General features: G+C 40.6%; 2 protein-coding genes, 1 long non-coding RNA gene and 1 pseudogene across 4 annotated transcripts in view; 2 read left to right on the top strand and 2 right to left on the bottom strand.

Annotated features, from left to right (window-relative positions):
- The window catches only part of RTTN (rotatin), a 144,141-nt gene extending 141,184 nt beyond the window's left edge, over positions 1-2,957 (bottom strand). The window contains exons 1-4 of the mRNA XM_040632443.1: positions 2,677-2,957; positions 2,163-2,350; positions 1,102-1,279; positions 202-291 (exon numbers count right to left, since the gene is read on the bottom strand). Of these exons, the coding sequence (XP_040488377.1) occupies positions 202-291; positions 1,102-1,279; positions 2,163-2,350; positions 2,677-2,707 (487 nt within the window). The 5' untranslated portion in view covers positions 2,708-2,957. The remainder of the gene's footprint in view (positions 1-201; positions 292-1,101; positions 1,280-2,162; positions 2,351-2,676) is intronic.
- Positions 2,958-4,106: 1,149 nt separating this feature from the next.
- LOC103658458 lies at positions 4,107-11,794 on the top strand (annotated as a pseudogene).
- Positions 11,795-51,038: 39,244 nt separating this feature from the next.
- LOC121103238 lies at positions 51,039-54,703 on the bottom strand. Its single transcript, XR_005835373.1, has 2 exons — positions 52,491-54,703; positions 51,039-52,008 (listed from the first exon to the last, which is right to left on the bottom strand). It is a non-coding gene; the product is annotated as an uncharacterized LOC121103238 (long non-coding RNA).
- Positions 54,704-58,759: 4,056 nt separating this feature from the next.
- SOCS6 (suppressor of cytokine signaling 6) lies at positions 58,760-98,183 on the top strand. 2 transcript variants are annotated; one of them, XM_040632441.1, is made up of 3 exons: positions 58,761-58,957; positions 64,521-64,710; positions 92,539-98,183. In XM_040632441.1, exon 3 carries the CDS (start codon positions 92,664-92,666, stop codon positions 94,269-94,271), a length of 1,608 nt encoding a protein of 535 aa, XP_040488375.1. In that variant the 5' UTR covers positions 58,761-58,957; positions 64,521-64,710; positions 92,539-92,663; the 3' UTR covers positions 94,272-98,183. The 2 variants fall into 2 exon arrangements, with proteins under 2 accessions (XP_040488376.1, XP_040488375.1); XM_040632442.1 differs by lacking the exon at positions 64,521-64,710 and having other exon boundaries at positions 58,760-58,957.
- Positions 98,184-144,179: the final 45,996 nt, after the last annotated feature.

The following is a 144,179-nucleotide window of genomic DNA, read 5'->3' as shown; positions in this document are numbered from 1 at the left end:
AAGTTGCTCAAATGCAGTCAGAATAACATAAAATGTTACCATTTAGACTCTACATCCTAAACTAATTTGAGGAAACTGAAACATTCAGTTCAGTGCTGAAACATTCAAGTTGGACCACAATATGTCTTTACAACAATGAAGAAAAGTACATTAATTTCTGATTTACCAAGTCAACAGGATTATTTCTCTATTTATACACACCCATTGGTCGTGGAGACACTTCCATCTGCTGGAAATTATTTTTGTCTTGAGGAAAATATCCTATTAAGATTTCAGGCTGTTGTGGCAATTCTGATAAGAAAATATATATTACTGTATTATTGGTTCCTTATTTGCTAAAAGTGAAATTTACTCTTTTCAAATAATAACGTTTTCTCTTAAGTTTTACAATCATTTTAGAAACTAGAAAAATAAGTTTTTTTCTCTGAAGAGTCTTCCTATAAAGGAAAAAAATGTAAATGCTGAGCCAGTTTTTAATGGGGTGTGGGCTCCCCTCCTTTTTATGGTTCACCAAATACAACTATTTGTTAGAATAAACACATCCACAATGTACATAAAGAATCTGTTACAAAGTATTTATTCAAGGGCTCATCTCTGCTTCTTAGTCCATCTTCCTCCTCTCTCTTACTCCAATTATGTAGTTCCTGACCACTTCAACTTTCATTAATATCTTTAGAGAAAAAGTTGTCAAAAACAAAGGAATCAAGAACTACCTCTCAGTATCTTTCACGATTCTCTGTCACATGTGATTACACTTTCAGCAGTTTAGTTGGAATAAGAATGGGAATGCAATATTATTATTGTTATTGTTGAAAATGTGTTATTTTTGTAGAAGTAATCTGTCAAACTAGTCTCAAAAAAGAAAATCGCTGGCATCTTTTAGGCACCTTGACCAAAAAAGCAACAAATACAAATGTATGCTCCTCTGAATAACTGTAGAAGGGGGGAAAAGGTCAAGCTAATGTAAGTTAAATGCGAGAAAAAGAAGTTGGGGGAGATGATTTTTTTTTTTAAGCTAAGGTCCCTTTCCTTAGAATTAACCACTAGAACCAATATACTTCTATTTTAACAGAATGCATCATATTGATTCCAAAGAGTTACCAGTTTGTTTGGTTTGGTAAGATGCAGAATATAGCGGAGCATCTTCTGAAGGAAGACTAAAAAGTCCATCCAGAATGCCATCAATTTCAGCCTGCAGATTTGGCTCCACATCAGAGCGAAGTTTAGATAAGAATTCGACTGCACCAAGATCAACCAAATGCTGGACTGCTGGAGGATACTGAAATAAGAAGAGGAGAGTCCGGAGAATAACCACATATATCAAAATTTCTACACTTTATTTTACAGCAATGAAAACATGAAAGTATTTTTGGTATTTTAGATGTTCCTTTTATAAAAAAATAAATCTTGCATTGATATACCCAAAAGTAAAGAACATCCATGTATAGGACATAGATTTATAGAAACATGCATAAACCACGTGATAACACTTATGAGAGAAAAGCCCAGACATTGAGCACTAGAAATGCACACTGTAAACTCCTATTTTTACTTATTAAATGGATTACCTCCCTCCATGGACTCTCACCCTATCCTCTCCTACCTCCAGCCAGTCAAAGAATGCCAAAGTAATAATCCCCTATGACTGCATAGTGACTTAGTTTTGAAAGGTTACATTTGCACACTCTTGACATTTGACCCTGACAACCACTCTGAAGGCAGGCTGAGGAATATAAATATGAAAAACAGATATAGAAAACGCAACTTCACATACTTGAGGTTATTTATTAATCATGGTCTGTAACATTAACTTTAAACATGTTCTCTTTCATACAGATACACCTAATTTTTAATATGCAAATAACAGAACATAAAGAAAAACAGAATGACAAATATCAACTTACAAAGATGATTCCAAAAATCAGAACACACCAGAACTCAGTTCTGTCATTTCAGAGAACACAGTAGAGACAATGTGAGATTCAACATTATAAATAAAAGGAAGTTGAGCATTATATACCCCGAGGAATTAAAATTCAACATCTCTGGTTGTTAAAAAAAAATAAAATAAAAAGTTGTAATTATTTAACTTTCAAGAAAATGTTACAATTAAATCACTACGAAACAACAGCTCTTCTGATTTTATTTCAAAATGATCCTACCTTAACCAATCTGTTCAATAGGCTGAGAACCTCTTCTTTCACTGGAACAGACGGAAAATTGAACCATTCCAGCAAATGGAGAAAAAGTAGCCTCTCCTGAACTAGATCATCACAGCAGATTAAGTTGTGCTCAACCTTGCAGAGAATATTCTTGAGAGCGCGTTCCCTGATCTCGGCCAGCTGATGACCTGTCAAAGTACAGCACAGAGCTATTGCCCAACTCCAAAGAGACGCCCACCCGGAATTTACCCTACCACTCAGTTATTTACGCAGGGGACCCGGGCAGGGTGAAGAGGGAAATCAAATTTTTTCACAGGTGGGCCTGGTGCATTCGGGATGCGAATTGCTGAGTTTACACAAAGTCCGAGATGGGTCCCCGGGGGCTGCCCCAGCGAGGCCAGGACAAGAGTGAGCCGTCTCAGGGTGGACCGGCCTCGAAAACGTTACACGGCCATTCTTAGCAAGTGGCCACGACAGGAGGGCGACTGGCGCGAGGGGCAACTCAGCCTGTTACCGAGTTTCCTGATGAGCCCCGTCAAGACCATTTCGTCCCGCTCGATCAGCCTCCGCCGGAGAATTAAACTGCCGCGCCACAGCGTCCGTCTACAATTAGTGTCCCCATGGAAACCCGGCCGTTCGGGCTTGTGAGTTCCGCAATGCCGCTGAGACCCACCAGACGAACAGGAGGCAACCCCTGAGCAGCCGCGGGCCCCCGCAACTCCACAGAGGCTTATAGTCTCTCTGTAATTACTACTACGCAGTTCCTAGGCAGCAGTCTTTGTCGTAAGAACCGGAAAGAATGAGGAGACAAGCAGGGAAGAGAACCCGCCCCGGCCGCGGTGCACGTCGGGAATTGTAGTCTTCGCCCATTTGTGCTCCCCTCCCGGAATTCCGGACCCGCCACCGCACCCACCTTGCTGGGGTTCCGGCATCCCAGCGCGGGCTCCGGCGCGGGCTGCAGAAGTCCCAAAGAAGCCCAACCTGACCCTGCAAACTCGCTCTGGCCCTGCCAATTTTAATTCTCGGCTCCCAGAACTTTACAATTTATAATGCACAGTTTGGTTTGGTTTGCATTCCCGCACACCCTTAACCGCCCATGTTACTAAAATCACTTTAACTGTAGAATGTACCTGCAAAGGCAAGCAGTGTCCTCGGATACTGAAGTTCAGTACAAACAGGCAAGTCACAAAAGGAAAGGGGGGCGGGGAGGAAATAAGAGAACAGAAGAGAAAGAAAAAAAGGGGGCTGTAGAAACAAAAAAATGGGGGTGAGGGGTAAGGGTATGAATTAATATTTGAATGCCACCATTGCTGGCTTTTGCACTGCACAAATAGAAAAAAAAAAATTCTAAGCAGTGGTAAAGGGCAACGACAAAACTAAATTTGTTAAATGATTTGCATCACGTATGTTTTCAGTTTCCCTTAGAAAGGGGTGTCATGGCAGACATAATATCCATTCCTATTTCGCAATAAAAAAAGGAGCTTAAAATCAGAGAAGTTCCTCACCCAGTCATACCAACTAGTAAGTAGCCAATTGAGGACCTGACCTTCATTTTCTTTTAACATTCATAGGACCTTGCTGCTTCTGTGAGGTGCGTAGCCTAGAAAGTGGTGATATTTGACTTGGATCTTGAAGGGTAAGTAGGAATTTGTTTGTCAGGCAAAGAAATGGGGTAAGGGAATTCCTCCCAGAGAAAACAGTACATGCAAAGCAAGGATTCAGAATGGGTCTGTCTAGGTCAGGAAAAGAGCAATTCTGTGCAGCCAAATTACCTCTGGGAGGAAGACAGGAAAGTGAAGGGGCTGTTAGCATGCTAGTTATTCTCCATTTGTCCCTCTGTGGTGAATGAGAGACAGCAGTAGGAAATTGGAGAGTGGGAGGAAAAAGAGGTGTGGATATTTAACTGATGTTCCACTAGTCCATACCTAAGCCTCCCTGGGCAAGATGGTGACAGTGGCTGCATTCCTCAATGCTCAGGTAAGAGAAGAGCTCTTGATGGATACTGTGCCAAACGGACCAGAAAGTGAGAAGTTTCTGTAGTTACCCAAGCAGGAAGGTTGTCCTTGTGGGTTTGAAGTATCAAGGTCAAAATACATGCACATGACAGTACAGAGGGATGATGGAAATAACTTTTCAAATATATTTCTAAGATGAAAGTCTTAGATGATGAGACACTGAGGATGTCAGTGAGGAAGGAATGATAATACTGTGTGAGAAAAATAAATTACAGTTGACTCTTGATCAACATGGATTTGAACTGCCTGGATCCACTGATGCACAATTTTTTTTCAATAAATATAGTACAGTATGACTGTACTATAGGTGTATTTTCTCTTCCTTATGATTTTCTTAACATTTTCTTTTCTGTAGCTTGCCGTTTGGAGGAATACAGTGTATACTACATATAACATACAAAATATGTGTTAATCAATGATCTGTTACTGGTAGGATTCGTGTCAACAGTAGACAATTGGTAGTTAAGTTTTGGGGGAATCAAAAGTTAGATGTGGATTTTTGACAGCACAGGGCTCACTGCCCCAAAACCCTGTGTTGTTCAGGGGTCAACTATAACTTAAAACAAGCATGTTGCAAGCAAAAAGGGGTGTCAAAAATGAAATGGTCTCTTTTTTTAATGAGATATGGTGGACATATAATATTATATCAGTTTCGGGGCACAGCATGATTTGATATTTGTATACATTGTGAAATGACCAACCACATTATGTCTAGTAGCCATCCATCAAAAATGGTTTTGTTTATGTTGCTTTTATTTTCTAATTTTTATTGTTATTGTTGAGCATATATTGTTTTTATAATTTGAAAAAAATCAGTAAGTCCTGCCTATTACATTCAAAGCAATTATGTATCATTTTTCTATTAGACTAAGTATTGATTTGCCAATTTTTTCTCAAAGAATCAATCTTCAACTTACTAATTCTGCTAAAAAGAATACTCATACTCTATTGTATTCACTGTACTTTTATTTATTATCAGTAATTTTCTCATCCCTTCCTTAGGTTATAGAGAGTTCCATGAATCCACAGCTAAGAAAAGCTTTAATCATGTGTCATGAGTTTAGATTTATAATGTTCCAACTATGGTTAGAACTCTCAACCATCGTGAAACTGCTGTTTTGATACTTTCAGTTTCACCCAAGATCTATTTAGGAGGAGGTTTTTTTATCATCAAGTCTGTCCTGCCTATCCTTTAGTTATTAATTTTTACTGTTACTATATCCCAATCAGCAACTGGGGCTTTTGTCATTATGAACTTCAATGTAGGTTTTTTAAATGATGCCTGAGTACTTGAAAAAAATGGGCAATAGATAACTGTATGTATGTATATTTGTAGTTTTCTACTTATAATAGTTTTTGTTATATTTCTTTAAATGCTAACTTATAATAAAAACATGTTGAATTTTACCTGATTGTAAATGACAGTCGTTCAGCTGGGAGTGTATGAATGAACTGGGAACAGAACGAAGAATAGAGACCTTGTATGTTGGGATCTGCTTATCACAAACCATGCAACATTATAGAGAAAAACATGAGGATCCAGGAAAGCAGGTCAAATTCTAATTATTGAGCTCTGCTTAATTATCAACCATCCTTCAGCCTTTCAATCATACCCACAAATTGCTGGCGGGCATTGCCTCAGTCTGCTATGCTGGATCCTTTGGCTTAGATGAAGATATTTATACTGAAAGTCACAGGAAATATTCAGTTACTCTCCTAAGAACTCATACTACTATCTGTGGTGATTTATTCTAGGAGAAAAAGAAATGCTTTATCTTTCTTTCTTGGAAAAGTCATGCAATTTTGCTCTTCCTCACAAATTGAACATGAATTCTAATACTTGGGGTTATATCCAGTCGGTCTGTTGGTCAGGATCATATACACTTCCTACCCTTTATTTCTCTTACTTGACTAACTTAAAATCTCTGGTTCATAGTCACATAAGCTAAACAAACTATTACACAGAGCACAAACCTTGGAGCCAGACATAGGTTTAAAACCAGCTTTGCAACCTTCTTAATTGCATAATTATGGGTAAGCTAATTAACTTTCTTGGTTGCAAATGAAAAAAAATTACTCAAAGGAGTAAGCAAAAATGAGATTTATTACCTCTAAAAAAGGATCTGGCCTCAGAGACTCAAAAAATATTAGTATTCTTTTTCTCAACATCTTAGTCTTGCTTCCCTCAGTATGTTTGTCCCATTCTTTTGTATAACAGTCAAGATTCTCCCAAAATATATAGGGCAAGAGAGGAGTATGGTCTTCCAGACTTCCAGACTTCCAGACTTCCATCTTCCCATATAGTGACCCAAGAAGAAAGAAAAAACCTTTCTCCCAAATCCAGATATAAAATCCATGATGGGAAACCCCACCAGGAAAATCATTATGAGATTGCCTAATCCCAGGTTACTTACACCCTGAATTGCAGGCAGGGTATTATAATCCTACTGCAGTTACAAGGAGTTGGGCAGAAGACTTCCACTAGGGAAAGGGATGGGATGAACAGAAAATGTGGAGAAAATCTCGGGTAGGGGGAAAAACCCTGTTGCCTGTATAACCCCTAAACCTCAGCTTCTACAAATAGGAATTGGGGTTAAAGATAGCACCAACTGATAGGACTGTGTGAGGATCAAAGGAGATAAATCATGGAAAGCACTCATCCCAGGACCTCTGTAATATGTAGTTGCTACAAATAATAGCTATTTTAGTGGCTGCCAAACTTGAGGATGCCTCTCTGCTGTATTGATTGTTGGTGTCTCCCCCTTCCTAGAATTCATATGTTAAAATGTAATCCCTATTATGATGGTCTTAGGAGGTGGGACTTTTGGGAAGTTAGGAGGTCATGAGGGTGAAGCCTCATGAATGGGACTCGTGCTTTTATAAAAGATGTTCCAGATAGGTCCCTCCGCTCTCTGCCATGTGAAGACACAGAAAAAAGAGCCATCTGTGAACCAGGAAGCTCGTCCCCAGCAGACGCTGAATTTGTTAGCACTTTGATCTTGGGCTTTCCAGCCTCTAGAACCGTAAGAAAGAAGTTTCTGTTGTTGGTAAGTCGTCTGCATCCAGTCTATGGTATTTGGTTATAGTAGCCTGGATGGACCAAAATAATTGTCTTTCTAGGAATCAAATGCAATGTTATATTGTATGTCAGTACTACCTGCAAGTATAACCACGAGGTAGCTCCACTGGGCAGAGGGACCTCAGAGGGACGTGGCCCAAGAAGCAGTCTTTCTGCTCATTGTGGGAGGCCTCACAGGCAGAGGCACTGGGGCCTTCCAGCTGTTGATGCAGCCATACCCAGGCACAATTTCCAGGAGAAAGGGAGTCTCTGATCCTCTTTTCCTCATTTTTCAGAGGGAAGAAATTATGGGCCCAAAGGAGAAATCCTTTAACAAGCCACCTTTACATGAATTGGGATATTAATTTATTTATCAAGACAACATGTAAAAAGAGCAAGCAGGCATGATTCATAAACAAAAGGACTCTAACCAGTAGATGTGGGGAAGTTATTCATGGTCCCAGGGCAGGCAGACATTCTGCGTGTCTTCCAGAAAGTCATCTGAACCCCAGCCTGCCTTACTCAAGAATAAAGATCATGATTCAGAGTGCCTGGGTGGCTTGGTCAGTTGGGTGTCCAACTCTTGATTTCCTCTGGGGTCATGATCTCAGGGTGGTGGATTGAGCCCCGTTTTGAGCTCCACACTCAGTAGGGAGTCTGCTTGAGATTCTCTCTCCCTCTGCCCTTCCCCCCACCCTATGCTCACTCTCTGTCTCTCTCTCAAAATAAATAAATCTTTAAAAAATGTTTTTAATAAAGATCATGATTCATTAATAATTCTGATCTTTATTTGTTGTTTTTTTTTAAGTTGGCTCCACACCCATCATGGAGCCCAATGTGCAGCTTGAACTAATGACCCTGAGATCAAGACCTGAGCTGAGATCAAGAGTCAGTTGTTTAACCAACTAAGCTACCCGGGCACCCCAATAATTCTAATCTTTAAGAAGGAAAAATGGTTGTGGCTAAAGGTTTCATCCCCTACTTAAGAATTTTCATAATCATGCTCCATAATTTTGTCCTATGAATTTACATAATATTTAATTTTTAAGGGGATCATCAAATTCTAATTCATCTTCCCAATACAAAAATAGAAAGGTAATAAATATTTTATGCCATTTTAAAGTGGAAGAATTGAAACAAGATATATTCATGTTCCACTTCAAATAGCAAAGCAACATGAATTTGAACTCTGCTTTCTTTGCACAATTTAATAAATAGGGGTCTTAATTATAGATGTGGAAAAGCAAACAAGGATGTCTGCTATCACCATTGCTGTTCAACATTGTACGGGGAGTTTTATTCAGAGTAATTGGCAAGAAAAAGAAATAAAAGACATTCCAGATTAGTAAGGAAAAGTAAATCTATTTCCATTTGCAGCTGACATGACCTTACATGTAAAAAATTCTAAGGAATCCACAAGGAAACTATCAGACCAAAGGAAAGACTTTAGCAAGGTTACAGAATACAAAATCAATATATAAAATCAAATTCTATTTTTCTACACAAGCAATGAACAATCCAAAAATTAAATTAAGAAAATATTACATTTACAATAACATTAAAAAGAAAATATTTGGAAATAAATTTAACACAAATATAGGACATGTACATGGAAAACTACAAAATATCATTGAAAGACATTTTTTAAAAGATTTTATTTATTTATTTGTTAGAGAGAGAGCACAAGCAGGAGAAGCAGGAAGCCGAGGGAGAAGCAGGCTCCCTGCTGAGCAAGGAGCCCAATGCAGAACTCAATCCCAGGACCCTGGGATCACGACCTGAGCTGAAGGTAGATGCTTAACCAACTGAGCTGTCTAGGTATCCCATTGAAAGACATTTTAAAAGACCTAAATAAATAGACATCCTGTGTCATTGATTGGAAGATCTTGTATTGTTAAAATGGCAGTACTTCCTAAATTGAACTACATATTTAAAGCAATCTCTATCAAATACCCAACTGCCTTTCTCATAAAATGAACAAGCTTATCCATATGGAAACAATATAGATACTATTGGCTTATATTCGTGTGGAAATTAAGGGAACTGGACTGCCCAAAACAATCTCAAAAAAGAACAAAATGAAGAACTTCTGCTTCCCAGTTTCAAAACTTATTACAAAGCTACAGTAGTCAAGAGTGTGTGGTACTGACATAATGACAGACAAGTACACTCACTAATGGACTACAATTGAAAGTCCAGAAATAATCATTCATATTTCCAGTCAATTGCTTATCAATAAATGTGCCACAACAATTCAACAAGGAAAGAGTATTTTTTTTTGACAAATGGGTCAAGTTTATATCCACATGCAAAAGAATGAATTTGGATCCATACCTCACACCATCTACAAAATGAACTCAAAATGGATCAAGGTCCTAAATGCAAGCACTTAAAACTATAAAATTCTTGGGGAAAAAATAGGCATAAATTTTAATGAGTGTGAATTAGGCAATGGTTTCTTAGGCATGACAGCAAAAACACAAGCAAAAATTTAAAAAGGTAAATTGGACATCATCACAATTTTAAATTTTTGCTCCTAAGGACACCATCAAGGAAGTGAAAAGTCAAGCCAAGAGTAGGAGAAAACATTTGCAAACCATATATCTAATAAAGATCTTTTATCCAAAATATGTTAAAACAACAACAACAAAAATCTTTACAACTCAACAATAACAAGACAACCCAATTTAAAAATGGGCAAAAAATCTGAATAGACAGTTCTTCAAAGAAGATACCTAAGTACTTGGCCAATAAACACATGAAAAGGCTCAGCCACTTTACATTAAGGAGCAAGTGCTGCTCTCAATGATTTCCAGGCATGGGATGTTGACTTTTGGTTATAACAAAAACAAGAAGCTATATGTGTCATTCATTGCCTCAGCATATGGCATCACCTAGTCCAAGCAATAGTACCCCCAGGAGCCGCAGTGGGATTTTGGAAATGACCAGCTGAGCAAAACCGACCTCCATATCCAGGGGTTGCACCCAGGCACTACTGACCAGGACCCTGTCAAATTGTACCAGTCCTATGGCGAGGTTGTCTCCACCAAGGTCATACTGGACAAAAGCACGAACAAACGCAAAGGCTATAGTTTTGTGAACTTTGACGGTCCTTCAGCAGTACAATAAGCTGTAACAGCACTGAAAGCCAGCAGCTTACAGGCACAAATGACAAAGCAACAGGAACAGGACCCCACAAATTTATACCTATCAAACCTTCCACTGGCAATAGATAAGCAAGAACTGGAGGGGATGCTGAAGCCCTTTGGCCAGGTTATCTCCACTGGAATCCTCAGAGACACCAGTGGGACCAGCAGAGGGATTGGCTGTGCAAGAATGGAGTCCACAGAGAAGTGTGAAGCCATCATCACCCATTTTAGTGGAAAGCATATTAAAACACCTGCTGGAGTACCAGCTCCATCTGATCCCTTGCTTTGCAAATTTGCTGATGGTGGTCCAAAGAAATGACAGAACCAAGGATAATCTGTGCAAAATGGACAGGCCTGGCCAAGGAATGCAGATGCAGGTGGTATAGCCTTGACCTATGACCCCACCATAGCTCTTCAGAATGGGTTTTCCCCAGCTCCTTATAACATCACCCCCAACAGGATGCTTGTTTAGTCTGCACTCTCCCCCTATCTTCCATCTCCTGTGTCTTCAGATGAGAGAGTGACTCAGACATCTCTTCTACAAGCCCCTAATCCATCTTGGATACACCGCCAATCATATCTCATGCAGCCTTCAGCTTCAGTTCTGTCACCTGGGATGGATCACCCCATTTCTCACCAGCCTGCCTCCATGGTGGGACCTCTTACCCAGCAGATGGGTCACCACTTCCTCAGCAGCTCAGACACGTACATGCCCATGGCTGCCACTACGCAAGGAGCTCACATCTCCCAGTACCCCCTGTGCCTTCTGCTAGTGTTTCAGCAGAGGGGAGCAGTGGCCAGCAACATCAAGTGATGCTGGATGCTCCCTCAGACAACGGGGTCTACTCTTTCCAGTTCAACAAGTAACAGTGTGGTCTGGAGCTGAACGCACAATATCTCTGAGGTATGCTGTACAAATAAATTGGAGATGCGGATGCCCCCAGACTCCAGAGGGCTAACTAGGAATACACACCATCCAGGGGCCCTGCTCAGGACTAACACTAGGTCATCATTTTTCACAGGCCTGGGCCTGGAAGAAGACATCTCTGCACTCCTGCCCTCTGTTTATTCCTCCATTTCTGAGGGAGCCTAGGGGAACCGGCACTTTTTGTGTGTGCTGCATTCAAGGAGATCAAAAGAATTTTTTTTCTTTCTTTTGCCAAGAAAGTTGTAGATTTTGTTCTTAACTGCAACATACTCTTCCCAGACCCCCCCCCAAACAAAAACAGAAACACATGAAAAGATGTGGAACATCATTAGTTTTCAAGGAAATGCAAATCAAAAAACCAAAATGGGATACCTCTTCACCCTCTCCAGGTTGGCTATAATCAAAAATAGGGGAGGGGTGCCTGGGTGGCACAGTGGTTGGGCGTCTGCCTTTGGCTCAGGGCTTGATCCCGGCGTTATGGGATCGAGCCCCACATCAGGCTCCTACGCTATGAACCTGCTTCTTCCTCTCCCACTCCCCCTGCTTGTGTTCCCTCTCTCGCTGGCTATCTCTATCTCTGTCAAATAAATAAATAAAATCTTTAAAAAAAAAATAGAGGAAATAGCATTGTTGGCCAGGATGTGGGGAAATTGGAACCCTCACACGCTGCTGCTGGGGGTGTAAAATTGTGCAGCCACTATGATAAACAGTCTGGCAGTTCCTCAAAAAGATAAACATAGAATTAACATATGACTCAGCAATTCTACTCCTGGATATATACCCCAAAGAACTGAAATAGTCAACAGTTCCTCAAAAAGGGAAACACAGAGTTACTATGTGACCCAGCAATTCTACTTCTAGGTATGTGCCCCCAAAATGAAAACACGTACTCACAAAAACTTGTATATGAATGTTCATAGCAGCTTCCTTCGTAAGAGCTGAAAGGTAGAAGCAACCCATATGTCCATAATTCAGGAGTGGATAGACATGGGTGTATAAAATGGATAAAGCATATCTATGCAATGAAACGTTACGTAGCTAAAAGAAGGAAATAAATACTGATACACCCTATAACTTGGATGAACGTTGAAAACAGTTATGCCAAGTGAAAGAAGCCACAGAAGACAACATACTATATGATCTCATTTATATGAAATACCCTGAACAGGCACATCTATGGAGGCCAAGTGACTTAGTGTTTACTTAGATTTGCCGGTTGTTGGGGGACTAGAGCAGTAACAGCTATGGGGTGAGGGGTTTCTCTTTGAGATGATGAAAATGTTCAAAAATTACCTGTGGTGATAGTTGCACATATCTGTAAATATATTAAAAACCATTGAAATGTACACTTGAAATTGGTGATTTACATGGCACATGAATTATATTTCAATAAGGTGTTACAAAAAGAAAAGCAACAGGGGCGCCTGGGTGGCACAGCGGTTAAGCGTCTGCCTTCGGCTCAGGGCGTGATCCCGGTGTTATGGGATCGAGCCCCACATCAGGCTCTTCCACTATGAGCCTGCTTCTTCCTCTCCCACTCCCCCTGCTTGTGTTCCCTCTCTCGCTGGCTGTCTCTATCTCTGTCGAATAAATAAATAAAATCTTAAAAAAAAAAAAAAAGCAATAAGACATTAGGTTGAAAACAAGAATTTATTTTATATTTAATAAATTACTCAGTAGTTTCTATTGTCATATGTTTTTATAAAATTACTAAATAACTTACCTTCTTTGTTCAACATCACATCATTGTCATTTGACCAATGGATAGACCTTTGTTAATTCTGCTGTTTTTATTTTTTTTAAGATTTTTTTTTTAAATGTATTTATTTGAGAGAGAGCACACACTAGAGAGAGAGAAAGAGCACGAATGGAAGGAGGGGCAGTGGAGGGGCAGGGGAAAGTGTGGGGGTGGGGCAGGGGGGAAGCAGACTCCCCACTGAACAGGGAGCCAGATGTGGGCTCGATCCTGGGACTCCAGGATCAAGACCTGAGCCTAAGGCAGATGCTTAACCGATTGAGGCTCCCAGGCACCCCAATTCTGCTCTTTTTAATACTTGCATAGTATTCAATATTGCATGCTTGAATGTACCACAATTTATTTTGCCATCCTCTTTATCAAAGGATGTTTGTGTTGTTTCTAGTGTTTTGCTTTTACAAACAATGCCTCAATAAATATCCTCGTACATAAAAAAATTTTTATTTTATAAAGAACTTAATTTGTAAAGACACCAAGATAGTTTGGTAAGGAGAATCACAGTGTCCTTTCCTGAGAATTTGTGAGAGCAGTATTTTCCATGTATCTGGTGACATCTAGATTCAGCCTTCTAAAGGGATAGATAAGATGAATGGCCCTTATTTGAACCTTTAGCTTCATTCCCAGATATCTACATTATTCAGCAAGACGTTTCCACTCCCATCCCCCTACTGCTTTCCCCTTGGGGTAACTGTTCCCTCTGTCATTCAAAACATTCACTCAAAAACATTCCCTTTGGTCAAATGAAGTAAGTATATGCTTCCATTTCCACGCTGTGAGATTTAATTAGCTGATGATGGAGAAGTCCTTGGATGAAGAGTGCAGTGGAAGTTCAAAGTAATATTGTTATTATGTATAGATATATTTTCAGTATGTAAAGTCATATAACCTCATTATTACAGTCAGATCTATGATGCTGGGCAAGTGTTACTTCCAGGGAGAAAAAAATAAAAGCCAACTCTTTAGAGATCCAGCACAAAGACTTATTTTCCTGTGATGTTCAGATGGTGCCCACGTTTGCAACCTCTCTCAACTCAACTTTAATGATAATGGCCTCCATTTGTGCCCCTGCTGAATGTAATCTATTTAATTGAAGTTCCGAAAATGACCCTGACTTTCAGCCCTGCCTTGGCTGTTGGTACAGCTGTGCTGAACGTATCTTGGATCTGTAAATAAAATACTTATTCTAGTCACTTCTACAGAATGCATTTTGATACTGCAGATTTTTTCAGTGCTGGCTCAATTAAGTTAGGTATCTCTAAGGGAAAGTAGGATATCAGTGAAGGCAAAAAGGCAGTCCACAGCTAACACTGGTAATTTCTTTAAAAAGTGCTTTGAGCCCTCTCCTAATTTGTGAAGGTAACCTTGCACAGCAATCAGATAGATTAAACACTGTGTCATGTTGACTCTGAAATGAAGACAAAAGCCTTGGAATTCTAAAGAACTTCTCATACATCAGGTCTCTTCAATCAATACACTCTTTACTGGTAGTATTTTAGGACACCTGAGATGGTCTAGGACAGACTGGGTCTCAAAGGGACCATTGGCTGACCACTGAAGACCTCTCCATCTTTGCTTTTCAATGGGAATTTGGCCCATGTTATCTGCTTAATAAACGTTCTGATTGAAAAATGAATGTACTTCCAGATGACGCTTAAGATCATTGTACTGGTAGTTTCTGACCATAATTTGTTCATCATAAGTGTTCCCCCCTCGGGGAATTCATATCCTTTGTCTTTTGTCCTGATGTATACCTGGTAGTCAGACTAATAGGTCCCCCAAAGATGCCCCCAGCCTAATCCCTGGAACCTATGACTCTCTTACTTTCATGGCAAAGGAGGATTAAGGTTGACGATGGAATTAAGGTTGCTAATCAGCTGAGATTAAAACAGCAAGATTGGGGCTCAGTTGGGTGGGCCCCAGTTGGGGGCTCGGTGGCTCAGTTGATAAGCATCTGCCTTAAGTTCAGGTCATGATCTCAGGGTCCTGGGATTGCGCCCCACATTGGGGTCCCTGCTCAGTGGGTAGTCTGCTTCTCCCTCTCCCTCTGCTGCTCCCCCTGCTTCTACTCTCTCTCTCTCTCTCTCTGTTAAATAAATAAATAAAAATTTTTAAAAAATAATAAAATAGCGAGATTATCCTGGATTTTCTGAGTGGGCTCAGTGTAATCACAAGGTAAAAAAAAAAACAAATGACAAAAAAGGAGGTTACAGTGGGGCATGTGAGATTCACTTGCACCGTCACTGGCTTTGAAGACGGGGGAAGGGGCCAAGCAATGCTGGCAGCTTCAGAAGCCAAAAAAGTCAAGAAACAGATTTTCCCCTAGAATCTGTAGAGAGGTCATAACCCTGCAGACACCTTGATTTTAGCCCAGGGAGACCGTTGTCAGACTTCTGGCCTGCAAAACTGTAAAATAACGAATTTTTGTTGTTTTAAGCTAGCAAGTTTGTGGTCATTACAACAGCGCACAGAAAATGAGTATAGTTCCCTTTTTCTTGTTGACTCACTAGAGTTCCTTTTATATTCTAGATACTGATGCATGTTCTACTTTTCCATATTGAAAGTATCTCCTTACCTTCTTTCTAATCTGCCACTTTTTCTATGGTGTCCTTCATTTTGCAGAAATCCTTACTTAATTTCTGTTAAGTCAAATCTCTCATTTTTTCCTCTCACGGATCGGATTTTTCGGTATTTTATTTAAAACCCTTTCTCTCAGGGCATCTGGGTGGCTCAGTCAGTTAAGCATCTGACTTTTGACTTCAGCTCAGGTCATGATCTCAGGGTCGTGAGATCGAGTCCTGCATTGGGCTCCACACTTAAGAGGGAGTCTGCTTGAGATTCTCTCTCTCCCTCTCCCTCTGCCTCCTCAAATGAATAAATAAAAATAGTAAAGCCCTTTCTCTCCCTTAAGTTCCAAAGACATTTTCCTTTCCTTCTTTTGTTAGCGTAATGGCTTAAACTTTTCCATTTGGGCTTCTAGTCCATGGAGAACTTTATCTTTCATGTGGTGTAAAGTAGATCTCTATTGGTTAGGGTACTGGCCCAGCTACTTTAATGGGGTCCAAACCACCTGTGGCTTAAGAAAGATAGAAATGTATTTCTCTCTCACTAAAGGTCAAGATACCAGCATGCAATCCAGATGTGTAGGACTTCAACATTTGCCTTCCATTTCAGAGTCCGAGCAGCTGTTCTAGGACATGTCTTATCTCAAAAGACAGGGAATGTTTTCCTTCTCATTTGCTTTCTGATAAATGTATCCAAAGACAAACTTACATTATGTTCGGCTAAAGCAGAAGATTGTAAGACAAGCTAAAGATTTGTCTCCAAATTTTTTGGCTTTAAGTGCCACTGTCATTTATTCCTGAGTATCTGACAACCTGCTGGGAGATTTCTATTAACACTTGGCAGATTTAGCAGTTTATCCTGTTTTTCATTACACTGCCTGTCCTAGAACCACCTACTATGAAATTTTTGCCTTTGGGTTTCAATGTTGTATCATAGTATAATTTTTTGGAAGAAATTAATTTATTAATCAATGATCCAAATATCAGTTAAAATTTAATTGATACCATGAAATGGTGGTTACCAGGAGGTGAGGGAAGGGGAAGTACTGTCAAATGGGTACAGAGTTTCAATTTGGGAAGACGAAAAAGTTCTGGAGCCGGGTAATGTGATGATTGGATAACAATGTGAATATGCTTATGCCACTGAGCTATGCACTTAAAAATCATTAATTTGGTAAACTTTATATAATATGTATTTTACCACAATTAAAAAAATAAATTAAAAAAAAAAGATAAGTTTGAAAAGTGAGAAGAAATGGCCAATGATCGGGTCCTGCAATGTCTCACCACAGTTTCATGATTTTGTTCAAAGGTGACCTTTTATAGTTACGTAATAAGAAAACAAACAGTTGACAACATCACACAGAAATGAGGCATGAGGGACAGATCAGTGCAGAGGACATCCAAGTCATGCCAGGATGGATGGGGAGGTTGGAATTGCAGAATGTAAGACTTCAAAATGAATTTAGAGATTGTGTTCATGGTTTAGTTTGTTTGCTTGTTTATGTTTTATTTTAACCCAGTGGCCATGGGTCTCCAGAGTGCTAGTCCATCCCTAGCTTTTTTATAATTTTTTTTAATGTGCACAGGTGTACTATTCTAAGGAGAAAGTCCGTGGCTTCCATCAGATCCCAAAGCATTCTCTCAACCCACAGAAACTAAAGAAATGGATCCAGTCCATGCTCACCTTTCTCAGATGAGGAAACTGACACTAGAAGAAACATGGCTTCAAGCTCAAGGTCCCAGAGATGGTTACAGTAGGTCCTGCTTCTCCTTTTCACAGAGGTATTTTGAGTTTCAGGTGACATCCCCCTTGAGAGTGTTTCCATTTTTAAGAGAGCGCTGCTTGGAACTCGCTGTTCTCAGAACAAAAGAATGGCTTGTATCACAGCTGCCCCTGCTGGTCCTGCCTTTACTGATTCCAATGGGAGTCCTTTACTGAGGGAGGGACGAGGGCGACCAGAATAGAAGCAGAGGAAGGGTACAGTATCTGCTGACAGTCATGGGGGGTGGGGGGGGCAGGTGCTGACTGTAACTTTTTGGATGTCCTTGGGTTTAAATGGCTCCCCTGAGAAGGCGACAGGAACTAGAACCATTGTACTCATATCACAGAAGGATCTAGCCACGGGGCTGGGCACAGCATGGTCCAGCTTCCCCAGGGAGGATGGAGAGTGATTCGCTGCAGAACCTTCCCAGAACAAAAGGAGAAGGAAGAAATTTGGGCTTAGCACAATGACTACAAAGACCAAACAGGCAATCTGATAAAGCATCAAGCCAGCCAAAGAAATTGAAGCCCCCTTCTTGGCAGGAACTAGGTCTGTGTTAGTAATAAGATCCTTTCTCAGGAAAGCAGGTGCTTTGTAGACAACTGGTCCTAATGAGCACACATCAATAGGTGTGGCTGAAAACCTCACAATACCGGAGAATAGAATAGTTAAACCAAATAATGAAGGTGCCACAACCGCGCAGTAAATGCAAGCGTGCTGCCTGGAAACCGTGCGCTCTTCTGTTAAGTCTCAACCGTGTTGTGCCAGGTGACACAATGCTCAAAAGAAGTGTTAGTTAAATTAGCAGATTAGAATTACCAACTAATTAAATTGTGGGGCACAGTCTTTCTAGCATGAAGCAGTAGTCAGCAGCGAGACTACTCTAATTAGCTAGGGAGAAACGGCTCTCATGGAAGAAGAGGGTAGCCGCTCAAACAGCCTCCCATAGGCTTTGACTCTGCACAGTATCAGCTCAGAGGATCCACTTCGTGATGGGGAGAGACATGTTTTACAAATGTGGAAGAGTCCAGCAATAGCTCCTTTTCCTATACATGACTATCAATCTGCCTCTCTCAGCCAATGTGGACAGCAAATATACGAGATGCTGGTTTGTTTTTTCTTGTATCCATGAAACGAACACTCAGAAAGTGTGAGGCACAAGAATTAGACTGTCCTGACAATCACCTGTGTGCTACAACCAGAATTTGAATTATTTACCCAGTGAGAAATAAAAGTAGTTTTCCCGTGCTGTCAAATGTACAGTTTCCTGCAATTGTCATTTTTTAATCATATACTGACTATTGAGCTATCTCAGGACTATCTTTAATAACATATAGCATGAATAAATTGCACTGGGGAATTAAAAAGAAATAAAAATCTATATGGCAAAAAACCTGATAAGTAGAGGGTCACCTGGGGGGCTCCGTTGGTTGAGCATCTGCCTTCAGCTCAGGTCCTGATCCCAGGGTTCTGGGATGGAGTCCCATGTCTGGCTCTCTGCTCAGCAGGGAGTCTGCTTCTCCCTCTGCCCTTCCCCTCACCAACTCATGCTCTCTTTCTGTCTCTCTCACTCACTCTCCCAAAAAATGAATAAAGTCTTTGAAAACAAAATCATTTAAAAAAAAACACAAAAAACTGATAAGTAGAATATAGATATGATTAGCATCTAAACATCATATAAATGAATGTTACACGAGCTGCTTAGCATGAGAAATGGCAAAAAAAATCTTACGCGATTAACTGGCGTCAATTTGACATCGAATGCAGCAATTTTATTTTTAGCACTGTAAGAATAAACATGTAATTAGCTCTCAAAGAGGATGTATTATAAATAGTCCAGTCTGGCTATTTTAACGACCCAAATAATTCAAGGTCATTGGATTTTCTAAAAATTATGTATTCAGAGTTTTCACGATAAAAGTAATGATTGTCATTAAGGACATGTTCGAAATTACAAAAAACGTGGAAAAAGAAAAATTACATTTTACTTTTACTTTAGAACTCCTATATACAGGTTTCTTTGCTTATTTGGGGCACATAGTCACAGTTTTATAATGCAGATGATTTGGTGTTCTTATTTTTTTCCTTAAATAAAAATCCTCTTCCAATGCTATTATACCCTACTTCCAACAATAACTTCTGTTATTATACATATCACACTTTCTAAATTGCATTTTAATAGTTGTAGAACGTTCCACTAATTGTTTATTATTTATAATAGCATCAAAAATACTTAGAAATCAATTTAACAAAATAAATGTAAGACTTGTACAATGAAAATTACAAAATGCAATTGAAAAGAATATTTTTTAAGACCTAAATAAATGGGAAGACATCCTGCGTCATGCATTGGAAGATGCGGTATCATTAATAGGGCTGTCATCCCAAATTGATCTATAGATGCAATGCAATCCCTCACGAAGTTCCAACTGCCCTTTCCACAGGAATGGACAAGGTTGACCCTAAAGTTCACTGAAAAGAGAGGCTCAATTAAGATGCTTAATCAGATGGTTTATTAATTAATTCAAAACCCACAGTGAGACACTGTGGGGGCGGAGATAGAATAGTTCAACATAGCATAGAGTACAAGTGAGGTAAAAGATGATTCTCCCTGAATCTTAAATCTTGGGATTCCCTTCTCTTTCTCTTTCTCCTCCTCCTCCCCCCCTTCCTCCATCCCACTCCCCTCCGCCTCCCTCATTCTGTCACAAGGACCAGAGTTGAGGTTGAGAGGTTAAGCCGGAAGTGCCTGGGATTCATAATAGGCACTGCCTCCTTTGGGACACAGGGGCGAGTCCCTCTAGTGTCAGCAGCAGCCTGCCAACTGGCCTGCTAAACAACCATGGTTTTGTCTGCATTTCTTAACCCAAGCACCGTAGGGCCAGGTGGGTCCCGAGTGAGTGGCCAACCTAGGGATGATTAGCTGTCAACCTAGAAGTGACAGGATCTGTACCTTATGACTTAGCTGTCTCCTATTTTTCTTTCCATAAACAAACCCTTTTGCCTGTTTCATCCTAGTTATCATATATGTAATATGTTGTGAATGTTCCTCACGTATTATCTATATTTAATATATCTTGTGAATTCTGCTCATGTTTTTCAAGCTACTTCTTTACTCATTTTCTATCTTTACCACATCTTATGCATGTTACCTATAACTCATTAGCTATTAGCTTATGTATTAGCTACACTTCACACTTAAGAGTTTCATCCATCCCATCTGTGATGGTTAATTTTATGTGTCAACTTAATTGGGATAAAGGATGCCCTGATAGCTGGTAAAACATTAGACCTGGATGTGTCTGCAAGGCTGGCTCTGGAAAAGGATAGCATTTGAATCAGTAGACTCAGTAAAAAAAGATCCATCCTCATCAATGAGGTGGCATCATCCAATTCCTTGGGGGCCAGAATGGAAATGGAATGGCATAGAAAAGGCGGAAGAAGAGTAGATTTGCTCTCTCTGCTTAGCTGGGACATCCATCTTCTCCTGCCTGCAGACATCAACATCTGTGTTCCTGATTCTTGGTCTTTCAGACTCTGACTGGGACTTCCACCCCCCCCCCCTTCTCAGACCTTTGGGTTCAAACTGAATTGCATCAGTGACTTTCCCAGTTCTCCAACTTGCAGATAGCAGTTCGTAGGACTCTTGGCCACCACGACTGTACGAGCAATCCCTATTGGCTCTCTTTCTGGAAAGCTCTGACTAATACCCCATTTATCTGTCTTGTCTTCTGTTATGGAATTAAATATTTCATAAATAATATAGCAAACTCACGTTATAAAGATTGAGAAAAATTACTGGATTTAGTCAATGTCTTGGGTACTTTCATATTCCTCTCTCTTCATAAAATATTATAAATTTTAGCCATTTGACCTTCCAAGCAAATGTGAACCTTTGTAAAGTACTAGCCCTAGTCATTGACTGATTGTTAGAGTTGCGTTGTTTTCATCCCTTGCCTCCTAATACAACTGTATCAGTCAAGAGACAGAAATGACAAGTTATTTTAACATAGACAATTTAACATAAAGGATCAACAACTAGATATAAAGAATTATTAACTATATTTTGAAGCTCTGAAAAGGTAAAACAGGGAACATTAAAGCACCATGTAGGTAACAAGACTCAGGGAAGCAGATGATCCCTTCCTTTTTGGGGGACTTAAGAGAAGCTTGGAGAAAGGGTCCCACAGAATTGAATCCCAGACCTCTGAGAAGGGGGTGCCCCATGGCACTGGAACCCCAACTTTTGTGAGCCAGCTGATGGTGGTATCACTTAAGGTGGTACTTTTTTTTTTTTTAAGTAAGCTCTATACCCAACATCTGGCTTGAACTCATGACCCTGAGATCAAGAGTCACATGCTGGACTGACTGAGCCAGCTATGCCACCCAAGGTGGTACTTTGATTTTAGTTCTTCAGGGGTTAGGAAACCTGCAAAGTGAATTCGCTTTCTGCCCCAAGAATCAGCTGCTGTAGCTGGGGTGAAGAAATATTGCTTAAGGGTTGCTCACAGCTTCCTGTCTAGGAAGTACCCAGGAAAGAAAAGCCCTCCTCCCTAGCCCTGCATCCTCCCTCTGGCCCTCCCCACGGGCAGAACCCACAGGGAACCAGTTGACAGAACAGATATGTGGTTTGCAAAAGCTGGGGGCATCACAATGCCGGATTTCGAGCTGTACTACAAAGCTGTGATCACAAAGACAGCATGGTACTGGCACAAAAACAGACACATAGGCCAATGGAACAGAATAGAGAACCCAGAAATGGACCCTCGGCTCTTTGGGCAACTAATCTTTGATAAAGCAGGAAAAAACATCCCGTGGGAAAAAGACAGTCTCTTCAATAAATGGTGCTGGGAAAATTGGTCAGGTACATGCAAAAGAATGAAACTTGACCACTATCTCACACCATACACAGAAGTAAACTCCAAATGGATGAAAGACCTCGATGTGAGACAGGAATCCATCAAAATCCTAGAGGAGAGCATAGGCAGCAACCTATACGACATCAGCCAAAGCAACCTTTTTCATGACACATCTCCAAAGGCAAGAGAAACAAAAGATAAAATGAACTTGTGGGACTTCATCAAGATAAAAAGCTTTTGCACAGCCAAGGAAACAGTTAGAAAAACTAAGAGGCAGCCCACGGAATGGGAGAAGATATGAAACTACAGATAAAAGGCTGGTATCCAAGATCTATAAAGAACTTCGCAAACTCAATGCGCGAGAAACAAATAAATCATAAAATGGGCAGAAGATATGAACAGACACTTTTCCAATGATGACATACAAATGGCTAACAGACACATGAAAAAATGTTCAAAATCACTAGCCATCAGGGAAATTCAAATCAAAACCACACTAAGATACCACCTTACATAAGTTAGAATGGCAAAAATTGACAAGGCAAGAAACAGCAATTGCTGGAGAGGATGTGGAGAAAGGGGATCCCTCCTACATTGTTGGTGGGAATGCAAGTTGGTACAGCCACTCTGGAAAACAGTGTGGAGGTCCCTTAAAAAGTTAAAAATTGAGTCACCCTATGATCCAGCCATTGCACTACTGGGTATTTACCCCAAAGATACAGACGTAGTGAAGAGAAGGGCCATATGCACCCCAATGTTCATAGCAGCATTGTCCACAATAGCCAAATCGTGGAAGGAACCGAGATGCCCTTCAACAGATGAATGGATTAAGAAGTTGTGGTCCACATATACAATGGAATATTACTCAGCTATCAGAAAGAACGAGTTCTCAACATTTGCTGCAACATGGACGGCACTGGAGGAGCTAATGCTAAGTGAAATAAGTCAAGCAGAGAAAGACAATTATCATATGATTTCTCTCATCGATGGAACATAAGAACTAGGAAGATCGGTAGGGGAAGAAAGGGATAAAGAAAGGGGGGGTGATCAGAAGGGGGAATGACGCATGAGAGACTATGGACTCTGAGAAACAAACTGAGGGCTTCAGAGGGGAGGGGGTGGGGGAATGGGATAGACTGGTGATGGGTAGTAAGGAGGGCACGTATTGCATGGTGCACTGGGTGTTATACGCAACTAATGAATCATCGAACTTTACATCAGAAACCAGGGATGTACTGTATGGTGACTAACATAATATAATAAAAAAACATTAAAAAAAATAAAAGAAATGTAAGTTACAAGGGGGGAGGGCCTGGGTGTCTCAATTGGTTAAGGGTCCGACTCATGATTTCAGCTCAGGTCATGAGCTCAGGGTCATGAGATCGAGCCCTGCATGGGGCTTCACGTTCAACAGGGAGTCTGCTTGAGATGCTCTCCCTCTGTCCATTCCCCCACCCTTTCCCCACCCCCTCTCTCTTAAATAAATCTTCTAAAAAATTTTTTAAAAATATATGTGGTTTGCAGACACCCAGTCCCCCATACAAAGCCTAGCAGAGAGGGTGTTTGGAGTAAAGGGCCAATGACTTGGTAACTGGCACAACAACCCTGTCCAATGTAGTTACATAATTTGTTATATGTCGTTATGACTGAAAAACAGGTGGCAATTCCTCGCTGACCTCAGAGCTGTATATGAACTGGAGACACAAGGGCCAATTTTTATTTCTACGTTTGACAAACTGGTGTTCTATTCCAGCTGAAGCCTGAGAGTCGATCCCAAGAGAAGTAATGTACATTTCCTCTTTGAATGGGGAACCTATCCTGAATTATCAGTTAATGGTCAATACTTTATCCTCCTGGGGCGCCTAGGTGGCTCGGTTGTTACGCGTCTGCCTTCGGCTCAGGGCGTGATCCCAGCTTTCTGGGATGGAGCCCCACATCAGGCTCCTCCAATGGGAGCCTGCTTCTTCCTCTCCCACTCCCCTTACTTGTGTTCCCTCTCTCGCTGGCTGTCTCTCTCTCTGTGTCAAATAAATAAAATCTTTTAAAAAAATACTTTATCCTCCTGAATGTTTACTTTATAACCCGTGTTTCTTTCAGACTTTCAGAAAGGTCTATTCAGTGGTTCCTGCTAGGATATAATGAAAGATATTTCAAAGTGTTAAACCTCCAGTAACTGTCCCATTTTCTACAATTCTATGAAGGGTCATTCTCAATTGCCATGTGAATTTTATCTCCATCCCATTGGGTATAAATGTGACCAAAAATTCTTTCTACTGAAATACTTAAATAATGATTCAAAATAAGCTCCATTCACCTAGAGGTATTATGCTACGTGAAGTAGATCGGAAAAAAGACAAATAACGTATGATTTCACTGATGTCTGGAATCTAAAATGCAAGACAAATGTACAAACAAAACAAAACAGAAGCAGACTCAAAGGTACAGAGAACAAACTGGTGGTTGCCGGACGGGAGAGGGTGGGCAATGGGTGAAATAGGTGAAAAGAATTAAGAGGTACCAACATCCACTTATAAAATAAATAAGTCACGGGGATGAAAAGTACAGCATAGGGAATATAGTCAATATTGTGGTAACTTCATATGGTAACAGATGGTGTTATATAGGGGCACCTGGTGGCTCAGTCAGTTAAGACTCTGACTTTTGATTTCAGCTCAGGTCATGATCTCGGGGTTGTGAGATTGAGCCCTGCAGTGTGATAGGCTCCACATTCAGCATAGAGTCTGCTTGTCCCTCTCCCTCTGCTCCTCCCCATGGTTGCACATTCTCTTTCTCTAAAATAATAAGTAAAATCTAAAAATATATATATATATATTTTTAGTCAGATGACCAAAATATATTTCTCAGATATATTTGATCTTCATTCATAGTTACTGAAAATGCCCCAGAGCATAAAGGTGAAATGGGTGTCTTCTTATTAATGAAGGCAACTTTTGGACCCTACCGAAGTGTGGAGGTTAGTTGCCAGGAGGACCAACCCTGAGATTAGAGGGTTGGAATTTACGGTCTCATCCCCTGACCTCCAGAATGGGGAGGGGGCTGGAGATTGAATCAGCCAATGGCTAAAAACAATCATGATTCTGCAATGAAGCCTTCATAAAGACCCAAGAGGACTGGCTGTGGAGAGGTCCCAGGGTGGTGAACATGTGGAGATATGGGGAGAGTGGCACACTTGGAGAGGGCAGGGGAGCTCTGCACCCGTTCCCCTTACCTTGCCCTGTGTATCTCTTCATCTGGCTGTTGATTTGTATTTTCTATGATATCCTTTAATAAACTGGTAAACATAAATGTTTCCCTGAGTTCTGTGAGCTGCTCTAGCAAATGACAAGAACCTAAGGAGAAGGTTGTTAGAACCTCGAATCTGAAGCTGGTTGGTCAGAAGCATAGGTAACAGCCTGAGGTTTGAGACTGGCATCTCAAGTGGGGGTGGTGGGGGGCAGTCTTGTAGGACTCAACCCTGAAACTGTGGTATCAGATGCCATGTCCAGGTAGATAGTATCAGAATTGAGTTGAATTCAGTTGAATTCTTGGACATACTGCTGGTATCCAAGAATTGTTGGGGGAACATCCCCACGAAGTTAGAATTGAGTCCAGGAACCCTAAAAGAGATGGTAACTAGATCTATTGTAGTGATCATTTTGTAGTGTATATAAATGTTGAGTCACTATGTTGTAACCAGAAGCAAATATAATATTGTAAGTCAACTATCCTTCAATTTAAGAAAATCGGAAGAATTTTTTAAAAAGCAAAAATTAGCTCCATTCAAGGTATAATAACATAATGGTTATGTGTACTTATTTCTGAAGAGCAAAACTCAGTTTAACTACCAAGGGAATTATACCAATATCATTAACCACAGATGTACATCTTGAATAGTTTTTGAATATCAGTAGAAATTCAAGACTATATTGAAGTTTTAATAATTAATCAGAAATATGCAATGTTAATGAATCCCAATATATTCTGTATGACTTGTTATACACAGCAGGGGCATAGAAAAGCACACATCACACTATGTAAATGAGACCACAGAACTGGGAAAAAACCCAGTACTCATTGAGGTAACATCTTCCCTCTTTTAATTTTAATCAGGTTTGCATCATTATTGAAAGCAAAGTAAAACTAAACATTAGAATTGATCACAAAAAAGTGTTAACTGCATACTCTACTTACTAGAAAATGTTTTCAAAGTAATATTACTAATGATGATATTCTTCAATTTTATATATCTGTTATCTAAAAAATAATTTTAGGGGTGCCTGGGTGGCACAGCGGTTAAGCGTCTGCCTTCGGCTCAGGGCGTGATCCTGGCGTTATGGGATCGAGCCCCACATCAGGCTCCTCCGCTATGAGCCTGCTTCTTCCTCTCCCACTCCCCCTGCTTGTGTTCCCTCTCTCGCTGGCTGTCTCTATCTCTGTCGAATAAATAAATAAAATCTTTAAAAAAAATTAAAAAAAATAAAATAAAAACATAATTTTAAAACTCCTACTGTAGTAAAAGAATATTCAAGAATTGTTTACCATAGCAAAAGATAGTGTTTTTGTGAAGAATGTAGTTTTAACAATGACACAGGTAGGTTCATTTATCAAAATATTTTTGAAAGAATACATGTGCAAATTTTAACCAATTTTGTATTTATATTTCTCCATTCATTCAAAACACTCTTTTTCAAGAAATACAAAAACTAGTTATTGCCTCTGCCCCAGTGCAATTTGGATTCAGTAAGTGTAGAATTTTAGCTCTATCCATCATGTGCATTCATCTTTTTTCATGCAATCTTGGAACAGTTACTGGCCTGAGAAAGTACTGATTTTGGGTTAAGATGTGATATTCATAAGTTTTGTCACAATGGTAACATCTGGTTTAGTCTCTACCATCTCACCTTAACGAGAAAGTGCCTATGATATCTTATCTATTTAAATAACATGTTCAGCCACTGCTTATAGAATACACACCGGGTTATAGGAAGGGTTAAAGCACTTTTCCAGACAAGACAAGCCGAACGAGAATTTCTTAGTCAGGTTGTATCCTTGATCGAATTTACCAGATCACAGTCAACGGATAATCGACTTGATGATATAACTGAGCCACAGAAAGAAAGAAAAGACTTTTCTTCTGTTTGTATCTATTTGTTTTAATTAGTTTTTGGTTATTGGGTTGCTGTAGGAAGTTTTAAGAACTTATTGCTAATTAAGTTTTAGTTTAAAGACATGAACGTACACAGTGATTGAGCCAACAGGTGGGAAAGGTTGATTTTGGATACCTTAAAGACTACTTCTTTTACAATCAGAAATTTCTTGCAATTTTTAGATGACTGATTAATATGCAGGTTGCTAAACCATAACAGCACCGCAAGTAGATGAAACACATTCAGTTCAGCAGTGAGGCACTAGGATACCGAGAAGCTTATGGAATATTATTAAATTCACAGAAAGACTCTCCATGTTGAAAATGCTTGTTTTTATTAATAAGTATGACTTAAAGTGACTCTATGTGCTAGGTGCACGATTTAATCCTTTAATTAATCTCCTCGATTTTATGAAGCGGTTGTTCACACATGAGGAGAATGGATTAAAAAGCTAATGACATTTGTCCAGGATCACACAATCAGTAAATGACAACAGTGTCATTCTTCTCATAGAAGCACCTAAGAGCTAGCTTTTCTTAGAACAATTATTTTCCCAGTTTCAAGGGGCCATTACACAAAGTTAAAGCCGTTAAAGTCTGGAAACTCCAGGAGCTAGAGAATCATCTCTTGGTTCAAAGCCTGCTGTAGTTCCTAATGCTGAGAACCTGAGAGACCAAAATAACTCACGGCTTTCTGTCTGGCATCTCCAGCAGCAGGGGCTCCATTCGCTTGTACCTGTAACGTCCTAACAGTATGCAATCCAGCCACATACTAGAGAACTTTCCATAGATGTTCCCTCTGTGCTGCTCAAATTCCAAAGCTAACCCTCTTATGCCTGATTCCCTCGTTAGCTGTCAACTTAATCTCTGCTAAGGTTTCAGCTGATATTGTGAGGTGCTGGTTATTATTAGCTCATGAGCTCATTCGTGCATCCAGAAGCTCTAGAAACTAGATAAGTTTTGATGCACCTCCAATGTCAACCACTGTACCAGACACATAGTAGAATGTCTTGAATGGATAAAGAAATGAACAACTAGGTGAATGAGTGAAAGTTTGTCCCAATGACAAGGGAAAAGTTATTATTTGGGATTCACTCTCACTCTAGCGTGGTGACCAAGGCTAGAGAGAGAAGCACCATCTCTACCACACTCTTGCTCTCCGTTTCTTCTGGTTGTTTGCTCATTTTTTTCTGCTGGAACTCTAAGACGGGGACACTCAACTAAATCAGCATATCTCTTCTAATCAGTGTGGGCTGGAAAATGCTGAACAACTGCTGGGGGCTGGAGGGAAGAGAGAAAAAGCATAACAAGGCTTGGTACAGACTGCTATAGACACCCAAGACGATTTAAGAACCTAAAATTGTAGAACTAAAAGATCTTTCTAACTTATCTAATCCACTGCTTTCTCTGTTTTACAAGGAATACCTGAAATCCAGCAAGAAGCGACTCCTTCAGGTTGCAGAGTCAATGGACCAGAAACCAGATCGTGCACTCCTCACCCTTATGGGTCGTTCTGAAGCATTGGTCCACGGATGCTGCTCAGAGGAGTCACCTTTCCACAGCATATCAAAAAAACAAACACAAGGAAAACCGGTATGTTCACTTATTTTCACTTATTTAGCACCTCTCTCCCTCATTAATAACATAATATTGAGATGACTCGTTCTCTTCACTTTGGAGAATATTTTAATTCCATCCCATCAGGTAGCATGCTTATCATCATTCTTCTAATTAAAGTAAATACCAGGTGTGAGATGAAAATCAATTGCCAAGATGGAAAAAGAATCAAAATATGCCAGTATCTGGTAACACTATCTTTCCTTGACTTTAAGTAACCTAAGGATAAGCCCCCCGCCATGATATTTTTTGGGACTCTAAGACAGTTTTTATGCCTTTACCAGAGAAAGGAAGGGTCAGAATCTACCTATCAAAGCAGGTAGGAGAGTTCCAAAAGTTCTCTTCTCTGGCAGATTTAGGAAAGAAAGCCAGGTATTCACTTTTGCTATTTCTGTCAACATTCCTTCTGGTCAGAAGTACATCCACTTATTCAAAAAGAAGAGACTGCTGAAGTCAAGAGATCTGAATTCAAGACCTAGCTCCGCCTTCTCTGGGCTGGGACCCTTGACATCTTGGGATCTCCATATCCATCGTAGAGTGGAAATGATATGACCACTCCTTATTTTTCAGTATTATGGAAATTAAAAGTGGCGATGCACGAGAAAAGATGTGGAAAATACACTGCTTTATTATTTACCAATATATCTTCCAGACAGGAAAAGCCATGTGTTTAAAATAGACCATTTAGGGGCGCCTGGGTGGTGCATCATTAAGCGTCTGCCTTCGGCTCAGGGCGTGATCCCAGCGTTCTGGGATCGAGCCCTGCATCAGGCTCCTTCGCTGGTAGCCTGCTTCTTCCTCTCCCACTCCCCCTGCTTGTGTTCCCTCTCTCGCTGGCTGTCTCTCTCTGTGTCAAATAAATAAATAAAATCTTTTTAAAAAATAATAATAATTAAAATAAAATAAAATAAACCATCTTTTAGAGAATAAGTCAGGATTGCTTCGTTGACAATTGGCTTGTGAAATATACTACTTTCCAACTTTGAGAATTGATTACAGAGAAGAAAAAGCAAGATGCCATGTATCTGTCTGAAATGAAGATCGCCTTTAGGTCAGTTCATTCTCCATTTGCCAAATTCAGACAAATAGTAACTTCCTCGGATGTTTTAAAATTTCACAAAGATACTACAAAAATAGGTTTATGAGAAAGTGCAGTGTTTTTAACAATGTGGTTAATTTATTACTCTCTCCACAATTCTTAGCTTTTAGGTTTAAAAAAAGAGAAAAGAGTAAAGACAAAAAATACATACGGCTTGCAAACCTCTTTGTAAATATGTGTTGACTACGGCTCAGGCTCCTCTGTGTTCTCTCTTCCCTGGACTCGGTGTCACTTCGTTGAAAGAGCCGAGACCCCTGGATTTCCCCGTCACAGCCACTAAAATTCTGTGGCTGTTTGCAGATCCGGGTGTTTATTTTACTGCAGAAAAAGACATCTTTCCCTTGGAAAGTGATCACCTTTCTCCCGAAGCAAGCTAAATTCGGTAACACGTGGTAAAAATAAAATAAGTTTATTATGTGGGACTGCAGGTGTATGGATGCTGTTTAGTAAGACCTTAATCACTGTAGATTTCAATGGCCTTTCCTTCTTTTTTCCACTCTGGGACCTACATGCCAAAGTGCCTAGCTGAGAAGTATCCCACATATATTTTAATGAATATCAATGTTGACTAGTCTCTGTTTAAAAAAAAAAAAAAAGATATTTTCTTTTCACCAAATGGAAGAATTACATAAACCATGACGACAAATGCTGTGGGAGATGCCTTCTGCCATCCATGTCCCTGCTACCTTTCCTTGGGTTGCACTCAGTCATCAAGGAGATAAGCCTTCTCAGTCCTGGGTTGGTGTGGGGATGGAGGCTGAACCTCCACTGGCCACTCTCTAGGGGTTGGTCATGTTGGTGGATGCAACACCAGCCAAGGACCGGAGAGGAGGGATCTATGGGGAACTCATTGTAAAGTAGGATACCAGAAACAATGTGCTCTTCACTGTTCGTCCAGCCTCTGGATACTTTCGTGCAAACACGTGATGTTTGCAGCTGCTGCAGCCACTTTGTAACCATGGGGAATGGCAGGAGGAGGCCCAATGCTGCGAGGAAGGCAGAGCAGAAAGATGAAATCATTTCCCTCCATGATGTCTTAAGCCTCTGACTTAATGACCCAGGGGATCACCCTCCCTCTAGACTGCTTGCTATGGAACTTCCCCTTAACTTTTGAGCTGAGTGTTCCATTACTCTCAGACAACACTATCACTGCTGACACTTGATATAACCAATAAGCAATTCATTAATTTTTTTAAGGATTTATTTATATATTTGAGAGAGAGAGAGATCTCAGAAAGTGGGGAGGAGGAAGGACAGAAGGAGAGAGAGAATCTCAGGCAGACTCTCCTCTGAGCATAGAGCCTGGTGTGGGGCTCGATCTAATGACCCTGATATCAGCCACAAGATGATGACCTGAGCCAAAACCATGAGGTTGGCACTTAACAGACTGTGCCACCCAGGCATCCCAACAATTGATTACTTAATTGATTGATTTTTGGAGTTCAATACCAGAATGCTCAGAGCTTAACTTAATGAATCATTACCCTGTCCTGGTCCTAGCTCTAAGAGGACATCAAACTAATATTAAGAGGGGTGATTTTTACCCCCTCAATCCAGTGTAGACAGACATAGACCAAGAGCTTTCACCAAGAAGATAAGAAGTAGAAATAGATTTTTCCTTCTCCAGTCTGCCAATCCCCTGCCTCCTCCAAACTCTTCAGTCCTTAATGGACAGCATGGGTATCTGGAGCGCTCTGACACCACCACTCCTCGAGAAGGAAAACAAGATGCTGCGTATGTCAGAACGCGGAGGGAAGGCCTCTTCCTGCTGCATGCTAGCTTCCGTTTTCCGTGCTGCTGCTGCATTCCCATTCCTAGTGGTAAAGTTCATTTGTATATTGGGATCCACAGGCCCACGTCTGAACCTAACGCAGCCTGCACTTACGGAAACACCTGTCAAGGAAATCTAGCATAGACCAATCACAATCCAGCCGCTTAGCTTTAGCTAGCTTACCTTCCCCTAGAAAACAGCCCCCACCTGCCTCCCAAGGACATCCTGGCCTCCTAACATATCACGCCCTGTTTTTGTGTGGCCTCTTCTAATGCTCTATAATAAACTTGCTCTTGCCACAAATGGCTCCAGAATGGCATTCCACTGCTTGTAAGACATGCATTCCCCCAACCCATGCATTGTTTGACCTTGGATAAAGGACATCAAAGTCGCTGCTAAATTGTAGATTCGTCATTTGCCACTATTCATTTGTGCCTTGTTTCAGACTCAAATCCTGAGTGGACCTGGCATCCAGCTTACAAACTGATCACATTCACTGTATGTCTGGAACTGAATATACGCCTCCTTTTTCTGGATTTGATGTCTGCTCAGACCTGATAACCAGACTGACCAGGGTAGGTAAAGGAATTTGAATATAATTTAAATGGGATGAAAAGCCACTGTCTGATTTTAAACAGGGATCCTGACCCAGAGTAGCCACTGATTCCCCACCTGACTGGTTTCAGTCACTTACCTGCCCAGTCCCTCTGGGCCTTGGAGTTTGTGACTCCTGGTATCTGAAGCAACAGGGCTGGGAAGTCAACCCCGAGTCAAATACTAGCTCCAAAGCACGCTAGCAGCGAGTCATGGGCAAAACCACTTAATGTTTTTCGACCACAATCCCATTTAAGTCAGGTGGCAATGGAAAGGAAGGAGGAGGAAACCAAATCACAGAACCTTCCATTCCTATTGCCCATAAAAAGTGAGTGGAAGAAATAGTTGAAAGAAAAATGTAAAACACATCTGCGATGATCAAAAGGAGCGTGATTTCATGACAAGAGGTAGCAGTTTAGTTAATAAGCAAATCCTGGTGACACGCCCAGCCAGTTCATCAAGAGTCAGTAGAAGTCTCATGGATAGATCTCAAATACAGAGAAATATATTTTAGGGATATCTTTATCTTTCTTCCTCTGCTGCTGTGTGTGTGGCGGGGTGGGGGGGTGACTGTTGGGAGGATTTAATAAAATGGTAGAGGGGAAGGAGGAGCCTGGCTCCTTGCCTGAAGCAGAGGTTTAAGGGTGTAGTGCTGTCTCAGGAACCACCTGAATCCTAGGGTTGGCTTCCCAAGGGCACAGCGTCCATCCTGCTCTCTCTGGGTTAAGGGAACCATTGGGTAGGGCAGTTAGCAAAGTCTGAAGTGAGATTAAAACTCTGTAGATTTGTAAACCAATCCACTTGGCCGTCTTAAAGAACTCCAACTTATTAGGAAACAAAATGGAATCAGGGATAAAAATCTCTTTGAAGGGTGTGTACAATAAATGAATGAAGCCATAGTACCATTCCTATTTGAACATCTAGAGCCATTTCAACAACTGCTTTTTCATTAGAATAAGCGAGAAATTATTTTTTTATTCATTACAGCTTTGTTCATTAATGTCAGTAACAGAAGCATCACTACTCAGTGGTAAGATTTTATTACAAGGAAGAGTGGCCGTGCATACTGCATACTTTCCAAAGGTGTGCCTTTGTTACTAAAAACTAGCGAGGGTGTGGTAGAGCCCACAGACCCTGTGAAGTTACAGGCTTATAAAAACAAAAGCATTAGACTACACTTCACTCACATACAATGGAAAACTCCAAATCCGTGCATTACTTAGTCTGATGTTCAGATTAGAGCCAGAAACAAACAAAAAATAGTCTTATTGAGAATTTTGAAGTAATTCTTTTTTAAAAAGGCTTTTTTTTTCTTCTGTTGAACAATGATATAATGCTTTACACAAATTTGTAGAGCATTGCAATGCAAGGCAAAACATTGGCTGGGCTTGAAGGAATATGGAATTCCAAATAATACAATTGCTGGATTTGTGTGAAGACCAGTAATTAACAGTGAATATCAACAAATGACATTGTTTGCTAACTTGGGCGCACAGGAAAACGTAATGCACTCTGGCTCGGAATTGTAAGAGGGGCTGCCCTATTTACCTTTCCCATATTCAGAAACAAAAGATCTACCCTTGATTTAACTGTGGTTACAAATACAATATTTGGTGCTTTATTTCTTTGTTTACACAAAGTATTTTTCTCAAAGTGTAATTACAGTGGTGCATAAGGCAAAGCCTACCTTATAGTATTCACCCCCTTTTACCCTAGCAAAGAATTAAAAAAAAAAAAAAAAAGACTATCACAGGAATGTCTGACAATGTTTTGGGAAAAAAGTGTGACATTTTTTGAGTAGCAGTGGAATGTTTTTTTAGTGGGTGGAAACAGTAACAGCAGACACTCAGAAACATAATACTTTATTTTTTTTTTATTTAGTGGAAAACTACTTTTCAAATGTATTGCAGTTTATCTATAGAAAAAAATCAGTTTGTAGAAAAGTGGCATTATTTGCTAGGTTTCAGAATCATAAAATTCAGACAAAAACTAAAGGAATTTTATTTATATGGAGAATGTATTTAAAACTCTAATGTAAAAAAATAGTTTTTAAAAAATAGTCATTGTGTTAAGGTGGTCAGGTAATTAGGGTTTTTCTTTTTTTTTTTTTAAAGACTGTGTTTATTTTTTTAATTTATTTTTTTATTATGTTCAGTTAGCCACTGTATAGTACATCATTAGTTTTCAATGTAGTGGTCAATGATTCATTAGTTAAGTATAACACCCAGTACTCATCACAGCACGTGCCCTCCTCAATACCCATCACCCTGTTACCTGCCCCCCACTCACCCCCTCCCCTCTGAAACCCTGAGATTGTTTTCCCCAGGGTCCATAGTCTCTCATGGTTCATCTCCCTCTCTGATTTTCTCCCCCTTTGGATTTCCCCCCCTTCCCCTGTGGTCCTCCCTGCTATTGCTTATGTTCTACGTATGAGTGAAACCATAGGATAATTTTGTTTTCACAAATATTCTGATATAGATAGAGAAATATAGATACCAAAAAAAAACCCAATTTATATCAACGGTTTTCCGTATATATCTTTTCAGTATGGGAACACATTTAAAACAGTATCAGTCACTCAGCTCAGAGCGGTAAGGCTTCATCATTGGTACTGCTCTGTTGAGCATCGTAGATAGATTGCTGACATGACGATCAATACCTATCGAATGTCTACGGCACTTTATAAAACAGTACTCAGACATTTTTATGCCAAAAATGCATTCAATGAAAATAAAAACACCCACACGAATTCCTAGTTTAAAATTTCCTTTTTGCAACACCCGCCTTACCATAATGTCACACAGGAAGACTGCTCCAGATTCCTTTTCATCAGGCCATGCAACCTTTGCTCTAATGGGTATCATAGCCAGGGGTCCAGTATTCTGATGAGAGTGGAACACAGAAATCAGATAATGGCGAGTGGTTCCAAGGCTGGCTGGACATGAAAACAACCTTGAGAGCTGTTTTTGAAAATCATTATAAAGCCAAGAAAAGAATAGAATTGTAAGGATTAAAAATAAGTCCCCACTTCTTTCCTTTTCCCCACAAACCATTTCCTAGAGATAAGCACTGTCAACAGTCCAATGTAAATCTTTCCAGATACCATGTGCGCCTATATAAGCACGCAGGAGGTACGTGAAAATAGAATGTATGCACACTCGGTTTTAGATAACTCTAATCTTATTATGCGTATCACTGTTCTCCAACTCTTTTTTTTTAAACATTTGTTTCCTCAGTTAATCTATGGCAGAAACTAGAGGTTTATTCAGTAAAGACACTGAGGGGTTCCAGACCACAGATTTCTGACACAGCCAAAGCATCTTAGGCAGAGTCTTGGTAGGAAACAGATGGCACCCTCTTCTTTGCACAGGAAAGAGGAGGGTAAGTGAGAGTCTTTTGTTGGGTGAATACCCAGCAGTAGAATTGCTGGACAACATCGTATTTCTAATTTTAATATTTTTGAGGAAACTCCATATTTTTTCCATGTGGCTGCACCAGTTGACGTTGCCACCAGCAGTGCCTGAGGTTCCTTTTCTCCACATCCTCACCAACACGTGTTACTTCTTACCTTTTTGATACTAGCTGTTAAATACAACATGGTTTTACACAATGAAAAGTTAGAAAGCTATAACCGATGATCTCAACAGCAAAAGTAAAAATCAATAGTTTCCTATTACTACTAATACAGTTATTCAAGATAATATAGAGACACAGCTATTTCTATTTTATAGATGAAGAAATCTGGTAAAACTCAACTAATTTGAATAATATCTTTCACAGTTATCAAAAACATATTTAAAAACACACTCGTGGTAATACACAAAACCTTTGTTCATAGAGAATTGTGTAGTTGTTTTCACTTTGTATGTAATTGTATATATGTATATATTCAGGGTTGCCAGATTTAGCAAACAAGAATGCAGAGCACATGGTTAAATTTGAATTTCAGATAAACAAATGAATATTTTTAGTGTAAATGTGTCTGAAATATTGTATATGTTCTTACGTATTTATTATTTCATGTTTTCCTGAAATTCAAATGTGGTGGTGTCTCCTATATTTTATCTGGCAACCTGGTTGCAAGGCTGTTGGTAAAATCAGTTAACATCCAAGCAATGCCTACTTTTTACTTCAGTGCATTATGAAAATCACATCAGAGAACTGTAAAATAAAGATCATTTAAATCTTACTAAACGTGAGCTTCTACTTTAACTGAGATCACCATTTGTATTATCAGATACCACTGTACACTGGTCAATTAAAATGCAAATTGAGGCTATTTTTCCTGATGAACATACTTCAGAGATGAATAAAACTCATGAATAACTGATTAATGGTGAAAAATGATATATGGGTTTTAATGGCACTGTTAGATAAGTTAATCAGTGAAATTGGAAACAGGAAAAGGAACAAATGGCTGTATAATTATAAGATGCTCTATGGATTAGACAACAGCAAGACATCTCCTTAAGGGAATTTGGTACACAGGACTATTTCGAGGAAGTAGTGGGGCACGCATAATCCCATTACATGCTTCCTTCTCTACCTAACCAGCAATTTTGTCCAGCTGGAATCGAGTTAAATAAATTTCAAAGTCTCCCTTGAGGAAAAAGAAAAGCCACAAAAAGGCAGAGGGGGAGTAGTTTCCGTTTTTGCTTTAGAAATTTGGAGAGAGGGTGTAGAGTAAGTGTGTGTGTCTATCAATCTAGCAATAACCAATGGGGAGAAGAGGTGGCAGGGGTGGGGGAGGGATGGAATAAACCTCTTTATTTTCTCCTGTACTTCTCCCACAATGGGCCCCTAAAGACAAAGGATTGATGCCGTCTATGGCCCAAGGATGGCTTCAAGCATGAAACGAAGAAACTCTAAAATATGGATAGCTATCACTTATAACTGAGATGTCAGAGTTTCAGGAGGTATAGATTTTAGGGAGAAAGGGAGAAGTCATTTGGTACTTAAAACATTGCAGATATATCTTGACCATTAACAATGTGCACAAGAATCATCCCAAGATGTTTCCATGTATCCATTTGTGAAATGCACCTGTTCTTGTGGCTCTTCGATGTTGTCTCCTAATCACCTCCCCCTTCACTCCAACATCCTGGCCTCAGATGTGGCCCGCATGGGGCAGCCTTTAGTGGGGGCCTGTCCTTGTGAGCCCAGGCACACTTCCCACACCTTCCTTCTGATTCACCACCAACACTATTGAGAACCTACAGCTGGCCCTCATTCCTGGTTTTTCACTCTTCTCTGTATGAATTCATTTTGCTCTGGCCTGTAGCTCTATGAGACTCAAGTGAATTATATGAAAGTTTTGTTCTGAGTAAAAATTAGAATGTAACAATCTGTCTCCTAATTTTGACATGTTGGTCATCAATTTCCAAGTTGGGGAGATAATCTTACATTTAAAAGTCATGGGTTTATGGGGTGCCTGAGTGGCTCAGTCGGTTAAGTCAGTTAGGCTTCCTGGTTTCAGTTCAGGTCATGATCTCATGGTCATGCGATAGAGCCCTGCATTGGGCTCTGAGCTCAGTGTGGAGTCCGCTTGAGATTCTCTCTCTCCCTCTTCCTCTGCCCCTCCTCCAACTCGTGCTCGCTCACTTGCTTTCTCTCTCTCAAATAAATTAATAAATAAAATCTTTTTTAAAAAATAAAATAAAGGTAAATAAAATCCATTTTCTTCCCATCAACAGAGAAAAAAGATTAACAATTTGAAGACAAGGCAAAATATAGAAAAAGCAGAACTCTCTGAGTGGTGATGAACTGTGATGAAATCATGGGTGACTGCGCTATGATTATGGTTTATCACACTTGGTTCTGAAACTCCAGCGAGAGTAAAATCAGACTTATGTAATAGCCGCCGCACAACTGATATGTTCCCCTAATGACATTTGTCTTTTTTTGCTAGCACAAGAAGAATCTGTCTTATTAAAATTGTCTTATTGCAATTGTCTTACTTAAGATCAGCTTCTATGACAGTAGTTTCTCTAACATAGTCTCATTGGAAGGGAAGTGACCAGGAGCAGAACAGTACAGGCAGGACTGATTCATTGAATCAGAAGAACAAGAGCAGGCACACTTTCCAAGTCTTCTCTGAGAGCTCAGATTTTGTATTTGTTTTGCTTAAAAAAATCATTTCTAAAACCATTTGCTCATTTTTTTCACACCAACGCTGTGTTCCTCAGAGTATCTGTCTCGCCTTTATGCGTTGTTTTATCATTGCCCATTGCCCACAAATAAATCATTTCTTCACTCCATTGCCTTCCAATACAATTTCCTGAAGCTCATTATTCAGTGAAGGGAGCGATATTTTTTAATATCAGGCGCTTTAATAGTGAGTGAAGTAATTAGTCTTTCTTTTCCCCTAGTAAACAAAATTGGGTGTATCTAACATACAAAATTTACATGGAACTTTCAAATGGGAGTAGACTATAAAAACTGTATTTAGAGGCGCCTGGGTGGCACAGCGGTTAAGCGTCTGCCTTCGGCTCAGGGTGTGACCCCGGCGTTGTGGGATCGAGCCCCACATCAGGCTCCTCCGCTAGGAGCCTGCTTCTTCCTCTCCCACTCCCCCTGCTTATGTTCCCTCTCTCGCTGGCTGTCTCTCTGTCAAATAAATAAATAAAATCTTTAAAAAAAAAACAACTGTATTTAACCTGAAATACCGAGTTCAATAACAGCTCCTTTCCAGCCCTCTCATTTGCTTCCCATGTTATTTTATTAGTTTTTCAACTGTTGTTAACATTTTAAAACATAATTGGAAAGAACAGTATGATAAGCATCACACTGCACACATTATGACATTTTAGTTCAATTTCAGCATGCATCTCCAAAAAAGGATATGCTCCTGTACAATCATGATACCATTATCATACGTAGAAAACTTAACAATAATTACTTAATACCCAGTCTACTTTCAAGTTTCCCCAATTTTCTGCAAGTGTTTTTTATAGCTGATTTTGTGTTTTCAGATAAAATGTAGTATTTGTGCTACTTGAAAATGATGTGCTGATCTCGAATGTGAATATGTAAACATAGATTCCATTTTATTTAAGTGGAAAGACTGGTGAGATTCCATTTACATATTTCTGGCTATTTTATAGGTGATGGGTGTACTTCGTATCGCATCCCACCAAGAAGTACATAATGTGAGATCATTCTAAGGCATTTCACATAAGGCAGAGACATTTCATGTAAGGCAGAGACAGCCCAATCATTCTACTGTGGGTCGTTTTAAACTTTATGATTAGAAAGTACAGTGAGTCATTTATAACTTAGGAAATGTTCTCCTAAAAATCATCAGCTATGCAAAATCACAAAATAAAAACCACAGGGTTTATGGGGAACTGGGGTCAGAGGCACAAATCACAAAACCCGCATCAGTGATGCACTAAAAAAAAAGAAACCCAATGAAAATGGCAGCAAATCCATTTTACAGATGCTAAGTGGCTCACAAATACATAAATACTATATAAATATGGCATTTTCTCCCCAAAAATCTGCAGTTTGCATGTGGGTGTCAGGAGGATGGGTCTGGTAAACGAAACCGTGCGTAAGCAAGCCTTATGCTCAATTTGCGTTATGCTCAAACTGTTCCCTAATACTTCAATCACATTGCCACTAAACTGTGGCTTCAGAACAAGCATTATAACTGAAGGCAGCCTGTGGGTCGATGTTTTGACACCATATGACTATCCTGGTTCTCACCAATCTTTCCCTTGCTGGTTGCAGCATCCAGTGGTCATTCCTGCCTGAGTCAATGAGTTCAATGGCTGTTGCAAAGCAGTGATTTTCAAATTCCATCAATCCTTCTACATATATAAGCTCACAGTCCATGCAAAGAGCTTTTCCACTTCTACACAGAGGGTGATCTGTGTTACCTCTTTGCACTACACACGAGTCTAATCCTTCTTTTCCTGTCTATTCTTCGAAGGTTTTAAAACCATGATTTTAGATTTCTTCAGTCTTCCTGTCTCCCAGTTAAACATCCCCATGTCTTTATTTCTCATATCACATGCTTTGAAATTCCTTTACCATTCTAGTCACTATCTTTCGAATAAGCTCCAATTTGCACCCAGAAAATATAATTTTCCAAGTGGGGTCTTATGGAGTGGATTGAGACAATTGCCTTCTTCACTCCGGACATGATGGTGCTAGTGATGCAGCTGAAGGTCAGCAGAGCTTTGCTAAGGTCACATCTTACTGTCGGTACGTATTTTCACTAAAATTGCTGAGCTAAATTTTGTCCAACCACACTTTTCCGATTTTCTTTTTTAAACGAGGATCAAGAACTTACTGTGTTCAATGCCATTTTAGTAAATTCAACCCAACTGTCCAAATTTTCTATTCAGTTTTAGATACCAGCTATAAATTTAAGGGGCTCTATATTTTTATCCAAGTCATTAACAAATTTGATCAGCAAAGGGCTGAGGACAAAGCTTGCCCTTGATTATGATCATTTGACGTTTCTTGATTATAATCGTTCATCCAGAGTTCAATCTATCAAACTGTCCTTGCCTCGAGCTAGCATTTCTCCGTCGAATCTTCAAAGATATCACATGAGGACCTTGTCAAATGCTTTGCTGAAGTCCAAATACTCTGGGTCTGCAGTGTGGCCCTTAATGACCCCTTTAGTCACACTTTTTAAGAAAGAAATAAGGTTAGTGTGACATCACTTGTCATTAGTGAAACCATGCCATAGCCTCATGATGCTGGTTTCCTTTCCAAGGGATTCATAAACTACTGAATATCAAGCAACTCATTCATCAAAGTAACAAAAGAAGATGTTTTTAAAAAGTAAACATGGAATACATTTAGGGAGAATTATCTTGAAATTCAGATAAAATATGAAGTTGTAATGCTTGCTTATTTAAAATTCTTAAATTCTATCATGCTTTCTGACCATGAATTAATTTTGTAGAAGCACGAAAATATAATACATGGCAATAAGTGTGATTAATTTGAAAAGAAAGCCTTTCATGTTTAGTGCATATTTAAGGCATAATACAGTGCATATTTTTGATGCACTGTAATACGTTTAATTTTTATATATTTTTAACAGTCATTATTTTCAAGAGTTTGCAATATTCTAAAGGAAATAAGAATGTTGAAGTTAGTCCTATTCTTGAAACCTGCTTAATTTAACATCATTAGCTTGTAACACGGGCTGTGCAGCCTCATTAAATAACATTCCCACATTAACAGCTTTATGCGATGTTTGATAGGTCTATAAATCTATCCAGAGAGAGAAGGAATCAGTTAACAGGGTCCAACCAAAGGGATCAATCAGTAATTTCGTGGCAGACAATCCTGAAAACAGATTGATGTGTGTTAAAAGTTCAGCATTGCTGTTGTATTCTGGAGTGAAAATTCATGCAGTAGAATTGACATAATGTTACTTCATAAAATTAAACACAAGTGAGAATGAGAAGAAGTCCAATGACTATTTTTGTATAGACTTAGAACACTAAAGACGTGTTTCTGGCAATAAATTTTCCTAGACCTAGAACAACACCATCATCATCTTTGAATTCAAGTAGGAAAATCACGTAGTGCAACACCCAAAATTTCTCTTGTGAGTTAGCACTGCCGAAAACCAACAGAGTGAGGTATAAAGTTGAAATTGTAGAGACATATAAACATACTCGAACTGATGCACTTAAATGTGTGTTCTGTTTATTTTAAGATATTAAGACAGTTAAAGAGCTGATATGCATGCTGCAGTTATCAGAATTGAAAGTGAATATATAAATAACTTTAACTTTATATTAAAGTTGGACTCTAATGCTAGGCATCTAATCCAAAAAAACTAATATGTTTAATGTTATCACAGTATGTGAAAGGCTCATTTCAGTGTTAAAAAATAGAAAATACTGGGGAGCCTGGGTGGCTCAGTTGGTTAAGCATCCGACTGTTGATTTTGCCTCAGGTCATGATCTCAAGGTCAGGAGATCAAGCCCTGGGACAGGCTTTGGGCTGGGCACTGAGTCTGCTTAAGACTCTCTCTCCCTCTCCCTCTGTCCCCATCACCCCCCACTCTCTCTAAAATAAATAAATCTTTTTTAAAAATGGAAAATATTGAAGTTCATTTCAAATGGAATAGAAAAATAATCCTATTTTTAAAAGGATAATTTAATTACTTTGTTTTCCTGAAAAGATAATTAGCGCTTTGCCTTTAATTAATTTGAATTTCACTAGGAATTCCAGATCTAAATATTTCTTGGTAATTTTCATCTTCTATTGAAATACTGGTTTTTTTCCTCCCTGAAATATCCAGTAATTGTCACATTAGGCAAGGAATAAAATTCGTAAGACAAATGATTCCTTCCTTTCTTTCCACATTGTAAACAGAAATGGTTGTCTGCTTTTTTCGGTGATTTTTAAAAATCTTGGTAATCACTATGATTATTAGTGTTAGTGTTTATTATGCTAGCCCATATTTTAGGGAACTGTGACTATGTCTCATGCAAATGAAATCAATTTGTTAGTAGTAAATTATACAAAATACATCTTACTATGGAAGGTTCGATGTTAAGTTCCGACGGCTTTCTTATGAATTTATTTATTTCTCTCCCTTTCTCTCACCCCATCTAAACAAATTCTATTAATCACAAATTTAGCCCTGGCTCAGGAAATTACTGACTATGCTTTTCATCTGTTTGTAGCGAGCTTTCCAGGACTATAAAATTAGTGGGATAGAACACTGTCCTGGTTCTGTGCCCATTACTTTTAAAATAAACATCTTTGAACTAAAATGAGCATTGTGCAATTGATGTATATGATTTAGAAAATGATTTTTAAAATTAGAAGAAAGTCTTGGCTTAGTTTCTGTAATGGTCTGACATTACCCAAGTCCATTATCCTCTTCAGATTGATGAGTTCCATTGTGGATGACATTTAATTAAATAAGATAATGCATATCTTATTAATATGAATGTTCTTATTTATCTCTTAAGAGGGAGTTCGCATAGTAAAGAAAGTCACATTTTAATGGTTACGTTAAATAATATTTTTCAGGTTGGGGGATACAAAAAGCTTTTGAAGTATAACTGGTTTCTAAATATTTATTGTGTTAGAGGCAGTTCATTTCACAAACTGATGTATTAAGATTTGATGTTTTTTTCTCTTCTATTCCTTTTTGACATAAATGAAATGTCTTGTGGTTCTTAGATATGTTGGTCATGCTTATCATACTTATCTTTTCAAAAATAATTTTTTCTTTTCTAATATAAAAATACTCAAGTACTATCCACAATATCAGATGGTCCATAAAAGCAAAGGCATTCATGGAAAAGAAAATTCTGACATAATTTGTTCTGAATGTTATTACCTAATGCATTGTCACATTTTCTATCCGAGATGGAGATCAGACAATGAAGATACTCTATGCATTAGAGTTGCAACTTTGAAGAATAAATTCCAAATAAGAAAAAAAAATAGGAATGAGGCCATGTCTAAAATGTAAAAAAAAAAAAGAAAAAAAAAAGGATAGTTCCTATCCTTTGTTTCATACACATACAAAGGACATGCATAATAACGAGTTTCAAATATGTGAAAAAGTCTCTGTAAGGAGAAATGGAAAGTTGTGTTTGCAATGAATGTCACAATCAGAAATGAGCTCATGCGGAGGGATTTTCATTGGCCCAATTAAAGGTCTTTACCTTCCACTGATAAAACACTGGAATAACAGCAGCTTGCTTACTGAAAGTAGTTTAACAGAAGACTAGATAACATCTGTTTTCTGACCAATTTAGACATTCATAAACTAGAGAGAGAGAGAGAGAGAGAGAGAGAATGGCATTAATATGGATAAGCAAAATGCACAGGTCATTTAAAATTTATAAGTTAATGATTTTTTAAATATTTTCACAAAACCTAATAACTACCATAAAATAGCTTGAGAAGTAACAAAAATAGCTAATTTGAATTTTGTTTCAATTTCCAAATCTTAGCCTCTCTGAGGATGCTAATGGCCTTGAAGCAGGCACCCAGATTGACATTAATTAGTTAATTATGTTCTCAAAGAGAACACCATTGCACAGTGTTATTTCTAAGATATTTTAGAAGGTAATGAGGCTCTGAAATTATAGTTGAAATGGCATTAATAAAGAAGAAAGTAACAGAAAGTATTTTAACATGTAGGGGAGATAAAAGGGAAGCTAAATAGGGCAGATAAAAGAATAGTGGTATAAATATGTGGGGGTTTTACTAGAGATGCAGAACCACTATATATATTCTTTATTAAAGAAATATGGGTATATTATAAGGATTGACCTTACGCAATCATGGGACCTGATTAGGTGGTCTCTGTAAGATTTTTCTATCTGCTGTTTGGTCTTCAGTCTGCAGGGCCATCGGCAGGAAGGGAAGACCAGACCGTGAAAAGTGTCAGGGAAGCTGGAACTCAAGAGCAGGAGCTGGAACCCACAAAGACGGACTGGAACCTGGTAAGTGCCTATCGCTCTGTGCTGGTGATGCCGTGTCCTTCAGGAGAAGCTGGCACTTTTTACCTTTGAGCTAAACGCACCCCTGGCCCAGGCATCAGAGAAGCGAAAGCAGGGTGTGCAATACTGCTCATACCAACAAGACGAGCCAGCAGGTAAATGGAACAAAATGTGTGAGCTGCCCCAGCACCTGTGCCTCTCCGCTGATCTCCTGAGCATCAGAATGATATAACTGCAACTTCACTTCCCTTTTTCAAATGTCTCTGTAGCTCCCCCCACCCCCCTCCCTGACTAGAAATATACAGGGACCAGAATTCTGAGAAATGTTGTCCAGCCTAGCCAAGTGAGCATATTGCCAGGCCACCAGAGGATGCTTAGGGATTATCCAGAAAATGAAATGACAGCCTGGTTCTAAAACGTATGCTCCAATAAAACTTCTCCAAGCTACAAACCTGAATTGCATCCATGTGCATGCTGTGCAAAAAAGAGGTGCTACATCGGAATGCTGGCAGAAACAGAAGGCAGACCCAAAAGGTTTAACCAAAAAAAGCTTAAGAAAGAGACTGTACACGGAGCGGAGAGCAGAGCTAAGGACCCACAAGGGATGATGATACCCAGGACCCAGCAGCCGCACAGAGCCATTACCGCCCAAAGCTGGCCAGAGAGGCAAGAGGAGGGAACAGCCCGGGTGTGTGTGTGGGGGGGGGGGGGGGTCAGAGCCAAGGACGGCAGTCTCTGTCTAAACTGCAGCACCGCCAGGAGGGAGCAGAGAACAAGCACCCTGGCTTCTCTCCGATCCGGGTCTCCACTTGCAGGTGGGTTCCCACCTGCCAGGACACCAGTGGGCAAGGAAGCCAGAGCGATGCCATCACGGAGGGCAGCTTCTTAGTGCACAGCACAGAACACAGAAGGCTGGAGGATGGATTTCCGGGAAAACGGAGTCAGCCGCACAAGCCACCATTCTGAACAGAAATGACCCTCTTCGGAGGCAGTATGTTTTTAAATGACTTTTGCGGACCCTAACAAAGAAGTTACCAGTCAATAATAGCATCGTGTAAACATTACTAAGGGTGACACATTTCAGGGAAATATTAAATTACTCAAAAGGTAGCTCTCCCTCAGGGTCTTTCTCCCTACCGTGTTGTGTTTTATTTGCTGTGTAATGTCATGCTCCCTCAGGCACCGGGACACTTGCAGAGCAAGTGCAGACCCCGACAGGTGCCCCCCACTCCACTTGGTGTATGTACAACTCACCAACTGCTGGATCGCCTCTTCCTCCCCAAATCATTCCAGCCCCAGCATCAAGCCAGCAAGCCTCGCATGCATTGCAGGGAAGTACAGGCAGCATCTATCCTACACGCGGGCCTACTGCTCCTACCCAAGGATGTGGCAGCTTCACTGGGAACCTGGAACCAGGGAGGTTTGACAGAGCGAAAGCCAATTGTTAAGGCGCATTTTGGCCCTTTTTTCAGGAATGCCCTGGGACAACCTGTGGGCCAATATAGGAAGAAACTTCTAGTTAGATCTATCCTTTTCTGCTTCCTCAACTTTTTTGTATGTGTATGTGTGGCTGGCCTGTCCTCCGCCTATCTAAAAATTAAGCCTATTTCTCTGTACCACCTAGAAATAAAGACTTAAGTACCCCCCCCCAGCCATTTGTTGGGAATACAGTGTTTATCCTGCTGGCCAGTCAATGTTTAGCTGCTACTCAGCTGAGAGATATTCTGTTTCCTGCGGGAACCTGTCAGGAACCCACTGAGTCCTGCAGCAAGGAGAGCTAAGTGCTTGCACTGCTATTGTTCCCTCCACCATCCCTGTAGAACTGTTTTCAAACACAACTGAATCTGAAAACAATCAATGACAGAAGGAAATCTGAATCACACTGATGTTTCCTTAATAGCTCCCCAGGTCTTCGGTTGCTTTCTCTTTCCAAGTTAAATCCTGGAGTTGCCAGATTTTTCCTGAGTTTACGCACACTCAGCAACATTGTAAAGGGAGGATCTGTTAGAAAACCATTTCAAAATTACTTATTTTATAAGTAAAAATTACTTATTTTTAATAGAAGTTGGTTTGCTCTTGTAATGAAGTATGCACTATGTGCCTATGGAAAGGTAGGTAATATTTAATTGGTGTTTCTTGATAGGCGCTCATTTATTTCCTTATATAATGAAGACTTGTCTTTTGGCAAGTGCTTTTCCTAAGCTGGTGCACAGCCTCTTCTATTTCTGGGTCTCATTTGAAGTCATACTTTTTCAAGATGACAACCTAGGGGTAATGAAGGGAGAGGCCAAAGATGTGCATAGTTGGCTGACTTAGCATTTATCTTGTGATACTTATTAATAGATAGCTAAAAATTAACTCTACCTTCCCAGCTCCGCTTGATCAAAAGTTTAGGAATGAGATTGCATTGAAAACTGGTTTGCTTCCCTCATTCCCTTTTCCATGTAGCTTCCTTTGCAAAATATGGTTACTATGGACGTGGCAAGGTGATTATCCTGGTGTCAACAGTTAAGAGAGAACGGGGAAGATAGATGAGACCAAGAGCATGGTCAGGGCATGCAGCTTCTTTTTATGAGGCCATGAGGTTAAGAGATTAAGCAGTTTATATATCTTGAACCCTCACGAGTGGATGTTGAATGTTATCTTCTTAAAACGTTAGTACTTCATTAGGTTATTTAAACCAAATGTCCAGTCTATTACAAATTAAATCTTAATAAGCCAGGTTAAATGAATGAAGAGGAGAGGTAAATCAGGGTAAAAGAAGACATTTCCTTCACAAAAACATTTTTAGTAAAAAGAACACAGATGAATCTCTATTATAAAACATTCCATTATTATTGGCTTTTGAATAAGTTCAAATACATGCAAAGGTTTGATGGTTAAAAAAATAATAATCAGTATTCACTACTTCATGTTGCTGTGAACCTAAAACTGCTCTAAAAATAAAGTCTATTCAAAATTCTGAAAAATAAAATAAAAGACTAAAAACGTGGGCAAAAGTACATGGGCACACTCAGGTACCTGTTGGCCACCTCGAGGCCCCATTCATCTCCGTGCTGAGCATCACAGGTCACTTTCTTCAAGTGGTAGAGGCATAGTGCGTCCCGGGTAAGGAGGCATGCTAAACCAGATGATGTGAGTTCAAATCCTGATTTTGTCACTTATTGCTGCATGACACCAGCAAGTTATTTAACCTCTCTGTGCCTTATTTTCCTTATTTGTAAAATGGGGTAGATTAGTTCTCTACTACTAAATAACAAATCACCTCAAAACCTAGTGATTTAAAACAATAAGCACATATTATTTCAGTTTCTTTGGGCCAAGAACTCAGAAATAATTTGGTGGGGTGGCTCCGGTGTAGGGTCTCTTCTGATTTTGAAGGCAAGACGTGGGCTGGGCTGCAGGTCCTTTGAAGGCTGATGTGGGGCTAGGGTTTCCAAGATGGCTCACTCATGTGGTGCTTGCCGTCGGCGGGAGGCCTCAGTTCTTGCCCACTTGGGCTTCTTTGGGTCTCTTCACAACATGGTGATGGTTTAGCACAAATCCCCCCACCCTTCCTGACTCCACTTAGTAATTTTCCATCCCCTGGCTGTCTTTCCTGTGTTCCCAGTGATACCAGGCTCTCTCCGCTGTTATAATAGTCTTTTTTTTTTTTAAAGATTTTATTTTTATTTATTTATTCGACAGAGATAGAGACAGCCAGCGAGAGAGGGAACACAAGCAGGGGGAGTGGGAGAGGAAGAAGCAGGCTCATAGCAGAAGAGCCCGATGTGGGGCTCGATCCCAGATTGCCGGGATCACGCCCTGAGCCGAAGGCAGACTCCTAACCGCTGTGCCACCCAGGCGCCCCTCCGCTGTTATAATAGTTTTGACATCAATCACAAGAAAGTCTCCCTCACCGTCTTAATAAGAATCAGAATAATTTTTTTTTTCTTTAACACCCTCTAGGGAAGGGTCCATTGTAAGTTACCTGGTTCCAGCTCTGTCTACAGGACCACAAAGCCCACAGGTGGCTCCCATGCCCCTGGCCGGCCACACTCCAGCGCTGCTGTGAGTCTTTTGTTCTGTTTTGCTGCTGGGTCTGGCTGCTCCAGTGTGTTTCTGTTCTTAAGCATGTTCATGTGTGAACTTGGTATCAGGCCCTCAACAACCCCTACCAAGGCCATAGATCAGACTCTCTGGTTTTCTTGAAGCTTGTCATCATTTGGCTTTAAATGGGGAGGAAAGAACTCCTTTTTTCCCTCATTGAAGGACACAGCCTCTTTTCTTTTGTACCCCGAAGCTGAAGCCGGGTAGGTTGGTTAATTCAGGCAAAACAGGTTTGGAGCCACTCCTTTTGCAAGTCTGGCATAGATTAGCACTTAATGTGAGGGTACTTAGCACCCATTGTTCCCAACCTCTACCAAAACTCAGAACTAAAGGGACATGAAAATGGATCCTGGCGGGAAACCGTTCGCTGAAAACATTTTTACACTTCCTTCAAAGAGAGTGCCTTTTGATCTCAAGTCCTTTGACCGGCCACCGCTGAGATGTGACTCAGGATAGGAAATTTTACACATACCAATACCAAAGGTATGTTCGTTTTTGTTATGCAACAAGATGTTTGCATGACCAATATTTTCCCTTGCCAGAGCACTCATCTCCTCCGTTACAAATATGTCTGCTGTTAATTGAAAAGAGTAAAATTACTTCTATATAAATTATAATTAGTGTAAATGTTTTACTAACCATTGACTGGTGGCCTTATGTATCACTACTGACATTCTATATATTTGCCTTGGGTTGCTCACTAAGGGATATAAGACCCCTTCTTTTTGTTTTTTGTTTTTTTTTTTTTTACAGTTCCAGTGTCTGCCCCTTGCAATATTTTCTCTGAGATAAATCTGACTTTCAGCACATTTAAGGTATTCTGTAACCTGTGACCAGCTTCATTCTCAAGAATGTAGCTGAATAGTAAATTCTAAGACAGCTACCCTAAAATTGTTGCCAATGCAGCAGTTTTTAACTTTTGGAGGTGTCAGTATATGCCACCCCGCGACATGCCACTTTGGCGTATTGATAGATGCTTTTGAGCGGAAGGTAATTGGAAACGGCAGACACAGGAAGAGCTCTTTGCCCTCCTCCTTCTGCCTAAAAGCAGGGCACATTTTCCCTCTGTGAAGGTGATATATATATTTTCATTCGTAGGGTGTTTTTCCCAGGAGGATCAGAGAGGCACTAAGAGGAGAGGAGAGGAAAGGAGAGGAGAGGAGAGGAGAGGAGAGGAGAGGAGAGGAGAGGAGAGGAGAGAGGAGAGGAGAGGAGTTTGTATAACAAACCTTACTCTTAATTACTATGCATTCCCTAGTCCCCTTCCCACAATTTATTGACCTTGAGCCCAGTCCCTCTTCCTCTGCCTAGTTACTTCTCTACAATTTATTGCCCTTTCTTAAAATTGTATATATATAGCCCAACTCTAAATGCTCCTTTGGGTTTTTACTTTTTTTTTTTTTTTGGAGAGACTGAGAGACAGGCACACATAAGCAGGGAGGAGGAAGGATGGGAAGAAGGAGAGGGAGAGGTAGAGAGAACCCCAAGTAGGCTCCACGCCCGGCTCAGCGCCCTACATCAGCGGGCTCCATCTCACAACCCTGACACCATGACCTGAGACAAAATCAATAGTCTAACCAACTGAGCCACCCAGGTGCCCCTGGATTTTTTACTTCTTTTCCGTGAAGCCCCTATGCCCATAAAAATATAAACATCAGTTAAAAAAAAAAGGGCACCTGGGTGGCACAGTGGTTAAGCGTCTGCCTTCGGCTCAGGGCGTGATCCTGGCGTTCGGGAATCGAGCCCCACATCAGGCTCTTCCGCTATTAGCCTGCTTCTTCCTCTCCCACTCCCCCTGCTTGTGTTTCCTCTCCCGCTGGCTGTCTCTATCTCTGTCAAATAAATAAATAAAATCTTAAAAAAAAAAAAATATATATATATATATGCCTTTTTGCCTGTTACTCTGTCTTCTGTCACTTTAATTTGCAAGATTATAATCTAAGAGGTCAGAAGAAAAGTTTTTCTTCTTTTATACTTTAGGCTTATATCCTTTGAAGAAATAGCAGAGGAAACACAAAGATTCTGGTAAGGAATTAGGCTTTTATTGATGGCGTTCAGGACATTCTACCCCAAAATATGGCATCTTGACATACTGAACATTTGAAGGTGAAGGAATTTGAGAAATGGCATGTGCAGGAGGAGTTTCTGAGCTTCGCCCAAAGCAGGTCATAAAACACAGGAATGACTTTCTGACCTACATCTGAAGCAGGTCAGAGGGGTTCTCCCTATCCTAGAGGAAAGGAGCATCGTTATCTCCAAAGATAAAGGAATACTGAGAGGAGTGTGAAGACCTTGCTAAGTTTCCTTCAGTTCGCTACACTTAAACTCTTTGTGCTATGGTATCTTGTCATGACTTTTCACTGTCCCTCAGTATGAAAACACTCAGGTTTCACCAATTCTTCACGACTTCATTTTCTTATGAAGATCCCATGTTGCATAAACTTTATATTAAACACATTTGCTTTGTTCGTTTGTTTAAAGGAAGTTATACTAGCCTGAATTCAAGGAGAGGAGAGTGTCAAAGAGCTTCTGGATGTGTTTTACAATCACCAAAACTCCTTCGTCTTACTCTTAACTTAGTTGCACTCTCTTGTTAAACTCCTAAGGCTGAGCAAATTGATTCAGTCTACTTCTGTGACCTCCACCCCAGTCCAAACTGCCATCAGCACTCACCTGGGCTTCTCTTCTTCTTCCTTCTAACCTTGTCCTGGGAAAATCCATTCTCCATGCAGCAAGGAGACAGTTTGCACCAGCCCCTGATTAACATTCTCTTGTTACTTCCCATCACTCTTAGAATAGAACTAAAACTTCCTACCTATAGGGCTGAAATTATTTGCACCCCCCCCATTCCACCTTCATCTCCTACTTACCCATTACCATGTTCCAGCCACACCAGTCTTCTTTCTTCCTCAAATATGCCAAATTCTGTCACACCTCAGAGATTTTCCCAGAAGGCTTCCATGCCTAGACCTTCACATTATTTCTTATCTTCATCCTTCAAGTTTCAGAGCAAGGATGACTTCCTCAGAGAGGTCCTCCTGGATTGACTCTTATACAAGTGCCACCAGCCCTCCCCCCGTTACTATCTACCTCATCACCCATTTTATTTCCTTTGCAGCACATTTGTAATCTAGACTTTTCTGTTCATTTGCTTAGTTATTTAGTGTCAACTTTTCCCTCCCCTCTCTTCCCCCAGTCCCACTGAATTAATCCCTTTAAGGGCACTTTAACGTCCTTGTTCCTTATCTACCACACCAAGAACTTGGCGTACAATACAGTGGACGCTCAACTAACGTTTGCTGAGATACCCCACACCGAGAGCTACACCTGGAACATAGTATATGTCCTGGGACATAGATACTCAATAAAGAGTTGTTGGGTATTGAATGAGTGGAAGCTGCTGTCTTGCTCCAGGCAGCTCACCAGTCTCCATGATTGGGTCTCTGCCTTCTTGAATGAGAGAGCACTGTAAATTACCTGTGTTCTTTCCTAGGGCTGCTGTAGCAAAGTGCCACCAACTGGGTAGCTTGGAACAGTAGGCATGCATTCTCTCACAGCTCAGGAGGCTCCAAGTCTGAAATCAAGGTGTGGTCGGGCTGTGCTCCCTGCAAGGGCTCTGGGGCAGAATACATCCTTGCCTCGCAGCTTCTGGAGGTCATCAACGGTTGTTGGCTTTCCTTTGACTGTAGCTGCAGTACTCCAGTCTCTGTACCCCTCTCGCCCATCTTTGCATGGTGTTCTCCCTGTGTGTTTTTATCCAGATTTCCCTCCTGCAAGGATCTGTCAGTGGAATAGGACCCACCCGAATCCAGTATGATCTCATTTTAAATTGATTATATCTGCAAAGACCTTATTTTCACATTAAGTCACATTCACAAGTATGGGGGTTAGGACTTCAGCATATCTTTTGGGGGTTACGATTCTACCCACACCAGTACCTAACACCATACTTACACTGGGGAAATTTTCCTTTCAACTTGGACTTTTCTCTGACTTTAGTTTCTTTAGTTTCCCTGCTTAGATTGGAAGCCCCCATGTGGGTCCTCCAAACCCCTTCCTCCTGGGGGCTGAGGCCTGATGTGTTCATTGAACCCTGTGGTTCCCAGTTGTTACTCATTCCTCAGGAGCCTACCACTAATACACTAGAATAGCTTTCACATAACATATAGCATATTGGATCAGTAGGAAGATTTAATATTCATTCTAGTTGTATAATTGAATTGTATCACAAGCTTTTTTGTTGGGTAGAGGAGATAATCTGGGAATCTAATGACCATTTATAACATTGCATTTTTCCTTAGAAACATTGAATTGTAAATTGAATTTATAAATTACAAATAAGCTCTTAGAATGGAATTGCATAGGTAAATTAGGGAACACCTTGATAGAAAAAGTTAAAAATGATGCAAGAATCAAATAACAATATGATAGTAATATATAGATCACAGGGTAATGACACCTAAAAGTGCTTTTGCTTCTAGGAAGGTATTTGTACTTTAATAACTCCAAATCTAAAGGAATGAAGTTCTAATATAGAAGATTAGTCAATGCCATAGGAGGCATAGTATTTTTTTTTCCTTTTTTATGGTTTGTCAGGACTTTCTAATGCTTTAGAATCACAAGCATAGGTAGAAGTTTATTTTTCTGTAAATGTTGGCCCTAGCTTTTGAATCCAGTGAGCTAACAACTCACTCTGTCTTGCCATCAGAAGGGGATTCTCTAAGAGATCGGATTCTGCACAGCTAGAGCAGTGCTTGTCACCCAGAGCAGTGATGGCAGCTCCAGACTACCCTAAGCAGGCCACAGGAGTTCTGGCTCTCTGCCTACTATAGGGAAGAATTCTAATACATTCTTCCATTGTTGGCTTAATGGGGGTGGGGCTGTATACAGGATCATTCTCTGCAATAGAACATACCTCCTGAATTTCTAGGAGAGGCAAATACATGCCATCGACTCCTCATAATAATGGGTATTTGCTAAATTTTTTTGCACTAAATCAACAAACAGTATTATCTTACAGAGTGAAAGATTCCTAAGCAGTCAGAGGGGCCCTGGATCCTGGAAGTGGAGAGGACAGGAAAGAGTAAGGTATTTCTTCAAATTGTCTACAAATAGGAATCTTTGATCTGAAATAGAGAATAATGTGACTCTAAGCCCGATGTGCCGTGGACTCATTATATAGGAACAGTTTTGTTGCAGTGCCACCTTTCTGAACTCAACAGGTACCCACATACCTTCTGCCAGGTCTTAAAAATCCTCAGAGCTCATTGTTCTGGGAGGTAGGCATCATTCCTTTGACTTCAGCCCATTCACAGCTAGCAGAATCTAGCTGTTGATCAAAATAGCACAGACATTTTCCCAGAAAGCAGGTATTTGTCACTTCCCAAAGGACAAACCAGCCACCCTATATCTTGAAATGGATCTTTAAAAGGGCTTTGAAAGCCCATTTATCACTGGGCTATTCTCAAATAGATGGAGAGAGGAATGGAATATTCATATTTATTTATCAGACATTTCTTGAATCTCTATTGTGTGAAAAATCTTTACTCAAGGCACTAGTAGCATAATGCAAAGATGAATAAGACAAAGCATCTGCGGGGGCACCTGGGTGGCTCAGTCGGTTAAGTGTCTGCCTTTGGCTCAGGTCATGATCCCCAGGTTCTGGGATGGGGACCTGCATCAGGCTCTCTGATCAGTGGGGAGCCTGCTTCTCCCTCTGCCTCTGCCTGCCACTCCTCCTGTTTGTATTCTCTCTCTCTCTGTCAAATGAATAAATAAAATCTTAAAAAAAAAAAAAGACAAATCATATGCATTCAAAGGAGAGAGAGTTGTTTAGGGGGAAGTGTGCTCTAAAGAGGTTGAACCCAAGGTGGGGTTTCTAAATAGGACGAAGTCACTTCTAACTGGGCAGATCTGAACCTTGACGGATGATGAGTAAGATTTTCAATAAACAGAAATAACCGGAAGGTAGGGGCGGGTGAAATGGAGGAACATTCTTGAAAGAGAGAAAAGCATGAGTTAAGGCATGGGGCTGGACCTGTCTGGAGATGGAGTTGCCCAGTGTGCCCTAGCAAAGTGTGATATAAAGAAGTGGACCTTGAGGCTGGAGAAGTAGGTTCGGTCCAATTCTCAAAGAGCTTTGATGTTGGGTAACTGAGTCACTATATTGCACATTAGGAGGAAGGCAGGATGAACACAGAATTTATTATCTGAGCTGGAACAATTTTGAGATGACAAGTGGCACTATGAACATTTGTGCCAAAACAACCATTATAAATGTGGTACTGGTCTGGGCAAACTGGGACCGGGAGACTGCAAAGAGAAGCTTGAACTGGGAGGAGACTTCCAGAGAACAGCCACAAGGGGCAGGTGAGCCTAGGAGTCCTGGATTCGTTCCTCATGTGTGCCACCCCAAAGTACTGAAAACTGGGTGCTTAACACAACGGACACATATTCTTCCATGATTCTGAGAGCTTGAAGTATAAAATCAAGGTGTTGGTAGGGCCATGCTGGCTCTGAATGCTCCAGGGGAGGATCCTTTCTGGCTTCTTCCTAGTTTCTGCGGGCTGCCAGCTATCCTTGGAATTCCCAGCTTCCTTGGGTGTATCACCACAATCTCTGCCTTCCTGGTGTTCTCCCTGTGTGTCTTAACCTTGTCTTCCCCTACGTATCTGCCTCTGTGTCTCTTCTCTCATAAAGACACCAGTTATGTTGGATACGGGTCTCATCCTTCTCCAGTATGACCTCATACCAACTTCACTACATCTGCAAAGATGCCACTTCCAAACCAAGTCACATTCTGAGGTTCTGGGAAGGACATGAGTATTTGGGGGACATTCTTCAACACAGTGTAAGTACCAAATGAGGAATGTGAACGAGTGAGAGATAGCTCAGGATCCTCAAAGACAGGAAGGCGGGAGGCAGCAGAAAGACAATGGGAAGGAGAAAGGAAAATTAAGGGTGGGGAATTTTGCTCACTTACGCAGCTTTCCGCAGGGGCCCAGAGGGTGGAAGGCTGCCACTGTATCCCATTCTGCTTCCATCCAATTTTCTCAAGTCCGGGCTCCTTATTTTCCCTTTCCGGAAGAAGGTTAGACATTTATTTAATACTGGTAATCAAAGCAGACTGGAAATCCAGAGATGGCAGTTCGAGTCATGACTCAGCTGCTTTCAACTTTGTTATCTTGTTCAAGTCGTATGATCTCTGAGTCTGTTTCCTCCTCCATAAAATGAGGATATTGATGTTGACCAAGAATGGTCCTTCCGGCTCTAGAAGCTATGACTTTAGGAGGAAAAGGTGGAACTATGCTTCCTGAATAGGAGAGTTTCAATAGGACCCTTTGCCATTATCATCTTTTAGCAAATACGTATATCTATCAGACAGTGTTTTTGGTAGAAAACTGAAATTGGTTAGCTGGAGCAAAATGGAGTTTATTAGAAGGCTATCAGGGGTTGGCACCAGGAACAATCTGGTTCAGGGACCCTACTAGGGTGAGTCCAATCCCTTTCCCCTCCCTCCACCCTCACTGTTTGCATCTCTTGCTCCAGGGTTAGAGTCCTGGACAAGAGTCTAATCAGCAGTCTCAGTCCTGGGCATACCTCTCAGCTGTGCTGAGTATAAGCAAAGATAAGATTTCCCCCAAAGGGAGATTGAGTTGCTGATAGAGGAAGGCTTGCATGAGAACACGTGTCTACAGCCAAGAAGTGTTTGGAATTCAGGCAAGCATAAACATTTTAATAGCATATTTAGCCACTAGTAACTCTACACTAAATTTGTTGCTGTATTACTAATATTTTAATCTAGTGGCTAAGAGCTCATATTCTGGAGTCAGAGAGACCTAAGTCTGAATTTCAGCTCTGCCCCATAGTAGCTGTGTGAAAGTTATTTCCTACTTATACACAAGAAGGCCGTTTCCTCATCTGTATTGTGGAGATGATAATACTGAACTTAGAGATACTTGTTAAAATTAAAGGAGATAATATATTCAAAAGCACTTACTGTAATGCCTGGCTCATAAAATATACATTACCTAGTAATGATAATCCTTCTGGACCAGGCACCAGATTAAGTGGTTTCTGTGCATTATTCCATGTAATCTTCACAGCTATCTGACATAGTTCATATCAAAACCCATTCCCCCTTGCCTCCCCAAAAACCCCACTCTCCCATCCCCACCTTGCTTCTTTACAACTAGAAACTGAAATTACAACTGAGAACCTTGGTTAGGGTGACACGACTTTATGTACTATTAAAGCCAAGATGCTGACCAGCTCTGACAGACTCAGAAGCCCAGGGTTCGACCCTGTCTGCTGGAGGAGTCAGTGCTCACCAGCCCCTCGCACAGCCAACTGCTATTGGTTTCTTTAGATCAGGTGATGGATCACTAATCCATTCCAGGCATTCTCCTTCTGAGGCGGCTTAAAACAAGAAGGGGGGGGGGGTTGAAAAGTTTGCTTATTATTACTTGTTATTACTGTTAACCACTGATCGTTGTATTTAGTTTACATTCACTGCAATTAGATATTTGAGAATCGAGTTACATTTACATCAGGATAACAATAACAGTGCAGGTTTATTCGTAAATACAAGTAAGAACTGAAGAGAACACCGGCTCTGTTGAATCACATACAACAAATGACAGCAGCCTTATATATACTATTCAGTCATAAAAATCGATCGAACCGCCTGACAATCCAATTTTTAAACTATTAATCTAGATTTTGTTTAGATGATTAGTAATTAAGATCAATTACTTGAGTTTTTTAAACTAACAGCTTTACTGAGATGTAATTCAGATATAAATTCACACTTGAACGTCAAGACTTTTGGTTCTATTAAAGAAACACAACTTAAAGTCAACAATACATCTTTTAATGACACCTATCTTTAATCGCTTTTCATCAAAAGATAAATGAATTTTTTTCTGTAGCTTCTCATCGACAAAAAATAAAATTTGCTGTTATTGCTATACGTTAGTGGCACATTCAGCCAATTTCCAAAGAAATGAGTCAAGTTACCAACACGCAAGTTTTTACATCACGCTACCGTGAAATTCAGCGGCACAAACCATAGTGAACTATGTATAAAACATTAAAAGCACTAAATGGAAAAGTAGATGGCTTAAAACAAGTAATAAGTTTTCGTTTAGCAAGCAAATTTGACGATTAAGCCAGAGAAGGGGTGGGAAAGGGCCCTGTTCCTGCAGGCATGCTTGGCTGTCCTCGGTCCCTCCCTCCCGGCGGAGACCAAGCCGGGGTCCCCGCGCCAGGTGGGCGCACCTCGGCGGTGCGGAAGTCCGGCACCCCGCCGCAGGGGCAAAGAGAGGGCCCGCGCCCAAGGGCCGAGAAGATTCTCTTTTCTATGCTAGCCACCCGAAGAGGGGAGGCAGAGACGAGGAACTAGCACGGGAGGAGCGGCTGGACCAGTCCGCACTGGCTAGGGAGACGCCGGGCGGGACCCGCCTCCGAGTCCGTCACTCCAGCCGCCGAACACCCCTCCTTGACCCACAGCACCCCAGCCCCACCCCCACGACTCCCGCACGCTCCCAGACCCCGCGCGCCCCCGTCCCTCAGACGCCCCTTGCGCGCCCTTCTGCCCCGAGCGTCCCCTGACGTCCCCGTGCCCCGGGTGCCCTCCGCGCGCCCCTGCTCGCCCTTCCCTGACGCCTGCGACCCCGCGCGTCCCCGCCCCCAGACGCCCCCCGCCCGGCCCCCCCCCCTGCCGGGACGCCCGCCTGCGCCGCGGGCAGAGTAGAGGGCGCGGGGCGGCCCGCTCGGCTCCTCCGCTCCCGCTCAGCGCTCCGGCCCAGGCGCCGCCACGCGCCCCTCCTGGAGAAGGAGGAGGAGGAGGAGGAAGGAGGCGGGAGGAGGAGTTGCGGGAGAGGAGGGACGAGCGCGGCAGTCGCGCCGGCGCTGGGCGAGGAAACGGAGCGGGCCGCCGCCGGGTGAGCGTCTGCGGAGCCGAGTCGGGGGCTGGGTCTGGGCTTTGCTTTCTGCTCCCTCTCCTCCGTAACCCGGGAAACTGGCCGCGGGGGCTGCTGCTTCCCTCGGGGCGGTGGGGGCGGATCCGGCGCGCTGGGCTGGGGAGGCCGCCCGGCGCGCCTGCAAGCCGAGGGTCCCGGCGGCTCGAGGCCCGGGCCGCTTCGGCGGGTCCGCGGGCGGGGGCTGGCCGGCGGGGAAGCGGCGCGGCGTCCGGGAAACCGGGCCGGGCGGGGGGCAGGGGAGGGCCGAGGCCTGCTTCCGCCGAGCGCCGGCCCGACCCCTCGGCCTCCCAGTCCGCGGCGCGCCTGGCCGGGCCTCCGCCTTTGTTGCCCGCAGCCCCGCCGGCGAGAGGCCGGGGCTCGGCGAGGCCTGGGGCGGCGGCGCGGGGCCTGCGCGGCTCGTGCCCCGCCGCCCGGCCGGGTCGGCCCGTCCTCGGGCTCGGGCCGCGGTCCAGGGGCCGGAGGGCGGTCTGGCGGGCGGGCTCTGGAGGGCCCAGGCCGCGTCGGTGCCGCCGCCGCCGCCCCCGCCCGCAGGGAGGTCGCGCCGGGCCCCCAGTGTGTGCGGCGCGTGACGGTGCTGCTGACTGTGATTTACTCGCACGGATGTGGAGGCTGTGGGCTTTTAAACTGCCCCTGGAACCGAGACAGGCCTTAATTTTCAATTTGCTTCAGGAGTTGGCAACTTCGGGGACACCATTGTGGCTCATTATGTGCACAACTATTGACATTTCTCGGTGGCAGGTCCTGGCACAAAACTTGGAATGTGTGCAGCAGGCTGGATGCCAACTTCACATTTAGTCAGAATGTGAAATTTGGGGTTCCCGTCCCCACTTTTTGGAATTAAGGGCCAGGTGGGAATATGTGATAAAACTCAGGCTTCCGCTAGCGAAATCTATAATGTTGAATTCAGTTCAACAAATGTTTCTTGAGCGTCTACCCTGGATGAGGCAACATGCTACTTACTGTGTGTGAGGACGGAGAACGTAGTAATCACAATAAAAATGTGAATGAGACACCACACTTTTCCCCAATACGTTTCTAATTGCCAGTGTTTCTTGGAATACAGATATATTTGTAATCATCAAACCAAAGTAAACTGCAGTGTACTTCAAGACGAAATGTCTGAGGTGTTCTCAACCAGAGTAGGCATGAATTTATCTTGCCTTTTAAAAACCCCACAAATAACATGAAATCCACTTGCCTTATTTGAATGACTTTTATTTATTACTATTTTTTAAAATATTTATTTGAGGGAGAGAGATCAGGAGCAGGGGGGAGGAGTAGAGGAAGAAGCAGACTCCCCGCTGAGCAGGGAGCCCCATGCAGGACTGGATCCCAGGTCCCTGAGATCATGACCCCAGGAGAAGGCAGACGCTCAACCGGCTAAGCCACCCAGGCGACCCTGAATGAATGAATGAATTTTAAGTGGAATACTTAGTGCTATGGATAATCGTCGTTATTTAAAAACATCAGTGGTATTGTTTACCCAGTTTCACAAAGCGGGAAAATGTAGCCTGTGATATTTCTCTTTTCCTGTGTGCTTTCTAATTTTTCCTCACTGCTGCATCATCTCTGTGGATGCCGTAACTTTCAGAATCTGTTCTAAACATAGTATGTCGCCTCAACCCTTGGTTCCCGTACCTTCCCTAATGTTTCTCCTTGCCTTTGGGGAAGCTGGCTCACTGACTGTCCACTTGATAACGATTCTCAGAAGAACTTATTATCTGGGGTTTGGCAAGTGCCTTCCACTGTTTGATCTGGTTAAGGATGAACCTTTATTCTTTTTAGGTCTCCATTCAGGTTCTCTTTTGAAATACTTTTTCTCTTTATTATGATCTTTAAATGCCTTCTAAATTGGTGGGAGGTACCTGGCACTGTCCCATCCCCTTCTTTTAGTGGGAAGATAGGGCGGGCCTTAAACATGGCCTCCCCACTACTCAGGGGCACACCCTCAGGTGTCACGCACCTTCCCAAGGCAGCACCTTTCAGGGAGTGGCAGAGAAGGGGTTTGGTAGCTTTGACCTGGGCCATAGCCTACCTGGGCTGTGCCGTGACCTGGGAGGAAAAGTTCTGCTGTGCTGACTGGATTCCTACCCATTTTGTCATCCTGACTATTCCTTTTAACGGCCCTCTTTTTGGGGAACAGAAGCAAGCGTCTACTTAAGACTGTCTTGTTATGTGACTTCACTCCTCAGAGAAAAATCTCGTGGTTTTCTCCATTGTGGTCAGGTTTCAGGAAACTTTTGTGTTATTAGTAGCAAGTATCTTGGAGCGCCTGGGTGGCTTAGTCGGTTGGGCGTTGCCTTAGGCTCAGGTCATGATCCCAGGGTCCTGGGATCAAGTCCTGCATTGGGCTCCTTGCTCGGCAGGGTAACTGCTTCTCCCTCTGCCTGCAGCTCCCCCTGCTTGTGCGCTCTCTCTCACTACCCCCCCCCTTCTCTCTCTATGTGTCAAATAAATAAATGAAATCTTAAAAAAAATAGCAAGTATCCTTTATTTTGCTCATAGAAGTAATTGTGTGATCTTATTTAAAAAGTCACAATATAATCTGAAAAAAGGAAATATTTTGTCCATTTCTGAATTTGTGGCAGTTATTGTTGTTCTCTCAAAAATATGCAGTCATGTGGAATGGGTTGATATACAAATATGTTGAATATGAGGTCAGATACCCCATGGTATTTATATATTGTATAACTAATGGGTGTGTGTGCATTGATTTTAATACTCAGTAGCAGTAGATAGGTAAGTAAATGACCTAAGCTCAGATCACTGCTATTTTGTTTGTTGCATTTTTTTTATGGGAAGTAAAGATTATTTCAATTCTTGGTCCTCATCCCTAATCTTTTTCCAGTTTTGGAAATAGCACATCTGTGGTGCCTGAGTATTTATGTAAAATTACTCCTTTTACGAGGGAGAAATTTATAATAACTAGTGTATGTCGTAAAAAGGGGAACTTTCTTGTATGACTAGATTGATCGAAAGAGTAGTTCAGACACTAAAAACGAAACAGCATCGGGACATGTTCTAAATTGTATTGACAATGAAATTGTCATTAATATTTTTGTGACTAATTTGTTATTCTGTACAGTATATTGGGTTAGCTAATAAGTAATGAAGGCTTTAGAACTAAGGGCACATTTTACTTCAGACTGACTTCAGGGTCTCTGATGATGCATACAAACATTGCATTTAACTTAATGGGGCAATTATTTTTAGGTGGCTGTTGGTCTTACTGATGTTTCAAGAATGGATGTACTCGGGTAAAGTCGGTTAAGATTTGAATTCTCATGTTGCATACTGAGGACCTTTTGGAGGTGTTTGATCTCTAGTATACATTACTAGCTTCGTGACCTTGAACACATTTTATATCCCCTGAGTCTTACTCCTTCTGTGGGGCTCAAGTGAGGATAATAAATGCACCTGACAGAGTTACTGTGAATATGTATTTTGTTTAAAGTAAAATCCAAGCTGTCTGCCATGGGCTATAAGATTGCTGCCCAGTTCTTCCATTCATCTTGAACAACTCTGTCTTCCTCACCATAAAGTTATCCTCTAGCCTTTCTGTTCCCTCACATTCCAGGCTGCTTCTGGCTTCATTGTCTTTGACATGTGGTTCTGTTTGCCTAGAATGTTGTTCTTATGGTTAGTTCATTCTCCAATCTAATGCCAGGTTTTTCTGACTGCTAGAAGTCTTTCCTGACTACTCTTCCGTATAGTTCCTTCAGGAGTCCCATCTTATCAGTTTTTATGTTTTCATCATAACGTTTACTGCAGTGTATAACTATTTATTTCTTTTGGTTTTTCTTGTCCTCAAAGTCCCATGTGGGCAGAATGTGGTCCATGGTTCTTCTTTGTCTCCCTTACACGTCCCATGGGGACATGGCGTACAGAAAGTGCTTACAGTTTCTACGTTGTTATCTGCACATTAAAGGCAAGGATGTTCTGTGTAAATGGTAGAAATCTGTTGGGTTTTTTTGTATTGCTTATTTTTTCCTATCTGAGCTGATCTGCTCCGCTGAATAAATCATAGCACTAATAAATTAGGCCAGGGTTCTTGTAACTTTAGGGCCCAAGTCACCCTACACAGAGAGAACTATTTTTTGTTTTTTGTTTTTTTTTAAGTCAGCTCTACTCCTAACATGTGTCCCAGAATCACGATGCCAAATTCAAGAGTTGCATGCTCTACTGACTGAGCCAGGCCGGTACCCCAGGAACTGTCTTTACCTGTAGAGCCTTAACGTGGGTCTGAGCTCACTCACGTGTCCAGCTGGCCAATCACAAAGATGCACAAGAGTTCATTACTTCTGGAAGTGTAGTTATCTGTAGTGTGTGGACAATAACAATTCCAAAGCACATTTCCCTTGATACTAGCTCACATAGCTTGATAAGGGAAACCCTTGGTTATCTGGAACCTCTGGCATTCTCAGTTATGTGAAGAGGAATTCAGCAGGAGGGAAAAACCTCATTTGGAATCAGACAGTCAGAGACCTAGATAACTAACTGGCTAATGAAGGTGGTGTTTCATGGGGATGCGGAATTTGAATTTCAGCTCTGTGACTTTGTAGGGTAGGTTTTTAAAATAAATTCTGTCTTACTTGCTTTATCTGTAAAATAATAGTGCCTTTCTCAGCATTGTTGTGGAAATTAAATGAGAAAATGCACATAAATGTATGGATTCAGTGCCTGGAATATAACAAATGCTAATATTACTAATCAGTTTAGAGGTGCCTGGGTGGCTCAGTTGGTTAGGCGTCTGCCTTCAGCTCAGGTCATGATCCCAGGGTCTTGGGATTGAGCCCCGCCTCGGGCTCCCTGCTCATTGGGGAGGCTGCTTCTCCCTCTGCTGCTCCGCCTACTTGTGCTCTCTCTCTCTGTGTCAAATAAATAAAATCTTAAAAAAAAATAATCTGTTCAAAATATACTGTGATTAGTTAAAAGGAGCAGTCTGGGTAATCAGTAACATGTATGTAAGACTTGGTTTTTCTTTCTTTTCTTTTTTTTTTTTTTTAAGATTTTATTTATTTATTTGAGAGCCAGTATGTGAGAGAGAGCACAAGCAGGGGGAGCTGCAGAAGGAGAGGGAGAAGCAGGGAGCCCTCTCAAGAGGGAGAAGCAAGGCTCCATCCCAGGGCCGTGAGATCATGACCTGAGCTGAAGGCAGACACTTAACTGACTGAGCCACCCAGGAGCCCCAAGACTTGGTTTTTCTTGTTAAGGAAGCCCTGTGTGGAGAAAGGGTGTAACACCAAAGGGACAAGAAAAATGAAAATAAAAGAGGAAAGACAGTGGGAGCCCACAGAAATATTAATGGTGCCAGCTACTAGGACCGTGAGGATTACAAATGTGAGCACCTATTGAGTTGTTGGGCACTGGGTCATGCAGTCAGTTGGTGGGGGATATAGAACAAAAAAGGTACTGCACTTGGCCTTCTGCGAAGCTCCAAGCTCTTGTTTTCATACTGTTGTAATATTATTTTTTATCATTGTTAACAGCCATCACTGAAATGTTTTCTTAAAATTATTAAAAGGGCATCACACTTGGAGACTATGTTTGGGGAGCAGTGGCTATCCCTTTGTCCTTGGGAGCAGACTGTTGAGTAATAGAGAAGAAAGAAAGAAGAAGAGACGGCATATCTCTGAAGGCCTGGGAGACAGACCATTATCCGAGCATCAGTGAACCTGAAGATGTCACTATGCCATCCTGAAGTTTTCCAACAGGTAAATTTGGTCATCTGAAGAGGCATCTGTCTATATATAGCACTTCAGTGACAGCACGAGATTACATTTGATATACACACTTGTGTTTAAGGTTTCCCTTTTAAGAGGACAGAGGAATATATGGCTTCCAACGGGAAGTTGTCCGTCAAAAACAATTTTAAGAATTTGGTGTTATTCTTTAGAATAATTTAGAAAAGGTATATTCATCACGTGCTCTAGATAGCCTATTATTTGGAACTGCTAATGGTTGTTCTAGTAGTGATAGGTGTTATTTTGGGTACCCCAGTAACACTGGATGGTTGAAGCAACAGGGTTAATACAACTGTAAAGTAAGATGAAGTCTCACTGGTATAGTGTTACTTTGTATGATTTTCCTTTTGGGAATTTTGTTTTGGTGTTTATCGTAATGAGCTTAATTTTGGTTTTAAAGGTAATATCATCCCTACGACAATGGTCATTTTTATCTGTTGACAATTGCTTTTGAAAGTGAAAAAAATATATTTAGGGAATAACGTTATTACCAAATGTCACAGACGGTCAGAATATGTAAGCATGTAACACATATAGAATTATTTTAGGATTTTAGTAGTTTTGTGCTTTTGGAGAATTATTGCATTTTAGAATTAGAAGGAAGCGTCTGATTATTGACCAGCTTCATCCTTACATAGATAATGGGGAAAGTGAGACTAAGGGCGGTTATGTAATCGGCCCAAAGTCACATACCTAGCAGATTTTAGAATGGAGTCTGATGTGTGCAACTCTTCTTGCGGTTGATGCAGGATGTTTTCATTTACTCTTGGGAGGTGAGGAATTTGAATTTGTGTCTTCGTGGAGGAGGTCACAGTTGAGCTGGCTCTTGGAGGGTGACCTGTGTTTGGGAAGAGCCATAAGTGGCAGGGACGGTATCTCAAACAGGCTGAACAGCAGGAGCTATAATAGTAACCTAGAGATTCTTTTCACCTCTTTCCTACGCGTGGTTACCTGTATTCTGTTTCTTAGTTTACTTCCTTGATTTACTGGAGCTCGTTCTCCCAGTAACTTCCTGAGAAAGGTGGTGGGGTTGTTGTGTTTTGTTTTGTTTAGACCTTGTCAGAAAACATGTATGTTCCAAATATCAAACTTGAAGTCTGGCTGTGTATAGAATTCTAGGTTATTGTTTTATTTTATTATTTTTTTAAGATTTTATTTATCTGTCAGAGAGCACGCATGTGCGCACAAGCGGGGGAATGGAAGGCAGAGGGAGAGGGAGAGGCAGGCTACCTGCTGAGCAAGGAGCCTGATGCGGGACTTGATCCCAGGACCCCGAGATCATGACCTGAGCCGAAGGCAGATGCTTAACCACCTGAGCCACCCAGGTGCCCCTAAGTTATTGTTCTGTTAGGATGGAACAGGTGATGCTGCAGTGACAGATTAACTCTGAAATTCTAGCGTGTAAATAGAGGTTATTTCTTGCTTTCCTCAAGTCTGCACTGGGCCTGGGGCTCCTCGCGTTTTCCTCTGGATCCAGTCTGCTTTCACCTGTAGTTCCCCATCATATCACCCACGGCTCTGGAGGTTACCACAGCAGGTGCAAGGGAGAGCTGACGGGTCATATGTGGCACTGAAATATTTGGCTCTGAAGTGACGCACGTCACTCTCCTCACAGGCCATTTAGCAGCAGCAGCGACCCTGCACGGGGGCTGAGAAGTGTGCAAACGCACAAGGAGTCACTGATTGTGAATGCGTGCTGTATTGAATATAAACTTTCTATTGGAATTTTGAAGATGTTGCACCAGCGACTTCCAGCTTTCAGCATGCTAAGTTAGTTACTGTCTGTTTCCCGATCATTTGTATGTCATTTTTTCCACTTTTTTGGGGAAGCTTTTAGTTTCGTTTTATCTCCTAAAAATTTCATCACGGTGTGCTTGATTATTGTTTGTTCTTCTTTGTACTGAGCATTCCATGGATCCTTTCAGTCTATAAGCTTATGTTGTTCAGTTACTTGTAATTTCTTCCCTTTCGTTTTCTTTTCTTGACTGAAGCTCTTCGTCAGATGTTGGACCTCCTAGATCAGTATCTTAATTTTTTTAGTTTTTCCCTCAATTTGTAAACCCAGAATAAAAACGAAAGCAACAAACATAGATCTTTGGGCCTTACTTGTTACTGGTTTGTAAAAAAAATTTTCAAAGGCTCTTATCTACTGGGTACTTTAACCAGTGAGGCCGTACATTGTCACAGGCAGTGAAAGCGGTGACATTGTTTAGGGAACTTGCTGAATTTTTAGCTAGTACATTGGTAAGTGTGTAGATAGGTATAAAAATGTATACATCAAAAATATATGTATATACCTAATAGACAGTGATGAACTGGTATATAGGTGTGCTATTTTTTTTTAAGATTTTATTTTTTAAGTAATGTCTACACCCAGTGTGAGGCCTGACCTCTTGACCTAAGATCAGGAGTCACATGCTCCACCGACTGAGCCAGCTAGTCATGCCAAGTGGCTACTTCTTAAATTTACTTTTTAAATTTTTAAATGTTAAAGTCTGAAATAAAAAATTAAAGAGGAGTGAATTTATTTCATTAATCAATTAATTTTTAAGCCAGCTCCCTTAATATTTTAAATGATTGGATTTGTGAACATTTTCATATTTAACTTAATAGAAATGTATCAAACACAGTTAAAAAGATGCTTAGAAATGCTCATGTAAAATTTTGTTCTCTGCAGGTTAAATTTCTAAGTTTCTGTATATTTTTGTTTCCACTGAATCAGATACCTTTAGAACTGGACATGCTTTAGACGTCAGTCTTTTTATTTTATGTGGGAAAACGGACTCACCAAGGAGATTCACTCAGTGTCACACAGCAAACCAGTGCTACCCTATGTTTTTGTGTCAGTAGCCTACAGGGTGGGAGAGAGGCACTTGAAAATTTATTAGAGCTTTTGCTGTACTTATAAATTTATTCTTTTTTTTTTTTTTTAAAGATTTTATTTATTTATTTGAGAGACAGAGAGTGAGTGCGTGCGTGCACATAGGCAGGGGTGGGGGGGGAGAGATGAGCAGACTCCCCACTGAGCAAGGAGCCCGATGTGGGACTTGATCACAGGACTCTGGATCATGACCTGAGCCAAAGACAGATGTTTAACCAACTGAGCCACCCAGACGCCCCTAAATTTATTCTTAATTCATTAAATTTTAAATTACTTGGCAACTTTAAGTCCATTTTTCTTAACTTGGTTATCTTTAAATTTCTTTATGTACCTTTGTAACCATGCACATATTCATATTACTTTTTAAAATAAAGCTTACTGTGTAAGATCTGGAAGCCCTAAAAAAAGTCAAAGTGATTCTGTTACATTTACTATTTTTCATTTATTTTTATTTGCATGTAGTTGTCAAGAACTGTGATGAGTAGGAGACTGCACCCTGTGCTAAGCTGGCAGCTTAGCCTGGCAGTTTCATGGTTGCTACCAGAAGACATGATGCTCCTGGGTCAGAGATAAAGGACTTCATTACTCAGGGCACTGTCAGCATTTGTGCCAGTTCCCTAAACACACTCCATGTTGAGAAGAGAATGTAGGAGCCAGAGGAAAAAGCAAGGAAATGAATTGGGAGGCAGTTAAGTAATGGATGAGATAGCACAACAGCGTGGAGCAGTGGTGGCAGCGAGTGACTGGATTCTGCGTGTCTATTGAAAGTAGCTGAGACATGACACTGGATGTGGTGAGTGAGAGAAAGAGAAGAACCACGGATGATTGTGGAGGTTTTGATTTGAGAGTTGGAAGAATGGAGTAACCATAGACCGAAGTGGGAAAGACTGCAAGTAGAGCAGGTGTGGGGCTGGCATGGGAGAGATCCAGAGTTTAGTTTTGAACATGTTTAGTCTCAGGGAGTGTCAAGAAAGGAATTGACTAAAGCTAGGCTGATTAAAGATGTGGATTTGGGAGTGGAGGACACATCAGTGCTATTTTAGGCATGAGAGTGAATAAAGTCACTGGGGCATGAGTGTAGATGGAGAAAAGTGACCCAACATGAGTACTGGGGTATCCAGCGTGAAGGGATTGGAGGCACAGTAGTCTGAGAATGACTGTGCTGCTGACAGAGCACCTCAGGTAAGAACCGAGCATTGATGCTGGATCGGCAGTGGGGACATCATTGACCTTGACCAGAGCAGTTTCTGTTTGATGTGATAGAGAAGATCTCTGGATGTGGGTAGAGGGAAAATGGAGGAAAAGGATTAGTAGGCCTCCAATATGTATGGGTTTCCCAAGGTGTTTTGTTGTAAAGGGGATTAAAGAGATGGAACCACAGTTGGCAGGGAAAGTAGGGTAAAGACAAGGCTGTATCTATGAGAAATGATGTTTTTAGGAGCAATGCAGTAGAGAGGGGAACTTGTTGGGACGTGAGGGAGATCTAATACACGAATGGAGGGAGGGCCTTTAGAGTACGTGGATCGGTAAAGTAACAGGATGGTTTTGTCCGAAGTTTTCTTCTCATGTCCTAATTTTCTCAGTGAAATAGGAAGCTGGGCCATCAGCTGAGATTACAGATGGGGGAGTAAGTGTTACAGGTGCGAGGAAAGATGTGGGTTGGTTGGCAAGGAACGGGAGAGAGTGAATGGATCAGGGAAATGTGGTTTGATTTCCGGGCAGCGTCAGGATTCCAGCTGAGGTTCATGGTCATGATGTTAAGTGAGACCAGGCAGTGGTTATGTGTTTCTCCAGGCGCGTTTTCCTGGAAGGGTGCAGGCACGGCGTGGGCAGGGTTGGATTGAAGCAGGGTTGTCGTGTTGCCAAGAGAGTGTTTCAGAGTGAAGTAGGAAAGGGAATTAGGGTACATCCTAAGGAATGATTATGTTTGAGTGTGAAATATAAACTGAGTAAAGAGTTAAGAGGGTCACTGAAAATCTGGTGAGTTTATTCTTTTAGAGTTAATATTTATATATTAAGTCTGTACTAATTAACTCTATATTGATATAATGCTCAGACTGAATATTTCAGGCAAGACCTGACTATACATACACAAGTCAGAATTAAATGTCAGATTGGCAAAAACTTGTTCTGGGTGGGGTGAAGAGAAAGAGAAGGCTACCTAGGTTCTCATTAAAAAAAATACAGTATTCTTATCTATTGATTTACATTTTTGTTCAGTCGTGGTAGAACTGAAATCCAAGAAAAGGCCTTGCTTTTTGCTTTAACCTGATGGATTTACTCAGCCATTCCCTTTAGAAAAGTAACTTAAGATCAAATAAACTCACAGGCCTTCTTCTTATAAAAACTCCATATTAATAGAGTATTTTGAAAATAAAGTATTGAAAATAGTATTTACAGAGCATTCTGTGGTCCAGATGGCAGTTCTGCTGTATTTCTTTCTGGTCTGGTGTGCCTCCCTATTCTTTCTACATAATCGAGACCACACTGTACATATGATTTTGTTTCCTGTGTTTTTGCACTTAACAAATGAACAATATGAACTTTTCCCTCATGTTATTTATAACCGTGTATAAATATCAATTTTAGTGGTTCCCTAAAGTTCCATTGTGTAGATGTGCTAGAATTTTGTTTACAGTTCTCAGACTGTTGGAAATTGTAATGTTACTGATTCTTAAAATTTATTTTTTATCATATATAATAATGTAGGGGACATTGTTAAGCCTTGGTTTCGTGTTATTTTTCTTAAGAGTTATAAAAACAACATTATTGGGTCAAAGAGTATGAATATTTTTTTAAGAGTTGCATAGAATCAAGTTTTTTTTTTAACAACTATATTAAGACATTTTCAAGTAATATCATCTAGAAGAATCTTTGCTAATTTGAGTTGTGAAAAGTCATTTCTATTTTAATTTTGTTTCTTTGATTCTTATCAGGGTCAATATTTTTTTAGATTTACTTATTTATTTTAGAGATCGGGGGAGAGGGAGAGGAGAGTGCTCCTGTGAGTGGGGCAGGGGCAGAGGGTGAGAATCTTTCAAGCAGACTCCCCACTGAGCCGGAGAGCCTCATGCTGGGCTCCATCTTATGGCGTGTGGATCTTATGACCCATGAGATCATGACCTGAACTGAAACCAAAACCAAGAGTTGGAGGCTTAACCGACTGAGCCACCCAGGTGCCTCAGGGTCAGTATTTATTTTTGTGAATGTGTTGAGCCAGTTGGTTGTCCATGTGGAAAAATGCAAATTAATCCTTACCTTATATGAATGAATACTAGATTAATCAAGGACTTACACATGAAAAGCAAAACATCAATACTTTTATAGGAAATACGGAAGAGCATATGGCTTCAGTATTGGAAGGATTTCTTAAGACAACAAAAGGGGCAAACAATTAAAGATGACAGACAAAGTCAGCTAAAATAAAATGAGAAACTTCTCAAGGTGCCACAAAAAGAATAAAGTCTATATACAAGTCTTCTACAGCTGTAGGAAAAATAAAGTAGATGATCCCTATGAACTGGCAGGCACTGACGTCTAGAGGTCGGAAATGTACCTGCTCTATCTTAAAACTTTCTGTATATTTAGCCATGCATTTTAACATTTTTCTCACAGTAAGGAAAACAGGAAAATGTTTAAAAGTCAAGCTGTTCTGCATTCCCACCAGCAATGTATGAAGGTTCCAGTTTCTCTACGTACTTGTTAATAACACTAGGTCTGGTCATTCAAATAGGTGTGTAGTGGTGTATCATTGTGGCTTTAATTTCTATTTTCTTAATGACCAGTAATATTAAGCACCTTTTCCTGTGCTTAGTAGCCATTTGCATGTCTTCTGTCTTCTTTGGTAAAAGATCTATTCATGTCCTTTGCCCATTTAAAAACGAGGTTGCCTTAATTCAGTTGTAAGAGTTTTTTATTTGTTCTGTGTAAAGATGCTATATCAGATACGTGATATACAAATTTTTTTTCCTAGTCTGTGAGTTGGTCTCTCTTGACGTGTTTTGGAGCATAAAAGTTTGTAATTTTAATGAAGTCCCAAAGTTGAGTGGTTTTCACGAACAAGTTTCTCAGTTTTTACATGCTGTTAGTTTACTTCCAGAGTGTTGAAATGGTTGCTTTCTACAGTTTGACCCAATTTTATGGTTGCCTTTTGCTGAGAGGATTTATCAACCTTCTCGTGCCATCGTGCCAGAAGTGAGTTCCCCTGGGTACATACTTGTTTGATGTCTATTTCTGGATGACGAAACTGAGGCATGGATGCCCACGGTCATTAGGAAATGCTGGCTGTAATTTGAAGTCAGGCAACGTGGATCCAGTCACTAGACTCTGCTTTCCCATTCTAATACAGTCACAAAAGGTGGTAATTTCTAGATCATGCACCACGGGTCAGCACTCATGTCTGTTACTAGGCCCCTTCCCTTGTGACTTTAGGCAGACTGTTAAACTTTATTTCCTTTTTTTTTTTAAGATTTTATCTATTTATTATTATTTTTAAAGATTTTATTTATTTATTTCTCAGAGAGAGAGTGAGCGAGCACACAAGCAGGGGGAGCGGCAGGCAGAGGGAGAAGCAAGCTCCCTTCTGAGCAAGGAGCCCAATGTGGGACTTGATCCAAGAACTCTGGGATCACGACCTGAGCTGAAGGCAGCCACTTAACCAACTGAGCCACCAAGGCATCCCTTGTTTATTTATTTTAGAGAGAGAAAGAGAAATTGCATGCACTCGAATGGGGGAATGGTAGAGGGAGAGGGAAAGGATCTCAGGCCGACTCTGCCCTGAGCGCAGAGCCTGGTGTGGGGCTCGAACTCAGGACCTGAGCCAAAATTAAGGGTCAGACACTTAACCGACTGAGCCACCCAGGTGTCCCAGATTGTTAAACTTTCTAAGGTTTAGCTTCCTCTTCTATAAAATGGAGATAAAGATATAAAGATAGTAGCTTCCAATAAGAGTTGTTGTGAGGATTCAAGAAGATTAATGTATATTTTTTAGGATGTAGTCACCTCTGGGCAGTGGTTGTGCTGGTACTGGTAATAGAAGTCGTATGGGGGCAGAGGTAGTAGTGGTGGCAGGACCACCCCCCTTCCTCCCGGATATCTCTCCTCTGAATGGGTATAGCATCCAAACTCTGTGCCTTTGCAGCCCTCCCCTTAGTCTGCTGCAAATGTCTTCTTGCTGATAGTCTGTACTAGAATCTGAGGTCCGTGAGGGTAAGGTCTGTTTCATCTCTGTGTAGGGCTGGCAGGATCTCCTTATACTTTTCAAGGAAGTGCAGTGTCTTATAGTGTCAAGACAAGAATGTCACCTGGAATGATAAATAAGGCAGGAGAGGGAGGCACAGAGGTGGTACAAGTTAAGGAAACTTAGAGAAATCATAGTGGGGCACACCCCAGGGTGCCAACATTGTCCGATGTCAGGGATTTGGGTTGGATAAGGTGTTCATTCCTGGTATGTGTAGGGAGGGTCCCACTTGTGAATAGGAAAGCAAAAGACTGAGGTATGAGAGTGAGGTACCTGGGATAACACAGGGCATGAGGAGGAAGAGCTCGCATCCTGAGATGAACATTGAGGGAGAACTGGGAATAGTTTGGGAAGGTTTAGGGAGAGATGGATTTAGGAAAACTGTTGAGACCTTTGACCCTGAGGGCATTAGAGTCCTGCTTTTCTGGATTAGAGGTGACTGAAACATACAAGTACATATTTTACCTAGACTGCCTATTTTCTTTGCTCAGGGTGTGGTGGGGTGGTTGTTTTGTAGTAAAGTAAATGTGCTTACTGGTTACAGAAAGATCTAATACAGGATTCCTCCATTGTCTGAAAGTAGGGCGTTCCTGTGAAACCTTCTATGAGCCAAAATAGTATGTGAAGTGAAGGAGCATTTATTATTAATTTATATGGGAAATGTTTTGAGCATTTCCAGGCCCCAAAAAATAACCTCTTTTAGGCTTTTCTGATTACCTTAGAACACATCTTGCCAACGGCTACGCAGAATAAATGAGGTAAAGCACACATGCTCACAGATGCAGTTCGAAGCTCTGGCGGCTGGATGCTGAGGCGCTGAGTGCAGTTCCTGGGAAGGAGCTGGGGGGCGCCGCGCTCCCTGCTTGAGTGAGTGCGGCCTCCACCCTCCTCACTGCCAAACAAACAGGGAATGCTGTTTCTGCTTTTTGCCTTTTCCATAAACGCCAGAATCGTCTGCAGATTTCTTCTGGTCAGCAAAAACAGGTACTGAGGTAGGTCTTTTTGTAAAAGCAACTTGGCTTAAGGCACAATTCAAAAAGCGGACGATACCTGTATAGAAAACAACAGTCTCTTGGGCTTCCTGACGCCTTGCGCTAGTCACTGGAGTTGCAGTCATCGATAATGGATATTCTTTGAGACATTTATATGTAGGCATATAATGGAATCATGTTTGCATCTTGTTTTGTAGCTTGCCCTTTATGGACAATGTGTTTTGGGCCTCTTTGTTTATCTGCATCATATTCCATCGTATTGGTGGATTATAATTTATTAAAGTAGTCCACTGATTTTTGTTGTGTATTATTTTTGTTTTCTGACATTTAGGTTAACTCTGCATTTTTGCCAAAATAGATAATTCAGTAAACGTATAGCGAATAAATGGGCTTATTCCGTAGAATCAGTTCTCTGATCTTAAGCACACTCATAATCTCTGCCTCAGCTTCCCCATCTATACAGTGGGAATATTACTGTTTTGACTACTGTTAGCTGCAAACACATAGCTAGCCTAAAAGGTGCTGGGTAATGTTATGAGGACATCACATATATTAATACATTTACACCTCACAACTGACTTGAGTGGTAAGTACAGTTATTTCAAAGATCACACAGCTGTTAAATTGTGGACCCAGGAAATACATGAACTCATGCTTTGTGGTTCCAGAGGGGTGCTTCCCACTGTGTTAGACTGCTTTGTGCACAGTACCAAACACACAGGGCTCCAAGGATTAAAAGAGAGGCAGTATATTCAGAAGGCCTAAACCAAAGCCTAGTGTGTATTAGGCTAATGTGTGGCCTATATTTACCAGTACTAGGTGAATGATCAAGTAATAGTAGCTTTTAAAAATTTAATGCTGTAGGGAACATCATATTCCATATGTCATTGTTTTTGGCATGAGTATATATCCAAAACACAAATTCCTAATCACATAATTACTTCGTTAAAACATATGTGAATTTAAAATTTTGATAAATATTTTCAAGTAATTCTCCACCAGTTGTACCAGTTTATACTTCAGCAGTGAGTTATGAGCACTCAGTTTTTCATACCCTTGCCAATATTGTTATTGATTTAACTTTTTCAAACTCATAGGTGAGAGGTATTATCGTTTTGTTTTCCTTTTCAGGGCACTTTTTAAAAAAAGATTTTATTTATTTGTCAGAGAGAGAGCACACAAGCAGGGGAAGTGGCAGGCAGAGGGAGAAGCAGGCTCCCCGGTGAGTAAGGAACCTGATGCGAGACTCGATCCCAGGACCGTGGGAACATGACCTGAGCTGAAGGCAGATGCTCAACCAACTGAGCCACCCAGGCATCCCTTTTCAGTTCATTTTTTAAGTTGAGATAGAATATACCTACAGTGAGGGGCACTTGGGTGGCTCAGTGGGTTAAGCACCTAACTCCTTGATTTTTGCTCAGGTCATGATCTCAGGGTCATGAGAGAGAGTTCTGTGCTGGGCTCACACACAGTGTGGAGTCTACTTGGCCCTCTCCCTCTGCTCCCCTCTCGCTGCGTGTGTGTGTGCCCGCGCGCACTCTCCCTCTCTCTCTCTCAAATAAATAAAAATCTTTATACCTACAGTGAAAGTCAGCCTTTATAGTGTACAGTCTGTTGAGTTTTAACAAATATATTCAGTCATGTAACCACTACCACAATCAAGATATAGAACAGTTCCCAGCGTCCCAGATTCCTTTAATTTCTTTGTTATGAATGAATTGAAAATCTTCTAGGGTGATGATTGGCTACTTGAATTTGTTTTCTCCCTCTCTCGCTTGCTTGGTTTCTTTTGTTTTCTTGCCTTTCTTCCTTCTTTCCTTCCTTCCGTTATTCTTTTTGTGTGAACTGTCCTTTTGTATAGTGTGCCCATTTACTTATAGAATTGTGTGCCTTTCTCGTACTGATTTCTAAGAGCACAGTCTGTGTTACAGAAATTAATCCTTTGTCATGTGTTTGCAGTTTTCTTCCAGTTTATCTTTTGGCTTTAGTCATGCCATTCTTTTGGCTATCCAGAAATTTATAAATTTTGCATTGTTAGATTGTCAATCTTTTCCTCTATGGTTTCACGGTTTTATGCTATGCATAGAAAAGTTTTCTGCAGTGCTAAGATTTTTTAAAAGACTTTTCTCCATCTTTTATTTTTTTTTGTTTGCGTATTTTATCCTTCTGCACAGTATTTTTATATAAGAAAGTAAAAGCTTTGCTTTCTCCACCACTCCCAAATGGTTATCCAGCTCACTCATCATTGTTTCTTGAATAATGCCTCTTTCCCCCAGTAGTGTAACATGTTCTGTTGGGCACATCCTCTTCTCATGTGAGTTTTAGTCTATTTGTTGACCTTCTAGTCTTTTTTCTCCCTCAGTTGTCCGTTAGATTTTTTTCTTTTTTCCTTGTTATATGTCCAAGTAAATTTCAATAGCATTTTATCTGGTTTCTTGCAAAAATATTGTTGATGTTTTCTTGAGATCTTGAGTAATGTTTTGACAAGATTTGATTGTTTTTTCCTAAGAATAAGATGTCTATATATTTAAATCTGTTATGATCCTCTGAGGAGTTTTAAAGTTTTTCATGTAGTTTTGGACATTTTTTAAAAATTAATTTCCTCTGAGGTTTCTAGGTGGCTCAGTTGGTTAAGCGCCTGCCTTCGTCTCAGGTCATGATCCCAGGGCTTCTCCTTCTCCCTCTGGCTGCCACTCCCCCTGCTTGAGCTCTCTCTCCCACCCCCCAAATAAATAAAAAAAAAATCTTTTAAAAAAATTTCATTTTTTTGGAAACTATTATAAATCAAATCTAGTCTTTTATTATATTTGCCTACCAGCTTTTTAAAAATAATTACTAATGATTTTTACATAAAAATTTTGTAAGTAGTCACTAGAGTGAAATTTTTTTTTTGTTTTCTTTTTTTCCCTAATAGTTGTTCAGCTCCATCTGTTGTATTCTAGGTATTCACTCGTGTCATCTGTAAATAATGACAGTTTATCTCCTCCTTTCCAATATTTATACTTCTTACTCTTGTCTAATTAATTAGCTCCTATGTTGAAAATAATGTTAATTAATACTTGATAATTGGCATCTTTGTTGCTGGCTTTCAGCATTTCTTTATTATTCACATGACTCTTAATTTTGTTATATATCATGTGTTAAATGTCCATCTACTTCTATTTTACAGTTTTTTGAGGGGGTTAGGATTACATTATTTTTTTTCTGATTTTGTGTGTGTGTGTGTCTGTGTGTGAGTGTGTGAGATTTATAGCTGTGTGTGTGTGTGTCTGTGTGTGTGAGTGTGTGAGAGATTTATAGCTGTGGTCATAGAATTTTGCTCCTTTGCTCTATGGTAAATTATAATAAATTTACAAATAATTAGCTGTGCTGGCAGTCCTGGGATGTACCTTACCTAGTTGAACTGTTTCCCCTCACCACTCCAGTGTTTACTGATATTTAGGATTTGTTTTTCAGTATTCGTAAGTAAGATCAATGGGGTTTTTTTTGTTTTGTTTTTAATGTGTTGTCTTAGTCCAGTGGTGGTATCAATGTTCTTTAGCTTCAGAAATAAATTTGGGACATTTCTTTTTCTATGTCCTGAAGTAGTTTAGTGAGTATTGTATTTAATGTTTTTAGTGACTTGTCCCTTTTTCTCCCCGAAGGAAGACAGGGCCATGTTAGTTCTTTGAGAACGTTCTCAAGTTCTTTGACAACTATTAGTTTCTTTTGGATTCCTGCCTCTTGTGAGTCAAATTTTGGTAATATATATTTTGCCATAAAATTACCCATTTCATCTAAATTTTAAATTTTTATTGCGTTTTCAGAGTACTCTCACATATTTTGGTTTCTTGTGGATCTGTAGTTACTTCATTTCTAATTGATATATATACGGTTTTCCTTTTCTCTTGATTATGACAGCCAGTTGTTCATCAATTAAGTTTTTTGTATTTGACCAAAAAATCATCTCTTACAATGTTTACTACTACTATTTTTTATTTTCTGATTCATTAATTTATGTTTTCATCTTTTTGGGGGGTGTTCTCATTGCTGACTTCTGGAATTGAATGCATACTTTGCTTCTTTTAATTCCTTACTGTTTATTTTTATTTATTTATTTTTAAATTCTTTACTGTTTAGTTTTGTAAACCTTTAAGGGTTTGAAGTTTTCTGGGAGCACAGTTGTAGGGTCTTGCAGAATTGCATAGTTTTTGATCTGTAGCATTTCCATTATGTTAGTTTATAAAGAATATACCATTTTTGTTCTCTCTGAGATTTCCTCTTTGATTCAAGAGGATGTCTGGTAATTTTTATTTTTCTGTTTTCCTTTTCAGTTTTTATTGTCTTGTGGTCATTTGGGGAGATATTTCTTTCTTTTCTTTTTTTTTTTTTTTTTTTTTTTTAGAGGTGGGGGAGGGACAGAGGGATAGGAAGAGAGAATCCCACGCAGGCCATCTTTGCCCACTAGGGCCCAATGTGCGGCTCTGTCTCATCGTCCTGAGATTATGACCTAAGCCCAAACCAAGGGTCTGACACCTAACCGACAAAGCCACCCAGATGCCCCTAATGATATATTTCTGATTTTTCAATTTACTGATATTTTCATTGTGGCCTAATATATTGTCACATTTGGTAACTATACCATAAGTTCTTGAAAAGCAGATATATTTTCACTTTTAGTACAGAATCCATATATCTAGTAGATAAAGTAATAATTAAATCTGTATTCTTCATTTTCGTTTATTTTCTTGGGCTGAAGAGATATTTTAATATTCCATTTTGTGTGTAAAGATTTTTTAAGATTTATTTATTTTGGAGAAAGAAACGGGGGGAGAGAGCATGAGTGGGAGAGGCAGAGGGAGAGAAAGAGAGAATTTCAAGTGAACTCTGTGCTTAGTGTGGAGCCTGTCTCGGGGTTCAGTCTCATGACCCTGAAATCATGACCCCAGAGGAAACCAAGAGTCGGATGCTTAACCAGCTGCGCCACCCAGGCATCCCTGTGTGTAAAGATTTTTGGCATTTTTATTTTCTTTGTGGATTTTACCTTATGTAATGTGCCCCTTTTTATTTGTGTGACCATTTTTCTTGAATGTATCACTGTCTTGTTATGGTTACACTAGCTGTCTTGTTCTTGTTAGCATATTCCTCTCTTCATTCTTTTCTGTTTGAGGATTTTTCCTGAAGCAATTAGGATTGGTGTTTGTCAGTTAATTTGAAACCTTCACTGAAGCATGGACTCATGTATTTTTAAACATTTCATTTTTAATTGAATCAAGTAAATATGTATTCTTTCATTAATATCCCTATATACGACCAGTGTCTTTTCTTTAAATATCCATTGACTGAATTCTGTCAGTCTGAGTTATGTAAAATCTGTCCTTAAATAATATATTACATGTGATTTCCAATTTGGCATTTCTTTTAAGTAGAAGTTAATCATATTTGCAAAGCAATCTTTGTACAAAGGCCTAGATTTTTTTTTAAAGCACTGTTTTCCTAGGCTTTTAGAGTGGTTTTGTTTACACTTAATTCCGTGAAAATTTTTTTAGCCATCTGCATTTATTTAGTGTTTACAAATCAATTATTTTTGTAGGAAGAACTTAAGAAAATACTTATTTGTTTGCATGCTTAAAACATGCAGTAACTTTAAATTCAGAAAAGTTTGGATGAACATCAGTCATACCCAGGAGGTATTTTATGTAATGGGGATATAACCAGTGACCAAGACTGATAACATTCCTGATCTCAAGTAGAATACAAGTAGATATGATTCACCTGGTAGAATAGGATAATCGCAGGAATGCTGAAGAAGAGGATAGTTCGATAGTGGCTGAGAGAGATTTTATGGTATTTTGAAGCTTTCTGAGACCACTGGTTTTAGTGTGTTTCCATATATGATGGGATTTTTAAATCCAGACCTGAAACTCTTTTTTCTAATAGTTTAGTTTATCCCAGTCATATTTATTGGCATAACAAACATTGGGACCTAAATTCTGTCATATTTCATGTAGTATTGGCCATTGCCCTGATTTTCTTTTTTATTATATGGTCTACTTTCCCTCTTTTCTCCTCCCTTTCTGGAAGGATTTTATTATCTGTTCTTTATTTTTCCTTTTTTATAAAGTTAATGGCAAGTAGTGTACTGACAGATTCAGGAACAATGGAGTAGAATCCAAGGAACCAAAATGGAAGGGCATGAACCGTGGTTTGCTAAGAAACTGGCAGCCTGTAGGGCAGAGAGACAATAGTGAAACTCCTTATCTTGCTAACTTCTTATACGGATGCCTTGCTTACCTCAAAGTCTTTCTCTTTGTTCTTTTAAACTGTCTTCACAGATAGTTTAAGCCGGTAGTTCTAAGTATGGTCTGTGGATCCCCTTTGAGAATGAGGCTAAAACATTATTTGCCATTCTCTGAAGGTGAGAAAGCAATGGTGGGTAAAATTGGTGGTGCCCTCCCATGACCATGGCAGTGGCACCCCCTGTGATGGTTTGAACTTTCATAGCAGTCTCCTGTTCTTTGCCTCGAAGCCCTTGTAGTAAAAAGAAAATCACAGTTACCTTTAAGAATATTATTGAGGAAGCTGTAAAAAATTGTTACACTTATTAAATCTTGGCCCTGGGTACACATCTTTTCAAAATCCTTATGATGAAATGCAGGTGTGTAGAGCATGCTTTCTACCACAGACTAACGGAAGAAGGGTGTCCCAGGGGAAGCGCTTGTGCTGTTGTTGGAGATGCTGAAATATAGTACTTTTTCATGAAACACCACTTTTACCTGAAATAACTGTTGACAGGGGCACCTGGCTGGCTTAGTGGGTAGAGCATGTGACTCTTGATCGTGGCATCATGAGTTCAAGCCCCACATTGGGCAAAGAACTTCCTTAAAAAAAAAAAACCTAAATAAATTAACAAATAAAAGAACCATTGACAAACTATGGTTTTTCAGCTTTGGGTCTTTAGTAGATACAGTCTCATAAATTCACTGACAGGATTGGTGTCAATGATAAATCCAAGCTTTCAAGCAAAAATTAGAATTGTGGAGAACTTGTGTCTCCCACTATTAAAGTATACTGCTTCCCAGTGTTTAGACTTTCCTGATGGGATCAGTCAGTGGTGATATTAACAAATGGGATTTTTTGGTACTGTATAATGAAATCACTAATATGATGTTATAAAATCATACATACGTGGAAGATGGATTCCCGAAAATGCAAGCTTAGACCAATGGATTTGAATGTAATAGAGTAAAGAAGTTATCGAAAGGGTTTCAGATTTCCCAGTGCAACTGACTTTTTAAGAAACTATCACTTGTTGATTTTTGGTATAATATCACAGGAAAGAATATCCACGGTTATATGAAAAGATGACTAAAGAAAATATTTCTCCCTTTCCCAGCTTTATATCTGTAGGAGGTTGGATTTTCTAATTACACTTTAACTGAAACAACGTATTATAACAGATTGAATGCAGTTGGAAACATGAGAGTCCAACTGTCTTAAGTCAGACAGAAAAACGATTTACAGTAATGTAAAACAGTGCCACTTCTCTCACTGAATTTTTATTGTTTGGGTGAATATATTTATTTTTCAGGAAAATATTATTTATGTTAACATGTAATGAGTATATTGTCATTGAAAAATGAATAAATATTTTAAAATCTCAGTTTTAATTTCTAGCAGGATAAGTTTCAGTAGATAAAACCCACATAGACAGAACTTTTGGTGGTCTTAAGTCATTTGTAAGCAGATGAAGAGGTCCCCAGACCAGAAAGCTGGGAACCACTGATTGAGCAGCAGGATGACTGCATGGCAGCCTGTCATGGGGGAGAATGGGAGCTGCAGTGTGGTGTGGCAGCCACGTTTGGATTCCACATCTGCTCTTTCCTTGTGACAATTACTTAACTTTGTTGGGCAAGCTTTAATCTCTCTGAAACCTGGTTTCCTCCCTTGTAAACTGGCAATAATAAAGCTGTTTTATTTGTTGAATGTTAAGTAGTTGATGTTGTATTTTAAATGTTTTCATTAGGTGTTTTAATGTCAAGCATGACTATCTCCAATCATTCCTTAAATAGAGGCTGGGAAATTGTTTGAAGACATTATCTTTTGCCCATACGAATAAAGTATTCATGTCCAAAACCTTTTCCCTTGAACCTTTATACACATTTTCAAGTATACGTGTAAACTTAAAATTTTACAATTAGAAAAGCAGTACAACTAATTCAGAACATTTACTTAGGCATGATGAGACAGATGGTAATCCTATAAAAAGATGGCATATATTTTTGGAAGTGCAAACAGAAAAACAGATACTCTTAAAACTTCCAGAGTGATCTTTGCCTAGAAAATGAAGGGAAGAGATAAAAGTCCATATGGCCTAATAGAACTTTTTATAGTTTTTTAATGTCTAGGATTGATTTTTGTTTATTTAATGTTAATGTTGAGTTGCATATGGATTGGTAGTTGAAAAAGGAATAATTATCAAGTAGATAATTACCAAGTACTTTTATTCTGCTTGTCAGTCTCGTTTTCTGTGAAATGGTTGCAGTAATGGGAAGCAGAGCCATCTGAACCCTAAGTTTAGTGGGGTTAATTTAAACGTGAATACATATTACCAGTTCTGCTGCTGGGGCAGTTGTAACACCCTGTTGCCTCTCACTGTGGAGCAGTGTTCTCCTTCCATTTCACTGCTGTGTTCACTCAGCACATTTTTATTGAGTGCCTTTTTTGGGCCAGGTATGCACTAGGTGCTGGGGATAAAGTATCAAAAAAAAAAAATTGACATGGTCTTTGCTTTCATGTAGAGTATAGATAGTCTGCTGGGGTGATAGTCATTAATCATATAGTTAATACAGACAGATCTGAGTACACATCTCAGATGAAAATTCTAGGCAGGAGAGGTGTGCAGTATTCTGAGGTCCTGTAATTGAGGGATTTCACCTACTCAGGAAGAGCAGAGCGTGGTTCCTTGAGGAATTGATGGATAAGCTGAGGTGTGAAGGAATTAGTGGGAGAGGAAAATGAAAAAAACATTTCAAATCAAAGGGGCAGTGTGTTAAAGGTTCTGTGTTAAGTGAGAATATGGTGAATACAAATGCTTTCAGCGTGATTGGAGCAGAAATCAAAGAATGGCCACAGCATGTTAAGGAGTTTAGTAACTATCGATAATAATGGCAAATTATGGCTTGAGGTAGGGAGTGTGGAAGGTGAAGGTGGGCGGGTATCTGATCACCATACCTGAATAGGTTTGGTGTCTAAAATTGATTTACTTATAATTACTGAGCACCTCCTACACCCTTGGTATGGTTCTAGACTCTTGGGAGGCATCAGTGGATAATGCAGAGTTAAAATCCTTGTTTTTGTGAAGCTTATGTTCTTCAGCGTCTGGAGGGGGAGAAGGACAGTGTAATACATGAGAAATGTTATTGTATGCTAGAAAAAAAGTAATGTGACGCTGTAAGAGGGTTTGTATTGCAGTTCACATGCCTGGTCAGGGCAGGTCTCATGGAGTAGGTGACAGCTGCGCAAAGACTTGAAGGAAGTGAGGGCTTAGCTGCGTGGCCTTTGCAGCAGCACCAGTGCCCTAAATGGCAGCATGTTCTCGGTATTGTAAGAGCATCAGGTGGAGGAGGGGGCAATGTGAGAATGGGAGAGTCACATTACGTAGGGCCTTACGAGTGTAAAGACTTGCGCTTTTTACTGAAGCAAATGGAAAGCATTTGGGGTTTTACTCTTCTGCCAGGTTGTCGATTAGATTCCAGAAAGAGCAGAATATATGTGGACAGATTAGGGTATATTGCCTCCATATAGGATGCCCCAATCCTCCAATGTACTCTTTCTTGTTCAGGCCTGTTTTCCACATCATGTTCTGGAGCTTTCTTCAGCTTCTGTACCTACTTTTCAAAGCTTACCTAATAATGGGTCTCTAAAGCTTAGGCTTACAGTTGATGTGGCGTGTCTTCCAGAAATTTTCCACCCGACCCCGGGATGAATCTGTATATATTTCTATTGTATTATCTGTGTCTGCACGCCTACACGCGCACACGCACATGTACACATTTCTTTTTTTTTTTTTTTTAAAGATTTTATTTATTTGACAGAGATAGAGACAGCCAGCGAGAGAGGGAACACAAGCAGGGGGAGTGGGAGAGGAAGAAGCAGGCTCACAGCAGAAGAGCCTGATGTGGGGCTCGATCCCATAACGCCGGGATCACGCCCTGAGCCGAAGGCAGACGCTTAACCGCTGTGTCACCCAGGCGCCCCATGTACACATTTCTAACGTCACGACTAGTTCATAACTGCAGACCCAGAAGGGTTTGCAGCTCTAAGTGTTTCCTGTCAGAGATTGTGTTTCAACCAATTAATAATTTTTAATTGAAGTTGAATGTTAAAGTCACTAAAATTATATCACAAAGTGGGGCATTATCAAGAATGACTTGTAAATGGAAATTAGATATTAATAAAACCTTTGCCTGCAGTTGATTCATGTTTGACTCTCTCCAGTGTTCATATGTTGAACCTGCAATTCTCAAACCAACCAGTGTTGAAAAATTGAAGAGGAGTGTGGTCTACCAGGGGAACTTGGGTAGTCCTCTCCTAGAGCTACAAGTAGTTTTTATGAAGAAACTGTTCGTCTGTTTCTTGGGTAAGGTATTTGGAGACTCCTGGGTTTTGTTTTTGATTTTGTTTTTGTCATCCAAATTACAGTCGTAGTGGGTTTGTATATGTATGTATGTTGAAGAGGATGATATGTGGGCTGAAAATTGGGAAGTGCATATTTAATCTAGAACATGTTGATATTTGAAACCTTTTTGTTCTTTTTAAAAAAGATTTATTTATTTTTAGAGAGAGAAAGAGAGGGCGTGTGTGCACACAATGGGGGGAGGGGCAGAGGGAGGGGGAGAGAATCTCAAGCAGACTTCCCGCAGAGTGTGAGCCCCATCTGAGGCTCAGTTTTATAACTCTGGGATCATGACCTGAGCCTCAAAATCAGGAGTCAGGTCTTTAACCAACTGAGCTACCCAGGTGCCCCGGAAACCTTTTCATTCTGAATGCAATTAGAATCAGACCCAAATACCTTGATGTGCTGTCTTATGCCCCACTCCTCTTCACAGCAAACAACACTTGAGGCACAGCTGGCTTCTGTGTTTGCATCTGCAGTTCCCACCTCGGCCCATGAGCTTGGCCTTCCCTCAGTCCACCTCAACCTTCCTTTGCATGACTGGCCTTGGCCTAAATATTGGCTTGTCAGAGAGGCCTTGGAGGGTTCTTCGGTGTTTATGGAATCTAGAGTAGGAACCTCTGGTATTCTCTGATTGCTTCCTTTTCCTTCATGGTATCTATCACAGTTACTATTTCTCATGTCTTCCTTGGTTTGTTTCCTGTCTGTGCTGCCCAGACAGCCTCTCCCCAAATAGTGACCACCGTGATGGCACGAGCCACTGGGCTATGTTACTTACTACCAGGGGCTGTTCTTCTTTCCACTTACAAGGTTTTCTCTGAAGACAGACTTTTTTTGTGGGTCAAGACTCCTTTTAGGATATGATGATAATGATGAAAAGAACAAGGACAAAATGTTTGGTCTGAGTTCAGGGGCTTCTCAGAGCCCTAAGACCTGCTTGTGGATTTTACCCACACCCTAACATCAGGCAGTCAGGTGCAGCCGGAAAGCAAAGTTAGGAATCACCATATACCCTCCCCTGTCTCTTTGTTTACAGTCTGGTTTGACTGACAGCTTTTAATTGTTGGTCATGTTTAAAGTTTACTGCTTAAGGATACTATATCAGGCTGTCTCTTTCCAGCCTTTTCCTTCCATTTCTTTGACCTGTCTTGGAGCTCACAGATGTCATCTCTTAGTTTTGTATTAAACAGCTTAACTTCTCTTGGATCCGATAGAGTATCTTACACATGGAGAGGGGGAAGGACCTTAGAGAGCTTTATGACAGAAAGGAAGTCTGTAGTACCTACTGTAAGATTCAGATACTTTGTGACTTTTATTTCCTGATGATAGCATAATTCATATATCTAATGCCATGGATGCTCTGTTTTTCACCCATGCTCAACTTTTCAAAAGCAAAAAAAATTTTATTTTTAGATGTACTTCTGTAACTATGTGGAAGTAAGTAATGGGGGGTTGGCATTTAATATTTTTACTTCTTTCTCTTGACTAGTATTTATTCGGTAGAATTTCTTCAGTAGCCTTTACATGCCTGAACACGGAACACGTGCCATGTGAAAGTATGGGAATAGATTCTGTGTGGTAGAATGTGTCTACTGATTGGCAGGTGTTTTTCCATGTGGCCTTTTTAGATGGAATTGCCAGTCCTGCATCATTTGTGATAATAACTTTTGATTTTGTAGAAGATCGATTGCTCCATTTTAATTAGAGGAGATTTAGCCAGTTTTGTACAGTGTGATTTCCCTCTCCCATCATTCCTATCATTTACTTAATAGTCAAGGAATATTTATTTGATGTCAAAGAATTTAAGCAATATATATTAAATATGTAATGGTAGTTCCTGATTAGGAATATAAAAATGAATGAGACATGATCTCTATCTTCAAAAGCTACAGTCTGGGGAATAAGATATGAATAGGATGCCAGCAATTCTGGGTCACTATGTGACATAATATTAAATAAGTGCAGGTTGAATATTTGGAGTTCAGAGAAGGGAGAGAGAACTTCCTTCTGACAGGGTGATCAGAGCACATTTCAGGAAGAATATTTTTTTCAGGAATTCTCTGGAAGGTGGATTAAGAAAAAGAGAATGTTTATCGGGAGGAGGGAATACTATAAGCAGGCACAGAAACAGGAAAACAAAAGCCTTTGTTATTAAGATTGAAACTGAACTAACATTTTACACCATTCCTGGAAAATTAAGTGGGCTTGACCCTATGGGTCAGGCTGTAGGTTGATTTACATATTTGGGTTTGAGAGATGTTGGAGTGACAGTCTAGACAGACCATATATATAAGCCATTCTGGATGTTGATCCCTTGATCTAGTTCATCAGAAATTTGCTGATTTTCAGTAAGTTTGCAACATCCCTGTTACTGGGGCTGAACATGTTTGTTTTGTCTCATGTTTGCATCCTTTAGTTTTATATTTTATAGCTATTAATAATTAAGTTTTCTTAATCTGTGTGAATTGATGCCCAGTTCTTTTATGAACAAAATTGGATTTGTTGTGCTAGTGAGCCAGAAGATTATCCCTAACACAGGAGGTTTTATTAGTCTTCAGGTCACCATTTCAGCCTGTTAAAAGACAAATAAATGCAATTTCTATTGCTATGAAGAATTGTACTTAAAAGTTCTTTCTGGGGGCACCTGGGTGGCTCAGTCATTAGGCATCTGCCTTCAGCTTTTAGGTCGTGACCCCGGAGGTCCTGGGATTGAGCCCTGCGTCAGGCTCCCTGCTCAGTGGGGACTCTGCTTCTCCCTCTCCCTGTGCCTGCTGCTCCCCCCTGCTTGTGCTCGCCCTCCCTTTGTCAAGTAGATAAATAAAATCTTTAGAAAAAAGAAAGTTCTTAGCATTATCTCCTCCAGTCCCGTCCATGTTGCTGCAAATGTTGTGAAATCGTTCTTTTTGGTGGCTGAGTAATATTCCGTTGTATATATGGACCACGTCTTCTTAATCCAGTCATCTGTTGAAGGGCATCTAGGGTCCTTCCACAATTTAGCTATTATGGACAATGCTGCTATGAACATTGGGGTGCATATGGACCTTCTCTTCACTACGTCTGTATCTTTGGGGTAAATACCCAGTAGTGCAATGGCTGGATCATAGGGTAGCTCAATTTTTAACTTTTTTTTTTTTTTTAAAGATTTTATTTATTTATTTGACAAAGATAGAGACAGCCAGCAGAGAGGGAACACAAGAGGGGAGTGGGAGAGGAAGAAGCAGGCTCATAGCAGAGGAGCCTGATGTGGGGCTCGATCCCATAACACCGGGATCACGCCCTGAGCCAAAGGCAGACGCTTAACCGCTGTGCCACCCAGGAGCCCCTCAATTTTTAACTTTTTAAGGAACCTCCACACTGTTTTCCAAAGTGGCTGTACCAACTTGCATTCCCACCAACAGTGTATCCTTTCTCCACATCCTCTCCAACATTTGTTGTTTCCTGCCTTGTCAATTTTTGCCATTCTAACTGGCGTAAGCTGGTATCTCAGTGTGGTTTTGATTTGAATTTCCCTGATGGCTAATGATTTTGAACATTTTTTCATGTGTCTGTTAGCCATTTTTATGTCTTCATTGGAAAAGTGTCTGTTCATATCTTCTGCCCATTTTTTGATTATTTGTTTCCCGTGTATCGAGTTTGAGAAGTTCTTTGTAGATCTTGGATACTAATCTTTTATCTGTAGTGTCATTTGCAAATATCTTCTCCCATTCCATGGGCTGCCTCTTAGTTTTTTTTTGACTGTTCCCTTGGCTGTGCAGAAGCTTTTTATCTTGATGAAGTCCCACAAGTTCATTTTTTCTTTGTTTCTCTCTCTTCTCTTTGGAGATGTGTCATGAAAAGTTGTGGCCAATGTCAGAGAGGTGCTCTTGTCTTGCCTCTAGGATTTTGATGGATTCCTGTCTCACGTCGAGGTCTTTCATCCATTTGGAGTTTATCTTTGTGTATGGTGTGAGAGAGGGTCAAGTTTCATTCTTTTGCGAATAGCTAATGCTAAGTGAAATAAGTCAAGCAGAGAAAGACAATTATCATATGGTTTCACTCATTTATGGAACATAAGAAATAGGAAGATCGGTAGGAGAAGAAAGGGAAGAATGAAGGGGGGGGTAAACAGAAGGGGGAATGAACCATGAGAGACCGTGGACTCTGGGGAAAAAACTGAGGGTTTCAGAGGGGAGGTGGGTGGGGGATCGGGCCAGTGATGGGTATTAAGGAGGGCACGTATTACATGGTACACTGGGTATTATACGCAAGTAATGAATCATGGAACATTACATCAAAAACTAGGGATGTTCTGTATGGTGAAAAATAATAAAATAATAAAAAATCATTATAAAAAAGAAAAAAGAAAGTTCTTTCTGGTTAAGAGAAGTAAATGGACCTTTCGGTATACTTAGGTTGTCCTGGTTTTCTTAGCTTCACAAAAGAATTTGACAGATGAGATCTCAATCCTTTTTTTTTTTTTTTTTAAAGATTTTATTTATTTATTTGACAGAGACAGAGACAGCCAGCGAGAGAGGGAACACAAGCAGGGGGAGTGGGAGAGGAAGAAGCAGGCTCCTAGCGGAGAAGCCTGATGTGGGGCTCGATCCCAGATCGCCGGGATCACGCCCTGAGCCGAAGGCAGACGCTTAACCGCTGTGCCACCCAGGCGCCCCGAGATCTCAATCCTTTTGAACTGAAGTTTCATTAATTTTTTTTAAGTTTTTATTTTTTTTATTTTTAATTTTTTTAAAGATTTTATTTATTTGAGAGAGTAAGAGAACAAGCGAACGAGCAGGGGGAGTGGCAGGCAGAGGGAGAGGGAGAACTAGATTCCCCGCAGAACAGGGAGCCCAACACAGGGCTTGATCCCAGGACCCTGAGATCATGACCAGAGCCAAAGGCAGCAGCTCAACCAAATGAGCCACTCAGGCACCCCTAAGTTTTCATTTTTTCAAGTAATCTCTACACCCAACTCAAACTCACGACCCCAAGATCAAGAGTCACATGCTTTTCCTACTGAGCCAGGTGGATGCCCCTGAAGTTTTATTCTTTATTCTTTTTGTGCCTTGTTTAAGACATTTTATTCCTATCTCAAAGTCTTAAAGTCATTTTATGTTTTGTTCTAACTAAAATGAGATTTTCACTATTAGATTTTTTAAAGATTATTTATTTATTTGAGAGAGAGAGCGCACAAGCAGAGAGAGCTGTAGAAGGAGAGGGAAAAGGAGAAGCAGGCTCCCCACTGGGCTGGGAGCCCCACATGGGGCTTGATCCCAGGACCCTGGGATCATGACCTGAGCCAAAGGCAGGTGCTTAACTGACTGAGCCACCTGGGCGCCCCTCACTATTTGATTTTTAATCTACTTATAATTTGTTTTCACTGCTGGTGTGAGGTATGGAATCCAGTGGTCTCATTTTTCCAGATGTATAACCAGTTGTCTTTGTGGTGAGGACTAAATCGTGTCCTTTGCCATTGGTTTGCTTTCTGTCATGTGTCAGGTTTCCATGTATGCATGGCCCTGCTCCCTGCTTCTGTGTGTGATAGTGTTTTGTTGTTTGCAAAGATTTCTGCAAATATTTCCTTGGCACACACCTATGTAGTATTACAGAATTATTTTATGTTACTCTGGAGTAATAATTATTTGCAGCAGAATGTATAACTGACTTTCAAGCATTTTTAAAACTTCATACTGTCATGAAGGATGTGCACATGCAATGTACAGATTTTCATGAAAATACTTTTGCCTTCCTAAAATATTTCTGTGGAAAGGCAAGTTGATATGATAATTAGTATGGAAACGTTAAGTGTGGTAGGTTCTGTGACCTCAGTGGTTGACGACTCCCAGAACAGTGGCGTAGTTTGTTATTGGGGTGTGTGGGGTGTCACAGTTAGGGCTCAGGGCTTGCTCATCACAAGCCCATGGATTGGGCTCGTGTGATGCAAACGCGTTATTGCTGATTTTTACCAGAAAGCCACTTTGTTCATTTTTACTTACTATTTATTATTTCATGACACGCAAGATATTGGCTCCTTTCTATTGATTTTTTTTACTTGTTGACCTTTTAAAATTTCATTGTAATTTTACACATATTGTTATTCCCAAATGAACAGCTTATTTTGTTTACTTGCATTTCATATCAGCCTCTTTCCAATGGCAGGTCGTAATGCATCTTAACCATATACCAACAAAATCTCTAAATTCCGCTGTGCGGCGGTGTTATATTTGCAGATGTACCTGTCACAATCACAGTGTGTGGATTGTTATTCTTGTGGGGAGAGATTACGCGTACTGGAATCTGTCTTTGGCTACAAAATCTACACTGTCTACTCAGAAGGAATGACTTGCCAGCTAAAGTATATTGTCATTATATTCTCCATTTCATGTTTATGAATGGCCATATTTTTGTCAAACAAATTAAAATTTTTAATAACTTAAATATTATATGTTTATGCTGAGGTGGAAGATAATGGTACTTGGTTAGTGAGTTCATCTAATATACAACTTAATATAATGTTTAAAAAGTAACTGGTGCTCCTAGTACTTATATGCATTTCATTTTTTACAACTTGCTCAAAAACACAGTACGTGACAGTAAGACTTTTTAAAATTGCTTTTTCCTTTATGGAGATGATATTGCTGATCCCCTGATAGATTGATCTGAGTGGTTTTATTAAAAATGATTTCATGCAGATTCTATGTGCACAGTAACCAAATCCTATCTGTAAAGTAAATGTTTGTAAGGTATCTCTCCCCTCAGTTCCCACCGTGTTATCATCAGTATATTGCTAGTAGGTTTGTCTTGTAATTTGTCCATTCATACATCTCTCTGTGCTACTGGATTATGAGGCCATAGACGATTTATTGATCTGCATATAACTGTATAGTGCTGGGTATGTAGCAGGGACTTAGGAAATGCACAGTGAATTCATGAATGTCATCAAGCTTAGAGCTGTAGTCTTTTGCCAAGAAACAGAGTGGTGCTAAACTGATGGGTGGGGAGATTGGAATCTTGCTCTTAGTTTTATTAGCATTTTGCTCAAGTCAAGCTAATCATCTTGTTAGGGCATTATACTTTGGTGGTTGCAGAGACTGCAGAGCTTGGACAGAGGAAATAAAACATTATGTGTAGTTTAAACAGAAAGTCTTTGCAAAGCAGTTACTACTGGTATCAGTATTACTTCTGGGGCCAAAATGTTTCCCTATAAAATGACATTCAGAAAGTCTTTACAGAATTAAAATCCTGTCTTTTCAATGATGGAATGTTGTACAAGATAGTTTAGAAAATATATTTTTGGATACAGAAGTAAAAATTTGCCAGGGGAAATTACAAAAGAAGAAGAAGAAGAAGAAATAATAATCATTCTGGAAATATGCTTCATAGTCTTCAAAACAGACCCACACTTAGACCTATCTGGCTTTCCTTGGTTGTGCCCCAGAGGTGAGCGTGTCTCAGGCTGTGCTAGGCACCAGGAGGGTGAAGTGGAAGCGCCTTTTTCTCAGGGAACTCACAGGCGTAAAGGGACATTTCTAGACTTCTTCCAGGTTGTCCCAGATAATGGGATTCTTTTTATGTATTTTTACAGATGTTTAAATATTTGAAAGTGTGTATAAACTGTTGAGGAATCAGCCAGACTTGTTATTCTGCCAGTTTGACTGCGTGTGTGCTGTTGGTGACACAGGCTGGCGGCTGGGGAGGCGGAAGACAGTGCGAGCCGGTGCAGAGGCTGAGCGTCAGTCTAGCAGAGTCGTGTTAGGAAAGACAAGACCACCTTACTCAAAAGCAAGGTGCAGAAAGGAAAGAGGAAGATGAGGGTTTGTTCTTCAGGCATTATGAGATGTTTGTCAGACGCTGACCACGCAGTGACCACACAGTGGACCGTGAGCTGTTCCTGTAGAAAGCACCCCCGCGCTAACGGAGCTGACCTTGTTGCGAGCACACTCATGTGTCCTTGTTCAGATGCTAAAGGATTCAAACTGAGTAAAATAAAACTTCTGTGAAAATATTTTGTAATGTGACTTTTTTTTAAATTTTATGTTTTATTTTTTAGAGAACGGCTCCAAAGGGTATATGAAGCCGGAAAAGTACATAGATGCAGCATTGCAGCCTGTCCAGATGTGTGAGGAGAGTATTCCAGAGAGAAAGTGATCCTCTTGGAGTAGGTAACTAGTCATAATGAAGAAAATCAGTCTTAAAACCTTCCGAAAATCTTTCAACTTGAATAAAAGTAAAGAAGAAACGGATTTCATGGTAGTACAGCAGCCGTCACTCGCCAGCGATTTTGGAAAAGATGATTCCTTATTTGGTAGCTGCTATGGTAAAGATATGGCCAGCTGTGATATCAACAACGAAGACGAAAAAGGTGGAAAAAGTCGATCAAAAAGTGAAAGCCTAATGGGTACGTTGAAACGACGGCTGTCTGCGAAACAGAAGCAGAAAGGCAAGGGCGGCACAGCCTCCGGGAGCTCTGCTGACGAGGACACCTTCTCCTCCTCCTCGGCACCCCTGGTCTTCAAGGATGTGCGCGCTCAGAGGCCCATCAGGTCCACGTCGCTCCGCAGCCATCACTACAGTCCCACGCCATGGCCTCTGCGGCCTACAAACTCGGAGGAGACGTGCATCAAAATGGAGGTGAGAGTCAAAGCCTTGGTTCACTCTTCCAGTCCGAGCCCAGCCCTGAATGGTGTTCGGAAGGATTTTCACGACCTTCAGTCTGAAACCGTGTGCCAGGAACAGAGTAATTCACTCAAGAGTTCGGAGTCTCAGAATGGAGACTTGCATCTTCACCTTGATGATCATGTGCCTGTAGTTATCGGACTTATGCCTCAGGACTACATTCAGTATACTGTGCCTTTAGATGAGGGGATGTACCCTTTGGAAGGATCGCGTAGCTATTGTCTGGACAGTTCTTCTCCCATGGAAGTCTCTGCGGTCCCTCCGCAAGTGGGAGGGAGCTCCTTCGCCGAAGAAGAGAATCAGGTAGACCAGGACCTAGTGGTGGCCCCGGAGATCTTTGTGGATCAGGCGGTGAATGGCTTGTTGATTGGCACCACAGGAGTCATGCTGCAGAGCCCCAGAGCGAGTCATGATGATGCCCCCCCACTCTCACCGTTGCTACCTCCAATGCAGACCAATCAAATCCAAAGGAACTTCAGTGGGCTCACCGGCACAGATGCCCACGTGGCTGAAAGTATGCGCTGTCATTTGAATTTTGATCCTAATTCTGCCCCTGGGGTTGCAAGAGTATATGACTCAGTGCAGAGTAGTGGTCCCATGGTTGTGACAAGCCTTACAGAGGAGCTGAAAAAACTCGCGAAACAAGGATGGTACTGGGGACCCATCACACGCTGGGAGGCAGAAGGGAAGTTAGCAAATGTGCCAGATGGCTCTTTTCTTGTTCGGGATAGTTCTGATGACCGTTACCTGTTGAGCTTGAGCTTTCGCTCCCATGGCAAAACACTTCACACGAGAATTGAACACTCCAATGGTAGATTTAGCTTTTATGAACAGCCGGATGTGGAAGGACATACATCTATAGTTGATCTAATTGAGCATTCAATCAGGGACTCTGAAAATGGAGCTTTTTGTTACTCAAGATCTCGGTTGCCTGGATCTGCAACTTACCCGGTCAGACTGACCAATCCCGTATCACGGTTCATGCAGGTGCGTTCTTTGCAGTACCTGTGTCGTTTTGTTATACGTCAGTATACCAGAATAGACTTGATTCAGAAACTGCCTTTGCCAAACAAAATGAAGGATTACTTACAGGAGAAGCACTACTGAAAGATTATGAGAACCCTGCATCTTGCACTTTGGGAATAAGAAAAAGAGATTGAAATACAGTTTACAAACTTTCATTGCTATCAAAATCTTTTGCTGCCATACTATTTCAGTTTTATGTGTAAAAGTAATCAATTTGTTTAGGGGTGGGGAAGTGTCAGCAAGGTGTCTTGGGTTTATTTTGGTTCTTTAAAAAGGGAAGTCTTGAGGTTTTGGAAGTGTGAATTATCTTTCATAAATGTGCAGAATAATCACAATGTGAATTATCAGATTCTCCTTAACCACCCCCCCAAGTCCTTTGCTGCTATCCACTGTGATTTTTATGCATTAAAAGCACATTTCATGTGTATTCAACCCTAAGTAAAGTTGAATGAAACTTACAGAATGAATATTGTTATGTCTCTTTAAATGGCCCATTTTCAAAGATCGTGTTGAAGAAACATACCCGTGTGATAAAACGCAGAATTTACACATACACTGAAAATGATTTTTAATCTCGTACTTCAAAAAGATTTATTTAGAACTACGATTTGACATAATTTTGGGTATTGGAATGCAGATCTGCCACATATCTTTTACAACACTTATTTCTAAATTGTTTTTGAGGTTGTGCTGTTTTTTGGTTGTGAAAAGTTGAATTTTTCTTTTGCTTTCATTTTCATCTTGTGGTTTGTCTATTTTAATAAATGGCCTTACGTGAAAAAAAATCATAAAGAAGTGTATACCACCAACTTAGAAATTGTTGCCTTTTCTGTCTTTAAGCTCTGGTACAAATTGGAATAACAGAAAAAGACCTATGAGACTAGAACTGTTACTGAAGAGAGACTAGATGATCATAGTTTCCTGTGATAGTAATTTTGTTGTGTGAATTATACTTTCCTTTGGTAAAGTGTTTTATCTGTGATTTCTTTAGCTTAGTCAACATTTTCTTTGGGTGAACTTGACGTAGAACTGATTTTCATAACAGGACTCGATTCTCTTGCAACATTTACGTTTATATAAAGTTTTAAATTGATTTGAATAGAAGACATTGTTTTAGAGTTGGATTTATATTCTTTTACATAGTCACTATTAAGAAGTGCTAGATTTGACCCTTCCTTCTCTCCACCAAAAAAAACAAAAAACCTGATGACTTTAGTTGAAAAATTGTGGAAATTGTGGAGCATCCTGTGAGAATATTAAAACCATATCAGATATATGGAAGTCTTGTTGCCTACCATATATACTGCCATTTACAAATAGGTTTTTTGTTTTGTTTTAAATTTAGCTAAATCTTAAATAAATTGGCAGGCATCATTGGCTGTTCTATCTCTGATTCAGTTGCTTGGTTTGGGGGACAGAGAGGAGTATGTTATCCCCAGTACTTTCGTTATTTTGAAATTCAGTGTTTCTTCGCTTCAGTGGGTGTTTTGGAAACACCCCATCTAGAAAATGTTTCCATCTCAGATGAAACATATAATTTAAGACATTTCTTCCTTTGCCACTCAGTTTTCCTATCTCTTACCCTTCAATTAAAAGTAAGAGTAAAGGTCTTAGGTCACCCTTAATGGCTTTGTCATTCAGACATACCAGTATCCTTGTTTTTTTGTTGCTGTTGCTGTTGTTGTTGTTTCTGTTTTTTAGGGTCAGAACTGAGAAATACCAAGAAAAGGCACAATAATATCGTGTTATGGTATTTTGACTTAAAGGGGGAAAGGTACTTAATTTTGGTGGAATGTTGATTGTACCTTGTCACAAAGACTCCTCTTTCATTTTCTGATATGTTTTCACCTAATAAGATGGAATATGGAGTATACTGTAATAATATAATTTAAGTGTTCACTATAAGCTATTTGGATTAAGAACTATTACAGAGTTGTAAACTTATCAAATTAATGCAAGACATTTAAACTATTTTTTTGCAAAACTATTTATTTTTAAACAATTTAAAATATATCTAGGGTGAGTTAAAAGTCCCTGTGCATCTATATTAGATGGCAGGTATTGTCACAGAGTCACTGTGTATTAATAATAAATGTTGAAATGGCTTCTCCGTGTTTTTAGAAGCATTTACATGTACTCTTTGTGAGATCATGGTGCACAGAGGTCTTTGGACTGCCCTGAACCCTGTCTTCGCATGTGGGCATAGCCTGTTCCCCACGTTTTCCTCATGATACCATGTGTTCAAGATCTAGCTGTTTAGTTTCAAGTTAAGATTGTTTTGATTTTCATCTAATTGTTTTTAAAATTGTATTTTGTGTCTTATGGAGGGCAAGTCTTGATGCTGTTCTAATTCGGAAAGCCAGTTTTTTATGTGCTTTCGTATATTCATAATATAAAATACTTCAAGGTGAAATGCCCTATTCTAGTCCAGTTTGAAATTGCTAGGGTCTGATAGTATATCAATAAAAGTAAAAGTATTTCCCAAGAAATTATTTACAAACAAAGGAGTACTGCGATATTTTCTGCTTTTGTGTAGAGAGAACCATTTGGCGTAGGCAGCACAGCCTAATGCGAAAGACTGGCTTTATAGGATACTAAAATAAAATAGTCTTTAAAAATGGAAAGGAGAAAAGAGATAAATCTCCATCCTGTAGTTTGGTCTAGATACCATTTGGGTAAATTTCTGGATTCTACTGAATGGCAGTTTGGATGGCGTGGGCACAACCTGTAAGTGATTTTTAAATATGTGCTTCTAAAACGTCTGAGCTCAAGGCAAGAAAGAGAAAACAGGAAAGCTGTATCCTTTTGTCATAGTAAATGAATCAGAGTCTTTTTTTTTTTTTTAATCAAACATTACATCACAAAACACGATGGAGGCCAGAAGCTAATTCTAGGCTTATCAGGACACTATTAGGCATTTTTATAAATAATAAAGCTTAGAAAGTACTTGAAAAATATCTCACTCTTTCTCTTTCTAAGGAAAACTGTTCTCTTTCTACTTGGTGCAATAATCTGGAAATCTAGAAGGTCAAAAACATATCACAGGAAATGATCATAGAACTAAAAATAGTTTTTAAGGAAACCGGCTACAAGGGCAACCATCTTGCTGTTGAAGAAAATCATGTGCCAAAAGGCTAAATCATTGCCATATAGGAAATAAACATAAAGTATACATTGTAATTTCTGAGCCAGTATTACTGAAACAGGATAAAAATTACTGAAATCTTAAATAGGTTATATGCCGTGTCCCTGCTAGTGCTACAAATCTAAATATCTTAACGCTTTCAGAAACGCCAATTTTAATCATGTACATTTCACATTATATATGAGAGATAATTTGCTTCATGAATGATTCAACATAATATATATTAAATCTTAATGGCTTGTCATCGAATGTGAAGTCTTAATTTGAAAATGAAGTCACACTACCAGCAATAGACAGTTTTGTTGAAAACTCTAATAAGGAACAATTGCCAGTTCCATAAATAACTAAAATTCCAAAATAAAGTATTGGTACGTTAGTAATCAAAGATTTGGTTCCTTTTACTACTTTTTAAAATCCTATTAAGAAGGGGTTTTTTTAATAAACATTCTTTTTATTGATCTGTCATATTATGGTGAATGTGTAGTTGCTGTTTCTGAAAAGTGATCCAAACTCTACATCCAGAGATGATGAAAAATTCTTATAGAATTTTGTAATAAGTATACATGTTGGGTTAAAGAAATTTTATAGTTGTTGGAGTGCCATGAAATTAATACTTGCAATCCAGATTGCTGTAGTTTACACTTTTTCTGTATGTTTCAAATCAGGTGTGTACCATTTGTACTGAGAACACCACAGAATGAATTATCCAAAGTCCATTGATTTTAATATGTGTTTTGGTTTGTAAACAAATTATAGTAATTTCTTGCACATTTTTGGAAATTAATTGTATAAGAATTTATGTATCTGCTTCTAGATACAGTGTGTAAATAAAAATTTCATTCACAAGATCTGCCTTGTGGTCTATTTAATAACCTGGATAACAGAGTCTGATTTTAATTAAATCAGATTAACTAGATCGTTACTGGATGCGCCATAAACTGGGCAGAGACTGGAGGGTAGGGACCAGCAAATTTAGTAAAAAAAAAAAAAAAAAAGGAAAAAGTGAAACAGTGTTGCTCACGGGAGACATGAAATGAATGAAGAGCCAGCTAATGTTACTACTGTCCTAAAAGCCTTCAGCATAGAGGCGGGAGTGATCTGGTAGGACATCTAGTAGACCAAGACTACTTAAAATGAGGGTAGTAAACTTCACTGGAAGAAGGTTGTGCTGAAACATCTTTTAAAAGTTTTTGACTCTTGTTTTCTTCTTTTGCATGACTTGTCTTGCTAATGGGTGATGTACGCCAGTTGCTCTGTTCCCACTCTCCCTCCCCCGAAGCCTTCTCCCCAAAGTCCATGGCTCCATAATGCCTGGGCCTGACACTGGCAGAGAACGCAGTCGTAGTGGCGTCTGAGTAAGTATCCATTTCTGAGCACAGTGACTTTGCACCAAACTGCCGGGGTTACACTTTTTGTCTTCAACTGCATTTTTCCTACTTAGGACCAGGCAGCTTTGCCACCTCCCCTAAGGAGTTAGTAGAAGGTCCTCTTGGGAAAGGCTCCATTAGATTGTAAAAGCCAAAGAGGTTGACCAGAGCAGGGTCTATAGGGTTTATGAATAGGGCCAGTTGCCTTCCTGGAGGTCACTTTGGGCTATCAAATCCTGCCTGGGGCTTAGGTCACAAGCGAATTTATAAAATGTTCTCTTATTAGCTAGGTGGGATTCAGGGCACCTGGGTGGCTCAGTGGATTAAGCATCTGACTTCTTGATTTTAGCTCAGGTCATGATCTCAGGGTTGGGAGATTGAGCCCCCTGATAGGCTCTGTGCTGAGCATGGAGTCTGCTTAAGATCTCTCCCTCTGTCCCTCCCCCTGCTCTCACACTTGCACATGCACGTTCTCTCGCTGGAGGAGATAATGCTAAGTGAAATAAGTCAAGCGGAGAAAGACAATTATCATATGATTTCTCTCATCTATGGAACATAAGAACTAGGAAGATCGGTAGGGGAAGAAAGGGATAAAGAAAGGGGGGGTAATCAGAAAGGGGAATGAAGCATGAGAGACTATGGACTCTGAGAAACAAACTGAGGGCTTCAGAGGGGAGGAAGGTGGGGGAATGGGATAGACACGTGATGGGTAGTAAGGAGGGCACATATTGCATGGTGCACTGGGTTATATGCAACTAATGAATCATCGAACTTTACATCAAAAACCAGGGATGTACTGTATGGTGACTAACATAATAAAAAAACATTAAAAAAAAAGTAATAAAGTTGAACAGACACCCATAGTATTAAAATAAATAAATAAATACACACACACACACACACACACACACATATATTCCATATATATGTATGTATATATATTCCATATATACATATATATGTATGTATATGGGATTCTACCCAAGGATCCTATTAGAGAAAGCCTCTTCCCTTGTGCAAATCTGCTCTCTGGCTCTGCCTTACCTCCAACATTTTCTTTTTTTTTTTAAAGTAGGCTCCATGCCCAGCTTAGAGCCCAATGCAGGGCTTGAACTCAAAACCCTCAGATCAAATCCTGAGCTGAGATCAAGAGTCAGACACTTAACTGACTGAGACATCTGGGTACCCCACCCCTAACAATTTTAAGAGGTGGCCTCTCTGCCCCCTTCCACTGAAATTCTGAAGCCACCTGTTTACCTACTGCCTTTGCCACAGCCCATTTCCCTCTCCTCACTGTAGTCCTTGGCATTCTTATTTTCTTGTGGCTGGCAAGTGGTGAGCACCATTTGTCCCAGAGAATTAGCATCCTCACAGTGGCTGTGGGGTGTAACAAAATTGCCCAGAAAACCAATGGATATGTATCTTTTAATACAGAAGAATCCATTGCTCTCCAATACACAGGTTCTTCTGGAATCTCCTGCAATCCATAGATGAAACTGGAGAGCTGGATTTTATATCATTTATTTCTTAATAATCATAGCAAACCTAAATTGTGCTAACCTATATACTGCTAACTCTTACTTAACATATATTTTATATCCTCAAAACAGCCCACTCTGAGGCAGGCACCTTAGCATCATAAAAAACAGACGCAAAGGTGAACCTCGTAAGGTCACAAAGATACTAAGTGATGGAACCAGGTTACAAACTCATGCAGTCTGGTTCCAAAATCCATGCTGTCGTCCAGTGTGATATACTTCCTCTACTTGGTGTTTTCTGTTATGTAGAGTATTTCTGAATGTCAGGCGGAAACTTTAGCATAAGCAAATGAATAGCCTACTGCTTTCTCCTCCAGGGGACTACTCTAGCTTAAACAAAAGATATTCTGTCTAGGCACTGGCGGGTTAACTATTTATGGGGCCTGACTTGAGGTGTATCTTATGGGCTTCATCATTTAATCCTGAGGAAGGGAACATGGCTTTCCCTTGCATGGCCTTGAAAAGGTTTGCTTAAAAGAAAACTGCCTGGTATACTAATACAGGGACACAATTAGGTGGAGTTGAATTGTAACTCTTGGGAGGACTTCTCCACATGTTTGGTGCATAAAGGAAAATGTTACTTATGCTATTTTGCTAATGTATTTGATCAGATTGCCTGAGACATTCATTGTGCCCTGTTGTGCTAGGAGCCACAGTTTTATGCTTTATAGCAGACAAAAGAATCCATCCACCCTTTCTTTCTCATTTCCTATACCCATGCTCAGCCAGTTCTCTTAAACTTCCTGTCATTTTGTAGTAAGCACATCCTGAACAAGAACTTCCTTCTGGAAGTAGTTCTAACTATACTTACACTCTACATTCTAGCTTCTTTGCCCTCACCTAAATGGATAGAAAAAAATCACCACCTCTGTTCCTATGGTAATTGTTATGATGAATTCAAGGTGAATTCCTTTCCCCACTTCTGGGAAATAGCCATGTATATTATACCTAGCTCAGTATCATTAAAACAGAAATAATCTCTTTGTTATAAACTTTGAATAGTTGTCCTAAACCCTATCAGCACATATGACTAGCCTGGAAAGTTTAGAGAATTAGGACAATTAACTGAAACTAAAAGTAGCTAAATCCTATTTAAAACGCATTTCAGGGGCGCCTAGGTGACTCAGACAGTTAAGTGTCGACTCTTGGTTTCAGCTGAGGTCATGATCTCAGGACCCTGAGATAGAGCCCTGCATTCAGTTCTGCGCTCAGTGGGGAGTCTGGTTGAAGATTCTCTCCCTTTGTCCCTCCCGCTGCTCACACACTTTCTCTCCCTTTAAAATAAATAAGTAAATCTTAAAAACACACACACACACACACACACACACACACACACATTTCAGTGTTTCCAGTGGTGTAAGTCTGAGGGCAATGAATTCTCTCACCTTTTGTTAAACCGAATTGTCTTTATTTTACCCTTTGTTTTTGAACGATATTTTCACTGGGTATAGAATTCTAGGTTGACTTTTTCTTTTGCTCTGTAACTATTTTATTGTCTTTTGGTCCCTGTTGCTGCTGATGAGAAATCAGCTGCCATTTGCACTGTGCCGTCTCTGTAAATTATGTGTAATCCTCTCACTGCCCCCACCACACAGCTTTTAAGATTTTTCCCTTTCTCTTTATTATTTCATCTTATATTTTAGTTTTTCTCTGTGTCTTTATTTTTCAGTAGTCCAATTAATGATGCACTGAGGTGTGGTTCTCTTTGTATTTATCCTACTTGAAATTTATGGTACTTCTTGGATCTGTAAGTCTTTTTTTGCCAACTTAGGAAATTTTTCATTTCTTTAATTTCTTTTTCTATCCCTTTCTTGTTCTCCTCTCCCTGTAGAATTCCAATTTCATGTGTGTTAGACTGACATTTTCTTAAATATCATTGAAGCTTTTAATTTTTTTCAACCATTCTCTCATCTCTTTAGATTGTATCATTTTTATTGATCTGTCTTTGAGTTACCTAATCCTCCCATGTGCGATTTCCAGTTTGTGCTTAGGCCTGACTAGTAAATTTTTCATGGTATTCTTTGATTCCACTTTCTATTTGGTACTCTTTGGTAGATTCTATTTTTCAGCTGAGATTTTTCATCTGGGTCCATTTCTATTGTCTGTTTTTTCTTTATTGCCTGATTTGAGGTCCTTTGGCCCTGTTTTTGTTGTTTCTTTGTTATTGCTTTTAAGCATTCCTGATAATTTTTTGGTTGGGTGATGAACATCATGGATGAAACATTTTAAGAACTCTGGACTATTACTATCTTCCTCCGAAGACTAATTTTCTTCTGGAAGTCAGCTAGGAAATTGGCAGATCGTCTTGATTCTTTTGAAACTTGATTGCGAGTGTTGTTAAGTCTGGGGTGTTTAAGCTTGTCCCCTTAGTTTTATGACATAGCCACTGCCCCTCAGCCATGCTAGGATCTCAGATTCAAGCTTGAGCGTTTACTAAGATCACTCCCCCTTGAACTCCGACTTCTCTTTCCCCAGTAATTCTTAGCTGCTTAAGGCTCTGTTTGGCTCTGGAGCCACCCTGTTGCTGTTTTTTCCCAGGGTTCTTTATTTATTTTCTTCTTCTTCAGGAAGGCTTACACTGTCCATGAAAGTTTTAGGAGTCAGACAATGACTTGGGGGGAATTTGTATGAAGATCTTTAAGATTTTTCTCTGTGATTCTCTTCTGTCTTTGGTTTTGCCCCTCAAGTCCAAAATGCTCTGACGGCTCCAGATACTGATTGTTGTCTCTTTACCTGGTGAGACTGCCATTCAGCTTGGACACTTTTCCTATGTGCTGCCTTTTGGAAAAAGCGCTTAGAGAAAATTACAGGGAAATGTGGACCTCCTGTGTTTTCCTACTTTGAGCATTGTCATCTGTCAAACTTGGTTGCTCTCCAGTGCCTTCTTCATGTTTTTCTGTAGTTGTTTTTGATGAGATAGTTAATTGGATATGAAATGGTTTTTCATGGCCAGAACTGGAGGTCACTATCTGACATACTACATGTTTATTTGTTTACATGTTTATTGTCTGCCTTTCCCCTATCTCCTCCCACCCCCTCCCTCCTACTAGAATATAAACTCCATGAGGACAGGCACTTTGTCCAATATCCCCTGATCTAGAATGAATCCAATATGTAAAAGGTGTGTAATAAATGTTTATTGTATTCAACAGTCAATCATGGAACTCAACCTAGCAGGGAAATAGCAGCCAAAAAAAAATTCAGAGTGAACCAATGGTAGTCACTTTATAAAATGTAAATTTTATTATGCTTTGTATAACCTCAATAAACACAGTAAAACTTGCCCCAAATAAAATTAAGTCTTCTGTGGATGGTTGAGACTAGCCATTACATTCCATAATGAGGCTGACTCTGAGACGTAGGGCCTGATCCTGGTAAGAAAATCTGTCTTAGCTTGGGCTACTATAACCAAATACCATAGACTGGGTGGCTTCAACAACAGGCATTTATTTCTCACAGTTCTGGAGACTAGCAGTTCAAGATCAAGGTGCCAGTAGGATCCATGTCTGGTAAAGCAGCTCTTGTTGGGTTGTTCACAGTACCTTCTTGCTGTGTGCTCACATGGCCTTTCCTCCGTATGTGCAAGTAGGGAGAGAGGAAGCAAGCTCTTCAGGGGTCTTTTAAGGACACGAAGTTGTCTGCAGTGGTAAGAAGATTCTGCTGTGCCCAGAATTAAGTCTATAGAACAATATCAGGTATTGCTTGTCCCTTTTGACCCATTTATGGAAATAAAAGTATTTGTCTTATTGGATTATTTAAACGGGCAACTTTTATGATAACAATTTTAAGAACTTAATATTGACTTATGGGCAAAACTTCAGTTTTTTTCCTTCTTTAGTTAAATGTTTAGTTGTAATGATATTTCTCATGGGCATATGACCCTACAATGGTATTTTGGTTGTTTAAAAATTCTAGACAAACCTAATCCATAACCAAGAGAACTTTTTCCCTTTTCATTGTCAGTAGATGAATCCACTCTGGATGGAAAACATCCTGTAGTTAATTTGCTTTTACTGTGCTCTTGTGGCCTCCATCCCAGGAGTCTTTCAACCCCAACCCAGTCTTTGTTTTTATTCCAGAGATAGCATTTTTACTAATTCTGTTTGCACTTGTGCATGATATCCCAGTAGCTAACAAAAGTCCCTTTTCAAAAACAAGAATTGATTTTTTGGGGGTAGAGATTCAGTCCCAAAATATTTCCTCCAGTGTTAGCATATGAATAGATTAAAGCTAAAAGGAAATGTAAGTTGCTGAAATTATTCCATTAAAGGTTAAAATGCACAACCCCTTTTTGCTTCCTTCGGTACAGCCCTACTCTTCCTTAGGGATCTCCAAATGAAACCACTGTCATGAAAAAAAAAATATGGTGAAGCATGAGGCAAAAATATACATCAGTATTTTGATGTGACCTTTTGGCTCTCAATAAAATGTGCTTGCTTGCACGTCCTTAAATAATTTACAAAACAAGTTTTTTCATAGCTTTGATCACTTTCTGAGCTGGTCTCTCAATTTACCCAGGCAATAGCCTCATTTTCTCGAGAGAATACCTCTTCAGGAAGCAACAAGACTGTGAAATCAAACTTTGATCTGCATCCTTTGATTATGGGAAAAATAGAAACGTAATTCACTTATTTGAAACCATGTAATTTTAGGAGTCTTCAGTTGGGAAGTAGAGCCAAGGCATGGAATACAGAAGTTGATATTTATACTTTGAGGTCTCACTCAAATACTGGCTGCGTATTTCCCCTGCAATGATGTTTGATAGTTGGTTTTGAATGCTTTAAAAAGCAATTTAGTTTCCTTTTTTTCTTTTCTTTCTTTTTTTTTTTCCCCCGCTACTTCTGAGGAAGCAGTTTTTCACTGTTTAGAATTTAAAGACAATTGGTGGAATCTAGAAATTCAGCAAATGCCAAATAGAAAGGGAAATCTGAACGTTAGTTTTTAGAACAGTTTGGACCAGATCTTGATTTTTTTTTCCTTTCTGCTTTTCTATACTGAAATTCCTGCACATTTACATTGTTTCTAGTCATTTATGACTTTTCAAGCTGTCTACATTTGCTACGTGATAGGGAGATCAAATGTGAATTCTGCATTTAACTAAATGAATATGAGCTGTTAGTTCATGGGCATGAAACATGTTTAATGTCACTTAGAATTAGACATTGATCAACTACTAACTTGCTAACCTTCATCATTAATTGATAGAATCTGAATTTTAACCTTGTTAACTCTTTTAGTTGAAAAGATTTCTCTATAGAACTGGGTGATAAGGCTGTAACAGGGTGGGAATATATTTCTATTGTTCTCAGAGGAAGTTGAAATAGAAGAGGTCTAAATGTACAAATAACTTAAAACTCTTAGTGAAACTCTGGGTAAAAGAAATAAATGTACTTAGTGTTTTCAGTTTTCATTTCTATGTTAGCTTTAGGGTAAAAATTCAATTTTAATATCATAATGTTTGTTTCTATTCAGAACTTGTGGTGGAAATGAATATGCTTGGAGCCCGAAGTTGAATATATATTAAGATAATCTGTTTGAGTTTTACTATGAATTTTTCAATTGCACTTTTCACCAACTTAAAGCTTAGTAACTTTTATTTTTTATTTAAATAGATTACAGGATAAAGTTCTGGAGAACATTTGCTAATAGCCTAGGTCTTTCATGATACAGAGCCAGATATTATATGCGTATAGCTCTCATTTTTAATGATTAATCATAGACTGCTTAACTGTTCACTGTAAAACTGCCTGTTTCCACAAGGAGATTATAAAAGTCTGGAAAGTAAGGTTATAACATTGCCATAATATCCAGTGTCTAGGACTTGATTACTTTCTTTAAAACTTGACTAAAATTAATAATAATTGTTATTAGCAGAAGCATATACCAAAATTTTTCATGATAAAGGTGATTAGAAAATCACTGAAGTCTTTCTTTTTTCTCTTATCTTGAATCTTTAAAAATCATGAGTCTTTTAAAAAAATTATGATGTATATATTATATTCTCCATATCTTGCAAAGGGGATCATATAAATTTCTGATATAAATTTTAAAAGGAAAATAAATGAAAATTGTCATTATTGGTGATTTTATTTGAATATTCTAGACTCTAGAGAAATTTAGGTTATCAAGCAACAGAATCACAAAGAAGCCATTGAACTACGTTTATAGGGTAAAAGGAGGATGTGATACAGAGGAAAGAAATTTTTCTTTTCTAAAGCTTTTTGTTTCTGGTCTTGAGGAATGGTAAGTGAAAAAGAAGGAGAGAATGAGACAGCCAGTGGTTTTTTTTTTTTTTTTTTTTTTTTGTCTCTCCACCTCTTCCTTGGGTAGAGAGGTACCCCTCTCCCAGGAATAGTTGATGCTTTAGAACAACAATGTTCAAATTGGTTAAGTATATGAAATGTTCAAATTGGTTAAGTATATGAAAGTCTAGAGTTTAAGTACATGAAAACTATCCTAAACTATGCAAGCATAGGTAGTATAAAGGAATCATTTCCCAGAGCCATGTGCTCTTTTCTAAAAATGATGTGCCTGAGAACGTACTTGTGGTGGAGATGTCATTCTGGTAAACTGCCCCTTCACAATTGACCTTCTCTGTTATTCCATTGCTATAATATACCTTACAGGCCACTCCCCACACCATTCTCACTCAAATCTTGACATCATTTTAGAGATGGGGGAGGAAAATTTCCAACCCAGCATATTATACAAAGCCTAAACATTAAGCAAATGTGAGGGCTGAATAAAAAAAGATTTTAAGACATGCAAACTAAAAAAATCAAAATTAAAATTAAAAAAAAAATGGACCTTTTCTCAGAGAGTTACTGGAGCATGTGCTCCAGCAAAAAGAGGGAGTAGATCAAGAGACAGGTGATCCTCAACATAGGAGACATGAAAAGGCAATCCTGGAAGTGATACTAAAAGAATATTTCCAGTTTGGGGGCGCCTGGGTGGCACAGCGGTTGGGCGTCTGCCTTCGGCTCAGGGCGTGATCCCGGTGTTGCGGGATCGAGCCCCACATCGGGCTCCTCTGCTGTGAGCCTGCTTCTTCCTCTCCCGCTCCCCCTGCTTGTGTTCCCTCTCTCGCTGGCTGTCTCTATCTCTGTCAAATAAATGAGTAAAATCTTTAAAAAAAAAAAAAAGGAATATTTCCAGTTTGATAGCTATAACAGATTGGACAGCAATCAATCCAAGTTCCAATGAAAGGGAATAAGGCCAAGGAGGCATGTTTTCAAGCAAGGAGAACAACTGATTGATTTCTTGCAGCATTCAAATGTATTGAGAAATGATTTCCAATTCTGATGAAAACTTCCAGGATGATCAATATATAGAAAATTAAGTGACTGAAAGAAAGGTGACAAATAGTGATAGAAATTATACAGGAAACAAATAATCATAGCATAATATATGTTTTTAGTTATAAAAATATTTACTTTGCTTAGGGGTGCCTGGGCGGCTCAGTCAGTTAAGCATTTGCCTTCGGCTCAGGTCATGATCTTGGGGTCCTAGGATTGAGCCCCATGGTGGGCTCCATGCTCAGGGGGGAGTCTGCTTCTCCTCCCTCTGTCTCTCCCCAGGCTCGTACTCTCTCTCTCTCAAATAAATAAATAAAATCTATAAAAACTGTATTTACTTGCTTATAATAATGTAAACCAATAATGATTTAACCAAAAATTGTGGTATAACTCTTTTTGGATGAATGGGGGAAAGAGGAATATATATGTGTGTGAATGTGTGGGCACATAAAAGAGTTTAATCATTATCTTAATGTTAAGGCTTAAATTAAACAAGAAAATCCAGAAATTATGTGATACACTGGTAATATAACAAAAAAAGACTTTGGGATTGGGATGGGGAGTAGTTAGAGTGGAATGGCAGAACTCCCAAAGATGCTCCTGTCCTAATCCCCCCAAAACAGGACTATGTTAAGTAGCATGGCAGAAGGGACTTTGCAGATATGATTTAATTACGGATTTTGGGATTGAGAGATTACCCTGGATTATTGAAGTGAATCCAATCACAGGAACCTTTGAGGTCAGAGAGAGGAAAGAGAGATGTGGACACAAGAGTGGTCATGGCTCTAGAAACGTGGGTGGCCTCTACAAGTCAGGAACAGCCTTCATCAAAGAAACAGGACCTCAGTTCTACAACCTCAAGGACTCAATGTTGCCAAGAACCTGAAGGAACAAGGAAACATGATTCTCCCCTAGAGCCTTCAGAAAGGAGGTGTCCTGTGGACATTAAGATTTTAGCTTCTTGAGGCCTGTGTCAGACTCTGACCTACAGAGCTGTAATATAATAACTATGTGTTGTTTGAAGCCACTGAGTTCATGGTATGTGTTATAGCAGCAGTATAGAAAACTAATACAGTGAGGAAGAGATATTTTATTTAAGCTTTGTAAAACATTTTACTTTTTACGTGAATAAATCTGTTTTAAATAACACTTTTAAAGCTTTAGTAAAATAAGAGTTGATATTTTCATAATGTAATTAAAAACATAGAACTAAGCCAGCAGTCGGCCTCGTTCTGCCTCCCTTTCTATTAGTCTTGTTATATATGAATTCTGGTGGCTTATGTAGTTCCTGAAATTGGTGAAGGGCCCTGATTTTCAGTCCATTTTGGATGTTCCCAGCAGTCTAAGCCCATGTCTATATAGTTGTGCTGGTTCAAAGTAGTGGCTGTTAAATTTTTGGCACTAGTCAGAGGTGGGGGTTATGTGCCCTTTGCTTTTATCTGGACTGGCCTGTGATGGTTTTTACCAGTCACAAGTAGAAGTGACACAAGGTGACATGTGGGCCTAGATTATAAAAGGCCATGCTGCTTTTGCCTCATTCACTCCTGGAGTCCTGAACCACCAGGTACGATGTCTGGTTACACTGACGTCACATGCTGGGGGGTCACGCATGGTGCTCCACTTACGACACCCAGCTCTATTAGTTCTTCAGCCATCCTCGTCTAGGCACGCGTGTGTGAGTCTTCATGCACATGAGGCCATCCTGGGACCCTCCAGGCCAGCCCATCTGCCAACTGAACACCAGAGTCATTTTTGTCAAAACCACGTGGAACAGAAGAATCACCCAGCTGATCCCTACTCACATTCCAGACCCACAAAACTGTGAGATATAATACAATGATTTTTGTCTTAAGTCAACAACAATTTAAAGTTTGGAGATAGTTTGTTATGTAATAATAGATGACTATAAAATATTTTATTAGAAGGCAGCTTCTAATGGTAGCTTCCACACCCTCAACATTAAATTTGGTCTTGCAGATACTGGCCCAAACTCCAAAACGCGTGGTGCTTGGTTCCTTACTGAAGGCCAAGGAGCCAGCCCACAACCAAGTCTTACAGAAGCCCGCAGGCCTTAATCTATGGAATCCAACAGTCTCTCCAAGAAGGGTCACCTTCTTCTATTACTCTCCAAGCAAAACTCATTTCCCTGAACGCATCTCACAAAACAAAGTTAGCCTTTTTCTAGGACACCCAGAACTCAAGGACTTTAAGACTAACTATCTTGCTTAAGAAAGAAAAGGGGGAAATTTCTCATGTTTCCATGGCAGGAAAAACACCAACAATAATCAACCGGCTCCCCACCTTCATAAAACAAGATGTCTAGGGTTAGAATTAAGGTTAGGTGGTGGGGAGAGGATGTTCAAATTTTACCAAGTAATATACAATTCTTGGTTACTTAATGCGGTGTAGCCAGAGAATGTGTTTTACATCACATGTGTAATTTTTAGAATCTATTGAGATGTTCTTAATGTCTTAAGTTATGATCAATTCTTTAACTCTTCCAAATGTTTATATTAAATAAATACATATTGAATATATTTTTTAAAAAATCTGTTAATTATATTATTGAATTCTTCCAATAATAATAAATAATTACATAGTATTTACTTTGGGTGAGGCATTGCCCTAGAAACTTCAGATAAATTAACTCTTCATCCATTTACTCTTTTTTTTCTAAGATTTTTATTCATTTACTTGAGAGAGAGAGTGAGAACAAACAGGGGAGCTGCAAGCAGAGGCAGAGGGAGAAGCAGACTCCCTACAGAGCAGGGAACCCGATATGGGACTCGATCCCACAATCCCACATGACTGAGCCGAAGGCAGACACTTAACGGATTGAGCTGCCCGATTGCTCTTTTCTTTCTTTCTTTCTTTCTTTCTTTCTTTCTTTCTTTCTTTCTTTCTTTCTTTCTAATCTGTGATTTTCTGTCATTTGAAAATGATATATGAAAAGTAGTGTTTTGGGCATTTATCCTGCTTGGTGTTCTCTGAGCTTCCTCACTTAAATGAAGTAAGAACATTTTGAGTTGGTGCCATTATTGCTCCCATAGTGAACTTGATCAGCAAGGCCAAGACAGTGAGAGGTTAACTCACATAGCTAGCATGAGGCCGGGCAAGAATTTGCTCTCAAGCAGTATTATTTATATTCTAGAGGACTATAGTTCATGTAGACTATTTCGAGTCACCTCACATTATTTTGAAAAAGTCATAGCATGCCTTATTAGCAAATGAAAATAAAATGCTGACTTAACCCCAGTTAACTCTTGAATAATAAATGTATTTCTAAAATATTTCTTCTCTCTCTGCTCCTTCCAGTTACTCCATTTTTCCTTAATTTGTAGACACTATTTGAAAGTCACTCTGACTTTTAATGTTCTCATATATTCTTTTATATTGGTGCCATCTTTATATTTTTTTCTCAGGTCCTTTTTATTCTAAATGCTTGAGAGTAAAAAAACACGAGGGTACTTTAATTACAATGATTTGAATGAGCTGGTTTGATATGCCTTTTTAATCTGTGTTCTCTCTGAATCCTGGCCTAGCTTCTGGGAGGTGCAAGGAACCGAGTGACTCACCACAGCGTCTGCTGCGTCATCAGGAAAGAGGGTGCCCGAGGACAGAGGCTAGACTGGAATTTCAAGTTTCTGAATTCTGACCTCGGCCGGCTCACTGGCTGTCTCTACATGGGGCTACATTTTGACTGTGGTATATAGGTAATCACTTAATTTCATGTTCTTTGTATCTTTTCCTTTCAAAAATGACAATAATTATCCTTCATCCCACCATGTCCCCACCAGGAAATGGCAAAGCTTCATTATTATTAAAAACAAAATGAAATTGTCAATCTGTCCAGAGGTGTTTGCCATATAAATACAGAAAACAATTCTCATGATTTCCTTGGCCTTTGTGGCTATGCCCGTAGGGTAAGTAAGCACTTTCTCAATGAAGGGAGAGTTTTGAAATTCCTTCCAAAGAAGTCTGACATTCATTCTAAATTGACCTGGAGGCTGAGGAGCTCTGGAGTTGTTCCAGCTTGTTTGAACTCTGCCAGGTAAATATTTCCATGAACTAGCAAGCTGTGGTAGACTAGTTATTCATTGACTTGGCTGTTACTGTTGCATTGTTCTTGAATTACTTTTGTGCCATATTTTTAGAACCCCTATAATTTTATAGGTCCTGATGCTTAATCTGAGTCAGTATGTGTTCTTTTAGATGTAGAGTACTAGAGCGGAGTGGAACAATCTACCTTTTAAGAAAAGACATTTATTGTAAATTTAATAAGACATTTAGAGGCAGGTGTTTCGAGACTGGCTAGGGACAATACCATGTGGGTCCCATGCTTTCTTTCCTTTCGCTCCAACCTCTAGCATGTTTAGTTTTTATCCTTAGGTTTGATGCTTCCTCATCACCAAAATGTTGCCATACCCACAAAGAGCAAGTCTTCACAAGGCATTATATGAGTGCAGAAATAGGGAGTCTATCAAGATGGCAAGAGAAAGCTCTTCTCATAAACCTGTCTCCTTTTATACAGGAACAAAAATCTGTCCCCAGAGTCTGTCTACTTCACATCTGTTTGGGGAGAAGGGGGCCTCCTGACCTCTCTGAGCAGCAAGGGGGTGCTGGAAAAGGGAATGTTTTGCTTTGTCACCACTAACAAGTTCTTTTTCTTTCTTTCCCTTCTATTCTGTTCACAGAAGTCATTGCCTGCCAACAGCCTACCACAGTCTTGGGAATGAACTCTGACAAACTTACCATCAGGACCGCCGATGCATCCCATCGAGGATGGAAGAACGGGGCTCCAAACTTTGTTACACTCTTCTTGAAAGGTAATCAGCTTCTGTGCATGAATGGATGGGGCAGGTCTATTTGCATTGCTTTGAGGTTTACCCAGTAAAGCGCCACAAAGTGTGCAAGCTGAGCAATTGAGGGGAAAGATTGAGTCTTGATCTGTTTCTTACAACGGCCTCGTGAAGGTGGTGGGCAGTCATTAATACTGCTGATTTTATAAATACAGGATGAACAATGAAAGGGGTAGCAGTTCTAATTCTAAGAACTGGGTGCGAACAATTTTATTTCTAGGCTCTGAATGACCAAAGGTGCCTGGGCTGTTAAGTTTTCTGTTCACAGCACGATTGGTATAGGTCCATTGATAAACTCCATAGTTGGAGTTTTTTTTTTCATTTTCTTGCATTTATATTAAATTTGTATTTTTTGGCTCTAAAGGGTTGGAGAATGGCATGGGATGACCTTGTGGTAAGGCAATATATAACACAATCAACTCTGTACTATTTCTAGAATAGTTTCCCATAGGCAGGACTATAGAAAACATCTCCTGGTATCATTATCATGGACATGTCTCTTTGTTTTTATTGTATTCAATAATATATGCAATTCAGCAGTTTACCTTGGAAGAGAAGTGCGATGAAGTTTGACTGTCTTTTATAGTCAAACTTTATCACCAAGATGACAGGACCCCAAAACCTCTGAGTGTGGTCAGGTTGTTGTGATGATGTGTGTAATGCACATCATTCTGAGCATGTTCTCCTTGATCTGAAAATAGAGGGAACAGAACTTGATATCGATAAAACCCAAAGAACTTTGGAAAACTTTGGTGTTTCTTGATTGATACTCTCTACTTGGGATGGATTTAGCAGAGAAACCCTGATACTGTTGGAAGAAATAAAGGGTTTACTTTTTCTTGCAAAGAGTGTGAAGGTGGTCATTTCGGGGTCCAGGGTGCTGCTCCCGGGTCAGGCTCATGTTGCCTTTCTGCTCTGCTGTTCTTTAAGCAGAACTGCCGAGCATCTAAGAATGAGGTCAGCACTCCAGGAACACAAAGAAAGACAAGGAAGGAAGGATAAATAGCTATATCAGGACTTGGGACATTCCCAGAAATCCCAGGAAACGTGCATCTTGTTGCCGTGAACCGTGTCCCACAGCCACTGTTAGCTGCAAGGGAGTCTGGTGACTATAGTTTCTTAGCCGAACACATTGATCTTGCTGGAAAAGTGGAGATTCTCTTAAGGAGGGAGAAATAAGGAAGTGATATTGTCTAAGCAACTAGCAACCTGTGCCACACCCATCATCATCAGCAAACCATGGCATCAGTGATTCTACCTGTTAGACATTGCTTTCAATGTCTGTTGCCATTGGAAATGTAGGTGAAAGTGATCAGATGTCAAAGAAGAGTTTGCCATTTTCTTTTCTTTTCCAAGTAAGCAATAGTAGCCTTCTCATTTGTGTTTACTCTGTTTTCTAATTTTTATGCATAATGTTACATATATTTCTGTTTTTTGGTGAGGAAGTGAAGGTTCATTTGGATGATGAAATGAATTCTGCAAAAGCCAAATTCATTTGATTGTTAGAGGGTCTAGGATTCATCTCAGGACTGCTGTGTTCCCTGCATGGTCCCAGCATCCTGGCTTCCCCTTTGGAACCAGCCCCTCCAGGCTGAGTAGACCTGCAGGTGTTTTGAGCCCAGGTTGAGGAGTAGCTTCTGAGTCATCAGGTGGCCCATTTTCTTCTGTGCCCAACCCAACTGTCTATCTGGGTCTGTAGGAACACTCTCAATGGTGTCAGAGACAGCAGGTCAGCAGTGTACTTAAACAGAGCCAGAGGAATGTTGTCACACAGCCTGACCACATCACAAATCCCAGGCTTTTATTCTAAGAGCCCAAAGTGTAACATGCATTCCAAGCTGATGGACCCAGTATGGAATCTGCCTCCTGCAACCATAATACAAATTGAAATATTTTTTTCTCTTAACCTTTTCCCTCCCTGTTCTTTCCTTCCGCCCTCCACACTTTAAGTTTTGTCTTAGAGATCTTATTTGAATTTTCAAGTTAGCAAGACTTAAAGAAGTCACCTTTCCTAACTTCCCACCTGGAGGAGCCCTAGAGGAACTTATCTGGGTTCTGCATGTAGACATCCAAAGATGAGGCACTCAGGATTCCACACATCAGCCAGTTCTGAATAACGTGTCAGAAAACAGGTTGGCTTATATTAGGCTGACCTCTCCTATTAGATTTTATAATCTCATACCAACAGTGAAACTCCAACATCGCCTTTGACAGATGACAGAAAGGGCTATTGCATTACATTGCTAGGGCTTCCCTTCTGTAGAAGCTTTGTTGATTCAGAAGTGACTGATAGTTCATGAATCTCTGTGAGGAAATTGGAGGGACAGGATAGATGAAGAGCAGCAGCAATTCTGGGCAAAAGTGGAGAAATGTGATGACTGCAAAGGAGAAAGAAACAGAACAGTGTTATTTGCCATTTTGACTGTCACCTTTACAAGCAAAATGTTGAGGGACTTCTGCATGGCTCAGTCAGTTAAGTATCCAACTCTTGGTTTTGGCTCAGGTCATGATCTTGGGGTCCTGAAATTAATCCATGCATCAGGCTCAAGACTCAGCATGGAGTCTGCTTGTCCCTCTCCCTCTGTTCCTCCTCTCTCTCTAATAAATAAATAAAATCTTTAAAAAAAAAGTATAATGTTGAGGTTATGTCCTTGCAAGGATCCTGGATCTTCTCCATTTTCCACAAGACTATAGAACAGGTTTTTCTTCTTCCTTCATGTCTCTCTTTCTCTCTCTCTCCTCCTTTTCTTTCCTTCTTTCTAAGGCTTATAACTATAAGTGTTTCAAGGAGAGGTTAATCCATCTGATTTGGCATGATGAGAGAAGGCATCATGCATGAGGTGAGGCTTGAATTAATCTTGCAGGATGAGTATTTCAGTGTTTGGTCAGATGGGAGGGGACAGATTGAATAAAGGCAGATGGGCCAATGCAACAATTTTTATTGAGTCTGCTGGAGTGACTCAGTCATGATTATTCAGGTTACTATTTCATAAATACGCAGCCCACAGGCAACCATTACTGTTCACACTTCCTTGTCCTTTATTATGGGGAGGGCAAAGCATTTACTAACACACTGATACAGAGTTAAAGTTGAATACTCAGTGATTCTCAGCATTTTCCCCCTGGAGACAGACATTACAGAGGACCTTCCCAAGCAAGATGCTCTGAAGGAGGTACCTTGCCCATTCTGGTCAAGCTACTGGTAACTTTATCCTCTTCTCTCTTAAAAACAATACAAAGTAGAGGGGAATTATGAGGAAAAACAAATATAGGTATGATATTTGTTATTTAAGAATTGTCACAACTGATTTTAACTAACCATGTAGATGATGGTAATTGAGGATTATCAGAAAGTTGAAGGCCACAGTAGAGTTCATCCAAGTCTGTCTGTCCAGAGTGTACTTCAGTAAGGGAGTTAGCTACTATTGGATTCCTTCCACTAGAGACTCACAAGGATTTAAAAGGACAATGGGTTTTACAGAGAAAAAAGAGGAAGTCTCAAGACAGTCTTTGATTGGTCAATGTCCTATCTGGGAGGGACTTTGACTTAGGGTGGGTTTTTTGGAAGTGATATGGAGGTGGAGGGGGGGGAATGGGTAGTGGGCAGGGAGCTTCTTGATTGGCTTTCAGATTCATTTGGCCGTCTTTGATTTGTTCACAGCCCCCAGGTACATAATTGGGTCCTTTCCAGGGTGGGTGGGCTCATAGGGGTTTTCCTGTTTCGAATGAAAAAGTATCTGGTTCTCTACTTTGGGTTCCAAGTCTAGTAGAAGCCATTCTGCAGAATTGTTGCATTAAACTGTAAGGTCCTTTTTCAGCATATACCAGTGCCCAGTATATATAAGGAGTCAATAATGCATAACAAATATTTTTAAAACTTTAAAATATAAAAGTTAAAAGGATTGTACAGTGAACATCCAGATTCACTACCTAGGTTCTATTGTTAAACTATTACTATATTTGCTTTATCAAATATCTATCCATGTATTCACCCGACAAGAGGAATTTTCATATGACACATTTAATTAAGCTAATAAGAAAACAGTCTGTAGTCTTACTGCTTTCTTGAGGAGAGATCTAGTCCAAGAGAATAATGAGTGATAGTTCCAGAAATATCTTAATTGCCCTCATATACCACTATTGTTCGCCAAATATGGGTGGGACTCAGGTCCTGTATGAGGCTGTTCATGTTCAAGGACTTTAGTCAGTTAAGGTGTGGCTAGGCTAAAGGTTCATTCCTGGATGGTATTATTGAGCCAGGATTTGCCTTCACCCTTAAAAAAATATGTTAAACTGGTAGAGAGAAATGCCAGTTTAAAAAAAAAAAACAAACTGTATTAGGGATTTTAAGCTTCATGGAGCTATTACAGTCAGTGTTTGTCATAAGATTTTTAAAAGATTCACAGAAGTCAGCTTAATTCAAAATAAAAGTTAATTCTGTAGGGTAAATGAGACAGGTAAAAGTTGAGTGTGCCTGCTACATCGAAGTCTATTAGGAGGGTGCTCATCAAAATCTCTTTGTTTTTTCTCTGTTCTTTTCTTTTTCTCCCGCCTGAGAGTTAATCTACTTACGCGTTGCGACTCTTGCGTGCTAGATATCTGCGTACTATGGAAAGTGCAGCATCTGGCGTCTGACCGCAGGGTTGGTGGGTGTGAGCTGTGGACCCCTCTGGGAGCCAGTGCATGGCCTTTCGGTAGAGACACAGATGCCTTGACTTTGGGTCTGGCCTCTGTCCTTCAGACTTGGGGCCTCGGTTTCAGAATCATAAAATGAATTTACTCCACAGTGGTATTTACTTTATAAGGTTGTGATAAAGATTGAATGAGATACTGCATGTAAAATGCCTGACTCATAGTGACGATGAGTAAACACTAGTTGTCATCTGTCAGAATGCGGCAGAAGTGATGTACTTAGGAGGAAAGTTAAAATATTCATGTACTGGTATCACAGCACCCTTGTTTGGAGCCGGAAGTGACCTCAAAAATCCTCTACCCCAACTCTTCATTTTATAAGTAAGAGACCTGAAATCCAGAGACATTCAATAATTTCCCGCAGATAAGAGTTGAAGTTATCCTGGTATTCCAGGATGAAAACCAGGTTTTTCAATTTCCTTAGGAAGGCTCTTCCCACCGCCCCAGGCAATCCTGGTTGGAGGGTACTGCGGGGGGGCCCCTGCAGCGACAAGGCAACGTCCTTGCGTCCTTGGAGACACACCTGAGTCCACCTCTTAATATGTGGCCTGGGTGAAGTAGACCTTGTTTTTCTCTCTGTAAGTGGCTTTTGTCCTCCTGCCAGATGGGGCTGCTCTGAGGTTAAATGAGATGATAGTGAAACACGTCGTGGGACGCTTTGACATATAAAAAATTCCCCATGATGGCAGCTGGAGGAACAGGAAATGGTGGTGGGGGAAGAAAAGGAGGAGGGGCTGTGAAGGAAGACACAGTCCCTGATTCTCATAATAGATCATGAAAAACTTACATCCCGAAAAGTCTGTGACACCACTTTCAGATGGAGGTGGAAGACAGGAAGGAGCAGAATATAAGCACAGAAGGTGGAAAGAAGAGTAGAGAGAAAAGATGCTGAATGGAAACGCATGGCCAGCACCAAGCACTCCTATCACCTCCAGGGTTTTTGACTTTGGTTAAGGATCCAAGATCCCAGACAGTGTGCAGCTTGATTCTCCCATGGGATCTGCACAAGCGACCCTCCACTTCGTCCCTATGCCTGTCGTGTTTTCTTGACTCCTCCCTGAGTTTAATTTTGGGGTTACTTAGATGCAAAATCCTCCTCCCAGAAGGACCACTATTACAAAGGATTTTCGAGCCAGAACGTACCTCAGAGGTCCTCGGTTTCCATGTTCTCAGTGTACAGCTGATGAAAGGTCCTGTAAGAACAAATGATACCATGCCTCAGGGGAGTCCCCGGTTAAATAGGCTTTGGTCAGGCGAGACGAGGACCTAATCACCATGTGTGTCGATGATTCTGTGGGAGAACGCGTTCACGGTTCTAAGTAACAAGAGTGCAAGAAAGTATTTGGCAAACAGTTTAGTATTATGAGTTGGATTTGCCTATAATGTGATGCCTTTCTACTATCCTTTACATTGTTTTCCCACCAGAATACAGCATTATCCACTTGTGATAGGCCTCAGAGAAATCATTCATTATTCAAGTAGATTCTAAGTTTCTCAGGGCAGGGAATGTGTTTTCTCATTGCTTTGCTACATTAGCTGTGTAAACTGTAGGCCCCGCGTAAGCTGCTTGTTCATAGAGAATGAAATAACCTAATTTTTTTTTTTTTAATTCAAGTGAGACTATGACAATAGACAGGCAAAGCAGACAGACCGCTAAAGTCCTCAGAACAGTGAAGTGTCATGGTCAGGAGCACAAGGCAGTGGGAGAAGTGTCTGTGGTGATGGAAAGGTTCTGTCTGCACTGTCCAGTGGAAGCCATGGGCCACGTGTGGCTATTGATAGCACTTAAATTGTGGCTAGTACAGTTGAAGAACTGAATTTGTAATTTTATTTGATTTTAAGTCAGTTCATTTAAGTTTTAAATATGGCTACAGATGATTGGTGGCTACCATCGTGGGCCATGCAGGAGGGTACATGGAGGGTAAGAGGGCAATGGTGGACACTGAGACATGTGGCCAGGGTTTGCATCCCAAACTTGCCCTTCTCAGTCTCTCGATTACTCAGTTCCATGGGGTCCCCATCTGGAAGGGCTGCCGTAAAGACCATGAGTCAATATATGGGGTCAATATGTGGAATGTCTACTGAGTCAATCTATGGAATGCGTTGAGACATGACAATGAATCATTCCAGTGGCTGGAAAAAAACTGTATGTGGGCTCTTATCGTTATTACTTTTATAAGGAGTCTGTGAGATCTGTTTTAACTAACTAGATCATTAAATAATTGCTTGGCTTGATTTTTGTCCTCTTTGGACTTTCCGGGTCTCTATCATTCTACTAGTTAGTCAGTGGCTCCAAGAATTAATGTTCTTCTGAACTGGCAGCTTTAGCCTCTATAGGCAATCGGTAAGTGTCTAGCTGTGCATTTCTCTCTGAGATATGTGGCCCTTCTGTCCTTAGTTTCTGCATCTGATCGATGAAGGAAGTTCTGCCTCCTTTCTCAGATGTACACATCTTAGAGCCTTGTGGCTCATTTAAATAAATGATTGCATTTCAAGTGCTTGGAACACATTTCCTCTGAACTCTCATAATCATAACATAGAAACAGTATTTATTGGGTGGTGTTTCTAGGCACCGGACCAAGTGGTTTATAGGCATTATTTTAGTTGACGTTCAGTGCAACCCATTATGAGGGAGGGTATTGTCAGTGCTCTTTGAAGGGGACAGGATGGAGGGTTCAGGCTCCGGGTCACTTAGCCAGTGAGCCGCAGAGAAAGGCTTTGTTCTCTTGGACTTGGGAGCTTGTGCTCTGAAGGTCGTGGAATAGCATGACAACAAACTCGTTAACTCTTAGTGTGTTTGTCCATATGCTGGAAAAAACTCAATAATTGAAAAATCAGTTTTACACTTGGAAAAATCTTGGAAACAGGAAGCACAATGGCTGTCGTAAAATGAAGAGAGACGATTTTGGTCATGTATGTCCCTTTCGATGGGGAGACTTCAGTCATTTGGAAATTGCTCTGGACAGTTTTTCCTGAAAAAGTCTCTCGCTCTAGGGTTTCTTATGTTCTTGCCAACACAAAGAATCTCTCCTATGAAAATGTACTCCTCGTTACCCTGGTTAACAAGTAAAGAATTATCTCGCTACTTGACAGCATCCGGTCGTTTTTTAAGCTACAAATCTCTAAACTTAAAAAGGAGGAGAGTATCTGTACATGAATTCCTTGAGGTGAACTGGTACATTTTTTTGGTTGTCTCTTGCCTAGAAAACTGTTTCCAAGAGATCTGGGGCTTCCCACACACCCCGGGCCATCTACCTTCCTACACTGCTGTTGGGTCATCCTCCTATCTTAGTTTTCCGGATTCATCAGTGGTTGCGTTCCAAGCACAGTGCACACGCTCCCTCTCCAACAACCGTTTCTTCACTCTTTCTGACGGAAGAGCCACACTGGTGAGATTGATTGGCTTCCAACAAGGGCTTGCCATTGTTTTTTAAAATATACATATCATTGTCAAGCCCTGCTTTTGCACCTAAACGCTCCTGCTACAGAGTCTGAAGTCTCTTACTTGGGATCTTTCAGAAAAGCACACTTGCACTCTGTCCCATAAATTTAAGGAACAACACAGCAACAGGAGGAATTTTCAACCCACCCCCCAACCACCAGATAATCAGCACTCGGAGCTTAGAAGCCCTCCTAATTGGAATCAATACCCCTTTGTTCTTGTGTCTCTCTCCCTTTCTCTTCTGGTGGGGTTTTGAATGAGTGGCTCTCTTTTTCACACCACGAAAACTACCCCAGCTTTGCTTCTTAGCTCTGGGCTGATCTGCTTTATTCTTTGACACCATCTTGCTGGATTCAGCAACTCATTTTGTTTTGGTGCAAGACCTAAATCAGCCCAACAAAGACCAAGAGTTATCACTTCCTGGACTTTGAGTAAGTTACCAGAGACTTAAATAAGGAAGCTTGTAGCTCTCGAAACTACTGGATGCCATCTTAGGAACAAGAAGGAATCCAGTTAAGGGTTAAAGTTGGCTAAAAAGAGCAGAATTGAGGGGCACCTGGTGGCTCAGTCGTTAAGTGTCTGCCTTCAGCTCAGGTCATGATCCCAGGGTGCTGGGATCGAGCCCCGCATCGGGCTCCCTGCTCAGCGGGAAGCCTGCTTCTCCCTCTCCCACTCCCCCAGCTGGTGTTCCCTCTCTTGCTGTGTCTCTCTCTGTCACATAATTAAATTAAGCCCCCCCCCAAAAAAAACGAAGGGCAGAATTGAGATAAGGAAAGAAATTGGGTCCTTGATGACCCAGCCTTCTCTGAAGTCTAAGTCTGGACTTTCTCAGTCAAATGGACCCATAATTAGTCTATTATTTAGGTGAGTTTGAGTTGCATTTTCCTTAACCAATAATGGGAAGCCTCTTACCTGATGCAGAGCGTATAATCTACAGTCTAGGGAGCGTAATAGCTCCTGGGCTTTACAAAGATGAATAAGACATATTTGCCCTCAAAATATAGGAGTTTATAACTTAAGAATCCTCTTTTCCTCATTTAATGTGTTTCTTCTTGCAAGGCAATGGGCAAGATTATTATTCTTATTATTTTTAGTGAAATATTTTATTTATTTATTTGACAGAGAGAGAGAAGGAGCAGGGAGAGCAGCAGGCAGAGGGAGAGGGAGAAACAGGCTCCCTGTTGAGCAAGGAGCTGGACGCAGGGCTCGATCCCAGGACTGTGGGATCATGGCCTGAGCTGAAGGCAGACGCTTAACCGACTAAACCACCCAGGCGCCCCTGGGCAGGATTATTTTTTTATGATGTCATTAAAAATTTTTAATATGTATTTTGAATTGAGATATAGTTCATATACCATAATACTCACCCTTTTAAGTTGAGCAATTCAGTGGTTTTAACATATTCACGAAGTTGTGCAAACAGCACTATCTAACTTCAGAACATTTTCATCCCTTCTCCACCGCCCCCCCCCCAAAAAAAAACCCTATACCCGTTAACAGTCACTCTCCATTCCACCTTCCCTGCCAACCCCTGGCAACTGGTAATCAACTTTCTCTCTCTAGGGATTTGCCTGTTCTGGACACTCCATATAAGTGGAATCATACAATATGTTGCTGTTTGTGACTTGCTACTTTTACTTAGCATAATATTTTCAAGGTTCATCAGTGTATTGCATCTATCAGTCCTTCATTCCTTTTTATGGCTGAATAATATTCTATTGCCTGGAGATACAATACTTTGTCCACTGATACATCAGCTGATGGGCATTTGAGTTATTTTCCACTTTTTGTCTATTATGAGTAAGGCTGCTATGAACACTCATGTACAAATTTTTGTGTGGATATATGTTTTCATCTCTCTTAGGTTTATGGCTATGAGTTGAACTGTTAGGTCATATGGTAACTTTGTGCTTAACTTTTGAGTAACTACTGGACTGTTTTCCCTGGTGGTTACACTGAACAAGAAAATAAGACTTCTGTTCTCATGGAGTTTAAAGGTTCTAATGTTATAATAGATTGCAACTTTGAAAAAAAACAGACCAGAGAGAAATCTTACAGCATCTTATAAATGGTAGTCTTTAATACAATAAAAACTTCCTCTGAAATCTTTACTATAAAACGGAAATTTGGTCCCTTAGCTGCCTCTTCTTAAATAGTGATGTGTAGTGTGTTTTTCTCCATCATGACGCCAAAAGCCTTTAAAATGGGTGTTTCTAGTCCATCACAACTAGAAGTTGGACATTTATAAATCCTGCTAAGCATCTGATTGAGGATTTATTATTACAGTGAGACACCAAGGAACTGTTAGGTCAATAAAAAGCTTTAGAATTCTTTAAACATTTTCAGAGAATCAAAAACAAAAAATATTAGCAACATTATTTGGATTATAGGAATGAGAAAATATAATTAGCCATGAGTAGAAATAAAATCCATGAGATGACAATTACTGCTCAAGAAGAATACAAAACAAGAAGTTACAGAAAGCATACTTAGTACAAAGTGCATTTGCTTTTTAAAAATTATTTTATTGTGATCACTAAAGTATGTTAGCTTATCTTTAATGCTGTATAAAAGTAATAATGGCAATGCAGGCATGGAACACACAACAAACAAATCCAGCTGACCTTTATCTCCACTGCCTCGTTTCATGCTAGCTGTGACTTTCCCAAAAGGTATTTGAAATCACCTTACGACAATTAATTTGTGACAATTAGAAAAAGGCTGGAGGATAGTGCCAAGGAGAATTCCGCATATCGTGGTGGTGGAGGGGATCATAGAATTTAAGGATGGAAGAGACACTGAAGTTTTCCAATGTGCCATCCCTCCCTCTAACCCCCCTCCTTTCCCCCAACCCCTGAACCTCCCCCCACCCCCACCCCACCCCCACCCCCGCCCCCTGCGCCGTCGCTGGAATGACAAACCTGCTGTTGAAAGGTTATCAGTCTCTGGTTAAACATTCCTGCTCGAGAAGCATAAGGGTATTAATTGTAACCGCATCTATAGTAGTAAAACATTGGAGGAAACAAAATATCTCACACAGCAGTAAGTCACTATTATACAAGTAGAAATTACATCTGTGGACATTTGCAGAAGTGTTTTGTTATGATTTTAAATAAAAGCAGCAGAATATAAACTTGCATTTATATTATGCTAGAAACTAACTGTGGACAGGAAGGTGGAAGATATGCAAAATAGAAACAATTGTTATGCTTGGGTTATGAGCGTAATTTTTCTTTCCTTTTAAACATTTATAAATTTTCTATAATTTTGCTTATTCAGTGTTCTTAAATCAAACTAATAAGTGTAAAAGGATGGTTTTACTTTTTTTTTCTGCTTAAAAACAGATAAAAGTAAAAAGGGAGCTAACATTTTGTTGTGGAGATAGAAACGTGCAACGGCATTCTCCAGGAGTCAGAGGCAATGATCAAAAAATGTATATATAAAGTTTTAAGTTCATTTAGTGAAGCAAGCAAATATCCCATACCTTCTATCCTTTTTAAAACCATTGTAGCCATTGGTTGAATTTATGTCTGCAATTTAATATGAGCCAAGGGATCATTAAAAAGGAACGGTTTTAAGAGAAACCACAGCACAGGAGAAAAATGTTAGCCAATTCTTAGGACAAACCTAATTACATTTTCACTTATATCCTAAGGAAAAAAAAATCTCCTGTCTCACACTGCACCATATAGCTTATTGGCAGAAAGAGTTTCCCTTTGGCTTATTGTCATGTATCTTTATTACTTGGGTTTCTGCAGTTTTGTGTTTGGGTGCAGGAACACATGATCTTTCATTGTTGTGCCTTCTATTGTCTGCAGACCCATAAAACCAGAGGGCTGACAGGTTCAGCATTTTGTTCTTATTATCTGCCCAAGCCATTTAATAGTGTGATTGGTGCTGGTGCATTACAGCAGTTCATAAAGGATAATGTCTTTTATCTTAGGATGCAGATTTTCAAGTAGGGAAGAATCTACGGTTTTTGGATAAAAAAAGGTCAATCACAGCAAACTCAATTTGAAATAACCTGAAAAACAGTATTGCTGTCAATGTGGAATGACTCGATAACTTTAATTTCAGCTTCTTTGACAATTTATGAAAATTAACATTAAAGTTTTTTTAACATTAAAGTTTTTAAAACTAGTTGGAAATTAGCCCTTAGTGTAGTAAGCAACAATACACATATTCTGTTGGTATTTAGAGAACAAAAGATATATTCTAATTTAGAGGTGAAATATTGTTTTCCTCTGTTAATATATCTGAAGTTCATATGATCTGCTATTTCTTAAAAAGTAAATATAGTCTGTTTAGATGCTGAATCAAATAAAGGGCAAGTCAGGTATTTTTTAGTTTTACTCTAAATGGGTAAACCTCAGGATCTGGGAAGAGAGTTGTATCAGAAAGACTATGTAATTTCTTACTTTTTTCCCAGTGAAATAATTTAGCACAATTTTATTAAACCCCTTTTGACTCTCTGATAATGAGATAAAAGAAAAGAGCTCCTAATCTTTATGGTAAGATAAGGTGAACTTTTAATAGATAATTTTGATTTTGTTGTTGCTGTTAAACTTTGCCTTCATCTTACTGCAAGCTGTCACTCTAGCAGGTATTCCTGGTTTCTTTTTGTTTGGGTTACCTTGGAAGGTGACCAACTTCTTGAAATGCTGGCCCTTCAGGATTTGGCCGAGATCATCAGTGACTGACAGGGTTCCTCCATCTGTTGTTGGCTGGTGGATATGCCTCCCTGACAAGAATCTGAAGTCACAAATGAATCCCCACAGCGTGACTGGGACAGCACTGGGAACGGAAAAGCAAAGAATGAAATGTTTTGAAATAATTTGAGAGTTTGCCAGTATGTGTTTAACGAAAACATTTTAATCAAGACTTTTTAATTAAGAAACAGCAATCAAGGAGCCTTAACAATATGAATCCATTCTTGACAGAGAAAATGAATTAGACATTTAGGAAAATGCAAGGGAAACCACCCAGATATCTAAGCAAAAAGGTGGGTGCGTGTGAAGTTATGCCAAGTGACCCTGTTTTCCTAGATGGTGATTAACTGCCCCGGTGTCCTTCCGACCTGAATCTCTGCCGAGCTTGTGGGCTTTTGTATGGAAGCAGCAGCATTACTAGATCAAGGGACAGAACACCCCCAGCTAAACAGACACGGGCTCTCGTCGTATTCGTGTATTTGCGGGAAATCCATTTTGGCGGCTAAGGTCTGGAACCTGTCATTTAGGTTTCATCGAAAAAAGAAAACTCATTCCATCTTTCTTACCCTCTCTTCTCAAATGCTTTAGTATTTTATCCACGCTCTCCCTGCCTCCTTCTCTTCCTCCCTCACAGCCACACACACACACACACACACACACCTACCCCCACCCCCACACACACCCCTACCTCTTTTGATTTGTTTCTTTATTTTGCAATTTTGCCAACTGTAGGCTTTCTGTTTGGGGTGTTTCATGTAATGACACTGTCAAGTGCTGCTGAGACCCCTTTCCTCCAGTAAAGCCTCTCTGTTGCCTCAGGTCTTAACCTGTTCAGTATCGTACAGATGAGGCAGCCGAGAACAAGGTCCTTATATAAGGCAGAAGTTTTAAAAAGTTGCCGCTGCAAATGTCCTCCCTGTCCCATGTTCTCAATGGCTGTTGAGACTGCGGAGGTGCAGGGACGGTGGCTCAGGGCCTGGAAGAGCCATCCCTGGTCTGCAGTCTGCGGTCACTTTTTGCTTGTCTTCTGCTGGAAACCTTCCCCACAGGGATTAAGGTGGCTGTAGTTCTCGCACCCAGGTGCTAAGTTTGGGGTAGAAATGTATCTATAGATATCAAATAAGTTAGAATTTGGAAAGTGTCATAATGAAAGGCTCCTGAGTGAGCACAGTCTTAAATACAACTGGAGAAAACCAGAGATGCCATTAATGATAAGGAAGCAACAGGCCTGGGCAGCTTGGGGGTGAACGGATTTCTGTGTGCGTGGAAGTTTCCAGGGGCCACTGTAACAAAGCACCACAAACTGCGGGGCTTCAAACAGCTGAAACTTGCTCTCTTACAGCTCTGGAGGCTACAAGTCCGAGATCAAAGCGGTTCGGCAGGAGTGGTTCCCTCTGGAGGCTCTGAGACAGAGTCTGCTCCATGCCTCTTGAGCTTCTGCTAGTGTCCGGCAGTCCTTGGCTTGTGACACATCCCTCCGATTTCTGCTTCTGTTGTCCCATGGAGCTCTCTTCTCTGCATGTCTGTGTCCAAATTTCCCTCTTCTGGTAAAGACCCCAGTTATTGGATGAGGGCCTCTAGACTCCCGTACAACATTGTCTGAATTTGATTGTATCTGTAATGACCTTATTTCCAAATAAGGTCACATGCACTGGAGTTAGGACTTGAACAGAACTTTTGGGGGACACAGCTCCATGCAGGACATGGCAATCTCCACACCCGTCTGTATTTGCAGCTGCACTTTGCCTTTCTCCGTCCTCAGCATCTGTGCTCTTTGGCACTGTGGACGTTTTGCACAGACAACTCTTGGTTGTGGGACTGTCCTGGGCTTTGCAGCCTCCTCGAAGCCTCCCTGGCCTCCCTGGCCTCTACTACTGCCTGTAGCCTTCCCCCACCTAGCTGTGATGACCACAGATGTCTCCAGACATCACCAAATGTCCCAGAGGGGACAAAATCACCTGTGGTCGAGAACCACGATGTCACAGTGATTGAGGTGTTGCCAAATTCTCATGCATATTTTAGGAGTTATTCTTATACGTATTTATTACTATGTTATTTAGTACCAAAAGATTATACTATCTTTTTCCATCATTGCCAAATAACTCCCTGACTTTTTCAAGTGAAATTTCATATTATCTTTTATTAATATTACTATTCTTGCATCTTTTGTTTGTAATTCCCTGATAAAGGACTCTCCATCCTTTCAAGTTGTTGGTATCGTTCCTATTTCAACATTTCTACAACCACCACCACATACCTTCAAGGTCCGCTCATCTAGTCAACCTGAGTCTGTTCTGATCGTACTTCTCTCCAAAGCAAAGGGGCTGTTGAGCTGTCAGTAGAGAGAGAAGCTCTTTTACACCTTGTCTGTGTACCCAGATTGAGCTGTGTTTTTAAAAAAAGAAGAGAATCCTGTATCCCACGATTTTCTGTGCTTAAGCAACATATTTGTTGGACTGTACAAAGAACACAGGAAGTGTAGTACTCTCCCCATTTCAGTGCTTTGCAAAATTTGATGCCACTAAAGAGAAGGAAGTTTCTTTCTAAGCCTGTGACTTGGACACTTGGTTTCTGGGTCAGTTTGTCACAGTGACCAGGGTGGGTACAGATGTGCCCCACCCTGGTACAGCCCACACTAGTCCTACTTGCTCCTGATTGTGTAATTACGCCGCAAAGCTTCAGAGGACATAGCCCCTAGAAATGAGCAGTCAGAACTTCCTGGTTCTGCAAGTACCTCTGAAAAGCCTCTTTTGTTTCTAGAATGCACCAGATAGAGTGTCTTCCGCAAACAAACCTTCAAAATCCTTGAGAAGAGAGCAGTCAGTTACAGTGTAACGTTTGCTATCTCTTATAGCAGGAGACAAATTCCTGAGGCTTTGAAATGTAAAGAGAATGGCGAACATTTGGTTCACTTAATATTGCGTTATGAATTGGAGTGGCCTTTTCTGGTCCCACGCGAAGGTCCACCCCCCTCTGCCGGCACTGCTGGCCACCCACTCATCCCTCATCTTGCTCAACTGTCACCTACACAAGGCCTTTCTTTCCTCTCCCAGGCAGTGCTAATGGCTTCCTCTTCTGGGTCCCCCAGCCCTGTGTGCGCCCTATATTTAGAACTGAATGAATTGTTCTGTAGCGATTGTTAATGTATCCGTCTCTCCCAGTAGGTGATGAGCTCCTTGCAGCCAGGGACTATGTCCTCATCATTATCGTTTGCCCATCTCCTTCTGTGGAATAAACCTTTGATCTATTTTTACATCTTTCTGGGCCGTTTTCTGATTCCTATTGCCATCAGCCTAAATTCCAGTCTTCACCTGTAAGTGCCTCGAGCCTGTCAGAGTGAAGACACACAGCTCTCCTGTGTGCGTGGGGGGTGCCCTCCCACTCTCCATGGGCATCGTCCCTTCTGCTGGGAGCATACCTCCCCAAGTATCAAACTACCCCTCCCCTGAGCTGGGTGAGTTCTTCCTGATTCTCAAGACTGGTTGGGTGTTGCTGTAGTATTCTGTGCTTTGCCTATCACGTGATTTAACACACACTATTGTGATTGCCTGCACGTCTGCTTTACCCCCTGGACTGAAAGATCCTTGAGCTAACTATGTCAGTTTCCCCGCCTCCTAGCAGAGAGCCCGGAGCTCAGTGAGTATTTGTGGAATTACCTTTCTTACAAAATTCGTGTGATGTATCATGAAACTTTGCAATAAAGTAGAAAGAGAATGTAATCAGAAATTAGAAAAATTTGAGATCTTGTCCAGGTGCTGCTATTTACACATGGGAAGGAAAAGAAAATATAAGTTTGTCCAAGTGGAAGAATGCTCTAGAAAAAAGTAGGCATAAGCCAAGAAAAGCAGGCCCCTGCCAGGAAGGAGGACCCAACGTGCAAGGACAGTGAAAAATCAGACAAGTCAGCTTAGCAGCAACCGCGGTTAACAAGACGCAACGGGAAGGGAACACGGACTCTTCATGTCACAGTGGTTCGACCATACAGGAGCCAGAAGGGCAGGCCTATGCCCAGAGAGGTGGGCAGGCACTAAGAGGGCCCCAGAGAAGAAAGAAAGGGGGGAAAAAAAGAATCATTTTTTGGTTTTGAATAAAGACAAGACATCAGGCCTGAGGTTTATTTATTTATGCATGTCTGCTGTTTATTCCCCTGAGGAGGCTACTGGAACAAATCTGTGTCAGCTGTGTGGCCTTGCTCAGTAGAGGGGAGGTGGTGGTGCTCATGCATTGGCAGGCCTTGTAACACGACTGGACCATGACAGCTGCCCCGACTGCTCACCCTGGGTGTGGCCAACACTGACCACCTGTGTGAGAAGTGACAGGTCGTGCACAGTCTTTGAGCCTCAGGATCTTTCTCTATAAAAATGAGAACATATATTTACATTATGAGTCTTAGACAATAATGAGCTTGGATGTTTTTATAACTATATGAAATTGTTTATACCATCTACGCATGGCCACTCATGGCCTTGAATGTCGCTCTAGGAGGGCGGAATTCATCTTGAGTCATCTGTGCCACCACTGAGCTGTCCAAATTGGCTGTCCCACATAGTGGCTGTTTTAAAATGGAATTTATTCTCTGACAAGTGTAGAGCCATTTCTCTTGAGATCTCTCTCTCATGAGTTAGATACCTCAAACCTCTATTTTCCTACTTTCCTTCCTTGTCTGGGACCTCATCTGGGCATTGGTTGGAAAACATAGGCATGCCTGCCCTTTCCGTGTGGCCTGAGCTTCCTTGTAGCGTGACAGTTGGGTTCCCAGGGCGAGTGCCCCAAGCCAGAGAAGAAGGTGAAAGACCATGACATTTTTTTTTTAAATGATTTTTTATTATATTATGTTAGTCACCATACAGTACATCCCCGGTTTCCGATGTAAGGCTCGATGATTCATTAGTTGTGTATAACACCCAGTGCACCATGCAATACGTGCCCTCCTTACTACCCATCACCGGTCTATCCCATTCCCCCACCCCCCTCCCCTCTGAGGTCCTCAGTTTGTTTCTCATAGTCCATAGTCTCTCATGTTTCATTCCCCCTTCTGATTACCCCCCCTGAGAAGTGGGATTTAGATAAGCAGAGAAGAGGAAATCCTTGGGTTCTGATACAAGGAAAGCTGCAGAAATGAGAAAACGCAGGGCTAAGTGATGACTTATTGCTAGATAGTCATTACCCAGGTCATTAGCAACACTGAATGCCAGGCACGAAAGTTGGACCATTGCTATTCAGGCCCGTGCTTCTCAAGATTTTAGTGTTTGTTCTCAGCACTATACAACTGCCAGATAATCACAGTGACCATTTTCAAGACTCCACCCAAAAATATTTGGGGTTGCTTAGAAAAGATTGGCTGTAGAGTATCTACAATCTTAGTAAGCTGGCACTAGCACCTCCCTCCCCCAACACACACACATATTTCCATTTCATGGACTACAAAACACTGGTGTCCCTTGACAAATGGTTTACACCATGGGAAGCAGGAGCCACGAAGAGCTTTGGAAAACCCCAATCAAAAGACACCTGATAGAGGAAGAAGGTGCTAACTGTAGGAAAAGTGTCTGTTCATATCTTCTAACCATTTTTTTATTTGTTTATTTGTTTCTCGTGTATTGAGTTTGAGTTCTTTGTAGATCTTGGATACAAGTCCTTTATCTGTAGTGTCATTTGCAAATATATTCTCCCATTCCGTGGGCTGCCTCTTAGTTTTTCTGACTGTTTCCTTGGCTGTGCAGAAACTTTTAATCTTGATGAAGTCCCATAAATTCATTTTATCTTTTGTTTCTCTTGCCTTTGGGGATGTCTCATGAAAAAGGTTGCTTTGGCCGATGTCATAGAGGTTGACCACGACATTTTTTAATGACCGAGTGGTAGAAGTCATAGAGTCTCCCTTTTGCCATACTTCATTGGTAAGGCCGCCATGAAGGTCTACCCAGGCCCAGGGGAAGAGCGCAGAATCCGTCACTCAATGGGAGGAGAGTTAATGTCATATTGTAGAAAAGCATGTGGAATGGATATAATCGGAGGGCCTTTGGAAAATACAATCTTCCATAATGAGTAAATGTTCACCAATCCATGGTGGAATGAGGAAAATAAAGCCAAATTGTTTCAATTTAGAGGAAAGTCCTTGATTGTGAGCTTAATTAAGTTTGGGGGTTGAAATTTCTCGTGTTGAATGAGGTGCAATTATTGTACTTGGTGGTTGTTTTTCTTAATACCCTTACTGTGCACAGTAAAAAGCTGGTGACTTTAGGCCAGGCTCCAAGGTTTTGTGAAATTCAGAATCGGGCAGTTTGATGGCCTCCACTTTTCTGTTCAGTGTTGTAAGTTCTTCTACGGCATTCCCAGTAAGTGACCACTCATTCTTTGAACATTCCCGGTGACCCTGGGCTTTCCTCATGGAAAGATGAGCCACTCTCACTGTTTACAGTTCTCACTAGTATAAAGTTCTAACTCACCTCCCTGCTGTAACTCATACCCTTGGTCTTGAATCTTCCCTCTCAATTTACTTGATGACTTTTCTATTAGGTAATGGCCCCTCTCACCACCCCACCATCAATGTTTTCCTTTCTCCAGGTTATACAGTCTTAATTCTTGCAAATATTCTTTATGTGATCTATGCATAGATTGGGTTCTAGGTGAGCTTTGATAAAATGGTGGTATTATCTCAGTCTTCTAGGATCTTGATATTCTCAATTTGTTCATGTTGGGATTGTGGTCTTCAAGGTTCTTGCTGGCTATACATTCTATATTCTACCATCCTGTTTATACACTTCTAGAATCATTACAGTTTGGGAATGTTCTTCTCCAACTGGTGATTACAACAAAAAAATGTGTCTTGAGCAATATAGAATACAATGAGACTTCTAAAGCTCTTATTTAAAAAAAAATTAGGTATGACGTAGAGATGGTAAATATTAAATATATACTTAATTTTAAATCCAAATTTAAGAAAATATAAACTTCCAGTTTTCTTCCAGTTCTATCCTTGTGCAATTATTTTTACCCTTAAATTTGCTCTTTACCTTTATTATAATATTTTATTAGTAATATTACTCTTGTTATTACTCCTATTGCTGCTAACCACTGATAATAATAGATTTCACTTGCTAGTTTTTGTCTCTCACTTAAGTTTCTCCAGATATTGTTGATTCTGGTGCTTTTCTCTATAACCAGCATTTTCATTTCCTCTGCAATTTTGGTATAACCATCTTCTGAACCTTCACCTAAGTCATTAACTGGAATGGTGAACAGGATGGGCTTGAGTAGAGGACCCTGGGTCACTTCTCTGGTTGATTAACCCTAAGTCTGGGTTACTCCCAGACTTTGTCTGTGCACCTTACTGCATTACTCTATGAAATGCCTTTCTGAAATTAATACTTCCTAGACTCAGCATCCTTTGGATCCTATCTGTTTATCTTTTCAATCTCCAGGAGCAATAATGTGAGCACTGAAGGATTTGTTTTTAGTGAGTTTGAATAGGCTCCTCATGACCTCTGCTCTCCCTTTTGTCACAAAGCATCTGTTTTACAACCTGATTTAACATTTTGCTAGGAGTTCATTTCGAACCTAGTCCTGTAGTTCCTGAGAGCCATGTTTACCACTCAATCCAAACAGGATCAAGAGTTGTCATCCCTATCTTTTGGACCCATTTCCTTCACATTCCGAATTTCTCACAGTTTCCTAAGGGTGGTTTAAAGTTGCATCTGTTGGGTCCTGGGATCAAATTGTTCTGGACGTGGAAGCCAGGGTGATTAGATTCTATGAGTTAAGCCAGAGCCAATCATTGCCTATCTAATTCCAGAGTTTGGACGACTTGAAATTATCAACAAATATTTAGCAACAAAATTGGCCAACAAATGTGAAATTGAAATCATAGACATTTAGAGGTATAAATGGAGCTCTCCACTGAATATCTTTAAGAAGAAAAGGACCCATAATGTCAAGTATGTTGGGATAAAATGCGGGGCCAACGGGAATTTTATTATTCTGTGACTCCATGAATGCCCAGGCTGATACGGCCTAAGGAGACATAAGTAAGACTTCAGAAACTCTAGTTTAAATAATGATAAATTCTCCAAGATGACATTGTCACCTTCAGCTTAGTATTCCCATCATGTTCATAGCCCCAACCAAGTCTGAGTCAGTCATAACTAATTCGATTGATAATGGCTTTACTGTGTTTTCAAACATTTAATTGATGAATTATCCTCAGGGAGTTATTTAAGACATGTCAAAAATTTATCAGAGCCTTGCTTTGAGAAAAATGGCTTTAGACTTAGGTTAAATCCTTTTGTTTCCATGGATTGTATCTTGGCACCTGAGCCAGTTTTTTTTATTCACAGGAAAAACCTTGTCACATATTCATGACAATGAAGTGGTCTGTCCCACATTGCTCCCCCAATACCACTCCTTTCTCTCTTTGGCTCGAGTCCAATATGCCCCATCGTTTTTGCATCCTCACATTAGAATCTTGTTCTTTGTGGACTTTCCTAATAAATAATGTCATTTCTAATTTTTTTCTTTACTTTGTTGTGAAGATATATACACTGCAACCAGAGGGGCCTTATGTGACAGGTACTTCCGGCCACCTCTCGTTTGCATTTCCCTTGCATTTCCAGCTTGGATCATTGAGCTGTCCACTCCTCCTCTGCCCCCAACTTCTTTTGCACATTCTGTTCCATATGGACTCTCTCCCATTTGCAGTTCTGTTGCTCCAGGAGATGGTCCTCCTGGAAGGATTGGAAGGCTCAACAGGCCCTTCCTCCCACCTGGCTCACATCCATCCATACAAGACGCTCATGCATCCGTTCTTGATCGTCTCTGTGAGGTAGACCACTCCTATGACTGCCTTAGACCATTCAGGCTGACACCCCTCCTTTGAAATCATTCTGCACCGCTAGGCCCTTGCCCTCTAGGTTTGCGATGGGAGAGGAAACCCCTAGGATTTCCAGAACACTTTGGTTTTCTCTGAGAAAACTGAGGCTTTCTCTACAGCCTCCTCCTTTTCTCTCTGAGCTCTCACCAGAATCACCCTTAACGGTCTGTTTATAGCAATTCAGGCTTCTCCTGGAGTGCACCTCAGAACGCCCCCAGCCCCTACCCACTGCCAAGTTTCCCAGCCTGCATCTACAGTGTTAAATATTTGTTACAACCACACCCCCACATTTCAGTACCGATTTCTGTCTTTGTCTGGGCTGTTATAACAAAAATACCGTAAACTAGGTGGCTTATAAAACACACTTACTTCTCACAGTTCTGCAGGCTGGGAAGTCCAAAATCAAGGCACCAGCAGATTCCGTGTCTGGTGGGGCTCTGCTTCTCCTAGATGGCTGTCTTCCTACTTCCTTTTGTCAGATAGGACAAAAGAGCTCTCTGGGGTCTTTTGTATAAGGGCATGAATCCCATTCATGAGGACTCTGCCCCCATGACTTAATTGTTTCCCAAAGGTCCCACCTCCTAATACCATCACTTTGGCAGTTAGATTTCAACAGAAGAATTTGGGGGAAATACAACATTCAGTCTGTTACGATCCCCAAAGCACCTAGCTAGGCTGTTGGGTATTCCCTACCTAGCAGATTGGAGTCAGACACTGTGCACCAGACCCCTCTGGATGCGGGGCGGAGGGGGGGGGTTGTCAAGCTCCCAGAGGGTCTTTTGGAAGTCCTTTTGCTGGGGGAGATCTGGGATCTCTGCAGAGAAGCCTTTTCTCTGTGCCTCCTCTGGGTCTCTGTACCCAAATCTCCCTCCCCTTTTTCTTGTCAAGACAACGGCCATTGGCTATAAGGCCCACCCTCATCAAGTCTGACGTTATCTTAATTTGATCACATCAGCAAAGACTCTGTTTCCAAATAAGGTCACTTTCACAGGTATTGGGGTTAGGATTTGAGCACAGCTTTTCGGGGCACACAACTGAACCGACTAGGTTACTTGATGCCCCAGGTGAAACCTTCAGGAAAAGATGTGTTTGTATGAACTTTTAATGAGCTTAATGAACCAAGCTCGATGATGAGACCATATTAAAAAACAAAAACAGAAACAAAATAAGAAACAAAACAAAATGAAAAAGCATTTGGTTTTCGTTAATCGTATCTCCGTATGTGGTTGCTGGTGCAATTAGGTTCTTAATTATGTACTATCTTATGCAGCTTCCCATTTAGTTTTACCTCTAGTATGGGTTTTTGAGGGTAGAGGCCCCATCTTCCACCTGCTTTGTGTCCTTCCGAGGCTCCTAGCTCACAGAGTGTGCACTATGGAAGAATGAATGACGACCATTCACAGCAGCATGAAAACTTCAGCTGGGGCATGAGGGATTTTGGTGAAACGTGACATGTTTCCTGATATTGAAAATAATGAACATTGGCTTGTATTCCTGGGGAAGGGTGGGGATTGCTGTCCCTGGGACGTACAGTCCAGTGCAGAGCTTGGGGAAGCGTGCTGTCCTAACTCACCAACCCAAAGAAACCTCCACTCTAAGACACACCATTACTTTATGTGTCACCGAGAAAGACACATTGCTGCCAAGCATCGTGGTAATGCTTTTTGGGTATAAGATGCATCATAATTGCAGATGTTAAAAGTGAAAGAAAAAAGGTGAGTCTTAGAATGGCTGAAATATGGTATTGGAACAGAACACCGTCTCTTTTGCTCTGTGCCAAGGGAAGAGCGAGCCGGCCTTAGGGTGGGATGCCTGCCTTCCCCAGCCCCCAGCCCACCCTGTTTTGGAGCCTGGGGTTTTATTCCAAAGGGTGTGGGGTGGCGATTGAGCAGGGGTTGTGCAATCTGATAGACTCATAGCAGCATTCTGCCTTTGGTTCTCAGAGTCTCGGTTTCCTTATCTGTAAATGTGAAATAACAATATAGGGCTTTTGTGAGGACCCAGTGACCTCAGTGAACGCGCCCTGCTCCAGCCTGGCCCCTGGGAGTTTCTTCTTCCCTTTCCTGTGCTCCTCCCCCTCGCCTCTCCCGGGAAGCTCACAATGGAGAAGTAGAAAATAACTGAGACTAAATCATGACCTCAGACAATTTAAACTTTGAAAATGTACTACTTTAGATCCCAAATAGAATGCTTTAGGTCTCGGTGCTCTTGTGTATTTCATTCGTTTGCTGCTGCTGCCCCAGGAAGTCGCCACAAATGGTGTGTCTTGTTCCCGTGCAGATTTCTTCTCTGACAGTTCTGGGGGACAGAAGTCTGATGCAGGTATCTCCGGGGTTAAGGTCCTGGCGTGGACATGTTTGTGTCTGGGGGCTCCAACGGGGTCCGTCTCCTGCCCCTTCCGCTGCGTGGAGGCTGCCTGTCCTCCTTGGCTCCTGGCCCCTTCCCCCGCCGCCAAGCCCACCAGGTTGGCTCCATGTCTTTGTGCCTTTCTTCCCTGGACAGGCCTCCTTCTGGCTGACTCTCTGACCCCTGCTTTCATCTCCCAATTCCATTTGTAAGGATTTTAGGATGATTATCTTGGACCTGGCAGGATAATCCAGGGTAGCCTCCCTGGACATTTTAAATTCCATCTGCAACCTTAATTCCCCTTTGCCATAGAACCTGACAGATCCATAGGCTCTGGGGATTAGGACATGAACGTCTTTGGGGACCATGATTCTGCCTGCCACACATATTCTAAAATCTCTATCTTCTTGTTTCTTACTTGATTAGAAAGATGTTCTGTGTGGATTTAAAAAATTCTCTTGTTCGAGGGGCGCCTGGGTGGCACAGCGGTTAAGCGTCTGCCTTCGGCTCGGGGCGTGATCCCGGCGTTATGGGATCGAGCCCCACATCAGGCTCCTCCGCTATGAGCCTGCTTCTTCCTCTCCCACTCCCCCTGCTTGTGTTCCCTTTCTCGCTGGCTGTCTCTATCTCTGTCGAATAAATAAATAAAATCTTTTAAAAAAAAAATTCTCTTGTTTGAATACTTACAACTCAATTGATACATCTACTATGGCACTTGCGCGTTTTGTCAAAATGATCTATTTGTTTATGTATCTGTCTACCACACTAATACATACGCTTCTTAGGAATGTATCTTATTCGTCTTTGAATTCCCTGAACACAAGACAGTGACTAGTGTGAAATAGATTCTTGATAAATGATTATGAGATGGAACCGGAGGAAACTTATTTATTTTGGCACAATTTGCTGTATTGTCTTTTTTTTTTTTAAAAAAACTCTTACAAATGGCTTCCAAAACCCAAGTGTCTTTTGTTTCAAAACTTGTATTTGTCTTTCCTTCTATATAACAAGTTGTCATCTCACATACGTTGAGAAATAAATGATTTGGTTCCTTCTATTATGTGGAAATTCACACAAGAAATGCAGAAGCATGAAAACAGTAATAAAAATTATTTCCAGGTGTTTTGAAAGGAGCATGAAGGTCCATGAAGTTTCTTTGTAACTGGGATTTGTAACTGGGATTTTACTTCAAATGCGAAAGGAAATCGGACATTATTTTCCAGGGAAAACGTTGGTTCTGGTAACAATGAAGCATTTGGATTCCGCATGAACCGCGAAGGTGAATCAGTTATCCTTAGCTGTGTGACTTTCCACTGTCTTACACCAATGTCTGCATCCATACAAGTAATCCATCCAAGTTTTGAAGTCAAACATATTTATTACATTATTCTGTGAATTTGACAGGATATGCACACAATGTTCTGGGGAAAATTTTGTTGCTTTTGTTGCTTTCCTTTCTTTGTCACTATTTTCTTTTTTAATTTGCTCATCTGGGCACAAAAGAGTGAAACAAAATCAACTTTTGACTCATTCTCAGATCATCCATTAAAACCAGTTGGCCGACAAAGATGGTGCCCTTACCATATACTTTTAGTCTTGATACTTTTCATTAACAGCATTTTCTTTGCCGTGTACTCTTAACTCTCTCGTATTATTTTTTTCATTGGTTTTTATGCTCCTAACAGTCAACACTCTTTACTCCCATGATCCTTGCCGAAGTAGCGTGTCCTGTCTCTTTAGGAAAGCAGGCATAGACCTACCTCGAAATCAAAGCCCTTGTGCACTGAAGGTAACCTCATGGCATTTTGTGGACCCAGTGAAAATAGTCATTTCTACAAATTTACTTCTGTTCTTCAGAAGAAAGATTTACCTGTTCCCTGGAATCTGCCTCCATGATGCCTGTCTGCGTGCAGTGACTTTGTAGGACTTAAAGCTGGCAATAGGACCAGTGCCTAAAGCTTCATGGGCCAATAATTCCAACATTTCTAGTGGCACTACAATTTTGAGATAGAGTTGGAGTAAGTACTAGGACTGTGGTTTCCTCCAGTGTATAAAAGGCAGTTAAAAGAGAAATACTTCTCCTTTTTAAAAGCATTATTTCATTCTCCTTCATTTGTTTCAAAAGTAATCCGTGAAAACACAGATTTCAAAAGAAATTATCCATATTCTCACCAACTGGGGTGACAGCATTTTAGTGGTTATTCTTTCCAATTTTTATATAAATTATTACTATGACATGACTGTGTGTATATTAATGTAAACTTCTTTGCGTATGTTCTTTTATTTTAACATAACAAAAACGTCATCAAGTGCACAACCTGTCCCCCCCCCCCGCAGAGTGAAGTCACCTTTGGGTGACTGTCTTCCTTTCCAATTATCTGCTCTAATTCCTAGAATAGCATCTGGCATACAGTAGGTTCCCAATAAGTAAACAGTTGTTGATTAACTGCTTTTTATCACCGCACACTTTGCTGTAAGTCTTTCCCACAGTAATTAATACAGATTGTGGGAAACTGAATTTCGCCTAATCTTACCGAGGAATGTCGAAAAATGTGACTTACCACTTTCAGTCATAAGATGAATAAGTTTTGGGGTTCTAATGTACAGCATGGTGACTTTCGTTCACCACGTGTTGCATACTTGAAATCTGCTTAGAGGGTGGATCTTAAGTGTTCTTATCACACACACTTGGTTGTGGTGATCATTTCACATTCAGTGCGTTTATTAAACCATCATGTGGCGCATCTTAAATATATGCAAGTTTTATCTGTCAGTTGTACCCCAGTAACGCTGGGGAAGAAAGAGCGTGTGATTTACCCTATGAACTGGCAACAGGTGTACCTTTGTGGCAACCACAGGAGGTACTGAAAAAGCATGGGAGGTTTTGCTGCCGAGAGCTCACGGCAGAGTCCTGGGACTGCCCTTCCTTAGCCAGAGAGCACCTGGCCCACAGGACAGCTCCTTCTGGGGCAGCCGCACTCACTGACTGATAGATACAGGGACACCAGGTTGCAGCCCCACCCTTGTCTCAATTCGGTTCAACTCTGAAGGCCCATCCCTGCTCAGAGCGCCTCCTGGGATCCTGGCTGAGGTTTCCAGGCCAGTGTGACACACTGCAACCCGCCTTTCCACTCGTCCTGCTCCCGGCCTCCCTTCCCCACTTGCTCCTGCGAGCAGCCCCCCAGGAACCACCCGAAAGCTCTGTCTCAGACCCTATTTTCCAGGAAACCCCTCCTAGTCGATGTTTAGGCTGCTTCCACGTTTTTGCAGCTCTAAACATTGCTGCGATGAATAGCCTCGTTCAAACATTAGTCTCCTCGCTTACTGATTTAGAGTATATTTCCAGAAGAAAAATGTTGTTGATTAGAAAGATGGGCGTTTTTAAGGCTTTCGGTACCAGATGGCAAACTGACTCCAGAAGGGTTGGAAAAGTTACAGTTTTACAGGCAGTGTGTGATGGTGCCCGTACCCCCACCCCCTCTTGTCACCACGGGGGATTCGTCGGTTTGTTGATTGGATTTTAAGTTTGATTTATTTGATGGGGAGGAAAAGCTTTGTCATTGCTTTGTATTTACAGCGCGTTGATGGCTAGTAACGTTCAACACGTTTTCATATATCCATGGAACATTTGTGTTTCGTCTTTTGTTAATTTTCTGTTATGGTCCTATGCAAATTTTTCTTTTGAGGGTTATAAATCAATAAAATGAAATCCTAATCATGTTTATATGGACTGTTTTCAGCCTTCTCTAACATTGTTAATCCTGATCTATATTTTTACTATGTTAATTTTTTAAAGATTTTATATATTTGTTTACTGAGAGAGAGGTGGGGGCACAGAGAGAGGGAGAGAGAGAATCTCAAGCAGACTCAGCTGAGCACGGAGCCCAACTCGGGGCTCGGTCTCAAGCCCCTGAGACCATGACCTGAGCCGAAATGAAGAGCTGATTAATTGACTGAGCCACCCAGACGCCACACTATGTTAGGTTTTTTTTTTTTTTTTAATGTACAGAGATATTTCTATTTTTTTGGTTAAATCTGTCAAATGTTTCAGTCTTTTTTTCTGTATAAATGTTGCACTTGGAATTGTGCTTATAAAGTCTTTCTCTATGCCTTGAGTGTGCAAACATTCGCTTCAATATTTTCCTGATGATTTTTAATTTTACAAATATTTTAAACCATCTACAATTTATTTTTACCAGCAAACAGGTAAGACAAACTGTTGGCCTGGGCTGCATTGCGCTTGCAGATTGTTCTGCTTGGTGTTGTGGCTTTATTTTGTTTCCCAAAAGAGTATGTTCAAGTCTGGACTCCCTATACCTGTGAATGTGACCTGATTTAGAAATAGGGTCTTTGCAGATGCAATCAAGTTAAGTGAGGTCCTGCTGGATTAAGGTGGGCCCTAATCCAATGACTAGTGTCCTTTTAGAAATAAGAGGGAAATTTGGAAATAAGAGATGTGACAGAGAAGCAGAGATTGGAATGATGTGTCTATAACCCAAGGAATACCAAGAACCCAGAGGCCAGGAGAAGGCAGCTAACAACAGAATCTCCCTTAGAGCCTCCAGAAGGAACCAACCCTCTGACACCTTGATTTTGGACTCCTTGCCTCCAGAGGTGTGAGAGAAAGAGTCTCTGTTGTTCTAGGAACCCAGCTTGTGGTAATTTGTTAAGGCAGCTCACGCAGTTTTAGAAATATTTGAAATGGTTGCCATCAACTAAGAATTGGGACATTTCATATAAAAAGGCAGGTTTCTCTCAAAAAGCACCTGAACTCTGAGCCCTCACGTTGGTGTGGTCTTGGCTGGACCTCCTGCTTGCTTTCTTGGTACCAGCAAGAGTGTGCATGGGTGGGTTTTTTCAGCCGTAAAACTGTTTTCTTTTCCTTGCTTAATGGTAAACTTGCCCCAACATCATTTACTAAGTAATGCCACAAACTATATGAAATGCTGCTTTTATCACTTGCAGTATGCTCATGTGGCACGTGAGTCTATCTGGGGTTTCTTTTTTTTTTTTTTTTAAGATTTTATTTATTTGACAGAGATAGAGACAGCCAGCGAGAGAGGGAACACAAGCAGGGGGAGTGGGAGAGGAAGAAGCAGGCTCATAGCGGAGGAGCCTGATGTGGGGCTCGATCCCATAACACCGGGATCACGCCCTGAGCCGAAGGCATACGCCTAACCGCTGTGCCACCCAGGCGCCCCTATTTAGGGTTTCTGTTCTGATCCTCTAATCGGCATAAATAGGCCTTCACCAGCACCTAGCACCTCACAGCTGGACTTATGACAGCTGAAAAGTATAATGTTGGGCAAGCAGGTGACTTTTGCTTCCTTTGGTACTAAAGTTCTATCCATTAGGGTAAGTGAGTTTAATAGAAGTGCAGACTCTACCAAATAGACTACGGTGACTGTAGGTCTTCCCACTGGAAATGTAGGCCATTCCTTTCCTGGCTGTGGATTGGCTTCCCACTGCCAATGTCTTTTCTATGAAAAAAACAATTTGAGTAAAGAGTCATCTCATTATCATTGCAGCTGTTAATATCATTTGTTGTCTGAAAAAACACGTGGCATTAAAATATGTAAGATATTTGTCATTTTTGTAAACTTCATTAAAATGTATGTGAATGTCCTCTTTCCTGTAGCAAAGTGTCACCTTCCTGAATTCTGTATGCACAAAATTTGAATTAATAGAAAAAGGAATACCTAAGGGAATCACGTCTGTAAAAACTTCAAGGTGTGCTTAAAATGATTAATGATAATGTTCAGAAAGGCCTTTTACTTAATTTAAAATTTTTTTTATAACTTTTTAATTTGAAATAATCATAGATTCACCAGAAGTTGCAAAACAAAAAAAATGTCTGGGGAGGTTCTGTGCACCTGTCCCCAGTGTTAACATTTTATGGAACAATAGTGCTGTATCTACACCAAGACACTGCTGTTGGTACAATCCATACACTTATCCCAATTTCACCATTAGATATGCACTTATTTGTTGTGTGTCTCTCCATGTGGTGTTACCACGCCATACAGTGTGGCCTTGCGTAAGCACCACCACAACCATGATACTACACTGTGTGGTCACCACGAGCTCCGTCCTGTTACCCCTTGATAGCCACACTGTCCTCTCTCCCATCCCTAATCCCTGACAACAGCCAATCTCTCTCTTTCCGCAATTTTGTAATTTCTAGTATGTTACACCTGTGGAATCATGGAGTAAATAACTTTTGGAATTGGCTTGTTCACCTAACACGATTCCCTGGAGATCCATCCAGGGAATGCTCATTCCTTTTTGATTCCTCAGTGGTTTTCCCTGGGGTGGGTGTTCCAGTGCGTGCGATCATGCACTCAATTGCACAACATTTGGGTGGTCTCCGGTTTGGCCTGGGATGAATAAAGCAGCTATGCACATTCATATGCAAATTCCCATGCGACAATGTCTTCATTTCTGGGGGATAAAACCTCCAGTTTGGGGTTGCATGGTCAGAACATGTTTATTTTTGAGAAGAACTGCCAAGCTATTCTCTGGAGGGGATTCCAGAAAAGCCATTTATTTAAAATAATCCTGTGCTTATGTTTTCATCCCTTTAAAACATCTTTATTTGTTCCCGGCTTAAAAAATAATTTGTGTCTAAGAGGCAGCATAAATACAACTTTGACGATATTCTGTTATTTGTAACTTCTTTGCAGTTCTATCTTCATTTTTTAAAAAGATTTTATCTATTTATTTGAGAGAGAGAGAGCAAGCACAGGGGAACAGGGAAGGGCAGAGGGAAAAGCTGGCTCTCTGCTGAGCAAGGAGCCCAGCATGGGGCTTGATCCCAGGACCCTGAGATCATGACCTGAGCTGAAGGCAGACGCTTAATCGACTGAGCCACCCAGGTGCCCCTCTTCATTTTTAATTCCTCCGTTTACAGTTTTTAGCGTTCATTCTCGCAGTTGTTTGAATATTCATCTTTAATCAGGACTCCGCATCACCTGGAAAACCTGGTGCCTTAGAACAGAAGTCGAGGTGAAGATTCTTGTGTAAACGGTTCCTCGGGTTTGGCTGTTACAGACAGAGCTGCTGTGAACATGGGTACGCAAGTCCTTGGATGGCCATCTGCTCTCGTTTCTCTTGGGCAACTACCCAAAGTGGAATTGCTGGGTCATGTGTTAAGAGTACAATTAACTTTCTAAGGAATATCAAATGCTTTTCCAGAGTAGCCACACCATTTGGCATTGTCACCAGTGATGTGGGAGCCTTCCAGTCGCTCTGCACCCCACCAGCTTCCCCACCCCTCCATTCTAAAAGATGGGTAGAGGCACCTCATTGCACTTTTAACTGGCATTTCCCTAATGGCTGACGACATGTGCATTTTTTTTTAAAGATTTTATTTATTAATTTGACATAGAGAGACAGCCAGCGAGAGAGGGAACAGAAGCGGGGGAGTGGGAGAGGAAGAAGCAGGCTCATAGCGGAGGAGCCTGATGTGGGGCTCGATCCCAGAATGCCGGGATCACGCCCTGAGCCAAAGGCAGACGCTTAACGACTACGCCACCCAGGCGCCCCGACATGTGCATTTTTAAATGCACTTATTACCATCCGCATAACCCCCTTGGTAAGTGTCTCGGTTTCTGTTCATTTCTGAGTTATATTCTTGCTGTTGAGTTTTGACGGTTCATTATCTATGTCTTTGCACATGTGATTTGCAAACATTTCCTCCAAGTTTCGTGCCTTGTCTTCTCGTTCTCTTG

The sequence above is a fragment of the Ursus maritimus genome, unplaced genomic scaffold, assembly GCF_017311325.1.
Source record: "Ursus maritimus isolate PB19 unplaced genomic scaffold, ASM1731132v1 scaffold_18, whole genome shotgun sequence".
Taxonomy (NCBI): Eukaryota; Metazoa; Chordata; class Mammalia; order Carnivora; family Ursidae; genus Ursus; species Ursus maritimus.
This window is presented reverse-complemented; position numbering and strand designations above follow the sequence as displayed.

Coding starts and splice junctions, on each gene's coding strand:
- SOCS6 (XM_040632442.1), top strand. CDS start 92,664: ATGAAGAAAATCAGTCTTAAAACCTTCCGAAAATCTTTCAACTTGAAT.